At 42.7% G+C, this 144,179-nt stretch overlaps 1 protein-coding gene across 1 annotated transcript; it reads left to right on the top strand.

The window, feature by feature from the left end:
* The first annotated feature begins 33,885 nt into the window (after positions 1-33,885).
* On the top strand, positions 33,886-121,601 carry STAC (SH3 and cysteine rich domain). The gene is made up of 11 exons (XM_054991613.1): positions 33,886-34,125; positions 74,866-75,142; positions 100,403-100,503; positions 103,917-103,998; positions 105,317-105,432; positions 109,062-109,143; positions 110,256-110,326; positions 111,527-111,615; positions 113,066-113,117; positions 113,689-113,826; positions 119,396-121,601. The coding sequence occupies exons 1-11, from the start codon at positions 34,018-34,020 to the stop codon at positions 119,492-119,494; spliced, it is 1,215 nt and encodes a 404-aa protein (XP_054847588.1). The 5' UTR covers positions 33,886-34,017; the 3' UTR covers positions 119,495-121,601.
* The last annotated feature ends 22,578 nt before the right edge of the window (positions 121,602-144,179 follow it).

Here is a 144,179-nt window from a genome sequence, read left to right as displayed (position 1 = left end):
GGCTCCTTCCTAGGCTTTCTGAGTCTTTCCAGGGGAGGAGGGAAGGGGGAGTAAGGCAGGGAGGAGGACTGAGTGGCCAATTGGTACAGGAGCTCTCCTTGTCTGGCCAATGGAGATTTTTGAATAGGAGAGAGACTTTTTCAAACTGTCTGCAAGGAGGTAAAAAAGCAGGCTTGCCTCAGAGTGGACTCCATTTTGTGTGGATCTGAGACTGTGGCTGCTGAGTGCTGTTGCTTGCTCTGGGCTACTCTCTTTGTCTTAGATTACTGGATTTACTTTCATGGCCTGCTGTCTGGTCTTGCTGCTGCTGTGCTGCCTGTCCGAGGAGGCCCACCTGATCTCACCTGGGTTTTGAATCTCCTAAGACTCCCCTCCCCTCTTTTCGGGGGGGAGGGGGGGTTGGCTGTCCTTGTGTCAGGTTGGGAAGGGGGTAGATAAAGCGGGGGAAGAGAGCCATTTTCTAACCTTCAAACTTAGTTATTATTTGCTTTTAATTAATTGGTGCTGGAGATGCTTTGCTTTATGGTATTAACTTGGTAAGAGTTGGTTGCTTGCTGTCTGTTCTTGTGTGTAGCATTAACCTTCTTCGTTGCAGGGTGGGATGGAACAGGATGGCCACTGATGAAGGGCTGCTGCAGCCAGCAGCTCTATCTCGAGGCTCCTCTAAACCAATGAAAGTGGCAGTGTAGGCTGCAGAGCAGTAGACTGCAGAGACTAGAGAGAGGAGAACTTGGGTTTCCCAGAATTACCCCTTCCTCTCACTTTCTGAGGCCAAGGGATCCAGCTTATACTAAGTTCTGTTTTGTGGTGTTCCCCCACTGGTCCTGGGTTCTGCCTGGCTTCTGTGAGTGACACTGGTTCTGTTGGGCTTGTAACACTGTCCCTTGCTTCAGTTTGTTTGGGGCGGAATTCGTTGGTTTGACATGATTCTCTGGTTTGATATTGATCCCCTTGCTCCACTTTGGTTCTGGGGGGATTCCATTCACTTGCTTCATTTTGGTTGTGTTGGGTTTTCTCTAGATTGAGCTTGCATTTTGGACTGTGCCTCTGGCCAGTGGCTGCCTTGCCCCTGTGCATTTCTTCCTAAGAACCAGCTTGGAAATTTCCTCACCATAGGAAACAATGGGGAGTGGCTGGGTTCAGGGGATGCTTGAGTTTGGGGGGGAAGGCTTCACTTTGGTTCTGTTGGGCTTTATCTTAGTTCAGATTGCATTTGGGGCTGTGTCTTTGGCTGGCTGGTGGCTGCCTTTCCTCTCTGAGTGGTTTTACTTGAGAGCCAACTTGAATATTTTCCCTGCTATGGGAAACAAAAGAGAGTGGCGGGGGGCGCCTTGTTAAGGGGCTCATAGATTTGGACTCTGGGGTTCAATTTTCCTGAAATTTGGTAAGTGTCTAGTGGACAGTAAGGATTAGATTCCCAGAAAATTCGGTGGAATTTTCTTGGAAAATGCCTCTACTCCTCCCCAGATAGTTTTCCCCATAGGGAATAATGGCCGGATAAACTTTGGATTCTCTAATCTTGCTGAACCAGACTAGATAATCTTACCCACATTTCAGGAATACTGAATTTGTTTTTGTTTCCCTGAAACTTGGACCCATACCAAGGTGCAGGGGGGTGCACACCCCTGCTCCCAAGTCATCTCCATTTTATGCCTCAAATATGTGCAATCTCCTCTTTTTTTTAACTACAATCTCTGTGATCCTCTGATGTGTTTTAAATTTACAAAGCGGAAGCATTGTTCATTCAAGAGTTATCTACATTCAGTGATTTCAAGTACACACTCTTGCTTAAATAATGTGCCTTGCTGGTTAAGACCAAATACAGGTCAGATAAAGAATCCCTACAACCAGTTGGCACTATGATCCACTAAAATTTGGCTTGCAGGCCACTGGATATTGATCTATCACCCACTGGAAGACAACAATCTGCCTTCTGCCATCTCCTATACTAAACAATATGCCATTTCAGGTAAGATTTGCCAAATCTAATACCTTTTATTGACTCCATAGTTGGGATGCAGTACATTGAAAATGCATTGGTCATATTGGGAGAATTAGCTGGTAAGAAAACTCTTGGGCTTGATTCTACAGAAGAGTTCTACAGACAGAGGAGAGCAATTTGGACAACTCCCACCTCCTTCAGCAGTTTCCTCCCCCACGTCCCCCTTCATGCACTTCTGGGGGTCCCCTGTCCCCCTGAGCAGTATTTCCAGTGGATTTGGTGGCTGCAGTGAGGGGGAAATAACAACAACAACAACAGCATTTGATTTATGTACCGCCCTTCAGGACAACTTTACACCCACTCAAAGCCATTTACAAACTATATTATTATGATGTTATTATTATCCCCACAACAAACACACTGTGATGTGGGTGAGGCTGAGAGAGCGGGGAATCAAACCCGGCTCTCCAGATTAGAGTCCCGCCACTCTTAACCACTACACCAAACTGGCTCTCAGGATCACACTCTACAGAAGAAAATGCCTTCCATCCACTGAAACAATTGGTGTCTAAATAGGCTATAGACTTTGGAAATAGACTATAGTCTTTGGAAAAGATAATAATTAATGCCTTAAAAAGCCAAAGGCAGATAGACAACTTTCATTTTAAACTCTCAATGTATTATTAATATGACTTTGTTCTAATGGACTGCTACGCTTCCCCTTTCCAGTGTAGTTCAAGACAGCAACCATAGGATCCTTTTCCTCTGGAGGGTGCAGCAGGGCAGAAGAGGAACTGGAGTGACTCAGGCAGCCACCAGCAGGCACTTCAGAGATCCCTTGTGCATGATAGGGAGGGAGAGGAAAGGAGAGGGAGAGGGGGCAGAAAGACCACTCATTGCTCAGTGGGCAGGTCAAAGAAAGGCAGATGAAAAGCATCTGCTCAGGAGTCAAAGCTGGCATGAAATCCCATTGGGGATAAAGGAATGGAAAATGTACATTCAGAAAAGTCAGACAAAGCCTGGGATACAATTGGGGTGACTGCCAAAAGCACCGAATGCTGTGCAGAAATCTGTAAAACAACTGACACAGTTTGGGTCCAAACAACGGGCAAACAGGCTGGGTGGAAAGGGTCCTGGTTACCCTCTTCTGAAATTTGTCCAGATGTGCAATGTCCTTTTCGACTAACAGAACAGCACTCAGTATTCCAAATGAAGCTGTGCCACAGATCTATACAGGGGCAGTATAATAATGGCAATTTTATTTACAACCGTTACCCTAATAATCCCAGAATAGTGTTTGCCTTTTTCACTGCTGCTGCACACTGGGCTGATACTTTCATTGAGCTATCCACTGCAACCCTATGGTCTCTTTCCTGTTCAGCAAGTCACCATTAATGCAAACCTAAAGATTAAAAGTGGTTTTTTTTCACAATAAAGCTGATGAGCACCCAACCAGTACCTATTTTATTTTTTTATGTTATTTATAGTCTGCCTTTCTCACTGAGACTCAAGGCAGATTACATAGTGTGAGATTAGCACAATCAGAATCAAGGACATTTCCATACAGTATAAAGGACATTTCCATAAACAATGTCATAGGATTTTACAAAGACATAGCATTAGCAAGGATCCAATTCAGAGCTGAAGAATTGCTGAAACAGAACATAAACAATTCTAGGACTGACATTAGATAACATGAAGCACAGGTAGTATCTAGGAGTATATGCAAGGCAACATAGTGGTGGAGTCTATGGTTCCTAACTCATTAGTGAAGCATCTGAGACCCCATCCCTACAATACTTCCCTCCTATCTGAGCAAAAAGCCTTTCTGAATAATTCAATTCTGCATCATTTGCGGAAAGCCAGGAGAGTGGGGGCTCTCCTGACCTCCTCAGGCAGGCCATTCCACAGGGTAGGGGCCACCACAGAGAAAGCCTGTGTATGGGCTGCTGTTGATTTTGTCCATGTGCAGGCCGGCACCTGCAGGAGACCCTGTTCAGATGAGCGAAGCTGCTGTGGAGGGACATAGGGAGAAAGGCGGTCCTGTAGGTATGCTGGGCCAAGGCCGTGAAGAGCTTTGTATGCAATAACCAATACTTTGCATTGAGCCCGGTAACTGATGGGTAGCCAATGGAGTGACTGTAGGATGGATGTTCATGCTCCTGATCACTCTTGCTAACAGTTGAGCTGCATCATTTTGCACCAATTGGAGCCTCCTAGTTAAGTTAGATGAGAGACCAATGTACAGCGCATTACAATACTCAAGTTTTGATGTTACCATAGCATGGATCCAGGTGACCAGGTCAGCTGTGTCATGGTAAGAAGCCATCTTCCAGGTTAGAGTGAGATTGTAGTAAGCATTTTTTGCAGCTGCCTTAACTTGTTTTTCTAGTAGTAGTGCTGGATCCATTATAACCCCTAGGCTCTTAACTGAGTCTGTGAGGGTCAGACAAACTCCGTCGAAGTGGAGTAGAATGTCTTTCAAGATCTCTGCCTTCCCAGCAAGCATCACTTCAGTAAAATGAAGAGATGTCATTTATATCATAGATAGACTGGTACAGTGAGGAGATGTCATTTATATCATAGATAGACTGGTACAGTGAGGAGATGTCATTTATATCATATGCATCCCTCCTACCACCCAAACAAGTGCAGATTAAATAAATGCATTCTAATTATAACAAGGAGAACGAAAAATGGACAGTTGCTTTGAGATGGAGCCAAAGAATCGTTAAGTGTAAGCTGAGGGAATGTGTCTTTAACACTATCTGTCTAACATGAGAACGGGATGACAGAATACTTATCTAATCAATTTCCTTGGGCATCTTTGGGCTTCAAATTTTCCTTTTTTGGTACATGCAATTTTATGTAATTTGGACCCCTGAGTGATTGAGTCAGAGTACATTTCCGAGGCCTCTAATTTCAACATAATCAAGCTATTCCCAGAAATGAATCTAGTATTTTTACCCTATTTTCCCCCATATAAAGCAGATCTTCACTACAGAAATAAGTTTAGAGAGAATAAATACAAATCTGATTACCATCTCTAAACTCCCCCTCAGAAGTGCAAGCTAGAAATGATGATAATGAGAGGGGTGGAGTATGAGTTCTTTTTTGTTCTTCCAGGCCATGTTGTTATATAAATGAAAAGTGAATTAAATTAATGTGACCGACAGCCAATACAAAGATGCTGTTCCATTGTAGCGCTATATATTATGTCCACCAAGTGGATGCCACTTAAAACCACTCTGTGGCGCAGAGGGCAATCTAAACTCCCCTCTGTCTGGAGATCAGGAGGCGGGGCCACTGGCCATGTGACCATTTTCACCAAGGGTGATTTAAACTTAAAAAAACCTACCTTCTTGTTCCAGCTGACCCAAAGTGACATCATTGTGCGGTCCTGAGTTCCATCACTGAGTTCCACCACCTCTTTTCCCAGAAAAAAAAGCCAGTTGTGACAGTTGCCACCGAGAACAACGTGAGCCTGGCTTGAGCCCTAAAGAGACCAGGATCTCAAGATTTAGACTGGTATTTAACAAAATAAAATACATACCAGCCATGAATTCTGCAGAATTTCAAGAAGAATAAGATGTGCTAGACAGTGTAACCATATGCAGAGTTACTCCAGTCTCTAGACCACTGATTTCAATGGGCTTCGTTTGGAGTAACTCTACATAGGACTGTACTGTCAGTCTTTGCTGGTTCACTGTTTAAGCTACTGGAGTGGAGCTAGGGATCTAAGGTTGCAATTCTAAGGTCGCTTACCTTGAAGCCAGCCTTATTGAACAAAATTGGCCTTATGCAAGCATAAGAGCGCCCAATAAAGACCTATTTATCTGAATCATTTTTCCCATCTCTGTGATAAAATTATGTAATGGTCTGTTTGTTTCCAATCTATATTTTATAAATATTTATTTACAATTTCCAGCACAGCAGGGCACAGCAGAGATATGGAAGCAAGTTCTATTTAATTACTGTTAGATAAGCAAAGAGAAGCATACACAATTGCATTAAAAATGTTTGTGTGTACTCAAACAAGAAACCTATATCCCAGTAGGGACTTTGAGCTAAATATTTCTTATCCTTTATACAAATGCTAATGGGACATTGAGGAGAGAAAGTTGTTTTTGAAAAATTGAAGACTGAACACTGTTATTACGGTTCCATGGGATGGTGGACGATCAAGTCGTTCCATGTTCTCAGTCTGACATGTTCTGTTTGGGTGCTTACGTTCAGCCGAGTTGCATTTTGTGGTGTTTAGAAAAAGCACTTTAAAGTTAATAGGGGAAGACATTTGATTAAGAGCCTCTTGATTCTAAGGGTCAAATTAAATGTGACATGGCAAATCCAGAGCACAGGAAAAGCTAACCAAAGTATTCTCCTGGGGAATAGTCTACTTGTTCTTCAAGGCAAGACCCCTTGGGATAAATGGGACTGCAGAACACAATCTGCAAGGAAATTTTCTTGCATGTCCCACTGAATTGAACAGAAACTGTATTAGAACCCAAGGCCATAGTGGTGCTCTCGTGCAGCTCCCATAATGGGTTCTTCTGGATGCCTGTGCTGCATTTTTTAAAAACTCCTATATTTTTTTTATCAAGTTTGACTCAGAGAATTTCAAGGCTGTGTAAGGCACCCTCATGGACACTACTGTGTTACTGTGTAGTTTCCATTCATTCAGTGCAGTAGAGTGGGTTTCTCCATGTCCATGTCAGAAAAAACAGCAGCAGAATTTACTTCCTTTAAAGAAGCATCTACAAACTCTTCCGTGACCTCTGGATCATTTCACACAAGCACATTCGATCCTGTAACGGCCTGTGTTCTCACTCCTCATAACTCCAGTGCCCTTTATTTTTGGAATGTGGATCTTGCAACTCAATCATCTGCCTTCCCTTTCATTGGCTTGGAAGAAACTATGGTTGGCTGAACTAAGAATGTGCTTCTGGAAGAAGTTTCAAAACAGAGGCTGACATATTTCTCACAGCATAAATATATGCACTCAACACTCAAAGATGGAGAATATGATTGATCTTGCAACCCACTCCAATGACACGCTGACATAGTTTTCCTTGGTCTGGCTAACTTTTTTTAAAAGTCAGATGATCGTATGGTCCATTCCTGTGCTGGCTGATTTTCAGTCTTGGAGTCAACATACGGACAATCATATGTGATCTTCTTGGCTTCTCCAGGCACTGATTACAAGCCATGGGCACAGATGCCTGGCCCATGCAACCATGGTTCAGTGGTAAAGCATTTGCTCAGTATGCAGAAGATCCAAGGTCTAATCGCCAGCATCTCCACTTAAAATGATCAGGTAGGAGATGAAAGTCCTCTACCTAAGACCCTGGATGGGCATTGCCAATCTGAGTAGGCAGTACTGAACTTGATGGACCAATGTTCTGATTCAGTATGAGGCAGGTCCATGTGTTCACCCCTTCCCTGTACTCTTGGGATCTAGATGGCCACCACTGGTTAAAGTGATAACTTCTACAAGGCTCTCTAAAGATAATAATTTCGGGACCAAAGTACAGAAGTTTGAAGTGAAAGACTCTAAAGGATGGTTGAGGAGGGAAAATCAGTGCTAAAAAAACTCAATACAGGTAGCCTACTAGTTTAACATTCTTGTACAAAATAATAAAAACACTACCTGAGCATTTCATAAAGCTTCCCAGTTTAACAATGCCTTTGTATTGGCCAGAGCCCTAGAAGGAGGCTGCAAATTCTCATTTCTTGTTGAGAATCTGGGTAGGATATTCCCTGCTTACTTTCCCATATATCTGCACAGACTGAAAAAAATTACAGTGCAATACTAAAAACACTTTCCAGGGAGTAAGACCCATGGAGTATATTTGAGTAAGATTCTGAGCAGACCTGCTTGGAAGAGCACTGTTAGAGACCTAGGGTTGGAACCAAAGTTCCTTCCACTAAGCCAGAAACTGTCCTCTGATGAAAGAACCTTCCGAGTTATAGCAAGACTGAGCAGATGGGAACCATTGTATCTAACCCTTCTTTACACAAGGAGTGGTTGAGATGTGGAATTCACTACCAGAGTATATAGTGATGGCTACAGGCAGAGACAGCTTTAAAGTGGATTAGACAGAGACATGGAGGATAGGTCTATCCGTGGCTACTAGCCATGGTGTCTAACCTCCACATTCAGAGGCAGTGAAGCTCTGAATACTAGTGCCAAGAGGCAACTTGAGGGGGAAGGTCTTGGCCTCTATGCCCTGTGGTTGGCCTTTCAGAGGAACTGTTTCGCTGCTGTGCGAGACAGGATGTTGGACTAGATGGACCACTGGTCTGATCCAGCAGGGTTCTTCTTGTATTCTTATTTTTTTAAAACAAAAGCTTAACATTCAGGGAAGGGGCTGGGAATATTGGCGGGGGGGGGGATGACGTGATCATTTTATTATTATTCTACATATATCAGCAAAAAGGGCAAGAGATGCGTCTGTGGAGAACTAAGTCTTATTTACCATGTCAGGTGGTAAAAAGCATTAACACAGTGGGAGTAGGAAAGGACTGAACATCTTTCTAGGGTTTAAAAATCTCAGGGAACTATGGTGTTTTTCCACTTGGCTTCTGGAACATTATCTGCAGTTCTCAACCTGCTATTTATATGATTTTTTTAAATGACTTACTTTCATCTTGGATTTCCAGGTACATTTCCAGCACCCTGAGTGTAAAAATAGCTCTTGTGTATAAATTATGCATGGAAGCCAGCTATAAATCACTCACATTAGAAAGAACCCTCTACTTTATATAATATGCTCATATCTGTGAGAGTCACGCGTCTGCTATAATTTATGTGGGTTGCTTTTGTCACTTTTCATACTTTATAAATGACATTAACTTCAGGATTAATCGTTCCTAACAAACTGCCTTTATTCTATTGTGGGAGGGGGCATTCTTCTACCACATTCTTCTTCTGACTTTTCCTTTTGTGGTGCCGTATCTGTCAACCAATTTCTCTTCATCTCCCAATGTGTATCTTTTGAGCATGTGTGAAAGATTGTGCTTTGGGACCCAGCTAATGACAAGCTCACATCCGCTAGACAAGTGGTTAATAAAAAAAACAGAAAAATCAATACTGTGACTAATTAACTGCAGGCACATTCATCCATCTCCGGATTATGGTCCGCTGGCCTTATCTCTATTTAAAAACAATAAACAAGTGCAACAACAAGAACATCCTACACAACAAAATTAACTTGACCAAAATCAATAGAACGTGATAATATTTCCCAGCGAAAAGGAAAAACAATACTTTTCAAGTTGATATAGGTTGTTACTTTTACACAGACACAATTTTAAGTTGGGGAACTCATTGTTCCAAAAGATTGTCAAGGCTATGACCTCCTGGGGTTTTAAAAGCAACTGGATATTCAAAGAGATGGTACTAGTGATAGCAGAGTTACCTTGGCCTAGCAGTCTGGTTAAGAATCAGTCAGGGTTCAAGAAAATATGTCAATCTGTCTGGAAACAAAACAGCCAGCTCCTTCCAGTCTTTGCTCAATGGCATAGAATTCTATTGACTTAGATTTGTCAGAAAAACACCCAAGGGAAACATTCAACGTACAACCAAACATTACTGGGTCTAACCCTGATGGTCTTACCTCTAACAAACCAATCTGCCAATAGATAATAATAACATTCGGTTTATATATTGCCCTTCAGGATGACTTAACACCCACTCAGAGCAGTTTACAAAGTATGCTATTATTATCCCCACAACAAAACACCCTGTGAGGTGGGTGAGGCTGAGAGAGCTCCTAGAAGCTGTGACTGACCCAAGGTCACCCAGCTGGCTTCAAATGGAGGAGTGGGGAATTAAACCTGGTTCTCCAGATTAGAGTCCTGTGCTCCTAACCACTACACCAAACTGGATCTCAATATAATATAATAGAAGTGGGGATAAACTATGGTTAGCACAGTGCTACCGGCTAAATACAGACACTAAACCTATAATAGTACTATTTCAACCAGTTATACACCTTAGGGTTGTTGAAGAGAGTTGCTTAAATCTCTAGTTGGAATTAATGGGATTTTATATGCTAAACTTTGATTGGATCATACCTTAGTATTTCTATATCACATTTTCCCAAATATTCATATCACTTACAGTGCAATCCTAAATAAAGTTATGCCCTGCTAAATCCATGGATTAGAAGGGTGTAACTCTGTTTAGGATTGCACTGTCAGTGAGCTAGGGTTGCCAACTTCAGTTTGGGCAATTCCTGGACATTCTGGTACCGTGCCTGGGGATGGCAGAGTTCGGGGAGGTGGAGAGAACTCAGCAGAGGTGCAGTGCCACAGAATCTGTCTACCAAAGGTGCCATTTCTCCAGGGAGAATTGATCTCTGTATTCTGGACATCAGCTGAAATTATGAGAGAACTCCAAATCCTACCTGAAGGTTAGTAACTCTAGACTCAACCATTCTTACAATCCTTGCAAGGTAGTTTCATGGTAAGACCACTATATTGCAAAGTGCGGGCCATTCAACAAGTCCAGGAGGAGTTTAATGAATTTCCAGACATTTATATCTTCTAGGAGATGAACATATTGACCAGATTTATCACCACATGCTATGAACCAGTGTTCATAGCATGTGGTGATAAATACAAACTCCAAATATAGTTGTACTTCTGGTTTGCATAAATGTTGAGTTATTGTATACAGTCCTTAACCTTCATTAATCCTCCCTAGCAGTAGGTCTTATCAAGTGCAGACCAAAATAAAGATTTTGTGAACAGTTTTCAATGGCTGACCCGTCTCCCATTTTATTTGCAAGACACCAAAATGTGCTAGGTATGACCACGGCTTTTTTTCTGGGAAAAGAGGTGGGGGAACTCAGTGGGTTGCCCTTGGAGAAAATGGTCACATGGCTGGTGGCCCCACCCCCTGATCTCCCCTGATCAGGGGGAGGGGCCACAAGCCATGTGACCATTTTCAAGAGGTTCTGGAACTCCATTCCACTGCATTCCAGCTGAAAAACCCCCCTGGGTATGACTGATGTAAATCTGCCCCCTTCCATGACCCTCTTAGAAAAAGATGGTTAGATTTCTCCAGTAATTTCAAATAAGTTGAAGTATTATTTTCTGTTGCTGTTCCTGTCAGATAGAGAGCAACCATTAAGTACAGCCAAAATCAGATAGAGCGCAACATCACCCACTACCTGAAGAGCATTGCTACAGAAGGTCATGTGTCATCGGTCTGATATGAGCCTCAAGCATTGTGAAGCAGAGAACGTTTGTTCTTTCTTTTCCCATTCTATAAGATGGCTCCTCGTGCTGCAGTGCTGTGTGGTCTAAGGACAGAATGAGCAGAAGCCAAGAAATTTAGAGTTAGAAGTTCAAAGCAGAGGAATCCTATCCACTAGTGTAGCTGATCCTCTACCAACTAAAACTTATTTTAATGAGTTATTTGAGAGCACTTGATTTTGTGTGTGTGTGTGTGAGAACAGAAATAACACTTGCTGTGTCAGTGTATCTAGAACTCTAGAGGCACGGCACTCTCTCCACATCTCTCGTATGATCTTTGAACTACAGCATATTCCTTTGGACAGTTCCTTTTGATTGCTTGCAGCAGTTTGTTGCATAAACTCAGACAGAAAAGGTATTTCTCTCTTCTAATTAGGTTCTATCATTGTTCATATGAATAAAACCACCTCCCAGGGGAAGTACTGGATTTCTGCTCCTACAGTGTCCTTAATCTTTGGTTTAATTAGTGGTGGCAGGGGGTTATATTAATGGCTTTCAGTTTCTACGGGTTGGCTTCTACTTCTTTGCCTCTTACAAGGGAAAGTGAAACTGACAGAGCCTTCAGGAGGCAAAGAGGAAATTAACAAACCCTCTGAGCAGGGATCTCCCTATCTCTGTAGAGAGGGGAAATTGACAAAGCCTCCTGATCTCTTTTGAAACTCAGCTTCCCAGCTAACATTGCGACTCCCTTCATGTGCTCCTCCTCGTGTAATTCGTCTCTTGTAGCTTGGCTCTGAGTATCCTTAAAGGCAAGTAACTATTCAAGTTGCAGCTACAGAAACTGGCTCTAAACTATAGGTGATCTTCTTGCTTGAGTGGACTCTAGCCATGGAAGTATATCCCATAATAGAAGTATTAATCTTTAATTTACCAAAGGACTTTTTGATTTAGAGCACTTTAAGGTTTCTGAAACCTGGCAATGTTAGAGTGAGAGAACTGTATCTCATAGAAAGATACTTAAAGCATTGTTCACAATAGCAACAATTGTTTACCTTTGCCCAGGTTTCCAAATTCAAAATTAAAATGTACAATCAAAAAAATCAAAGCATGATTTGGATTAAATCAACAGAAGGGGACCAGTCACCATCTTCTGAGCATAATAATAATAATATTATAACATTCGATTTATATACCGCCCTTCATGAAGACTTAACACCCACTCAGAGTGGTTTACAAAGTATGTCATTATTATCCCCACAACAACAAACACCTGTGAGGTGGGTGGGGCTGAGAGAGCTAGAAGCTGCAACTGCCCCAAGGTCACCCAGCTGGCTTCAAGTGGAGGAGTGGGGAATCAAACCTGGTTCTCCAGAGACCCGCGCTCTTAACCATTACACCAAAGCATGGAAGATCTACAGTAGTTCCTCAGTTAATCTAGGAGAACCTCTGGTTACTTTTTCTCTTATTAAACCAGCAACACTCATGCAGGAGTTTTAATACTTACCCCATTTATCCAGACTGTGTTTCCAAAAAACAATAGCACCCAAATACCTGTTGTTATGATTTAGTAATGCTCCAACTTTTGGTGGAACATTAAATCAATACTTCTAAAGAAAAGGATGTCAGTCAAGTGTAGTCCGGTAATAATTAATTGGAATGGGACCCAAATCACATTCATGCTTTAATATAGTTAGTATAAATATTGGAAATGTTCTTCTGTCTTCTCACTATCTAATTTCTCCAAGTGGTCAGAGGGGCAATGATAGCTGAGAGTGACTCAGCAGACCCATACCTGATGGGGATGTTGCTCCATCAAAAACCAATCTTCCTACAGAACAAGATTGCTGTGATTGGCATTTGGGTACCCAGCTCTAATCATTACACATATTACATGACATTCTGTTTAAGCATTCGTCCTTTTATGTGAACACTTCCATTACATGGGGCATTATCTGGACCCAAGTAAGATTACATAAGACCTGAGGGGGTAGAAACAGAGCCTCAGGCTACCTTTCACAAACTTGCAGGGATTGGAAATGTGCTTACCATTCAAGGATCAGAGAAATGTTTGTATCCAATGGCAAGTAGATGAGGGGGGGCGGGGCACAGAGGCCAAAGTTCAGACATCCCCCAGCCTTGGCAAGAGGTAAGATGTCTACCATGAAGGAATCAGAAGCAAACACTTGTTGGCTAGCAAGCAGGTCTGTGAAGACTGGAAAAAGGAATGGATGCCAGAAGATGTTGTACGCCACTTTAGGTTCCAACATGGGAAGAAAAGTGGGGTATAAATGAAGTAAATAAGAAGCAGTGATAGGAGCTAAACCCCATACTATCTGCTACCGTACCTCACTGCTTTCTACTGCACAGATTCTTCCTGCAAACTCTGATTTCAGGTGGGATGAAACAAGAATTATACCTGCAAAATCTGCACAATCTTAATTGACTGCAATGAGTTTGATGGATCCTGTTGGTTAAAGATTTAGTCGTCAGAATTTCATCCTTGTTGCTTGGAAGACGATATATAACATTTTGGAGCTCGCCTCTAATGACAAGTTGATAAGGCAGCAGACACGCAGAACAGTGCAAATCTTTACTAACATTGACCTTTGCCAGAACTGACAGCATAACTCACAGTCCAGTACTATACAGAGTTGATTTCAAAGGGCTTCTGCTGGAATAACTCTGCATAGGATTGCACAGCAAATAATGTCATGTTTCTTTTTTTACAAATGAAAACCATTGTATATTGGCAGATGCTTCGGAGCTTTCCTTTCAAGTTGCTACATTTTAAAAATAAACATTGGATTAGATCCAACCAACTTTTCTGCTGGTGGAAAAAGGAAGAGGTGTTCTCTTAGTTTACCCATGATAATCATGGAGCTTGCACATACAAAAGCAATATTGGATGAGAACTGTAAGATGGAAGGAAACTAGGTGAGACTGAATGGACAAGCTGGCTGAATTCAGCCAGTTGACTTTTTTTGGACTTATGGTTAATAACACATACTACACACATTTCAGAACTAGAATTGTATATTCTGAGGCACAGTCACCCTCTGACAACATTGTGAGCAAGTCAACATGTTAACACAAGATTGATTTAGAGGAAGAGGGCCCCCCACCAAATACTGTAGATATACTGCATACCATTTCAGTGGTATACTTAGTGAAAAATGATCATATAAATGATTTAAAATCCAACACACTGTAAAGAATGGACCACGCTAAACCCAGAATTCCTGACTATTTCTCAAAATGCACCATACTTTATTGAATTATTCGGGGCGGTTGCCCCCTCTTTCATCAACCCAATCCTGTTTCAATTTATTAAGAAGCTGACTCCTTCCATGCAAGAATTGAAACACATGGCAGTGATCCGTAAAGTTACTGTACATAGAGCACAAGGCTCATTGAAATGCAACACAATGGGTGTTTTTCCTTCATCTCATAGAAAGGCTGTTGCTCATGAGGAATGATCTACAGCAAGTGTTGCCTGGGGTTTATGAGGCATTGAAAAGCCAAACCCACTATATGCCATTCATTCACTCCCCTTGATTGATCAAGCTCAAATGGAACTTGGGACAGAGAGACCCCGATACGTTATAAATACAAAAGAGGCTATAGGGATTTACCTAATGATCTTTTTAAAAAGAAAATATTCATAAAGAGGCATGAACCCTTCTAAGAGCAGCACAGGAAGACAGAACATATTTTTCAATTGGTGTGAAAATCAATTTAATTAACAACAGGAATTCATTCTCATTGTCCCAATGAATAGGCAAGGATGATCAGATTCACCCCTGTCACCTAGGACTGTGCCAGAACAAAAGACTGCTAACTTAAAGATAAAGCTTAGCAACCCACTAAAGTATTTTGTTTCATTATCAATTTTACCGCAATTTAATTAAGAACTATTACCTTTCTGGATTGCCAGAGATTTAGTGCAAAAGTCAGAACTATACAGTGTGTTCCTTCTAGAAAGAGATCTGTTGATTAACTGATACTTGAAGTTCTGTGAATGAAACTAGGGCTGTTTTCACACATCTTTAACATCACGCAAAACTCACAGAATGAGGGCGTCTTCATAGCATGATTTCTGACGTCACCCCATCATGATTCTGTTTTCATGGCGCAATGGCGTCAGAAATCGCACCATGAAGACACTCTTGTTCCATGAGTTTTGCGTGATGTTAAAGGCATGTGAAAATGGCCTAGGATTATGAACCTCAATGTGGGACCTGGAGTTCTCCCAGAATTATATATTACAGAAATCAGTTCCCATTGAGGAACTAGCCTTTCCAGAGGGCAAACTCTATAGTATAATCATAGAGTCTAGAAAAACAGAAGTCCTAGAGTAGCTACAGAGGATAGGTGCTCCTATGGTGTACCATAGAGACTCTTTAAGACTCTCTTACACACTGTGACTCCACCCCCATAAACCTCCTATACAGATTTGGGGCTTCACGGGCAATTAAGGGCCATCACAACACACCATCTGCCTAACCTCTAATTTTCAGGCAGCGCGCCCTGACCCAAATTCATACCAGGTGCTTTCTCTCCTCTTCCTAAAGGCTCCACCAGACAGGCAGCCAGCTCCCTATATTTATTTCCCCTCATGCAGCTACTGTCCAGGTCTACAGGGGAAAGGGAACTCAGAGTGTACTTCCCATATATACGTTGCCACCATTTATTTAAACTTGGCCCGTTTGTCATGACCAGTGTTTGAATTTTGCATGTATGTTTTATTTCCCCTCTGCCAACGTCAAGCCAGCCAGGGTTAAAACAGAAACAAGAATAAATTTTATTTACAACATAGAATACCGGAGTGAATGGTTTTAAAACCCATAAGTATACTGTGGTTAAACAGGGAATGAATACTATGTATTAAAACAGGTTTCAACAGCCAGCAATATCCTTGCTGCCTCCCTTAGCATCTTCCAAAAGCCTTCTCTCTCAGACACCCCCTTCCAACAGACTTTCAACTGTTACTAGCCCAGCATTCTTCCAGCTCTCATTGGCTGTTCCCTGGGAGAGGCAGAGCTAGAACCAGTCCTGCCCTTCACACTCTTTTCCTAGCCTATATGGTTGTTGCTTGTAAAGGCAGTAAAGGCTAGAGGCCAGTTGGTGATTAAGAGAACTATAGAACTGCCATTGGTTGGCATCTTCCTACAAGTCTTCAGGGTGGATTTTTTTCCTTTACTCTGAGATGAAAAGGATTTTGAGAGCTTTTTTTAGGATGAGTGGAACATAATAGGATGTATGCGTGTAAAGTGCCACCAAGTCACAGCCAACATATGGTATTCACCCTCCATAAGGTTTTCAAGGCAAGCAACAAACAAAGGTTGCCTCTACATTAGTGACCCTGGAATTCCTTGGTGGTCTCCCATTCAAGGCCATGCATAGCTTCTGAGATATGGCAGAATTGGGCTACCAAGCCAACCAGAATAGCCTGGCCCAATACAGAAGTCTAAAGTGAAGTCAAGTAGAACAAAAAGTGGCACAAAATGATTTGAGAAATTTAAAATTAGTATTTGAATTGGCGGAAGTAATCTCATAGGAAAAGGAGAGGTTTGAGCAGCTTGCTATAATGGACCCCCCCCTTCACTCCCCCCACTGAGAGGCAGATTTTCCTGCCAAAACTAAAGTTTACTCGCTGTGGTTGAGCAGCCTCAAATAGCATGTCTCTGTTGATAGTTTAAAGTTCTTTTTGTCTCACTCTGATTAGCAGTTATATTTTAGGCTTTTTAGCCCAGCCCAGAACTTGATAGGAGGAAAAGCAGGAGCCCTTTTCCTTCTGTATATGAAATGGCAATGGAAGCTGAGTAACTATCAAAAGAAACAGAAACTTTATTGAACAAGCAGGGATGGAATATAGGCAGTCAGGGGATAAAAGAGCTGAGGTAAAACTTGGTGATAGAACAGAATTATTTAAAAGTAAAAGGCAAAACAGTTTGCTTGCAGCTTAGTTTCAATGTTCTTAGTTCTTGTTAGTGAGAGGTGTTTTGTTTATTCCTTGAGTTACAGTAACAAAATTTCTCCACAGAGTTCCCCCTTTAAACTTATGTTGCTAGAGTTTAGTTAAGCACAGTTTCCCCTTTATACCAGTCCTGGGGTCCTCCATAGAGCCAAACCCATTTTTCTAGACACTGGGCAGGAATTAGTCTTCCCTTCCTAAGAAGAAATAACCTTGGAATGGGAGTCTCCACTTGCTACCCAATTCCCTCTGAACCAAAAACACACACCCCAGTTTTATTGGCTGTGTAAATAGGTTTTCTACTGGAGATTCTTCTCCCTCGAACAAAGTTGTTACAAACAAGGGCAACTTATATCCTTTCCCTCACTTCAGAGGGGTACCTGTATGACTTTCCCCATCAGATACTTACACACACACTCTTCAAATTCCCACTCCTATCTGAACTGAAAAATCCTGTCAGCAACCCTCACATTCTGAAGGTGGGGTTCTGACCAGCCAATCAGAGAGCAGCCAATCTTATTTCAGGCCACTCTCAGCTTCTCCCCCTCCAGCTTTCTGGGTGCTGCATGGTGGAAACTCTCTTTGAATTGCCTTCTGTCACACTTGCCTTTGATCTAAACATGACAACACAGCACATGATGTTATATTCTTACTGAGCCCCCTTCTCTCCTGTTCCCAGACTCTGCCTTCCCCTGGTACTTGTCCCAAATTTCCCAAGTTGGAGTTGGCAGGACCTACACTTTCCTTATCCCAACCCTACTGCTCTCTTCTCTTTTAAAGCTGCACAGAATAACAGAACCAGTTTGGTGTAGTGGTTAAGAGCGCGGGACTCTAATCTGGAGAGCTGGGTTTGATTCCCCACTCCTCCGCTTGAAGCCAGCTGGGTGACATTGAGCTAGTTACAGCTCTCTGGAGCTCTCTCAGCCCCACCCACCTCCCAGGGTGATTGTTGTGGGGATAATATAACATACTTTGTAAACTGCTCTGAGAGGGCATTAAGTTGTCCTGAAGGGTGGTATATAAAGCAAATGTTATTGTTGTTGTTATGATAATGATGATCAAAAGATTTTATTAGTCCAACTCTCATGTATGCCTTACAACCCCATTCCAGTTGATCATTCCAGCTTTAGCAGTTGACAATACCCACAAAGCAGCTTCTTATTAGGGGTGCGCACTGAGAAAAAAAATCTTTATCATTTCAGATCCAAGCTTGAGGTAGTGGTGGTATTGTGATTGCTTATTTCCAGATAGGACATTGCCAATTCAGGATTCAAATCCATGTGGTTTTTCAGGTTCTGGAGTTTTTTTTTTTTTCAATGGGGAATGCATATGAGGGTCTGGGGCAGCTAAGACAATGGCACCAAATTTGCACAGAATATAGTCCTTTATCTGATCTAAACACCCACTAAATGTCAAGAAAATTGAATAAAAGGATTCAATTTTACAAACTCCCCAAAGTAGGTGCCACTTTCATTCTCTCTCCTGACTTCTACTATGGCAACCAAACAGCAGCCTAGCAGGACAGTGTGATCCAGCCACCAGCATTTAAAAAAAAAACCCTGTCTACATTCATTTCATTTTCTTACTATTATAGTGACTGACTGACAATTTTTTTAAAAATTACCTTTCCGTTGAAAACCCTATGTTTTCCAGTCTTCATTCTTATGGCCTCTTGTTTGTTTTCTTTCACAAACTGAGGAAGTATTTCTTTGCAGAACTCTTACCCATGCCATCCCATCCACAGATTATCCTCTGGGACGCTTTTTCATGGGGGATGGAGTGGCTGTTTTTCAACCCAATGAAACCATAATTTCAGGGGAGCCAGTGCTGCCTGTCCTCTAAATAACCCACAAGTTATAAGCAAATTGGATCAAGGGGTCCAATTTTATGAACAAGGTACCCCAGCCATCATACTTGCAATGAAAAAAGGGCTCTGCTCTCACAAACGAAGGAGAACTATGGCTCTCTGTAGCTTGTTTTCAAAGGTGATTGATTGGGAGCACGCTCTACTCCTCCCTTGCAAGGATCCAATTGGAAAGGAGAAATTATATTGCCTGGGAAGTCAGTAGATTTAAAGAAAAAACAGAAGCCTGCAGTATTACAGTAATAAGCACCTGAACATGAAAAACAACATAGACTTATTTTTGAGTGCAATATCTTAGAATCTCAGATTTGTGTCATTGTTCCAGAAAATCACTGCAACAACCTGAAAAAAATGATTTTAATGTATATTTTTTACTTGGGAATTTTGTAATGCACATCTTTTTTTTTCTTTTAAGCATTAGTGAGATCCTTCCCTCCCTCCCTTCATGTACATGTACACACATATTTTTCACATATAATGGGAGGGGGGCAGAGGGAATCTTTCTCCAGAAGCCTGGGATAGTTCTCACAGCCCTGGCAATGGATGTACCTTGAAATATACTCCATAGCTCTTTACAACACATAGAGTTGTAACCAATGGTTCTCTTATTCTAAGAGAAGCATTTTCCTTTGGAAGGGAATTCTTCCCATTGGAAGTACTTCCAGTGAGAGATTCCTCATTTAGAGAAAAGGAACTTTAGTATCCAACTCCATGGTTCTCTCAGCAGAGTTATAGCAATTCCTCAGTTATTGAATCAAAGGATACCTGGAGGATAGGTGTAAACATCATGTTCTCTCAAGCACCAGTTAGGATTACTTGTCAATAATCACTTCCTGTTCCTCCTGAGCACCAAAAGTATGTACAACACTGCCTTGACAAAGATTACAACCTTTGCTTTTATGACCATCCATAAAGTATTGCCCTAGGCAGCTACCAACATAAGGTCAGCCCCAACGAGCTAAATGACAACTGGCAGGGGAAAAAAACCTCTGCGAGTCATTGTCAAGGGAAGTATCCACTCACATCATCAAAGCCATATTGATTCTGTTCTGTCCCTCAGCTCAGAGGCACCGTACACTGATAAAGTTGATGAAGGTCAACTGGAGAAGGCACCTGTTTTTAGCTGAAGAAGTCACTAGTTAGTCTCCTTTGTCCCCATCACAGGCATTTCTGTGGGGACAGGAGTATATTGATTTCCCCATGGAACAACTGTAGAATTGCTCCTCATTAGTACATTTCACAATGCATCCGTTGAATTTATGAGAAATGGTCACAAAAATCACTTCCTAGACTGAATTCTGAGGGAGGCATGCTTGTGAGAACAATGAAAATGCCAACTGGAATAGGATATAGTAAAATATCAATTGCTAAATCATGAAATGACTAATGAGTTTCAAAGCATTTGAGCTGATTTCCTACTTCGATACAGATGGTACTGTTTCAAGGACATTACAAAGGAAATTAAAACAGGGACACAGGATTAAAGCTCTGCAAAATTACCTTAGTTGAACACTCTATACGGGACAAAACTATACAGCCTGTTTGCTAAAAAGAAGTTTCATCCCCACAGAATAGGAATGGCTGGCCTCTTTGTATGAAATTGCTTTAGGATTGAATTTTTGAAATCGTAACAGGTTTCTGTGTCAAGTTTTCCCTAATGTACAGGCCTTTACAGGGCAAAAATGATAACTCTGTTCTTATGTGCATTTACTACCACACAATCTGGTTACAATATCAAACATAAACGGGTTTAATATCCCATGCTTCCCCAAGAGACACTGGGAATTGTAATTTTGCCAAGGTAACTAGAATTCTCTAATAAGGATTCTTAGATTCCCCAAGGAAAGCACCATTCCCAGAATTGCATGGAAAAGAAATGATATTAAAACGAGTTTAGGTTTGAATTGTATACATAGTTACTGTCAGGGCTTTTATTTCTGGGGAAAGAGGTTGTGGAAATCAGTGGGTTGCCCTCAGAGAAAATGGTCACATGGCCAGTGGCCCCGCCCCCTGATCTCCAGACAGAGGGCAGTTTAGATTGCTCTCCACGCCGCATGGCACGGAGGGCAATCTAAACTCCCCGCTGTCTGGAGATCAGGGGGCGGGGCCACCAGCCATGTGACCATTTTCAAGCGGTTCCGGAACTCCGTTCCACTGTGTTCCAGCTGAAAAAAAAGCCCTGGTCACTGTGATCTTTTATTGTATATTAATTAAAAACCTTTATGCTTTACTTTTTACCTGTAACATCAAAGATTACTTTCATAAGAAGAGATTATCTTCTTTGCAGACCCAAGCACATTAACTCAGAAATCAGTCACTGAAGTGAAGCACTTCTAAACACGCATGGGCATTTTTACATGTAAGGATGTTTAGATTAATATTCACCAGGCAATGTTTGCATATGCAGATATTTTTTTTTGACAGTGTGATATTTGGCAACAGCAGGGCTTTTTTTCTGGGAAAAGAGGTGGTGGAACTCAGTGGGTTGCCCTCAGAGAAAATGGTCACATGGCTGGTGGGCCCGCCCCCTGATCTCCAGACAGAGGGGAGTTGAGATTGCCCTCCATGCTGCTCGGCGGCGTGGAGGGCAATCTCAACTCCCCTCTGTCTGGAGATCAGGGGGTGGGGCCACAAGCCATGTGACCATTTTCAAGAGGTTCCGGAACTCCATTCCCCTGTATTCCCCCTGAAAAAAAGCCCTGGGCATCAGTGATAGAGTCTCATAAGTATTTTACTTATTTATTTAGCTATTTATACCTCGCTTTTCTCTAATGGGAATCCACAGTGGCTTACATCATTCTCCCCTCCTTCATTTTATCCTCACATCTTGTGAGGTAAGTTAGGCTGAAAGAGTGACTGGTCCAAGGTCACCCAGCAAGCTTCTATGGCAGAGTGGAGATTCGAACTTGGGTCTTGCAGATCCTAGTCTGACACTCCACACCCTACATCACATTCTATGCTAAAGAATATTTGACTTGCATTTGGGAGGCTGAGAGATAATTGACGGTCCATTGAATTACTTGGAAAGCTTGCAGGGTAATCCTGTACATCTTTACTCAGAAGTAAGTGCTACTTTATTCACTGTGGCTTACTACCAGGTCAGAATTGCAGCCTAAAACTACTAAGCTTGGATCTTTATCTGTAAAATGATCTGTCTCATATGACTGAAGTGAGGGAGAATAAGGCTGATTCCGCACATGTTGGATAATGCACTTTCAATGCACTTTATCAATCGTTTGAGGTGGATTTTTTGTTCCACACACGAAAAAATCCATTCCAAATGATCTATAATGAGGATTGGAAGTGCATTATCCAATGTGTGCAGAATCACTCTAAGATAAGCTTCAAACCAATAAGCTTAAAATCATATTAATCTTTCTGTGATGGAAAATGTTTCATTATTTCATTTGGGATATTTAAAAATATAATTTTAAAAATAAATATATTAAAAATAATGTGTTTTAAAATACATATTTTAAAAATATAATATATAAATAACTAAACTCACTACGCTGATCTAAGCTGGTGGAGTCCAGTGGTGATTCCACACAATACAATCAGTTCCACACAATACAGAATTCAAATATGAGGCCCTTGTAAATGTCTGAATTTTGGGGTTTACCACCTTGCGTGCAAAAGGAGGTATGTTTTGGAACATGCTCTGGCTTGCAGTGTCACTTGGGCACTCCATTGTGGTAGCCTGCAGGTAGCCACAAGTTGTCTGTGCAAATACACATACCTGCATGATACATTGCTGGACTGCAAACAGGGTCAGGCTGGTAAATTATGAAGCCATTTAAAAAAAAATCAAATCAATTGACGGCTATGTAATCCACCATGAATCTCAGTGAGAAAGGTGGACTATGAATGAATGAATGAATGAATGAATGAATGAATGAATGAATGAATGAATGAATGACGGCAGTTTCTCAATGAGTGGACCAGGATGTTGAAGTAGTTCTGAGCATGCACAACACAGGCAATTGGCCTCTGCTTCCAGGTCTTAGCGCAAAAACAGGAGCTCAACTTATGCATGGGGGAAGTGGGTAAGAAAGAGTTTCACAGCAAGAGTGCCCCACTCACAGTAGAAGCTAGCATTACAAGTGAGGAAAATATCCTATTAAAAGATCATCAGTAGCACTTAAAAATGGTCACAGTTGCCAGCTACCAACTAGGGTTGGATAGATTATCTCATTCCTTTCCATCCGTCTTCCATGGACTGGTTGTGCCCATTCAATTTTGTCTGTCTTCTCATTGTTTACAAAGCATTTCTATAATTAATTTTGGAATTAGTGCATGCACAGTTTGTTCTTGGTACAGCTTTCTGTTCCTTTCATTCTTTTGCATGAATTATTTCCTTCTTGGTAAGAAGTGTATCCCCATCTGTATCATAATGCTCATCTGAGACCCATTTTTTAAAAAGATCTTGGTTTCAGCTTAAGTGTTCAGAGAAACAAATACATTTTAAAAACAAGAGAAGGGTACATTAAACTCTTTTGAAGACTATTGTATGAGCACCAGTGCTAGAACCAAGGGGGGCTGTATATGACCTTCAAACAAACCATAAATCAGTGTGAAATCAAATAAGTGGTCTTGAAACTAATGAAGGTTGTGATCTTGTGCATACTTTTAGGAGTAATTTGTTTAGGATTACAGATGGCTGGGAAGTTACTCGGATAGATCCATTGTTTTCATTCTTGGCTACCTACAGGCAGAAAATAAATCAGCTAGCCTATATGCTCACTTTCAGACTCAGTGTCAGTCAATTTCAGTCATCATTTTTATACCAAAGTATTGGATAAAGTTTTTAGAAAGCTGACACATTTCTGGTGAAAGAGAGAGAACCAAACTTCATGACCATACTGTCTTGATTCAGCAGTTCAGGTTTCTTTTAGGGTTTCTACACAGTTGGAATGAAACTATTATATTCCTTTGAGTTTTCCAATATTTGAAAGAAATAATGTCATTAAAACTGATGCCTCTCTCTCACACACACATCCACGGGGGATGGCCACCCTATGGCTCATGTATACATATGTGCTGTCACATCACAACCAACTTACGAAGACCCCAACAATGGCATTGGAAACAAGTGAGAAGCAGAAGTGGGTTGCCATTGGCTTCCTCTGCAGAGTCCTCCTTGATGGTCCCCCATCCAAGTACCAAGATCTGATGCGAGCAGGCTGTACCATGTCCCCTTCCCCCCCTACGGCTCGGATACAGGCTTCTGCAAATCTGAAGTAACTCCAAAGTTTACAGAAAAATATTAACAGTTTATAAACAGTTTTTAAAAGTGGGATGAAATAAAATATCAGAAGTTAAAAAACTGGCAAAGCCTTGAGAGACTACCTCACAAAATCTTGGCTGCCATTTTAGGTTGCCTAGGCAACTTAAAAATCATTCGTCAAGACCCAGAGCAAGAGGGGAAGAAGGAGAGAACTAGCATGAAGGGATTTTTTCCACTCCTACAGGTCTCCCTCTTGTGATACATAAATGCAAAGAAACCTATGAATACGGGAAATTTGCCAAAGAAAGTAGGTGGGACAGAAGTAGTCTTCCCAATCATGCCCAGAAATAACAAAGAAAGCAGAAGTATTTATACATCTTTCTCAGAAAGAAATTGGCATCTTCGCTATAGCATACTGCTGAACACATTTGCAGAGGCCATTTAATAGTTTTAATATTATGAAATAAAGCTCTTATTTTTATATTACAGATGCATCACGTCATGAACGACTGACTATATTGTACCATTCTATGAGTTTGTGTGTGTGTGTTTTTTTAAAAAAACTTCACTAAATTAGAACTGACACATGCTGCTTTCGTTCCATTTTCTCAATTACTCATCCGACAGCCTTGATTGAATTGTCAGTTAATTGACGCCTATCCCGGAAAAGATGACTAAAAAACCAAAATGTCTTCTCCCCACCCCATCCTTCTTTACTAGGTAGTAGTTTTATAAACTAAAATGCATAACAAGACAGCACATTGCTCCAATTCAATAAGCCCACTTTTCCATGTCTTCCCTATTGTAATACTTGACCTTGTAAACTTTCATAATAAGGGAGCAGCTCTATTAAAGAAATTCATGGAGCATGAAGAAGATGGTTAGAGCATTGATTGGACAGAGATGAGCCAGTGTGGCATAGCAGTTAGACTATAATCTGGGAGAAGCAGGTTTGAATTGGCTGCAGAAGGTCGCTGGGTGACCTTGGACCACTCACAACTCTCCAGGTTGTTGTGAGAATAAACTGGAGGAGAGGAGAGACCCCAGTCAAGTCATAAATGAAGTAAACAAATATATTTCACTGAAAGCAATGGATTGGAGAACACAGAGCCCGTTTCTGCAAGCAAGAAAAAGGGATATTCAAAGAGGTAGAGAGAAAAACTCCCATCTTGCCTATTGGCAGGAAATGCTTTAAGCATCGAGGGAGGCAAAGAGGTTGACTCAAACTGTACATTAATATATTGTGGCGACCCACCTACCAAGGTTTGGAGGCCTAAAGTAAAATGACATACTTCTGAATAAAAGCCAAAGCAAATTACGCTCAAGCAATATTTGGCTGTGACTAAAATTAGCACACAAATGAGGGTTTTGAGCACATTCATAATCCAGTGGGCAAGGAGCGGAACACATACGCCTCTGTTAGATACACAGATACCTGACTGTGTTTCATTTCAGAACTGTACCCACATCCAGACTCAGGGCAAACGGCAGAAATGAGAAGCTGGGGATCTAGTCTGAGCATAAACCATATGCTGTGAATCACATCAATGGCTCATAACCTCAAAGAGACTGTAGTTACTCTAGAGGAAGGCACTTTGTACTTGCCCATCCCCTTGACAGTTGCACGTATGTACCAGGGAGTAAACATTAAGAACAGATCCTGGAGGGGAAATCATGGCTCAGAGGAAGCCCAGGCAAATGGAATACATAGGAGAAACTGCTTTGGGTGAAATTGTAGCTTTGGGGAGATGTCATTTCTTTGGGCATCTCAAAGCATACATTATATTATATTTCTGTGACAACTGCAAGAATTCAGGCTGTTTAGAAAAGTGTCATGCACCTCACCTGAACTGTGTGTGGGGTTTTTGAAACAGGAACTATTTGTGATGGTGCTGTTCATTTAAGATTGCAGCCCTATGCACTCTGACGCACTGAGGATCAACAGGCCTCTAGAATGGCAGGACTCTAATCTGGAGAGCCAGGTTTGATTCCTCACTCCTCCGCTTGAAGCCAGCTGGGTGACCTTGGATTAGTCACAGCTCTCCCAGAGCTCCCCCAGCCCCAGCCACCTCACAGGGTGATGGTTGTGAGGATAATAACACTTTGTAAACTGCTCTGAGTGGGCATTAAGTTGTCCTAAAGGGCAGTATATAGAATATTGTTGTTATTGTTATTGTTGTTATATCTATCCATAAATGACTGTTAGCCATGACTGATAAATGGAGCCTCCATATTCAGAGGCAATGTACCTCTGAATACCAGTTGCAGGAGGCAACATCAGAAGACGACATTGCCCTCCATTCCATTTGGGAAATTGATTTATTTTATATCATCTTTAATTTTGCTTAAGGAGCTTGAATCCAAAACAGGGTGCTGGACTAGAAAGCTCTTTGGTCAGATCCACTGAACTTAGTTGTAAATGAATGTGTAAAAGATGACGCTGTGCTGCTTCTTAGATACTAACGTTGGACCACAGGGTACAAGCTCCCTATAAATAATGAGGAAGTATTTGTTCCTAGCTGGTATGGATCATAATCCGAGTCAAACTGAATGTGATGCGGTGCTCAATGAGACCGCCTGCTCCTGTCATGTTTTTGTTTTTAAGTAGATCTGAGGACGCAGGTAAGGGGAGCGAAACCCTGCCCACTCCCACTCTTACCTTTACGGCTTATTATTGTTTGAAGCATTTTCCTCCAAGTTCAGCTTGATACCAAAGATGGACTGGGAGAAAAATGATCCAACAGTGCAATCCTAGACAGAGTTACACCCTTCTGAGTAACTCTGGGCAGCAGTGCAAGACACAGAGCACAACAATTAGAGAGGGTGAATGGAATTCCATCTCCTTTAAAATATATAAAAAAACCCCTCCTGTCTGTCTTCTGATTTACCCATGAACAGATGGTTTCCCTACTTCTCATTTGGCTTCCAGTCACTGTCAACAAAGACTCTTCTAATTAAGTTTGACTTGAAGAAAATAGTTATGAAATCCCTTCAAAAAACATCTTCCTGGAATCCAGAAAACCTTAATTATTATCGCCCGGCAGGCAATGTCCCCTTCTTGGGCAAGGTGCTCAAATGCAGGGAGGCTAGACAACTTCAGGCTTACTTGCATGGTACAAATTATCTGGACTCATTTCAGTTCAGCTCTAAGCTTGGTCTGGGGACAGACGCTGCCTTGGTTGCCTTGACTGTTGCCCTTTACAGAGAGAGACAGGAGGAATGTATCCTGTTGACCTTACCAAACCACCATCTGAACTACAACCAAAAGAGAAGGTCAGACAACCCCTTGTTGACTTGCAGTGAGATGCAGCAGTTCTTTTGCACTCAGGGGTCTTGCAGCACCCTGAAGAATGAGATCTGACAAACTTAACCCACCTCCAAGTTGCCGGAATCAGTAAATGCACTTCCTGAATGTAGTAACAGCATCAGCAGCTTCAGGGCAAAGTGGACTGTGGTGCGATTTTGTCCTGTATTGACTGTTGAGAGAAATCCATTGGGTGCCATATTTTTTATTTTCCAAAAGTGATTTCTTTGGGGACTGCACCATTTCAAAGTGAAAAGCTTTTTTTTCATCCCAAAATCTGACAGCTCAAACAGGCATTTCAATGCCATGCTGAGTTTTACCCTGGCTTCCGCCTTCTTATAAATCATGTGTGTTTCGATTGATGAATCTTTTTAACAATTTGCACAGCTGAACAAGCTTGGTTAACAGCAATGTTGCTGTACACTAAGCAAGAATAAAACCAACAGTTTAACAGGATCTGAACATAGACCAAGCTTATCTTTCTTGGACAGGTCCAAAGAGCTGATTTTGAATGCCAAAGGGCTGGTCCTACTGGCAAGGGAGCCAGTTTTGTGTAGTGGTTAAGAGCGTGAGACTCTAATTTGGAGAACCGGGTTTGATTCCCCACTCCTCTGCTTGAAGCCAGCTGGGTGACCTTGGGTCAATCACAGCTCTCTCAGAGCTCTCTCAAGCCCCACGCACCTCACAGGGCGATTGTTGTGGGGGTAATAATGACATACTTTGCAAACCGCTCTGAGTGGGCATTAAGTTGTTTTGAAGGGCGGTATATAAATCGATTGTTATTATTATTCAAATGATATTAGATCCCTATCACAGAGTATATACCACATTATCAAAAACACTCTAGAAAATGAAGTACTCTGTGCTCTGAAAACTGTTTCTTAAAATCTATTTATGGCTTCCCTATATGTCCTAGGCTGCCCTGACCTGGATAGTCCAGGAAAGCCCAATCTCATCAGATTTTGGAAGCTAAGCAAAGTCAGCCTTGGTTAGTAATTTGATGGGAGACCTCCAAGGAAGAGGCATGCAATTGCAAATCACCTCTTTTAGTCTCTTTCCATGAAAACCCCACCAAGGGTCACCATGAGTGAGTTTTGACTTGACAGCCCTCTTCACCACCACCAGATGACCTAGGCTAAACTGGTAACTGGACTGTCTTGCCCACACCAAGAAAATCCAGTTGTAAATGATTGCAATGGTTGCACAATATTTAGTGATGGGTGGACACAATCCTATATTATTGATCAATGCCTTATTTTCCTCAAGAGTTATAATAGTTTCAGAAACATACCAGATCCATTCTTTGAAAATACTAATGAATAAGCTTTAAAAATCCTGTCTGAAAGGGGATTTCCATGCTCCCCGCAATAACATTAGAGAGAATTTTGCCTTGTGTGATTTCATCCAGAATAATAATGCAGTCATAGAAGAAGATGCACTTATCAAACTTATTTATTTCATTTATACCCTGCCTATCCCCCCAATGTGGACCCTAATTGGCTTACCTCATTCTCCTCTCCTCCACTGTATTTTCTCAACAACCCTGTAAGGTAGGTTAGGCTGAGAACGTGTGCCTGGCCCAAGTTCACCTAGAAAGCTTCCATGACAGAGCAGGAGTTTGAAACAGGGTGTCCCAGATGCTAGTAGGAAACTATTGAATATCAGTAGGATTCATTTCTAAGCAACATTTTGGAAAAACCTGTTCTTGCATAGAGTAAAGTACAATTCTGGAAGCCCTCGGGCTAAGAATTACCAAGCTCATAACAGACGCACTAACAGATATTCATCCTACAGAACTACTAGCAGTTCCACCACATATTATTACACATTATTCATTTTTCACTTCATCAGATTTCAAAGCCACATCTCCAGAGACCCTGCTCAAGGTGGATTATAAACTAAAATATAAAACACTAGAAAAAGAATTAACAATTAATAAATTATTTTTAAAAAACAGCATTAAAAGTATATTATTATATGATCCCTAGACTTCTCAAATGTATTGAATGTGAGGGGCATGAAAGTTGTAGCTCACCTAGGGCATCAAAAACTATTGGGCAAGCCCTGAAAGTTGCACTTCCACATCAGCATCTCTGCCCAGGAATCCCTGCATGTCTGCCAAGAAACCCGGCATGCTGCAAAGGATTCTGGGAGCAGGCCTCAATTCATACAGATTGCTGGTAAGGGCTGTTGGGCCTCATTCTGTGTGAACTCGGAGCGTCCGTGAATACATCCAAAATGTCCTGTGGCTACACATGACAGAGGAGAGGTGCAGAAATGGGCAAGTAATTGTTTGAGGAACTAAATATCATCATCATACATCTTCTCGTTGTGGATCCCTGATAAGCTTCAGAACTCAGTTTGAAAGCCGCTGATCTATAGAAAAGCTGGCTATTGTGCCGCGTCATGAGGTGATACGACGCTGTTCCTCTTAGATGGCATTCCACTGCATCCTTTTCAGCAGGTGAAGTTCTGCTCTCCCTTATGTGCATTCACATGCACAGACGTTATACCTGCACAAATGTGCACATTCAACATGTACACCAATACTGTGTGCCAATGCCAGAGGCCAGAACATCAAAGAAAACTGAACTGAATATGTCTCTCGCCTGCTAGCGTCATCCCTATGGCAATTTGTAAGTAATGCTTTATGGGGCTCAAAGACAATTTCTTTGACCTTTCAGTGGCCCCTGATAACTGAGGACTCTGGTTTGCAACCTTATTCCATGTAAAAAAGTTTCTGTGAGTTTGTATCACATGAAGAGAGCTGTGGCTCTCGAAAGCTTATGCTACAATAAAGCTGGTTAGTCGTAAAGGTGCTACTAGACTCTTTACTATTATACCACCATTGCATAGGAGGGAATGAGTATTATCACTTGTAACAGGATTCAGATCTTCAGTGTTTATTCATCTTTATTCTGTGCTAACACAACTGCCCCACAGTCCCCAGTTTTTTGTTCCTGTTTTGCCAGAATAAGCACTATTGCAAGACAAGTAGGTGTGCTTCTCGGCACTGAATTGTGCTCCGGCACATGTCACCACCAAGACAGTAGCTGAGGAGCTTTTCAGCCTTAATTGGTCATTTCATGAAACAATCATCTTCAGGACAATCTAATCTGGCCAGCACACCATATCATTGAGGGCAAATTTCAGTCCCTACATCCCAGTTGGGATTTTAACTGCTGTGTCATGAAATGGCCAATTAAGGCAGAACTGGAGACACTAGCTAAAGAAGACTTGTATCTGAACACAAACCAAAAAATTGGAAGACATATCGTAGGTCATCCAATGCAAAAGAAGAGAGAATAATGTTAAACAAGTCTACTCAAAATCCTCTTTAAGTATATTCAATGAAGCTTACTCCTGGGGAAGTGTTTGTAGGACGGCACTGAGATTCTATTCCATACCAAGCTATGAAGGCTGGCAGGGCCATATTAACCCATGGCTGGGCCTCTAGGATTTCAGGTATTTTGGGCCCTCTCTGGCACTTCAACCTTTTACCCCACTACAGCTGACAGCCTGACCCTGGTACAGGAGGTACTAGACCGCAGTACATAGCCCTATATACAGGTGTTTGGGCTGGTCCCAATGGCCCGTGGGAACGTTCGAGCACATGCTCCCACCTTTTATTACTCTTGACTGGATACTGCAATAGAGATATGGACAAAAAAGAAACCGGTCCAATAGTCTCTTGCCATGAAAACCCCACCGGGGTCACCATAACTCATCTATGACTTGAGGGCATCACACCCACACACACAAGCAATGTGGCATTAAAGTAATGTATATAAATAAATATTTATAGTATCCTTATGAGAGTATATATATGGATAAATATATATGTACACATAGAGCTATGGCGCAGAGTGCAAAGTGACTTTAACCAATGGAGCCCTAGGGCACAGGTAACAGTGCCTCAGTTAAAAAAACTGACAGGCCTCTAGTCCCTGCAGGGCCCCTAGGCTTCAGCCTGGTCAGCCTTATGAATAACACGGCCCTGAAGTCTGAATGGTCCTGGTCAAGTTTCTGTCAGCGTAGCCTACCTCTCAAGATTGCTTTGAGGCTGGATTCAGAAACACACACAAGCCTGACTCCCTCCCCTCCCCCCCACCACCCTGTGCTATCTTTTCATATAATATCCCCAAACCATCTTGTATTCATGGAGCAGTTGGAACTTGGAATTAGGAGCAAGAGCTGTATGAAGACAAACAGCCAACAGCCTTTGAAGGTGCTATTTGTCTCATACCATCTTTGTATGGCTACCCAACCTGACGACCCCGAAGGTGCATTTTTATCTTTAGAAACTATAGAGCAACAGTTGCAGGCTGAAAGGGGAAAAAAATATCAGGTGCATGAGTAGAACAAACCTGTGATTTCTTGGATCTTTGACTGCAATCCTAGGAAACCTGGGACAAAGCCCTAGTGAACCCAAGTGATTTTATTTCTGAGTAAATATGCTTAGGAATGTGCTGCAGGTCAATAATACCTGCAGCCCACTCCTCAGAAGTAAACCCTGCTGAAGTCAGTGGTTGTTAGCGGGATGTTACTAAGGAGTTAGTCCCCCTGAACTCAGCAAGATGTATGTTCAGATAGCCATGTATCGGATTGGATGGGTATAATTCTTTCCAGGGCTTTTTTTCTGGGAAAAGAGGTGGTGGAACTCAGTGGGTTGCCCTTGGAGAAAATGGTCACATGGCTGGTGGCCCTGCCCCCTGATCTCCAGACAGAAGGGAGTTTAGATTGCCCTCCGCACCGCAGTGTAGAGGGCAATCTAAACTCCCCTCTGTCTGGAGATCAGGGGGCGGGGCCACCAGCCATGTGACCATTTTCAAGATGTTCCGGAACTCTGTTCCACCGCGTTCCAGCTGAAAAAAAGCCCCGATTCTTTCTCACTCGTCAAAGTGTTTCACATAATTACCTCAAAAAGGAGAGTCCCTTGACACCTTAAAAACTAATCGATTTATAGAAATACAACCCTCAGTAAGCCTTTCAACAACCATGGCTCAAGCATCATTTCTCTGGGTCTGGTCCAAATGCACACCCTCTATCGCATCTCATACATATGATCTCAAGAGTTCGGAAAGAAAATTATTTGGTTTATTCCTGAAACAGCATACAAGGCCAGAAGGAGAGCTGGTTCACCGTAGACCCTGATAAAGAGTACCTATCCCCCACAGTTGAAGGTTTACCACCTGTTCTTTATTTTGAAGAACTTTATTCCTTATTTCAAATATATTTGCAGAAAAGAAGAGAGGCGCCATAATGGCAAAACTTCCGTTTCAATACTGGGAGTGTATTCTAATGAAATACTGGTAATATTCTGACGCATATAAGATATCATTGCCCTAGGGTCTCACAATCAGTTCCTTATTTTATAATAAGTATGCTTATTTTGGAGCTTTGCAGATAGATACTTTGAATGTTTGGGTCCTGACATATGTCGGAGAGGGAGTGGCAAAATGGTGGCTGAGAATAAGTCTTGCCTAATCAGCTGACGGCTGCAGCAGGATTTGAACCGGTGGCTTCCCACAAAACTAGTGTCCCACTTCCATTTGCAGTCAAACACTATCTGTGTGAATAAACCTGATCTGCGCATTCAAACGCCCCACAGAGATGATTTGAAAGTATTAGAAGATACTTTATCTGGAAAGAGAAGAAGTGGAGTTTAGCCTCATCCTAAAGAAAAGCTATGGGCAGCTATTAGCCTACAAGTTTATTCTAAGCTTCCCCCCACAGTCCAGCTTGCTTCCCCTTAAGTCTACAAGCACACACCCTGAAACATTCCCTAAGATGAAGGCAGAAAAGAAGGGAAATTAAAGCAGGGCAGACATTACTCACCTTTTCCCTCAACTATTTACTGGCGGGGGGGGGGGGCGCTAGCACTTTTTCAAACCTCAGAAGCAGCCAGAGCACAAAACGGGTCCCCCTGCATGTGAGAATAGCCCTGCGTTGTACAAGCCCCACAGCAGCCGGCTTGCGTGCCTTCCGACGGCTCTGACAAGCCTCCAGGCGCGCAGCTGCCCTTCCCTCCCCGCTTCTACTACGGGCGCACATGCTCCGGCACAGGGCGTTGAAGCGCTTTGGCAACGCCGGCTCCGCCCTTCGCGCGGCTGCTCCATGTGTTACGCTCTGGCTTGCCGCTCCAGCTCACTCCCCTTCGGCTCCGCGGGGCCGGCGGTCACGACTCCGCGCTCCAGCCCTGCCGCGCTGATGAGGAGGGACGGAGCCGAGCGAGGGGGGAAAGAGCCCGGAGGAGACCCAGCCCCGCGGCCGAGCTCGACGGGGAGTAACTTGCGGCAGGAGCTCTCGGGGGCGGAGTAGGGCAGGCGGGGGAGGCGGGAGGGAGGCGGGGGACGTGCCAAGGTTCACAAAAGAGGCGCTCGCCCCCTTGCCGGGAGAGTCCGGCTGAGCCCGCCGCCAGGGGCTCGTTCGCCTGGCAGGAATGGAGAAGCGGCAGCACGTGAAATAAAGCCCAGGAGAGGCGCCCGGGCTGTTCCCTGCCGAAATGATTCCTCCCAGCAGCGCGGTGGAAGTCAACGTGGAGAAGGAAAATGACGCGGAAAGCCCCGAGCAGCCCCCCTCGCCGGCCTCCAGCACCAGCCAGGAGTCCAAGGTACTGAAATTGCCGCCTTCCTTAAAATGGGGATGGTGGGTTTTCAGGCTCGTTTGCAAGAATGCATGCCGGACCCGCCTTTCTCCGGCTGGGGCCCGGTGCTGTTGTAAGTGGGGGGTGAAATCCCAGCTCGCCCGTTGATCTTAGGTGGCTCTAGAGTTTTACAACCTGGAAAGGTACCTGGCTCTAGTTAGAATTCTTGACTGGGAAAGTTTTATTTATTTATTTATTTTTAACTGGAGGCTTGGGGGAGGTATTCAGCCCTCTGTCCATCAGTATCTGAAGGCTGCCCTATACTGGGCAAATTTGGGCCACTCTCTAACTAGACTGTGCTAAGAGTATCTCTCTTTTTTGAATGGCTTTCGAGGAAGTTTGCCATTTCGCAGATTACTAGGTCAATAGCTCAAGATAACAGAGGAATTATTTTAAGAGAAGACTCCGTGACAGGCAGCGTCCCCATAAAGTCTTCTTACTGGCCTGGTTTTGACATCTCTGGCTGGTGAGGTTGATGGTTACGCTGTGCATCCCATGCTTCAAAAATTAAGTGACTTAAAAGGTGAAAAGTTTCTTAATGGATTGCATTTAGTTAGGAACAGAGTTCCATAAGTGGAACAAAGCAGACTAAGGGAACAGTGGTGCTCTTCTGTTCAACTGAGACGTGATGGAACAGGGAGGAGGTACTGACTAAACTATAGTAACTTGTAACTGTTTACTAACAAACCAGTCCCTCAACCAGCTCCTTTAATCCTCAGATGCAAATATTACCTCAGTATTCTGATCCACGCATAACATACATCGCTGGTGTGAGCTTCTACCGCAGTTATGTGGATGCGAGGACCTTTGGGAGGGGATTATAGCATTTCTTTGCAAGAGACAAATTGATGTGTATCAGTAATACCTTACAACAGTGTTGTACAGCAAAAAGATTTGGGGAATTACTCTAGAATTTTATGACTTAAGTAATGTGGAAGAGCTAGTCACGGCTGCAGCCACCAGATGGGCCTTGATTCAAGGAAACTGGTATGATTCTAACAGGCCTGTCAGAGAAGATATCCAACATGGTGGAAGATCCAGCTTTAGAATGAGGTCATATAAACAAATGGAGTCATTGCCACAGGGCTATAGGCCCATTATTACCCGTGAGAGGGAATTTTTTTTGTTTACTTTATTTATACTCCATTTTTCTTCCCAATGGGGACCCAAACTGGCTTACAACATTCTCTCTTCCATTTGATCATCACAACACCCCTGTAAGGTAGGTTAGGCTGAGTGTGTGACTGGCCCAAGGTCACCAGCAAGCTTCCATGGCAGAGTAGGGATTTGAACCTGGATTTCTCAGATCACAGTCAAACCACTACACCATGGCAGCTTTTCTGAGGTTGTGTTATGCAGTAGTTATAGTTACTCGTGTATATTTTCTTTCATGTCTATGGGAGATACAACTTATTGCAGCCTACATTCAGCAAATATAAACAAGTCTTTAAATATTATTTAACAAGTGCTTTTAAAGATAAAGGATAAAAATGCTTTGTGCAGAGCAAAATGTAACTTGGATACATTTTCTAAAACTGTGAAATTTTGAGGGGGGATCCCCTTTCATATCTCTGGAACCCAGCATACACATTTGGCATGTTAAAACTTAAAATTTAGTTTTCAGAATGTTATATTTGAGTTCTAAGAATAGGGCTGTTAACAGGCATTTTAAAAATGTCCTGTTCCTTTAATAAAGATTTACTGTGTTGAAATGGAAAGTTGAAGCTTTTTATGGTTTGGAGGTAAATCACATCCCATTAAGCCCCTATTAAAGGGACAGGAAATTTTTCTCAAGGCCTGTTGGCAACCTGAGTTTTGAATGACCCTTTGCTTTGCAGGGATGCGTATGTGGAATTGGAGTGCATGTTCTTCACATTGAACAATAGTAATATTTTATTTTTAGCCAAACACAGTAGATCTTTAAGTTGAAGTGTCAAAGGTCTCTATACCAAATTCTGCTACATTTGTGAATATTATAAGTGCTTCTTCCTACTAAAAATACAGAGATGTTAATTATTTTGTTGTGACATGTTAAGTACACCAATATTCAAACTACCCTTTAGAACAAAACCTCAGGGGGGGCAGTCACCCTTAAATTTCAAAATTTTGTTTAAAAATCCTCATTTGAAAAATCTGTGTTTTGAATTTGTCAGCTTTGTAAATAAGGCAAATGTAAAATCTAGGGTTACTAATTTGGGGTGAAATTTAATTCAGTGGGTAGTGAATAGTATCCTTCAACTTTGTAGCTGAAACAGAACACTGTGTGTCTGTACACCAATAAGAATTTGTCATATTTTGCATGGACTCGTGTTACTTTTAATTATTTATTGCTGAATGATAATCATTCGCTTTTGGTAAAAAAAGATAGCCAAATCATTATTGATATACATTAGCCATCCATGTTCACTAGGTCTATATGCTGTATATCTTAAGAAGAAGATCCATTTGGCTGTTACTACGTAATGATGTGACATTATAGTCCAGCCTAGTAAGGAAATAAGGTGTGGCTCCCCACCAACTCCTGTACTCCTCTGCCTGCCTCAGGAATTGGCTGTTACCACAGTGGAGTACCAACTTTTCATACTGCAGCTCTGACGGAATAATTTTTATGGGTCTAGAGAGAGCGCCAAGACAGTCAGTCTTTATAGTGCCGCACTATATAACCACATTACCAAAGCAGCTGCCTTTGCGATTCTTTTTGTACTTTTTGACCTTACAGGAAAGACCACTAAAGGTGGTCTTCTCACAGGTCCTCCCTCTGGCTCCCCCTCCAAATATCCAAGTATTTCCCAACCCAGAGATGGCAACCCTACAGCCACCCTAGCAGTCTTTCATGGAAACACCCTAAGCAACTGTTCTTACAGCTCTTTCCTTACATTCTGGCTTGAAAGACAGAAGGACAGGCAAGAGGCCAGAACATATTGAGCTCTCTTTCCCCCTCCCTCAGAAGTAAGTCTTGAAACGAGTGGGACTTGTTTCCCAGTAAATGTATTTAGAGTAGGGATTGAAGTGATTTGTAACAATTTAAGTTTTCAGCCCTGTATTTATGCAATTATTTCTGCATTATGGTTTAATGGGCAGTCGCAACTGGACATGTTTTTATAACCCGTATCCCGCTTGCCACATCTTAGACCATTTATAACTAGATTTGCCAGATGTCTGTTGCTGGATCCAAACTCTCACAGAGACTCATAAGTTTAGACTTTCACCGCAGGAGAGAAAGCAAATCAGAACAAATACACATTCTCCAGGTCAAGCCAGAACATCTGACAAGTTTATGAACTAACTTAGACAAGCCGTCACCCAACTCCTTTGGTTAGGGCTATAATCCTAAACACACTGATTTGGAACAAAGTTCCACTGGAACTGAGGGACTTTCTCCTAAGAATAAATGTTTAGGATTAAAGGGAAGTAGATTTCATTACAGTGAGCCCCATTTTCCAACAAAGAAGCTAACAATTTGACCTGTAAACCTCTAAAATCAATTTATACTTCAGTCCCAAATACCCTTCCTTGGCAGCAAAACTGATTTTAATGGCATATACTTCTAAGAAGGTTCACTTGGGGACCGCTGAAGTAAATCTGTGTACTTTGTGTAAACTGGCTTTAGATTAAGCCTGTCAACAGGTTTCTGGGAGTAAACTGCTTCAAGCTGCAGGTGGAGGTCTATGTAGTTTGAGAGAGCAAACTCCTTGCACATAGAAAACTGAGGCAGAGTTTACACACACAGGAGAGTGACGGCAGAATGAGGAAGTGATACGACACAGCACTTCAAGACTTCAGGAGGTGGATTTCATTTTTAAATGTTCCTTTTCATTTTAAAAAAGCTCCATCCAAACTGAAAAGTAGTGGAGCACAGAGAGAGGTTCTGTCCTGGCCCAACTCTTTACACTCTGTGCTAATTTAATAATTTTTTAACGAACATTGGAGGAACATTCCAAAAGGTGATTCTCTACCTGCAGTCCAAAGTGGTAAAGTCCATTTAGGGTTGCCAGGTCCCCTGGAGCTGAGGGATAGGGGGGTCATGGGGGGTGTTCCAGAACACTCCCATATTGCCCTGGGAATGACATCAATCCCTGTGTGACACAGCTATGACAGATCATGCCAGGGGCCAGTTCAATAAAAACTGCCCTCATATTTAGTGTTTGGGACCAATTTTTACTGTCACTTCTGCATTGTGCCGGGAATGACATAATTCCCAGTGCAACATGGAAGCATTCCGGAGTGCGCATGCTCTCTGAAGTTTTCAGCACCAGTCCCATGCCTCCCCGCCCCTACTGGTCAGGTGAGAGGTGGCACGGGGCAGAGGCTGGGAAACCCCCTGCCCCCACGGGGAGCTGGTAACCCTAAATCAATTCTACCACCTCATTTTATTTATTTATTTTTTAATTTACAGCCTGCTCTCCCCGTGAGCGGGCTTAGAGCAGATTTGCATCAGAAATCATTCTGTTACATGTATATTTCACACCGTACACTTAGACTGAACTTTTCTCATTGACTCGCTATATATACAGGAGTTTATTCCTCCCCCCATGGGCTCATATTCAAATACGCAGTCTCCAACGAACTACAATTCATGATTAGCTTTGTTGTAAGAATCTGCTGAGTGTGCAAACTTTTGCCAACTGCGTTTTGGGAAATCTTGGATCCTGGATATTTGGTGTAGAGCCTGAGGAGGGAGAATTTGGGGAGAGAGCAGTCAGCAGTGATGTGATACTGTATAAAGCCCACCTTCCAAAACTGCAGTTTTCTCCTGGGGAACTGATATCTGCAGTCTGGAGATCAGTTGGAATTTTGGGAAAACTCCAAGTCCCTCCTGGATGTTGGCAACCATAGGCCCAGAGTGATAGATCAGATTGAAGCCTGAATTCTGTTGCAGTGGAGTGAGAATTTTCCATCTTTTTAATAAGGTTTCCAGAGCCCTGCCTGCACGGATCAGTAAATGTGTCCTTCTGTCTAAGGTGAAGCAGGTCTGTAAGGCTAAAATATTAGGGGCAACTGACACCTTTGTCAGCTTTTAAAGCTTAGATGAACTTGTCATACACAACCATGACCAATTAGAGCAATACACAATAGGAATTTTCATTTTTCATCTTCCTCCAAGCTGTAAATTGAAGAAAAGCTATAGGGACTAAGTGTGCATTTCATTTAAATTGGCTTGCTTTTGCCTACAGTAACACTCAAGTGATGTACTTCCAAATAGATTACAAAGCATCAAAAAGTGCCATCCCATGCAGAGTTAGACCCCTTCTAAGCCTTTGGACTTCAGTCAGTTAAGAAGGGTATAATGAGGTGGTTAATGGTGGTTCTGAAAATACCTTTCAGGTGCATGAGAACACCTTATGTGTTCAAAGCTTAAGGAGGCAATCTTAAGCACCTATACTTGGCAATCTCCGTTTTTCCCATACAGATGTTAGATTAAATCTTCAAAAGTTAAGGGCTAGATTTGAATATCTTCATTCAAAATGGCTGATATAAGGCTGGAGTTTCATTGGAATTTCATACATGTCAAGTCTGCTTCTGCTTTAGTGCATTTATGAATGTCTAGCCCCTAAAGCTCTGCCTAAGATCCCTCCGTTAGAAAAGCACGAGGTCTGGTTTAGGAACAAGCAGACATGAGCTGTTGAAAGGCTGGGTGCTTTTACCTTGCTAACGAACAGTGCCATCCCAAGCCACCTTTCTAAGCTCTCTGACTTTATTGGACTTAGAAGTGTGTAACTCTGCTTAGGATGATCCTGGCAGAAGCGTTTTTGCCTTGCCTTGGGCTATTAGGTGTGGCTGGCATGCAGTAATGCTAGCCTCCACAGACCATAAAGCCTATACAGTTGTGCTGTGCCAGAGCTTGGGAACTGCATGCCACAGGAGGACTGCCAGTCTCCAGGTGGTGGCTGGAGATCTCCCAAAATTACATCCGATCTCCAGGCCACCGAGACCAGTTCACCTTGAGAAATGGCTGCTGTGGAGGGTGGACTTCCATAGAATTATACCATTCTGAGGTCCTTTCCCTCTTCAAACTCTGCTTTCTCCAGGCTTCACCCTCTAAATCTCCAGGAATTTCCCAGCGTGGAGCTGGCAACCTTATTAAATTGAGACTTGGGCGGCAGCTAGGGAGGGAGACCAGGTGTCCCACTATAGCATGAGACCTCTCAGCATTCACCTCAGCAGCCCACTGCTGCACAGGGCAAGAGAAATTGTGTGGCCCAAACTGATAGTATAGTGATGCCACAATGTTACTTCCAGTTGCATAACTCAAGTGATGTAATGCATTGCGATGATACTCTAGTAATTCCCTCAAGTTTTATGGTTTTACCATACAGCACTGGCGGGGGGGGGGGGGGCGGGGGTTGCTAGATCATTGCTGTGACACATTATGTCATTATCAGTTATACAACCAGAACTGACAACACAACAAGGTGCAACACGTTTCTGTGCCCCCAAAAGCTCCTGGGGGTTGCCAGCTGGACCTAGTACCTGTCACCATACAGCACCGGCAAAGGGACCTTAAAGTTTAGTTTTATGGCAATAGCGTAGTGGGACAACACATTTGCATCCCTGAACATAAGTATTTGATCTCATGACCGGGGTCAACCCTGGATTTTTTCTGTTGGTTATTATTTTTGCTGGGCTTCCATTACTACTATTTTTTAAGTATTCGGTTAATAATCTTTACACGCTATATTACAGCTTACATGATTTACACACAAGAAGTTTTTTGTTGTTGCAGATTTATTATTTGAACTGTGACGGTGATCTTCAGCGATATTTGGTAGCTGTGTTTTATCACCATGCCCTTTTCTTAGTTTTATGATGGCAGATTAATACTTCTGCATTATGCTCTAAGTGGGAAGTAGACCCTGCAGGTTTAGTCTATTAATATTCTTACAAAAAGACAAATTCCAGTTTGTGGAAGAGTAGTCGACTCTTTCTCTCTTAGCCAGGATCAACCAGCAAATACCTTCCGAAAGGGCAGGCAATTCAGATCTTCCCACTTCTCCTACTCTTTTTGCTTTAATTGTAAAGTTTAAACTGTGGGATCCCAAATATAATTTTATCTTGCAATTGCATATGGATTAAAATGAGCCACATATTCCCAATGGCAGGACATTGCATTCGTTTTCAAAGTTTTGTAGAATCCAAACATGTTCTCTCACTGCTCATACTTGGTCATAGGGGCACAAACAGGTATTTTCTTCTAAATGAACCTATATTGAGCTGTCTATTGTGATTTGTTTTTCATGCCAGGATCTAACAGTCTTCAGCGGCAATCAACCACACGGCTTTTAATATCCCCTCTGTCTGCATTCCCAGATCCAAGGTTTTGACCAGGTCTTCTGGCTCTGTCCTAACTTTTAAGGCATCTCATATTGCAGACAAACGGTCCTTATTTCGTGCAGTAGCTGACTGCTAGGGATACACACAGAACTTTATGATAACTTCAATATTTGCAGACTTGTTTATTTGACATCTGGTCTTTTTTTCTTTTAGACTTCCCTATATTTGTGCTTATTATACAAGTTTTTTGTGTGATCTGTACATCACTATAAATAGATTCTGAACTCTCTGGAATAACAATGCATTCTTTATTTACTTGTTTATGTTATACATTCCATTCATACTGAAAACTTTTTTTGTGTCTACTCAATCAAGGTCCAGTCTGGCATGGTACTGGGGGTAGAGTAGCAGAAATGAAACATGCTGTGTTAGGTCAATGAGAACAGAGGATACTTGTAGACACTGCAGAGCATGTCAGAATTGTGGTGATTGAGTACAGCCATTTCCTAAAGTTTTGTTTCATAATTGTTTTCTGCTCAGTTGCCTTCAACCATGGAGGAACGCCATGTTGAGTCACTGCTTTTCCACTAGCTTAGAACTTGAGTCCAATTTCAGCACGGTGGGGCATTAGCCAGACAGAGACTCTTGGAATAACTTTTCTGGTGCAACATCCAAAGATATGTGGATGCAACTCATGCTTCATCCTACTTTTAGCCTTTCCTCTGAGAATGACTGCACAAATGTGCACAAGGCAATGACCTACTCGGTGCTGAGGCAAGAGCATTTCTCATGGTTCTAAACCCTGGCCTAGCTTGACCAACGGGGTATTAGCAAGAAAGCATTGATAATTTAGAAGTTCAACAAATATGTAATGAAAATTTGATTAAGCCGTATAATACATTGTAAGCTGCTCTTCCAACCATTTCCCTGAATTGCCATGCATCATATGTCTGAATGTCATTTACCACTTGGTTGATGGTAAAAATATCCTAAGTAAGTGACGTTTCAAATAGAAATATCAGGGCCTGGTCTAGAGCTACATTATTTAATTTGCAGGCCTATTGATGCTAATTGGTTTTAAGTCATGGTGTGTTTGGCCTATAGAGTTGCATGGAGACTTTGCCCACAGAATGGAATTAATATCCTCAGAGTCTCTGTTTGTGAAGGATAGGTTACTGGCTATTGAATATTTTACAAGGGCAGAGAATGGCATTCAAATGATGTTTGCTCCTTCATGCTGCAGAATAAACATTCAACATACAAACTGCATTTTCAAGGGTTGCAGCAACAATTCTCTCTCTCTCTCTCTCTCTCTCACACACACACACACACACACACACACACACACACACACAGAGCAAAGAGGATTTGAAAATAGTCTACTGTTCCAAAGCTATATCTCTACAAAAAATGGTGAGTAGATGTGGTGAATGAATGAGGCTTCTTATACTGAGAGGGAGAAACAATGATGTAACATACAACCCATTTTCAACTTCATGTATCTGTTCATAGAGCATAAAAGATGTTCCCTGTCTTTGAATCAACAGGAGGTTTTTTAGTCTTGTTTGAAGCAGAAAATAATTTCATGTCACTGCTCTTTGCCTGCTTTTCTGTAGCGTAGTAGTAGTAGTAGTAGTAGTAGTAGTAGTAGGTAGTAGTAGTAGTAGTAGTAATCATTTGCCTTTCTTATTGAGACTCCAGGTAGATTACACAGTTTAAGTCCGTGCAATCAACGACTGGGACATTCATTAAATAATACAAAGAGGATACGCATAGTAGGAACTTGAAAAGAAGCATAAATTCCAATATAGGCATACAGAGATGAAACAAGGTCAGAGTTCTTTTTTTTAAAAAAAATTGTCCTAACTAGTTTTTACATTCTTTGTGTTGATAGGAACCATATGACTGAGTTTGAAATCCATCTGAACTCTCTTCAGAAAGAGAATTTTAAAATGCCAGCTGCCTGTCTGTGGATAGACATATCTATTATGTCAGCAATGCTGAGGCAGTGTGATATAGTATAACAGAGTTCTAAAGCAGGATTGCAGAGGTCTGTGTTCAATTCCTTGCTCTGTGTCTGAAGAAGGGAACTTTCACTCTCAAAAGCCTTAAAAACCGCACAGGAGAGAGTTATCAACAATATCGGTATCCCACTCTTCCTCTGAGGAGCTCAGGGCATTTGCACATATATGGGATCAGCCCTTTTAATTCTCACAACAACTTTTAAAATCTGTTGGTCTCTGAAGTGCCACTGGACTCGAATCCTGCTGCTCTGCAATGGAGCTCACTGGTAACCTTGGGACCAGTCACCATTTCTCAGTTTATTATGTATTGTTGTTATCTATATGTTTCCACCCAAAAATAGTGTCCTCAAGATAGTGAACAACAGATAATTAAAACAAACTTAAATGTAAAATACTTATATAAATACAGTAAAATCATTTTGAGATAAAAATATATACACCGCCAGGGTGGAGGTTCAATAAGATGTTACTAGAGGTATGTCAAACAAAACTACTGGCAGAAGGCAATGATAGAGGGAGAGTTTACCCCACCTTACAGAGTTGTTGTGAGAATTAAAAGGGCTGATCCCATATATGTGCAAATGCCATGAGCTTCTCGGAGGAAGAGTGGGATACAGATATTGTTGACAACTCTCTCCTGTGCAGTTACTCTGGTCTAAGCCCTTCGAAATCCAGACTGGAAGTGGCTGTTAATGCCTATGAGTTTCCCAAAGGCATTATCTGACTGGCTGTTGGTTGAAATCAATGAGCTTAGACTGGAGTAACTCTGCGTAGGATTGCTTTGTAAATCACTGTTTGTTTTATTTCTAGTCGTAATTGACTTTCTAGAGGTCAGCTCATAGTGAACTGAAATTAAATGAATGCTCTTTTGATGTTGGATTTCCACTGTTTGCTCTTACAGAATATGTCCATTTTATGATTTTGGGGGGCATATTTTTAAAAAGCACTTGTATGTTTGTTTTATTATTTTTACTTGCAAACTGCCATGAGAAGGACTCTGGTGAGGCGGCATATAAATTTCCGAACTGGATTTCACTACTACAAAGCGATACAATGATGGCCAGTCAGCTTAGGCCAAAATCCACACGTGCCTCTTCAGCCCTTCTGCTGTTGGTGTGCTTGTGTGAAAAACAGAAAAGCCGGTATAAATGCGAAGGTCAGCTTTCTAACATTTCAAAATCAACACGTACTTTTTAAATGCCTTTATATTGCCAGAATGTTAATTTAAAATCACCTTCCTGTGTTTTTGACATACATGTATGTGATTTGGGGTCTGAGATAGGATTTGGAAAATTCAGGGGAAATATGGTCCAATGACTAAAAGGAATGTTTAGAAACTGTGTATCTTTGACAACCAGGTGCTGGCAATGCGGAAAGCTTTTGCCTTGAGTTTCCCAAAGGCATCATCTGGCCAGCTGCTGTTTGAAACAAAAAGGTGGTCTAGATAGCTGGTTTGGTAATGCAAGGCAAGTCTAACGTTCTGGATGTGTCTGTTTCCATGTATATATTTTAAAATCATGTTGTGTCATGTCGATTATCTGTTTTCTTGTAAGCCCATTCACTGGTAAGCAAAACACTAATAGCATTTGCAAGCACAAGATTAGTGCCATGTTGCAACATCGGCTGTGCACAGCGGCAGTTCTTCAAAGTTGTTCTGATTCAGATACTAAGGGTGCGTTCAGACATCATGATAAGCCATTGCTTAATTGAACTATAGTGATATCTGGATGCATATTGTGGTAACTGAAAGCAGAATGCTCGTCAAACTTTGTTTTGTCAGAAGACACTAAACTGGGTTCTACATCATAGTTTGTCCCTGGCTTGGTAACCACAATTAGTACATGGCGTGTCCTCTTGTCATCCACGGTACAGAGCAGCATGTGGAGCTTTTCTTGCACGAGGCATTTCGTTCAACTGGCAGGCATTGGCCAATAGATTCAGATTGACCCAGGCCTTTTCCTTTCTTGCTGTGTTCTTATTCTCACTTAAAAAACAACAATGAAGGGCTCAAGTTGCTAATATTGAGTACTTTCATAATAAAAGGAACGACAGTTGTTTCACTGTTATCTTCTTTTCAGTCTTCTTAACCAAGCGAGGATAGTAGATATTGCAGGCCAATTAAAACTGGTGAATTCCAGTAAATACTAGGTCACCTTGTTGAAAGGTTTTATTCTGACAATTTGTAGAGATCTGCATCAGGAAACAGATTGCATTATCTTTCTACTGGATCACTGGCTTGGAGTGCCTGAGCCAGGCTTGGAATGCTTGATGCATCTGACTAAGAGCTGCAGTTCTTGAAAGCTTATGCCTCAATAAAGTTGGTTAGTCTTAAAGGTGCTACTGGACTTTTTTACTATTTTGCAACTACAGACTAACATGGCTAACTCTTCTGGATGTGAGCCAGAGAGGAGTCTACATTCTTGTTTGTTGCATTTGAAATGAGACTTGGAGGAGTCTAGGGCAGGATAAAGGTAGCCTTTGACCTAAAATCTTCCATCTTTGATCTGTGTTCATCTGTCTCTATATCTAGGTACCCAATCCCAATGGCCATGATCCAGCACAGTGTTAGTTGTGTTTCTTGGATCTCATCCAATATATTTTTGGGGGGGAAAGGGATACCCTTGTGTTGATAGGATGGATTTCATTAAAATTAAATAGATGCAACTAGTTAAGAGAGAAAAAATGAGGCTGGCTGGATTTGGAAGCTGATTCTAAGAAGCCTTCATTTTTGATGTGCACAACATAAACTGTCAGTGTTGTTGGCAATGACACCTGTGGACTAAATGCTGTGATGTGTCACTAATCCATGAGCGAAACCGTTATGTCCAGTCCGATCATTTACAAAAGCAAATTAGAGCTGGACAAAAGTGAATTGGAATAGGCTATGAATTCTTCTTGAAGCCATTCCTTTTCTTGTTTTTGCTGTGATATTTCCCAAAAGTCAACATCTTTCTATTATGAATTTATTTCCATGAGAAATATAACCAGATTTTGCAGATACTTCCTACTCCTCCCAAATAATCACGGGCTTGTGAACTCACCACCACTCAAATGGGAAAAGTAGGTAAATGGTGCCACGGTATATACATCTGGTAGACAGACTTAGATGAAATTCACAGCAAGTGATTTGAAAGTGATTCATGGTTGTTGTGGTGGGATGTCTTGATCATGGAATCTGGCATTCCCTGGTACCTAAACAAACCCAAGGCAAGCTTGTTGATTCAGAATAATAATGACTTGAAATGAGCAATCTCTCAAGCAACTTTGCTATCCCTGATCATGTAAACAAGTCCAGAGTAGATGTTTTATAATGGCTGCATCAGGTAGTTCCAGCACCCTTAGAAGGTTTTGAGACAGATTGAATTCCTGAGTCACTCCTTGGAAAAGGAATGTCAGTGACAGCTCAAAAGGGATCCTTTGCTTGATGGAGCTAAGCTTTTAAATAGCATTGGGAAATGGAGCGTGATTAAAAACACAGAACGCACAGGCCGCTTTATGAATGAGGCTCACTTCAGGAAAGTCAACTATTCTGAATGGAAAGCAAAAGACCACTGACCTGGCAAATGTGCCAGCGAGGCTCAGTCTTAACAGGAGCAAAATGCTGATGTATTCTTTAAGCTAATTAAAAATGAGAAAAGAATGGTGTGGCAGTGGTTCCTAATTGGGCAAGCCCAATAAAAAGACAGGTATGCTATTGGAAAGGATTATTTATCCTATGTATAGTCCTTTACAATGTATACATATGCCTTGCAGAGACCAACAAGCAAAATATTGTAATGCCTGGACATAGGAGCAGCTCCGCATTTATACAGGAAATGGTCTTGCTGAAGGCACCTGAGTAGTGTTTCCCTTGGCAAAAGTGTGGATGTCTGTACCCGCATGGATGGATCTTAAACCTCTGTGTACATCTTCCTGGGAAACCCAACTGAAGCATGATGCTGTATAACTGAAGCATGATGCCATGTATAAATGTGTATGTCATCCACAATTTAGATTTTTGCTGCAGGAAAAACCTGGCTGCACACAGCAAACATGTTTGCCTTGAATCATATGGAGCTGTTCTACATCTCTGTAATTTCCATAGTACAGGGAAAGAAATAAGCTTCAGAAATGTTTGCCTTCCTAGGGGCCACAACAGGATCCATGGCGGGGGAAACTTTGATCTTGTATTTGTTTAGAAGATATTTATATCCTGTCTTTTCTCCAAAGTGGGGTCCCAAAGTGGCTTACAATGCTATTCTCCTCTCGTCCAATGTATCCTCGCTACAACAACTCTGTGAGGTGGCTTAGGCAAGGAAGCAGTGGCTGGCCAAAAGTTGCCCAATGAACTAACACAGCGGAGTGGGGATTTGACCCAAGGTCTTCCAGATGCTAGAGAGGCACTCTAATACTTCTGGCTCTCCTTGGTCCTGCCCAGGGCTTTTTTTCTGGGAAAAGAGGTGGTGGAACTCAGTGGTGGAACTCAGGACCGCACAATGACGTCACTTTGGGTCAGCTTGGACAAGGGGGGAGTTTTTTAAAGTTTAAATCGCCCTCAGCGAAAATAGTCACATGGCCAGTGGCCCCACCCCCTAATCTCCCGCCCCCGCCCCCTAATCCCCTAATCATGGCCAGTGGCCCCGCCCCTCCATGCTGAGCGGCGCAGAGGGCAATCTAAACTCACCTCTGTCTGGAGATTAGGGGGCGGGGCCACTGGCCATCTGACCATTTTCAAGAGGTGCCAGAACTCCGTTCCACCGCATTCCTGCTGAAAAAAGCCCTGGTCCTGCCAAGTCAAACATTGTTGTCCCTAAGCGATGTTGATTCTGCTTCTCAGCTATCCTAATGCAGCTTTACTGCCTTTGTCAGAACTTCTTTAACTCAACAGCTGGATAAAAAGTATGGAAGGACCAATATGAATATATGTATGATAAAACCCAGCCGACTCTTCAATAGGAGGTTGACTTTGGGGCCTTTGTGGTCTTAGCTCAGACAAACAAAAGTGTCGGAGAGGTTATTGCTTTGGTGCATTTGCCTTAGTAAATAATATTAGTCCACCTTAGGATTGGTGCAATACGGTTATGAATTTTCAGTATGAGACCCAGTTTGTACGTTGCTTGAGTGGTTTCGCTGCTACGACTGACTGGATTTATTTTTTACATTTTTTTAAAAAAAATCTTCTTTCCTCCAAAGAATTCAGGGTGGCGTGCATGTTCTCCCTTCCTCTGTTTTATCTTCACAATAATCCTGTGATATGGATTAGAGTGAGTGATTGGCCCAAAGTTATTCAGTGATTCCCATGGTGAGCCAGAATTTGAACCTGGATCTCCCCAGGCCTGGTAGAATACTCTTCCTACTTCAATATGCTTGCCCCTACATCTGAGGTAATGTTTGAATAACAAAATACGGAGGAACAGAAATATTATATCAGTTTCCAATCCTCTGAGGTGAATTTTCATTGGATTCAAATTCAGTTCATTGTTTTCACAGACTTGCTTCTAGATTTATGGCATAGTTTTATAGAACAGATGGAAGAGCAACCCACCTCTGCGTGGACAAGCTTTTGAGTCATGCCAAAATCTTTTCCTTGCCCTGAATAAGAAAAGGAAAGAGTGTTGTGCTCATAAAACATATAGCTGTGTCTCCTGTCAGAGCCAAAAAAGTTTTAGGTGTTTGTGTGTAGATCCCTGGAATCTCTGCAGGAAATAAAGTTCTCCTTGGAGTGGTCGATGCATGCAGGTCCACTACTGGATCTTTCCATCACACGGTGTCTCAGCCAGCATGTGAATGCTCTCCATTGCAAAGAATTATAGTTGAACTGATATTAGATATGGGTCGTAGCATTTCTCTCGTACGAGAATCTTGAATTGTAAAGACCTCTCCAGTCAATGAGTTCTAAACTGGTCCTTGCACACACGGGACTGACACACTCAAGCACAGTTCGTCTGCCATTGCAAACCCAGTTAGCATTTCAAGGATCCTCAGGGGGGAAAGTTGTTTTTCAGTTGCTTTTTTCATTTGTTTTCTACTAACTGTTATAGGATCCCATTTAGCAGTTGCTACGGCCTCAGCTTAGGAATTTGCTGACCAGATTTATAGAAAAATAAAAGGGATCTTCGTTTGTGTGTGTGTTTTTCTCGGTGATGTTCCTTGATGCAACATCAAAAAAGATGGCAGGAGGGGAGCCTTTTGGCTAGCTGGACTACAAAACCTAACAGGCTGCTATTGAGGGACCATCTATGAGGCATCCCAAAACAGTATCCCAACTAGGGTTGCCAGCCTCCAGGTAGTGGCTGGGGATCTCCTGGAACTACAACTGGTCTCCAGGCCACAGAGATCAGTTCACCTGGAGAAAATGGCTACTTTGAGGGGTGGACTCTATGGAATTATGCCATGCCAAGGTCTTTTCTCCAGGTTTCACTCCCGAGATCTCCAGGAATTTCCCAACTTGGAGCTGGCAACCCTAATCCCAACCCATGGTCGTGATACATCTTGATGCAGCCTTGCAACAATTAAACTCTACGTTCAGGAAGTTATTTTTTAATATCAAATATACAGAATTCCTGTGATTTCTGTCGATGTAAGTCAACTATGACTTGAGGGCATGGTTTCATCTCCTGTACCCCAGAAGTCTTAAGAACGGCCTTTGCTTTCTTCTTTGCCTGTCTTCTGTTTATTTTTTTTCACCAAAGGCATGGGTACAAGACTTGGATTTTTGTACAAGCTAAACATCCAAGTTCTTGTCTAGTCACGTGTCAGACTTGGCTATAAAGAAGATGGATGGCTGTTCTTCAGTAGGGGAAAGATGTTTATATATGCATCTGTAACTCTAGAGAACTGTTGAACATCAGAAGACGCAGCGAACTGGCTCTTCTTCCATTCTTTTTTTTAAATGAGCCCCATTGTAAGGAAACAATAAATACCTCCTTAAGAAAAGTTAAGCTCAGTGGGTTATATTATACCTGCTCAGTGTATTTATTAGAAAGAAGGTATTTTTTCTCCTGTTGCATCCTTTCTTATTCACATTTAGAAAGCAGTCTTTTCAGCAACTATTTTGGTTGTTTAACTTGCTGTTACCAAATAATGAAAAGGTAAATCCAGACATTTTTTCCTCCTGTTGTTCACAGAGAGGTCTTGGTGGAATTCTTTTTATTTGTTCTTGTACAAAATAACATTGGCCAGGCACATTTCCATCTTTTCCTTATTCCCGCCAGGAGACTCTTCATCTTGCTCGTTCTTACTATTTTCATTTCCTGACGTGACAGTGACAACTGCTTCCAAAACCCACAGAAGTGGAGATCCCATTTTTTTTTGCAAACTTTTTCTGTGTTCATAGCTGTCTTTGCAAATATAGGGTTTTTTTCCTGTCTACTTGACCCAAGCTTAGCTCAGATCCAGTACCAAAAAATAGTATGGTACTCTGCAAAAGAGCTTTGAAGGAATTTCAGGCTCTTTTTTGTGGTTTGATGTCCTCCCCACCCCCCTTCTCACACACAGTGAGATAGTTCCTTTTCTTTTTGCAGTAACCCATAGTTTGTTATTTCATCTGAAATGGCATACTGGGATTGCATGTGTGGTTGGCGTGCTGATTTAGAAGTGCTGGGGCAACAGGCAGAGTTGATATCTAGTCTGCATGACTGTCCAGCAGCAATAGACTAATGGCCATCAATTCCGATAGAGAATTCTGGAAAACTCAAAAGCTTGCATGCTGTTTCGGGAAACGTAGGGCTGGCCTTCATAGAGTATTAAATGGATATGTGTTTCTCTTTTTTATTTGGACCAACATGACTACTTGCAATTTCTATGTACTTTGGTTCATAATCCTGTAAAAAAGAAGAAATGTGGTTGTTTCTCAGTATTAAATGCTCATTTAAATCCACATGTTTGCTAGTCAAGGATCTTAGCTTGGGTTCCCTCTAATCAATTTCAAAATGGTAGAAGAAGGATAAGTTATAAAAATATTGGGAGAGATGGCTATTTCAAAACTACAGTGAGGCCTAAGGCACTGAGAATATGTGGTGATATGGTACTTTTGATTGTCAGTTGTTTCGGGAGCAGCAGAGGTGGGGAAGGTTTTGGCCACTGTAGGACACAGATTGAACCTTTGAACTAATCCAGTCTGTATGGGAGTGGGTCTTATATTCTTCAATCACCTTGATGAATGGGAAAAAGGATGTAAATGTAATGAGTAAATGCTAAGGCAGTAGAGTTAGTGGTCTATTAATATGAGGATCATTTTGTGGAGGCCAAGCGTTTGTATAGTAACAGAACACAAGACAAACTGGAAATAAAAGCAATCTTTGGGGGTGGGGAAACCCTGTTAATGTCTTCTGGAACAGTGGTGTTCCACAACATGAAGTGTTCTGTTTATAAAAGGTTAGATCCAAATGAACTTTGGCATAATTAAGGGTCCTTGATTTTGGTCCATTCTTCCTCAAATTGCAGTCCCTCCCACTGCATCCTGTCATTCTAGATGGCTCCCTGCACCTATTGGCAGCAACTTCCAGGGGGTTAGCAGACGGAAGGAGGCGGAGCTGGGAAAGCCATGGTCTGTGAACAGCACTCCTAAAATCCATCAAAATCCAAGTTGCAAGGAAAGAGAAAGGAATTGGAAATGAATAAACATGAATAGAGAAACATAACTAAAACCTTCAAGGTCTGTAAAAGAGAGCTATAATTAGTGACCTGTTTGAATCTAAGGGCCAAGCTACAAGTGACGAATGACACTTGTCTGGCAAGTGAACAGACTCACACGTGTATTCCTCCCTGTTCACTTGCCATTCACTTGCGTCCCACTTGTAGCTTGGCCCTAAGAAAGGAGTTCAGACTGTTCAAGTGCTCTGTTTACTAGGAAATAAGTCCCACTGAATTACTTCAAAGCAAACGTGCAACATTAATCTCCCATTTTGTTGTAAACTGTTGAATTAATATTGGGATATTTTTTCTTTTTAGAATATGTTGGATAATAACGCACAGATTGTCGAGGCTATTCTCTTTTTTAATATATTTGCTGTTATTTTGCACCAGTAAAAACAGCAAAGGAGGAGAACTGATCTAGTGCAACAACAAAAATTACTCCAAAGGGGGCTTGTGAATGGTGTGTTATGCAAAGAAATGTTGCAAGTGCCTCTTTTGTCGTTAAATCCGATGTTCAGGAGCAAAGTCAGCAGCACTCTGCCTTCCTAATCTTGAGGTAGCCACTTGGTTCCACTCTGTTCCTTCACAATGGACAAAAAAGGCAAATGGGTTGGTGTGCTTATAAATCCTGCTTGTAAATAACAATCTGTGAGGTTTGGCATTGTGTTCATTCGGGATGTTTGGCTTCATTTGTGATATGCTCTGATTTATGTGCACTGTTGCTGGGCTGAGAAGAAGCTGTAGACTTTTAGGCTTGTGATGTAGATTTCGTGGCTGAGGATTGGATGCTGGAGAACTAAATAGTGGTACGCCAGGCTTTTTCAGAGCTTCTTTGGACTAGGTTGAAAAAACGTGTCTCTCTTTTCAAAGGCCTTGAAAAGCTTTCCTGATGGCATTTCTAGAGGACAGCGTTAACCATTAAGCAAGATTAGGCTGTTTTTAATCTGGTACATTTACTAAGCTTTCATTGTAATTAAAAAAAAATGGTGAACATGCTTTAAAGTAGGGGTGTGCATTCCAGAATTCCCAAGCTGAAAATATACATGGAAATTGCGGTTTCAAGTCATTACCATGATTTTCTGGAATGGTTGCACAAATTTAGAATTCTTAGGCGTTACGAAAAACATATACATATGAAAAAGCAGCAGCCAGGAATCTCTCTCTCTCTCTTTTTTTTTGATTCTTCAAACTTTCCAGAGAGTAGCATTTCTCCCGTCCAATCCGGCAAGTGTTACACAACACCAAGAGGGTAGCAGCTCCCACACAGTGTGAGACAGGTGCAGGGCCTGCATAGCTGCAAGCCTGGATGGCTTCTTTTATTTCCCTCCCTCCTTTGTGGGGCCATTTTAACCTTCCATTTTGTATCTCTGCAAGTAATAATAATAACTCTGCTTATATGGCCCTCTTCTAGACAGATTAGTTCCCCACTCAGAGCAGTGAACAAAGTCAGTGTTATTTTTATCCCCACAATCCAGCTGAGCAGCAGGTGCTGAGAGGAGTAGCTTACCCAAGGCCACCTGCTGAGCTCTTAGCAGCAGTGGGATTCACTCCCACAGAGGGCTGATTTGCAGCTAGGGTTGCCAGGTCCCCTTATCCTCCTGGCAGGAGAGGGGGGAACCTGGCACTCACTTCAGGTAGATCGTCATGCACGCATGCTCCTGACGATGACATGATGATGTCGCTTCCGGGAGTGACATCATTGCACAGGCCCCAGGAGTGCTCCCGTGCTTTGCACCAGGCCAATTCTTAACCAGCTCATTTGGGGCCCAAATTGGCCTGGCGCAAAGTGCAAGAACACTCCCCAGGCCTTGCGCAATAACATCACTCCTGGGAGTGATGTCATCATGACATGCTGGGAGCGCTCCATGAGAGGCCCGTTCCCCCTCCTTTCCCCCTGCCAGCCAGCTGAGTGGTGGCAGGGGATGGAGGGTGGGAGCAGGAGATCCGCACCCTTACTGGGGGATTGGCAACCCTACTTGCAGCCCCACTACTTAACCGACTAAGATGGCTGGGCACCCCTTGTTTGGACTCCTTGGCCCAATTTACTTGAACCTTGGGAGATCTTTAGTGGACAGGCAGCACTAGGTCCCCTGCAGTTTTGGTGTCAATTGCTTGAAAATCAGCCTCTCCAGCCCCTCCTCCCCAAAGCTCCCCACAGGAAATAGAACCTGAATAATTCTGGGATCCCAGAAAAACCCAAACCTGAATCCTGAAATGGTACCATGGGAACTGAATACCATTGAAGATCGGTATTTATGACCTTCCCAAAATCCAAATCCAAAAAATACCTTTTTTTCCCCATGTGCAAATCTCTACAATAAAGTAAGCACTTGTTTATTTTGTTTCATTGTTTTTCAAATAATCCGATGACCTAAAAGGTCTTGGACAGAGTCATTTATTTCATCAGACTCTGATTCTCTTCCAGGAAGGTCGGTGGGGCAGTTCCCTTGTTGCTCTCCATGGCATCACTTGCATTTCTTGTTAGCTCCGTATCAGATTGATGATGATATCCTCCCTTCTGCCATGTGAGAGGAAGCATATAAATAACGTTAGCTTTGGTTTTGATTTCTCCTGCACAGAGTCAATGTAACGAATCCATAATCTGAATTTTTGGTTGGCTTATTACATGCATTCGGGGGAAACAGCCTGCATTGTTTTGAGAGCTGCCTTGTAACAAACCATGATGCCAATGTCTATACATTGTGCAAAACCAGAATTAAGCCAAACTATGGTTAATGAACCAATCTCAGTCCTCTATTTCAAATTTTGATTTGATTTACACTAATTCACCATGGTAGACTATGTTCAAACAATCTCACTAATAGGGAAGCTAATTCTCCCACTTCAGCAGAAGATTTCCCATCACCCTGTTGGCTTTGCCTGTCACCCTCAGCTGGCAGTGTGGGGAAGGGGATATTAGGGGAAATGAGGAATGATTGGCATTGTGCCTTCATTATGATATCACTTCCTGGTTAGACCATAGAATATGAGGTGAATGCTAGAGCATTGCCCATATGCAGTAAATGATGATGTCACTTCTGGGTTGTGCGGAAAGTGACATCATCAACGAGTGCCTTCACCACATAGTATGTCTCTTGCACTCATCATTGTTTGTTTAAACCATGATTTTACATGATGTCTGAACTGAAAGAGGGGTAGGGAGAAAAAAGATCCCGCAGATCTTTCTGTCTGCGGCTTGATTAGGACACTTTGTTGGTTTCAATGGTTGTAGGTTGGATACTCAGCATAGGGTATAGGCTGTAGGTTGGATACCATCAACCAATAGTTGACAAATATTTCTCTGATGCTAGACAGGAAATGCAGATCCCTTAAAATTCTGTGAGTAAAGGAAAAAATATAACAGTCCTTATACTAAGAATGCTAGAAATTAGTTAGTTGATGAATTAAGTAAAAAGCAAATGCAAACTAAATGCAGTATTTCCTCATCACATGCCTCACCGTCTTTTTCCTCCAGTTGAACTGCCACATTCTTGGACTCAACTACATTACTGTCACATGAGAGAAACTTCAAAAGTATTGCAACCCATTTTTGTGGAAGAGCGTACAGATGTTTAATACCATTGTTTGTTATCTGGATTAATATATTGGTGACTGTAAAAGATTTTAAAGAATACTGAAATACAGTTTACACAATGCCTGTATAATTTGTAGAAGTGAACGGGAAGTTTCTGAGCATTAATAATCATTTGCAACCTTGCCCGGAATGAAGAGACAGACACAGGCTTAGAACGAAAGTGCCGTTTATTGAACATAACATTAACCATAAACTACAGCAAGGGCCAACTAAACGGTACAGATCAAGCCATAGGGTCAGCCCTGGACCTCTGCCTTGACCTGTCTGGGCGAGCCCCACAGCCCCTGGTGTAGGCCATCCCTGGAATGGCTACAACCCAGCTGGCCAGGCAAATGGATCCCCCCCATCAATCTCCTAATGCCCCCAAACCTACAGCATAAGGGAAGGACTTGTCCCTGGGGATCCCCGCAGGCATCTGCCCATGTTATGGTAGCAGTCACAAGCATACTGCACTGACAGCAGACCCTGTTTCCCCACCCATGGGGAAGTGCCACTGAGTGCTCACCGGCCTGCTCCCTATTCCCCAATACTATCCTGCCACTATCAAACCTCTGTCAGCAGTGCATGGTTGGCGAAAAAAACCCTCCCATTGGCCAATTAGGGAAAAGGATAAAATTCCTACCTGGCTCTGTAAACGGCAACCAGCTAATCCTACACTACTACAGGGTGAGGTGCATGGGCTGAGCCAGCAAAGCAACTGCTGGCCAGAAAAGTGGAGCCACCCTCTGAGGCACATGGCTCTGCCCCCGGCGAAATGCCTGTATGCCTGGGAAGGGAGTCTGTCCCTTCCTCCAGGCAAGGCTGCAAAGGCCAGCCCCCGACTTAAGCAGTGATGCTGCTGCCGGGAGTGCCGAATTGGTTATTGAAAGGTGAAAGGTATACAGTACATCAGAGTAAATATTTTTAGGTTTCTTGTTTAAAAATGGTTCTGCTTATGAAATACCTCGGAAAAGACATGACTGTCCTCTGCTTTTTATTGACTATAGTGATCTTACAGCTTTCAATACTGTGCAGATTGTCAGAAGGAAGGATACCAAGGCTGGGGAAATATAACAGAATCATTCCATGAGTCTGCAATAGTACAATGATGAATTGCGCCAAATGATTAGGTGGTCTTACAATCTATGGAGCCACCTTACCATGCAGTAAGGTGGCTCCATTTTCTCAGAGCCTTCTGCGGCTTCACATTACATTTTGTAAGATAAATTGTTCCTCTGACAACTAAATAAACCAAGGATGCCTCAAGATACCTGCCCCCCGCCCCATAGCATTTATATAACTATATTTTAACTATATTGAACTATATTTTGGTGATGTAAACCTCACTGTGGCCCATATCCAGCCCTTAATACAATGTTTGTTTCCTTATGGCTATGCCTTTTTCTCCCTCTCACATGATAAAGCCAGAGATCTGACTTCTTACCTCAGCTAGACATAGAGTTGCCAGCTCCATGTTGGGAAATTCCTGATGATTTGGAGGGTGGAGGCTGAAGAGGTCAGGGATGGGGGAGGAGAATGACCTCAGTGGAGTATGATACCATGGAGTCCAAACTCCAAAACACCCTTTTTCTCCAGGGAACTGATATCTGTGGCCTGGAGATCAGTTGTAATTCTAGGAAATATCTAGCTATCACATGGATGTTGGCAGTTCTAGCTAGACAAATAACAGAGGCTGCTGTACCATTGGCATTCTGGAAGAGTTATGTGCCTTGATTTCATCTGGATGATAGAATTTTATAGGCTTTACCTAGCAGATTAAGGAGTCCGTCCAATAGAGCCATCTAGCTTTTTATCTTGGGTCTAGTTTTCACTGAGGTTCACTGAGCTACTTCAATTTGCTCATGTGTCTCCTCTGCTAAAAAGATTTACCCCAAATAAAAAGATATTGGGGAGGGGGGAGTTCTAGCCTAGATGCTTCCCAATTAATTTTCTATAACCAGGAACTTGTTCTGTGAAGAAGCCTTCAGTCATATGAGCCCCCACTTGCAGTCTGAAATGGAGACATAAGAAGTTTGTAAGGACTCTTAATATAAGAGGTTGTCTGACTTTGGTGAGTTACAGTGCAATCCTAAACATTGTTGTCTTCAGTGGATATAAAAAAGTGTAACCCTGCATAGAATTTCACTGTTAGTAATGTGATCTTAGAACTTTAATAATAATAATAACATTCGATTTATATAGCACCCTTCAGGATGACTTAACACCCATTCAGAGTAGTTTACAAACTATGCCATTATCATCTCCACAACAAAACACCCTGTCAGGTGGGTGGGGCTGAGAGAGCTAGAAGCCATGACTGACCCAAGGTCACCCAGCTAGCTTCAAGTGGAGGAGTGAGGAGTCAAACCCAGTTCTCCAGATTAGAGTCCCACGCTCTTAACCACTACACCAAACTGGCTCTTTGGTTTGCTGTCTTTCCTAATGGAAACCAGAAGAGTTTAGTGGTCAAGAGTAAGAGGTCAGTTGTGTTTGCATCTATAAACTGCTTGAAACAAAGCTGTGTTTGGCATTTATATAGATTCACAGAGGATGAAAGGTGGGGAAATTTCTCTGAATCCCATGGTAATGCTGATTAAAACAGGCTGGCAATTGAGTCCTATGGTGCTGAAACAATGACAGTTCATCACACTGAATTTACAACTATCGTGTCTGTTTTTAAGACCTTTGATTTCAGGGGGGAATTTGTTTTTTTTTTTTGTTTTTTGAAAAATTTTTATTGGGTTAGAATCCATTATTTCCACATTTACATTCAATTTTCCCCAATTTTTTCATCTCTAACCCCCTCCCTTTCCCCCCCTTTTTGTTGACCTCCAACAGCTTTCCAACCCTTTGTCCCCTTTCCCTTACTTTTATTAGCTTCCTCTATCTAAAACAAATATATATTCTCCATTATTCTAAGCAGTACATCCTTAACTATTTTTAACATTATATGCCCAAACTGTAAGCCTTTGTTTCCATCTTAGATAAACAATTTATCCCAATTTTTCAATTTCAGGTATTTCTATATATCATAAACCATATAGATCATACGTTCGTTTATATCAAACAATTTGACTTATTCTCTATATATATTACTCATTCTATCTTTTTATAATAGTTCTATATATCTCTCCTCACGTAGTCAATCAATTTGACCCATCTATATCTTCAGACATTCAGTTTGGTACAAAACTTGTCAGAAAAAAAAGAAAATATTGTTAGTTAATCGCTCCTTATATTTAGGGGGGAATTTGTTTGGATTTAGGTCTTACCAACTTCCATTCATTAATTGGATTTAATAACGTTTGTAAATGCATCTCTGTGAGCGGCTGATAACCTAGCTATGGAAGTTAAACCTTTCTTGTAGCATTCAGCCTCTTCATGAAAATTGGCTGGCTGGCTTGAGCTTTCTATGTTTTCCTAGATGTATTAATTCATGTTAAGTTCCTGAAGTGCAAGTTCAGCTTGCTTTTATCTACTTGGTTTGTACAATATAATATGAGTCAAAGGACTAATCTGCTAGCAGTCTCTAACTTTGAAGCATAGGCCTTACAGTAAACTTCATTAGTTTAGAGGGTCCTGCCTCAGTGAAATGGTTTTCATTAAATGATGTCAAAGTCCTTTTCCATTCATATGTTTCTATTTGAATAGCCTTTGACTTAAAATAGAAGTAACCAGAATCTTGTCAGGTAGATACATACAAGTTCATTATAGGCTACCAGCCATATTTAAGTTTCTGCTCCAATAGATTTTCCTATTCATACCAATGGAGTAAGGAACTCCTGGCTTGCATGCCTTTGTTCACATGAAGCTCATAGTTGCACTATGTATGGAGAAGCCATTATGGGCCAGAGAATGGAGGGAACAAGTGTACATTAGACCTACTGTATACTCTAGAGTTGCAGTTAGACATGGGCACGATCGGAATTACGGACTGAAAATTGCCCCGATTTTGGCGTTTGCGCCATCAGGACCGGGCTGATTGGTTCCGTCCATGGCTCCCGGTTCAGCGCTCGGGTGGGGTGCTCTATTGGGTCTCAATCGGATTGATCGGTTTACGTTTGGGATTGCAGTCTGCAGACAGTCTGGCGCCAGCCATCTGTTCCCGAGGGAACGGAGCCCCGTGGAAACAGAGCCTGGGGAATGCCGGAGCTGTTTGCCCTCCTTCTGTCGCCCTGGAAACACGAATGGAAGCCCAGCTTTCCTTGATCAGCAGGGCTTCCTTCCAACCACGGAGCAGCCAGAAAAGCGTGCGCCCGTCTCGTCCATTTGGGAGAAGAGAGGGGAGGGCGGGGGGAGGGGGTGTTCTTCTGTAGCCATGGGCTCTCGAATCTCATCCCTGCAAAGCCTGAGAGGCAGCTCTTACGGCCAAACACAGCCTTCCTGTGTAGCAGACCCAGGCTTTATAAATAGCCATGTGCTGCGCAACAAAGTTTCACTTTCCACTCGTGGATGGAGTGGGACAGAGGCGAGCTCTCACTTGCTGCTTTAGGAGAGAGAAAGCGCAAGAGAGAGGGGGGGAGCTTTAGCTTTGGGCTTCAGTGGATAGGGAATTAGGGAATAGGGAGCTATCTCCTCTGGTCCCCCCCCCGTGACAGTACTGGCACACTCCCGTGGGGACAGACCCCCTGCCCCCTGAGGGGAAGCGGCTCGCCGCCGCCTCCACGGGCCTGCTGGGCCCGGCGGCCGCCATCCTCCTCACCCACCATTCCTTTAGCGCTGGAAACCGCGGGGCGCCCTCCCGTGTCGGCCTTCCCGATTCCCGATTCTGTATCGGAAACGGGACTTGATCGGTGAGGTTCGGGTACCTGGGTTCGGCACCACTGCGGAATCACGATCAGCTAAATCGGGATTATTTTTTGGATCGTGCCCATGTCTAGTTGCAGTATCCCACTAATCTCCACCACCAGGGGTCCTTTCCCATGGGCACATCAGCAGACAGCAGGAGAAAGAAGGGGGGAAATGTAAAACTTCCATTGGTGATGCTGTGATTAGAGATGAGCACGAACAGCAATACGAACTTTAAAAAGCCACGAACAGCCCAATCTGCTGTTCGCGAACAAGCTGTTCCTGAGGCCCCATTCTAAAAGAACAGGTGGTTGTTGCAAGTCTCCTTCATTGCTGTTCATCAAACACCTGCAATCAGTCTGGCACCTGCAATCAATTCCCTTGGCAACCGGAGGCAGGGACTGCCTGAACTCTGTCTGAACTCCTGCTGTTGCCCTGGAAACCCCAATCTAAGCCCAATTTAGCTTGATAGGCAGCTCTTCCTTTCAAATGTGGCACTTCAAATTTGTTACAAGGAAGCAAAGAGCAGGGAGGAGGGGGGCTCCCAGCTCTGGTTTGCAAACAGTGAGGGAGAGACAGTTGCTGTTGGCATTTTGAGAGAGAGACAGGGAGAGTGCATTGGAGACTGAATTTTCTTTGTGTGTGGTGGGATAGGGATCTACTTCTTCAAGTTCCAGGGCTGCTGCCAGGCTCTGGGCCAAGCTATTATTTATTACTGGTACCTTTCCTGCTGCCTGCTCAGGTAAGGTTTCTGGGAGTGGTGCGGTAGGTATCTACCCCTTCAAGTTCCAGGGCTGCTGCCAGGCACTGGGGCCAAGCTGTTATTTATTATTAATACATTTCCTGCTGTCTGCTCAGGTAGGGTTTCTGGGAGTGGTGTGGTACGCATCTTGATGGCTGAAAGAGAGCCTACTGGCCCTCACGAACAACGAACATGTTTGTGAACAGGTCATGTTCGTCAATGTTCGTTGTTTGTGGTTCGTGGATGGAAACGCACAATGAACACCATGTTTGTTTGTTTTTCTGTTCGTCCCCATGTCTAGCTGTGATATCAGTTTCAGGTTTCCCCAGAAATGACTTATGGCTGTGCCCGCATGTCTCCACATCACTAGTCTCCTGCTGGTGGTTAGGTCAGACCTGGCAACCCTAATGTACTCCCAAGTGGTAGATGGGCTAACATAATTTTTAGCAACATACTGGAAGTTACTTTGTTTCCATAGCAATAAATTGCTCACTTTACATATTCTGAGACCACAGGTCATAAATGTTGCTGGGGAATTTTGAGTGGGAAAGGATTTCTTTTCCTGAAATGCAAGATTCAGATTATTTTGACTCCATCTCTGGAAAAGCATGGATTGAACCGTGCAGAAGTGGGTGGACATACATCTGGCAATCACTACAGTAATTTGTCAGTTCTGTGTTCTTACTCTCTGCAACCCAGTAACCAAAACTGGCACAGGTTTGCAGAAGGGGAGTAAGGAAAGAAGGTGATTTTCTTAATACCCTTAATTGTTAGTAATTCCTGAAACATATCAGTTTCAGCTGAATAAATAAAATGAACAAAAGACATTTGATTTTTAAATGAATTTGTTTTGAGGAAGCAGTGGGCAGTAGATTTTAAAGGGCTAGTTGCTTAATAGTTGGGTATTCAAGATGTACTAGGAATTATAGCAACAAGTAGCTTTAGTAATGCTTCAATTTATTCTAAATTAATTTATTGTAAGTGACCTTTTCTATAGGTTTTGCTTGGACTTCATAGATGAATGCCATCTTTCTCTTTGAACTAATTACTACTAATAATATTAATATAATTTCAGTTTTATCTGCTTAAATTGAAGTAAGTTCTCATCCTCTAAAAAAAAATGATATCTGATGCTGCTGGAAAGAAAAGGCTTTAATTGATCTCCTCGACAGATCTGGCGACTCTCTTGTGCAGAATGGCCTACGCAGACCTGGTGACTCTGTTTTTTTCTCTCTCTGATACATACAAGATTGTCTAGTAGAATAACAGCCACATAAAACTATCCCCACACATCTGCAGATGTCCAACCACTTCATATGATCATCACTTTCATACAGATGGGAGTCCAAATTAAGGCAAGGAAGTTGTACAGTGGGCTAGTACGACTGCTGGTGGGACCCTCCTTTTTTGCTATTTCTGTTGACTCCCGAGAAATGTTCAAAATTGAGTCCTCCTGGCTTTCTGAAGTAGAAGGTACCTTGCTTCCTGATGAGCTGAAAGAGCAGAAGCTGAAACTTCAGTCCCATCAATATTCATTTGCTGCCAGTAATTCTGCTTGAGCATGGAAGGTGCTGATGTTCTTAAGCTTAGGCATTCCAATATTTGTGAATGATCCTTTAGAACCACTATAAAGGAAGCTTCCCCAGGGATCAGTGCTTCAAAGTGTGTCTGATCTGTGACACAGAGGATAACAAACCAGAAAGAAAAACAAAACAGAAATATTCTGAGCATCTTGGAGGGGAAAAAAACCCCTCTAGGGCTTATAATTTAAAGGACTTTTTTTAAAAAAATGATATCCCCTACAATACCATCTCTATATATTTAAATTCCCAGATCCCGCTATGTTTGAGATGGCTTACAACAAAAATTAGAATCTCCTCTGCTTGTATTACTAAAAAGCAAAATTACCAGAAACAGTAGCAAATTAGTCTATCCAACTGGCTTCCAAACAGAAAGGGCCTTATGAAATGTCCTGGATCTTGCAGAAGCTGACCGGACCTCCTACAGTGATAGATATTAGTATTGCCAACTTTGGGTTTGGCAATTTGTGGAGATGTGGGGGTGGAACCTGGGGAAGGCAGGATTTGGGGGAGAGGAGGGTCCTTGGCAAGGTATAATGCCGAGTCCACTCTCCAAACGAGCCATTTTCTCCAAGGGAACTGATGTGTGCAGTTTAGTGCTCAGATGGAATTCCAGGCGATCTAGAGGTCCTACCTGGAGGTTGGCAACTGTATGAAACACAGCATCTGATGCAGATCTTATTTGGGGTGTATCGGGAGAGAGCACATTGAGAGAAGCATCTCATAATTATGGCAGTCCCAGACTATGGACAGCTTTAAATCTTCAAACCAGTAGCATGAATTAAGTTCAACAGTTAACTGCTACCTATTCCAGAATTAGTTGCATATAAATGTGCCTGTCCGTATATTTCAGGAATTCTAAGAGGAATTCTCAGCCTCTAGATGTAGACTGTCCACAAACCTATCTCAGTGTCATAACCAGATTGTAATCCCAGCTGCAAAGAATCAAGAAAAGATTATTCATCCAGATGAACCTGAAGTTGCCCTGCAAGCACCGTCTTTTTACAGCACAGAAGCACAGTGGAAATTACCCAAGAAAGGGTTAACACGCATGTGCACTGAACATCCTACCCTTACATGGAATCATGAGTTTGTTTAGCTCAGTGGTCTTTAACCCACAGGTTGTGAACTTTAGGTGGGTTCTGGGGTCTCACCTGCTGGGTCAGCAATCCCTACAGAGCCAATATTTTTCTGCTGCCTCTTTGAATAAGCTGTTGGTAGTGAGTATGTGTAGAAAGCAAGGATGACACGTCTATCATCCCTCTTTGTACTCACTCTGAGAGTAACAGGATGGTGAGGTGAGGTCACAAAATGTTGCAAAAGATTCTTCCATGGATTTGACTCTTGTCCTCTTCCTCACTACAATATAACACCTGGTGTTTAGCTTCTTTCTTCTGTCCAGGGATTGAAATCAGTGATGTCACATCTCTGTTTTTTTCTGCTCTTCCTGCTACATTGCCCTGATATCACATGGTTTCTTGTCACGTAGGTATCCCATTCCCCCAGTAGGGGCAGGAGATTCCCCACTCCCAGGGTGAGCTCCCCGCCACCACTTACCTGGCTGGCAGGGGGGAAGGTGCAGGGAACAGGCCTGGGAACTCTGGAGAACACTCTTGCATCTTCTGGCGCACTTCCTTGTTGCGCCTGAAATGATGTCATTCCTGGCACAACAATGAAGGGAAGGCCTCCGCACAGGACCTCTGGAGCACATGCACACTTTGCATGCACACAATGTACATTCCCTCCTCATGTGTTCATTCCTCCACACCCCATCCCCCAGGTTGGGCCCGGGAGGACCTATCAACCCTCTGTCATATCCTTGCAGCTCATTAGGTCTCAAGTCTGTCTTCTCCTCTTCCACCATGAGCATTTCTTTCAAATCATACAAACTTCTAAATCTTCACAATCCTGCTGGTAACAGCATAGCAGTACAAAGAGAACTGTTTTGCATGTCTGATCCCAAGGTCTGTGTATGCCTGAAATTTGGTTATGAAGCTTTTTTAGAAAAAAAAATGAAATCCCATAGCCTGTGCAGTTTGTGAGTAAGATTTTGAAAGCATATTATACTCCAATAAACTAATAAAATGTTATCAGATTCGATTTGGATTCCATTTACACCAGTTAAAATGTCACGCTAACTACATTGTAGCAAGAGCAAAGTTGAGCTGAGCGTGCAAGCCTGGATGTTTCAAGTCATTTTTTTGAAACTAATTTTTCAGCTGGTAAGAAAAGCAGCCAGTTCATTAAGCCATGGCATTTTCTTCCTCCTCAATAACCACTTATTTAATAAAAAAAATACTTTGTCCCCATCTTTACGGGGACTGTGAGCTGACTCATGAGCTCCATTACCTTTCTTGCTGAAGGGGAAAGAAATCCCACATGAAATCCCATAAAACATAAAAAGAGCCTTGCTGGATCAGTCTAAACTAGAGATGGGCACGATCCAAAAAAAATTGCTGATCCAGCTGATCGTGGATCGGCACCGGTGACGATCCCAACTAAACAATCCACACCGATCATCTCCCATTCCCGATCCATGGATCATGGAGGCCAAAGCGGGGTGCGCTGTTATTCCCAGCTATGTGGGAAGGTGGGTGTTGGCGGCGGCCACCAGGCCCGGCGGGCATGGGGAGACAGCGATGAGCCGCCTCCCCTCAGGGGACAGGGGGTCTGGCCAATCGCTGGCAGCACCCCCCATGTGCCCACCCGCCAGGCCAAAAATGAGCACGCTGGCGAGAAAAAAACAGTGGGTGATGCCGGCAGCATCTGTGTTTGTGTTTGGCTGTCTGTGTTTGGCTGTCAGAGCTGCCTATCAGGGTTTGCAGGGATGAGATTGGAGTGCCCATGGCTACAGAACACCCCCTTTCCCCTCCCTCCCCTGGGTGTCTTGTCCCAACTGGTTACTGCTTTGCTGCTCCGTGGTTGGAAGGAAGCCCTGCTGATCAAGGAAAGCTGGGCTTCCATTTGGGTTTCCAGGGCGACAGAAGGAGGATGAAACACAGTTCAGGCATTCCCCTGGCTCTGTTGCCCCGGGAATAGATTACTGGCGCCTGAGTGTCTGGCTTCCTGATCCGAGCACGATCCAGCCTCAATCCAGCCCCCTCCCGATTGCTGGATCGTTGGCCATGGCCGATCACGATCCGCTGAGTCACGATCGCACGATCGCCATTATCGTGGGTTTTTTTGGATCGTAATGCGGATCGTGCCCATCTCTAGTCCAAACATCCACCTAATCAAACATCCTGATTTTCACGATGGTTAACTAATTTCGCCCAAGGGAAAAAATCCATAAGGGAAAGGAAGTAAAAGCCTTCCCCCTGTTAATGCCCCCAGCAACTGGTATTTAGAGGTATTCTGCCTCTGAACATCGAAGTCCAAGAATGTGTAATAACATTGAAGTCCAATGTCAATGACCGTTAGTGGAACTTCATATATAACAACCACAACCACCACAACAACATTCGATTTATATACCGCCCTTCAGGATGACTTAACACCCACTCAGAGCAGTTTACAAAGTATGTTGTTATTATCCCCACAACAACAAACATCCTGTGAGGTGGGTGGGGCTGAGAGAGCTCTAAGAGAGCTGTGACTGCCACAAGGTCATCCAGCTGGCTTCAAGTGGAGGAGTGGGGAATCAAACCCAGTTCTCCAGATTAGAGTCCCATGCTCTTAACCACTACACCAAACTTCTTTACTTCAATTATACTTCACCTTTGTCCCCATTGGGAGCCTAAGTTGGCTTACGTTGTTCTCCTCTCCTCTGTTTTATCCTGTGGTGGCAGTTTTAACCCAGGAACTTGAAAACAGTGATCTGTGAAAGACCTTTTTATTTCATAACAGGAGCAAGTTCAGAATAAACATAAATTCACAAAGAGATAGAGATACACTGATTCATAGAAATGCATGCATACATAAGGTTTCACAGCTGTGGACCCAAATCTCTGTCAGCCTAATAAGCTAATGAAATGTAAGATGCCATTCACATTTTCAGCACATATTAGATACCTTTTACAAGCAAAAGAACTCTGGTGTAAGGACAGTGACAACTCACATGATTATTTTATCTCGGGAGCTCAGATAAAAACAGCGAGTTCACTGTTCCTGGTTTTAATCTAACCACACAATTTGTTTGATTAGAGTTCTGTGTGTCTTGTTTAAGGCAGAACATGAAATTTGTAATCTCTGGCATCATATGTGACAAGCACTTTTCAGGACAAAGAACATGATATGAATATAGAACAAAAAACTGGATACAGAAATTAATGACATTACTGTAAGGCTGGCCACATCAGTCTTCACTGTGGGGTAGGTCAGGCTGAGAATGTGTGACTGGCCCAAGTTCACCCAGCAAGCTTCCGTGGCAGAGTGGGGATTTGCACCAGAGTCCCTCAGATCCTAGTTTGAGAATGCCTCTTTATTCCTTCAGTTTGTCTGCTCCTTTTTAAAAGCCTTCTGAGATAGAGGCCATCCAGGCATCTTATGGCAGTGAACTTTGTAAGTTAATTGTGTATTACGTGAAGTACTTTTTCTTTTGTCCATCTCATATTTCTATGAATATGGGATCTGCCAGACAGGTCATTCACTTTTCCCTGTAATGAGAAGCTCCAAGGGATGCTAAATAGTCCAGATATTTGAACTGGGTACCATTTAGAAAGCATCGTCCAAACCAGTCCAAAGCCTTTCCTTTATTCTCTTTGGTCTTGTTTCATTAATAAGTGCCCATCTCTGATTCGTCCCGCTTCCAAGCCTCATCTTGATCACCTGCATTCTCCAGGAAGGAACTCTGTAACTTTGGGTAACTGTAAGTTACAAAATTGTCATTTTGTAAAGGTTGAGTATTTGTGAGAAATCACAGCATAGCATGGAAGCACAATTTGGAAATTTCTTGTAGCCTCTTAAATTCTACCCCTCAGGCATCTTCTGTGCCCTTGGAGGCATGCAGAGTCTCCTTCCCCCTTTCTTTCTAACTCGCCTTCAACATGATGTGCTCCTAGAGCATATTCCGGCCTCATTAGACCAGCCCCCCCCCCACACACACACACATACACCAACACTTTTTTTTAAAAAAATGGTTAATTTGCAGATTTCTTTTACATATCTGGATTTGGAAGTCCCTGAACATTTGGGGAGTCATTTGTGAGTGGCCTCGTTTTTAGCATTCTTGAATGGCAGGAGAAGTTACTATTAGGCCATTTTCACACGCACCCCGGGAAATCATGCAAACTCATGGCATGAAGCGTCTTCCTAGCATGATCTCCCAGCACAATCCCCTTTAATGACCTGATGACGTCAGAAAAAGCGGCATTAAACAGGATCGTGCCGGGAAATCGCGCTAGGAAGATGCTTTTATGCTCTGGGTTTCGCATGATTTTCCAGGCGCGTGGCTGTGTGAAAACGGCCGTAGATACAGGGATTTCATTTTTTTCATTTTAGAAAGCAGTATTGATGAGAATTTGATTATTTAATTTTGAGATTTTTAAAAGAGTAACTAAACTTCTGTTCCTCTTTGGATCTCCGGTAGTCTCCTGTCTGTGGGGAACAATCATCTCCACCAGTTTAGCTTCAGTCAGGGCTGTCAACTGTGAGTTGGGAAATTCTTGGGAGATTTACAAGTGTGAGTAGAGTTGCCAGTCTGTGCCTGGCAACCAGCAGGAGCTTGGGAGCACCAGAGGCACATGTGCCGTGATGTCACTTCTGGGGAAAACCAGAAGTGATGTCACATTGCTCTAGGAATCATCAGAAACTCAGTGGTAAAATCATAGTTTTCAGTGATTCTTAGAGCAACATGGCATCACATCTGGGTTTTCCTCTGAAGTAACCTCATGTAACATGTAACACTAGCAATTTTCTTTTTTCATTTTTCTCCTGCTGCTGTTCAGAGTGGTAGTGGGCAACAAGGGTTGCTGGCAGGAAGCCATGGCAGGAGGCTTGTCAACCATACTGGAGAGGGCAGAGTATGAGAAGGGAGCTTGGTGAAGATATGCTGCCACACACGACTCTCTAAAGCCTGCATTTCCTCCAGGAGAACTGATCTCAGTTGTAATTTTGGAGAATTTGGTGCTAGTCACTCTTAAGGTTAGGTCTAGTATTTCGGTAAAACCATATGCCCCTTCTCCAATAATGAAATAAGGGAGATACATCAGGTGATAAGTGTGCCAGTTCCAGCTTGCGCATCAAAATGAGAACAAATGGTGGTTTTGTAGAAATATCCCGTGTCCTTTCTGTGCAACCAGGCAAATTACTTCTGTAGAATACTTCATTAGCAAATCATGTTATGTTTGAAACTAAGTTTATAGTATTAAATTAGCTTCCCTGGGCATACAGCTGAACCAGCAAGAGGGTTGTTATTTAGAAAAACAAGCACTTTGTTGCACTGCTTAGTCTTTTTCCATGGCAGAAGAATAATAATGTTTACCGTTTAATTAACCTCATGTGGCAGGGCAGGAATGGATGGCAAATCAATAATGAATGTCATTACAGTCACCTTGTGCCACTGCAGTTCTGGGGGGGGGGGGTTGGTTGGGGGAGGAGATAATGAGTCTTGATTTCTGCAGGAACAATTTCAGTAGCAGGCAGGTGATTAGTCACAGAGCTTAGGGCTCCCAATGGGGGTACGAAGGCTCCTGACTGCAAATCTCACTAAGCAGACAAGCCAAATGTTGGAGGGACAAGATGGAGGAGATAGTTTATTATGTTGTCCTGTATTTATCTCCACCTAACGATCTCAAGATTAAGTTTCAGCCCCAATATATCAGGAAATCAGCAGCTATTTTGTTCCTAGCTGGTCATTTAACCATCTCATCTCCAGTTTCTTCCAATTCCACGGACTATCACAGGTGACATTAAGAGCTCCTTTTTGGTGATGGTGTGTGTGAAGGGGCAAGCAAAATGTGATACAGTTACACCCATTTTGCTTTCAAACTAAAGTGCCTGGAGATCCTGTGCCTGCGAACACCTGCTGATTCTGTTTTTGTCATCAAGAAGCATAAAGTGGGGTCCAGTCTAAAATGGCAATTTCCATTGATTCCCCATTCCACCTGCAGAACCTTTCATGTTGTTTCTTAGGGTCTCTCATCTCCAAGAGCAGCATTGCATGGAAATCCGTTTGGGAAAAGGGAGGCAGAAAATTTCCATTCTACCAATGGAAAATTCAGTCTGGATCCACCCCATAATATGCAGGTTCCCTTTCCAGGGTTATATTCAGACATCATAAACAAACTCTGGTTTATTCTTGATGAGGACAAGTTTAGTACACTCCTGGGCTCCTTCTGCATTCCATTCCTTCTCTCCTTATATTAGGGGTTTCCAATTCTGAGCTGGGAAATTCCTAGATATTTAGGGGCAGATCCTGTGGAGGGCAGAGTTTGAGGAGGGAGGGAAGGGAGCTCTGGGGTGGGATACCTCTGAAGCTGATCACAGTAATCTGGAGAGCTTTTGTAGTTCTGGAAGAACTCCAGGCCTCACCTGCAAATTGGGAACCCTACCTCACATACTGCACTGACATTAAACTTCATTGCTTAGAAATCATGATTCGTTTTGCTGTCCAAATTTGGACATTTCAGCAAACTAGAGGGATTTTTTTTCATTACTGCAAACAGGTTGTAAACCAGGATATGGTTTAGAATCTTGATTGCCAGGAAAGAAAAATACAAAATGTGGGAACGTGTGGGTGGGGTGAAGCACACTCTGGAACACCCCGTATGCCCTTCTTCGTGGCAGGAATGACACATTATGCAGAAGTAATGGGTTGTATTAGAGGCCGATTAAGTAAAAATCAGCCCCCAATTAAGTGCTTGGGGCCAATTTTTACTCAATCAGCCCCTGGCGCAACCCATTACTTCCACATTGTGCCTGGAGTGACATCATTCTTGGCATGATGCGGGGCACTTGAGAGCATGTGTGCTTTGTGCCCGTACAAGGTAAGTGCCCCTCCCCATGCAAATCCCCTCACCCAGTTTGTCCCCCGAGGAACCTGGTGACCTTACTTCAAACTTGTGCCGAAAGGAGAGGTGGGAAATAAAGTTTTGCTCAGTGAAGTGGTAGTATAAGGGTAGCCCAATTACATGGGATCTGGTAGAAGGTTTTCCTGTGAATGGGAGCTCCTTGAGTCTGTGGTTCCTATTCATTCTTTGGGCCTTGCCTTAAGAAATTCCCAGTGTGTTCTACCTTTATGTTCTCAGAAATTATTCCATCCATCTTCTAGTGCCTACTATCCTTGGGCTTGTCCTGTGTAGCTCTTATTCCTTTAAGTGGGGCTTTAAAAAAAAATTGCATTGATGTTGCTGCCCAACATGCATTATGTGATGATGTCTCTGTGTGGGGGTGGGGTAGAATAAGAACCAATTTAACTGTCTCTTGCAAAAGTGGCCCAAGTGTAATGAGAAAAGGCTTAAGGTGTAAAGTGAGGCTTTCTACCAGGCTGACTGGAAGCCAACAAGCAGCCTGTTGCAGTGTCATTAGCAGGGCTTTTTTTCTGGGAAAAGAGGTGGTGGAACTCAGTGGGTTGCCCTTGGAGAAAACGGTCACATGGCTGGTGGCCCCACCCCCTGATCTCCAGACAGAGGGGAGTTTAGATTGCCGCACGGAGGGCAATCAAAACTCCCCTCTGTCTGGAGATCAGGGGGTGGGGCCACCAGTCATGTGACCATTTGCAAGAGGTTCCGGAAATCCGTTCCACCGCGTTCCAGCTGAAAAAAAGCCCTGGTCATTAGTCTATCAGACCTTGCCAATCACCTCTTTAACGTAAGAACTGAAAAGACAAAAATCTTAGATTTATTCCCCTGAAGACAACAAAAACTCTAGCAGAATGTCATGAAACCCCTACAGTAACCACTGTACATTTACATAGCAAATGGAGACATTGTCCAAAGCTGTAAAGGCCTCTGTTGTCCTTGGCAATAACTCCGTGCCCCCCCTCATCTGGTAATATTCCATACATATAGGATTGCCAGACAGTGCCTGGAAACCAGAGGAAGGGTTGAGGGAGTAGAATCACAGGATAATTTTTTTTAAAAAAAAAATGTGGCCTCCTGTGCTTACCAGAAAGGTAGCTCTAGAAATCTCCAGAAATTCCAGGGATTCCTTGAGCTATCCTTTGTTACTTCCGGTAAGAACTTCCAATAAGCACGCGAGGCTGCTTTTTAAAAAAAGTCTCCCACCACTGCTCCAAGCTGAGATGGGCAACAGGACCTGGGAGGTGAGGTATTCCCCCACCCCCAACCCTGGGGTTTCACACCCCTACCAAATTTAGATGGATGGGCTACCTGACTAGAAAAACCCATTGAGCTTCTGTCTGTAATAGCTGAAAGCATCCCAAGTACGTGTTCTCAATGCCAGCAGCATTGCCTAGTTACACATGAAAAAGTAAACATGAGAAGAAAAAGTGACAGAAAAGAAAGCAACGGTCACAACTTTCAGTTTCATGTTGTCAGTTACCACTCCGCTTTCTCACAGAAGCATGTGCCCTCCCTCCATCGTGTTTAAGAGACTGAGCAGTTCCAGCGGCCATTGTATTATTTTTAAATATTTTCTAGCCCAGTGTGAGCATTAGCTGCTTGGTTGTTTTCAAAGGACTCTTGGAACATTTCATGGTACGTCAAACCAGCCAAGAAAATAAGGCCTCACCGTAGCTCAGAGTAATTCTGTGTGAGAGGTAAACCAAAAGCACTCAGCATTTCTGTTAAGTTGATGTGAGAGGAGGTTCAGGTTAGTTTTTACACACACCTCCACTCACAACATTCCACAGGCATCTCATCAAAACTTGTTCAAGCTGCTGAGTTCACAAAATCATGTTAACACTCTCATCCTATCAGGGATTGATGAGAGCCACAGTAGGCCTTCAGACAATGACTCTATCTGCCCTTCCCCATATTCCGAAGAAAACAAACAAGACGCTAGTTGAGAATAGACATGGGCACGAACAGAAAAAAAACACGAACATGGTGTTCGTTGTTTGTTGCCATCCATGAACAATGAACATTGACAAACATGACCTGTTCACGAACATGTTCATTGTTTGTTGTTCATGGGGGCCAGCAGGCTCTCCTCCAGCCATCAAGATCCCTACCACACCACTCCCAGAAACCCTACCTGAGCAGACAGCAGGAAAGGCACCAATAATAAATAATAGCTTGGCCCAGAGCCTGGCAGCAGCCCTGAACTTGAAGGGGTAGATCCCTACCGCACCACTCCCAGAAACCTTACCTGAGCAGGCGGCAGGAAAGGTACTAGTAATAAATAATAGCTTGGCCCAGTGCCTGACAGCAGCCCAGTGCCTGACAGCAGCATTGACAGCAGCAACCACACACAAAGAAACTTCAAGTTCCAATGCACTCTCCCTGTGTCTCTCTCAAAATGCTAACACAGCAACTGTCTCTCCCTCACTGTCTGCAAAACCAGAGCTGGAATCCCCCCTCCCCCTTGCTCTTTGCTTCCTTGTAACAAATTTGGAGCTCCACACTTGAAAGGAAGACCTGCCTATGAAGCTAAATTGGGCTTAGATTGGGGTTTCCAGGGCAACAGCAGGAGTTCAGACAGAGTTCAGACAATCCCTGCCACCGGTTGCCAAGGGAATTGATTGCAGGTACCAGATCGTCTGGCTTGACGAACAGCAACGAACGAGGCTTGCAACGACCACCTGTTCATTTAGAATGGGGCCTCACAAACAGCTTGTTCGTGAACAGCTGATTGGGCTGTTCATGGCTTGTTTAAGTTCGTCTTGCTGTTCATGCCCATCTCTAGTAGAAAACAGGTATGCCATTACTCTCCTCCAAAGCCAACTTGCCCTGTCCCCCCCCCCCCAAATGACCAGGGACCCTTGAATTTTGTGTGCCTAGTTTCTTCCCTTCCACAGCAGCCCTGATCCTACCAGCAACTCTAGTTGGTTCCCCATAAGCAGTGGGTTCTCTTACAACAGATAATGCAGCTTTCTATAGCAAGACAAGTTAGTTAGCCATGTAGAAACCTAATGGCCAGTTATGTTTTACTGTCATTGTGCAGCATGGCCTGACTTTAAGATAACCATTCCTATGCCCTCTGTAGTGCCATGTTTAGTGCTAAGGGGTCTGAAGAATGCATCCTATGCCTACAGGTCTTCTCTGGCCCCCAAAGGCCTTTTCCCTAACCTGTGCTGCCATTTTGTGACAAATCACTTACAGGTACATTTTCTTGAGGGAAAGACTCAGCAGATTAAATAGTGTCTGTGCTGGCTACCTATTGCAGCCTCTGACACAGGGCACTGCAGTGTTTGTTTTTTTAAAAAAAGAATTTTATTGGGTAGGTCAACATAATCATTACATATAAAATCAACTTCATTTTTTTCTTTCTATAACAATTATTTTACAATTATCAATTAATGTATACATTCCCCAGCCTCCCTCCCTCCCTCTCCCTTGACTCCCAACAGCACTAAAACCCTTTTAATCTTGAAATATTCCTTCTATTCTATTATTTCTCCTTATTTTCAAAGGTAACGTTCATACATATTACTTGCCCCCTTATCCTACACACATCAATAGTTATCTAAAGACCACAATTGACCTTTTACATCCCATTTATTTTCCATATATTCTTTAAGTTTTTCCCAATCCCTTAAAAATTCATTCGAACTTTGTTCCCTCAGTTTTCTGGTCAACTTATCCATTCCCACCATATATAACAGTTTTTGTATCCATTCTTCAACTTCTGGTATCTCCTCTTGCTTCCAATATTGCGTGTATAGTAGTCTAGCTTCTACAATCATATACCATAATAATGTTCTATCCACTACATTTACATTTTCCATATTAAGTCCTAACAAAAACATTTCAGGATTTTTTGGCAAGTTACTCTTCATAATTTTCAGCATTTCTATGTACATCTTTGACCAAAATTGTTTCGCCTTATCACAAGTCCACCACATATGGTAGAAAGAGCCTTTATGTTTTTTACATAGGGCACTGCAGTGTTTCGAATAAGTGTTGAATTAGTCCAGACTGCGCAAAAATTCCATCAATTTGTTAAGACATTCATTTTTATTCAATTAATGTCATCAGGAGCTGCATAGAAGTGAGAATCTGAGAATAGACTATCTTCTCTACCACCAACAGCTGTGTTGTTGTATTGCAGCTCCAGAAACTGAAACGGTCGCTGTCTTTCAAGACCAAAAGTTTGCGGAGTAAAAGTGCCGACAACTTTTTCCAGCGGACAAACAGCGACATGAAGTTGCAGGTAGACTTGCTATCGGAAATCAGCCCCAGAACCGGCTACCTCCCTTCCTCAGAAAGTCAGTCATCCACTCCAACCAAGATCCACAACCAACAGGAAAGCAACAAGACTCATGTTTTCCTGGAACACATCTTCAAAAAGCCCACTTTCTGTGACATCTGCAACCACATGATTGTCGGTAAGGCTTATTTTATTTGTTTGTGATCATGCAAAAATACCAAATGGGCTTTTCTCAGGTTTGTGACAATGCATGAAAATTCTAAATCCAAAGGAACTCAGAATTACCTTTTATATTATTCTTTAACAAATTGCACATAATAGACTCATAAATAAAATTTTCCCAATCAAAGGGGGCAGGAATTTTGTATATGAAGCCAATTTTATATTCTATTTCAATGGTTTTCAGATCTTAGCCACCAAAGGATTCCTGTTGTGGTGATTTTAAAAAATGGCTCCCTAAACACATGGATTTGTGTGTTCTCCCTCATACATCTCACATAGTGGACACTGGACAGTCCCTTTCAAAGAGCATGTGGAAAGCCACATATGCTCTATAGAGGCTTCAGTCTTCTCATATCCTTAAAACAATGCCGCAAGATCCTTATTGACTGCACATTTTAAGCAAGTGAAATGTTTGTACTGCCTATGCCTAACCCACACGTAATTCATTCTATAGGGCCACAACTCAAAAGGTCCTGACCCAAGTTATAATCAGTTCTATTCCTTGACTGGAAGGGACTTTACAGACATCAAGAAACTTGCTTATTGATGAATCACTTCACGTCGGGGGCCAGATGAGCAGGGTTGAGAAGGGGCCTAAAAAATGTTTCAGAACTGAAGATAGAAATAAAAGATGAGCAGCATTACAGAAATCACCAAACTTCCAGGATACTGTTCAGTTTTCTTTACCAGAACTAACTTTAACTGCATTCTGTATCTTTCTGTAGTTCTGTACATCCGTGGTGCCACTCAGCCAATGAGAGTTCCTAGAACTGAGCAAGATTTGGGTCCAGTAGCACCTTAGACACCAACTAGATTTCCAGAGTATGAGCTTTTGAGAGTCAAAGTTCTGATGAAGGGAGTTTTGACTCAAAAGTTCATATCCTAGATTATCTAGTTGGTCTCTAAAGTGCTACTGGACCCAAATCTTGCTCTTCTACTACAGACCCACACAGCTACCTACCTGAAACTTCCTAGAATTGAGCTATTGGTTTTGAGCATCCAGTCAACATATTTTACAGTAATTAAAAAGGCAGAAGGAATAATTTCCTCAGAGTAGCCAAGGCTGGATATGACGCAGCAAGAGATAACACTTAGGGAATGACCACAGTCTCCCAACTAGCCATTTCCAACTTGGGGAATCTACAGGAATAGCCTGTAAATCAAAAGGTCTGATGAAAGGAAAGAAACCTGAGGAAGCCATGTTGCATGTCCAGCAGCCAACAAAACACTTTAGATCCAGGATCTGTTCCTCAAGGGCTTGACATTCCAAATGATTAAAAACGTCCCTATTTCTACACAAGTGCTTCTTCCTTTAAAAAAAAAGAAAAGTAGCCAGCAGCTGCAGTGAGATAACTCTGGTCTATTTGGCCAGAAAGCAAACAACAGAGCTCACACACTCCCTCTTCCTCCCCTCGTGCATGGTACAGAAATTGAAGACTTCCTCATGTAGAACAAACCGCAGCTTGTTACGACATCCAAATTGGAGGGAGCAATCAACTTTGAACTAGAATCTTAGGGTCTAGGTAAAAGACCAGCTATGGAGGCATATTTTTTTTCAGTCCTCTGAATACTGCCACATTCTGGGCCTATGCCACTCAATTCTCCGGGCAACTGAATCCTGGAGATAGCCGCCAACTCCTTGTTTCTTCTACCGAGTTCAAACGAATCCTTTGTTATGTGGTTGCAGTCCTTGATATATTGCATGAACAGTAGTACAAATGTACTCTTTGTTTCAAATCAAACTAAAGATTTACTTGGAATCTTTCTAGGAAAATTCAGGAATTACTTAAAAAATTGGGGATTTTGTTAACATAGTAAGAGGCAAGTACAGTAAAAATGCCTGCAGTTATTTTTTTTTCCTGCAGAATGCTGTTCAGACTCCAGAGCCCCCCACGACATTTATGACCACTTGGCCAGATTATAATTACTATTATTTTATTCAATTTTTATCCTGCCCTCCCCACCAAGTGGGCTCAGGGCAAGTTACATCAAAATATGATACAAGTTAAAATCCAGCTAAAAACATACAGTCATAAAAATATATATTTCAGTTCCCAAGATGACAATCTTCACCAACCAACAGTCCCGTCCCGTCCCCCCACCTACATAGAGGGGAGGGAGGGGAAAGGGGGGACAATATTCCAATACATCAAATCATCAATCAATCAATAGGAGACTGGAGAGGAGGCTCAACAGATAGCATAGAAAGAAATGGCCGTAACCATATAACCTGAAGAACATCTCCGTCTTACAGGCCCGCCAAAAAGATAGAAGGTCTTGGCAGGCCCGTGTGCCAGCAGACAGAGAGTTCCACCAGGTGGGAGCCAGAACTGAAAAGGCTGTGGCTCTGGTCGAGGTCAGTCAAGCCTCCCTGGGGCCGGAGACCACCAGTAGATGTTTATCCACAGATCTTAGTGCTCTCTGGGGCTCATATGGCAGGAGGCGGTCCCACAGGTATGCTGGTCCCAGTCCATTCAGGACTTTATAGGTCAAAACCAACACCTTGAATCCGATACAGAATTCCACAGGGAGCCAATGTTGCTGCTGCAAGATGGGAGTAATGTGTGCCCAATATGGAGTCCTAGTTAGGACACGCACAGCAGCATTCTGGATCTGTTGCAATTTCTGGGTCAGACTCAAGGGAAGCCCAGTGTAGAGCGAGTTACAGTAGCCCAACCTGGAGGTGACTGTTGCATGGAAAAGGGGAAGATTTAAAATTTACAAATTGCTTTGTCAAAAAGTTCCCCGGAAGAGACAAATGTTCCTTTTTCCTGTGCTTTGCCAGGTCCTGACTATGTCCCCTCTTTCCCAGAACTCTTGACCTGCGGGGTGGCCTCCTTAGGCCCAGTAGCTTTCTATAACTACTGTTGTCTGTTTTTTACCCCTCAGATCAAAGTAGTTCTGTTTTATGTGATTTATTTGTGAGCTACCAATATAGAACTTGCAAGGAATGTCAGTGGGAATAAAACAGTGCTAGAGATCACATCCATCCATCCCTATCCAGTATTTATTCTGATATTTAGTCATATTTTTTCCACTCATCCTTAAGATAACATATTATTTTAGGAGTGGCAGGGTAGGCAAGAAGCAAGGTTCTCTAAGATTACAGTATTTAAAAGCCAAACATGGAGCAAAACAAACACCCCATCCACTCAAGAGGCGGATGCTTTAATAAGCTCCAGCTTCCCTCCCCTCCCCATCATTTTCCTCTGCCCTGTTCTGTGTCTTCAGTCATGTGTATATGTGCATGCACATATGAATGCTATTTTTTGCAAGAGAAAATATGATGCAAGCTCTTTGCGCTTAAAAAACATTTGTCTATTTTTAAAAAGTCATCCTATTCTTGCCGTGCATTTCCTGTAATGACTCAAATGGAAAAAATCCTAGTTTTTTCCCGCACATTCTTTGCATGCTGTAATTAATGTCTCATCTATGTCAAAAGTATGGGTCCTTACAAAGATCAACCAAAATTAATGCACATAAATACAAACGAAGTTTATCCGTCTTTTGAGCTCAGACTCAATTTTAAAATTGCACTACCTTTTCCCTTTCCGCACCCACTCTGTCTTTGTATCGCCTGTTTTCGCAGGTGAACACACAGAGGTCCTTCAATGCATGTTGAACATAAGTTAGACTGAGGGAATGAGAGTGAAACAAACAAAACAAAAGTCACAGGCATTTATAATGGTTCATTAAATGGACATTTTTTCAATGCAAGTTGTCCGTGAGGGTACTAATTCATTTTGTTTTGCTAAAAGCAATGTAATCTATTGCAATTTTTTTAACAGTAAAAGTACTCATTTCTCAAAATACACTGGGAAGCAAGTGATAGCTCTTAAAGTTTTTCATATATTGCTGTTATTATTTATGTATAGTTTTGCCAACTCTGGTGGGGAAATTCCTGGAGATTTGGGGACAGAGCCTGGGGACAATGAGGAGGCTGAGGGTGTGTGACTGGCCCAAGGTCACCCAGGGAGCTTCCACCACAAAGTGGGGATCCTAGTCCAAGCCTTCAACCACTACACCACATTGGCTCCTATATTGCATGCAAAGATCCTTGGGTGAATGTGTGTTTGAACTTGCTCTTCCTTCTCTCTCCTCACATCATTTGTTTTCATAGGTGAGCGTACAGAGATTGCAATCACATTAACACAGTCTGGGTCATGGGCACTCACCTTGTGACTCGATTGGCCCTTGGCGCTTGTGCGTCATGCCAGGAACGAGATCATTCCCAGCACAATGCAGGGGTGTCCTGAGACATGTGGGAGCACTGGTGAGGTAGTGGGGGCAGAGTCTGGGGGCAGGGGAGCCTGGCAAGTCTATTCAGAAAACATCTTCTTACCTCAAGTTCTAAAGCAATATCAGTCGGTCAGTCAGTATCTCTATTAGAATAAAATAAAGTCAAACAAAATCAGTATATTTGAATTCACAAAATGTAAAATACAATCCAAAATCAGTCATCTCTCCAGAGCTTAAATCTTGTAGTCCTTAATTCTCATAACAATCCAAAGAAATCTTGCTACTGAGATGGTAATATGGGGGGCACTGATCCAATAAGAAGAGAAATAAGCCTCATACACATAGGAAGAGACATCATTACTTATTTTGTGGATCATTTTTGTGCCACTTTTTAGTACAAAATCTGTGCAAGACATTTTACAAAAGAAAAAATAAAGAATATAGTGTAAACTAAGCATAAAATCAACCATAGAAACTTGAACATCCCCATTATTGGCCACAGCCATTCATTCTGAGCTGCTTTCTTTCCAGATCGGGGTTGGTTAATGGGTCTGTATGGGTGTGGCCATGTGGATGTATTCATCCCCTCATGTGAGGATTCCCTGGTTGTGCTCAGTCTTAAAGAAGCACAAAAAGAAACCATGGCCATTGAAATACACTGGTTCCTTTCGTAGGAAAGACAATAGTCATATAAAGAATATCTGAATGGCTATTGCAATGCAATGCACCTCCTCACATTGGCTCCAGAAGTTGCCTAGAAAGAGGCATGTTTACTGACTTTATTCTTAGGCTTGAAGGACAGAATACATTTCTGTTTGGCCACATGTATGCAATCCTTGAAGATTCCACCCTAAGCTACCTTTGCTTTCCAATAAAACTTGGAAATGTCTGTGTATCCCAGTGGCTATTTGGAACATATCAGTGCATTCCAAGGGTCATTCTCTGCATCATGTTGTACATCCCACAGCCCACTTCATATCTGAATCTGCTCTTCCTGATGGATTAGATCTATCTAGTTTTTTTTGTTGATGCAAAAAGAAGGTGATTCCTCTCCAGCCATGAAAAGAGCCTCTGCTGAGAATCAAGGGACTTGCATGTACAAAAGCTGCATTGGAGGTGGACTACAGTATGGGGGAGAATTAGGCAAGATGGGGTGAAAACGTTGGCTGGATCCAGCTTCATATATTTCCCTGATTCAGGGGGTTTGCCAGATACTAAAGGAGCTCAGAAATTTGCTATTTACAGACACGCTGATCTCCTCCACGTACGGTAGGAATCCTTGCTTATCCTCAGAATCCTTTTCCTGTCTGATTTTTACACACACACCCCACATTCCTAGGGATAGCAACATGTCCCACAATTTCAGAAATGTTATCTCAAGGGCAAAACTCCTGTTGTTCATTCATAATCCTTTGTCCTATCTTCAGCACACTTGTGCTGGATGCTGTGGCTGGATAGCACAAGGAACAGATGTTGAACACTGCTCTCATATTTTAATGGAAACAGAATTTCCCACTTTGCGTCCAACATTAATTATGATCCCTTGTGTCCTAGCAGCCAAACTATGTCTTTGTATACACGCACCTGTGGTGTGAGTTGATGTAAAACAGTGCCAAAGGCACTAAGGATTTGGCTTCCCTGTAGAAATACGACCACTGCCAAATGATACTGAATGTTGGCTGTATGCAATTAGAGCTATATGCAATTAAAATTATCCTCCAGAACATTATTCACAGCTAAGAAATAGGAGAAGACTTGTGAATATATATTTCAAAGCGAGCTAAGTAACTAATTTGAATTTTCGTTCCCCCTCCCCCTTATTTTTGATAAGTGGGAATTGCGTGAATTGGGTGTCCAGGCAATGCAGCATGTGTGCATATTTCATTGCACATGTTATTAGTTATCTGTGGGATGGCAAAGAGGGAGCAAGCCCATTCCTTCACCACATGAAGATCAGCCTGCTAAATGTATGAACTGAACTGATATTATGTGACAAGGGGCCGTATTTTAAAAGGAACCCCTAAAAAATTATTGGTCAAAATTAGTAATGGGGGACCAGCTGTCCAAAACAAGCGTTCCTCCTGCTGTTATGGCCAACTATCAATAGGGTTGCCTTCAGGCCAGTCCTTTTAATAGAGTATTAATGCATGGAAACGGCATGGAGGTAAATAAAATCACCTGCTAGATAACATCCTATTAAGCCTCTGTTAAAGGGACAGGAATTTTTATTCCTCCAAGCAGTTAGCACCACCAAATGCCCAGCACATTGATGAATGGGGAGGAGGGGAGACACAGCCTCATTCTGCAGGATTCTTGTCATTGAGTAGAGGCACTAGCCCTTTACTTTCCACCTCCAAGTATTGCATCCTGGTTATCCTTTCTTCAACATCAATGAAAGGGGCTGATCCTGTCTGTTTCTTGACTGAGCTTGAGGGTAGCAAGATGTAGGATAGCTTGACCTTTGTTTAAAATGATGGATCATCATCTCCTGCTACATATGCGAGGACTACAGTGTCACTGCCCGTTCTGGGATGTGCTCCCAGTTTACTTAGAGCAATTACTTTGCCCAGGAGCCCTTGCTAGCCTCAGTGAAAGTTGAAGACACCCTAAAATATATCCCAAAATGCTTTGAGTCCCACAAGAGTTCCAAGATGTGTGTGGACAGGGTTCTTTGATAACAGGCAACTTCAATAGCTCTGCTTTAAAGCAAGAGACTTCTAGGTTGGAAAGACTTCTCTCCCTGGGCAGAAGTATTCATGTTTAATGCATTTCAGTAAATTCAAAGAATTTTTAAAATATAGAGAGAGAGGAAGAAAAAAATCTAAATTATTCTGAATATCAATGTATTATTTTAAGATATTCTTGATGAAGGGTATTTTTCACTGCTTAAACCAGACCCAAGATCTTTTTTTTATTTTGAAATTTATTGACCTAAACAATTTAGATTGGAACCCCGATTAAATGGGTTTAAACTCAAAGCAATTTTGTCCTATACTGAGGTCACTGGCTACACCGTTGAAGCGCACTTCCACGGAGTACACTTTACATAAGAGCTTGTTCCCATTCAAGACTTCGTGCAAGTAATTACGTTCTATGCCTAGGGCCTAGGCAATCCAAATTCTAGGGCAAAGGAGAACAACTCACTGAAGTCATAAAAATGCTGTACAGTGAGTATATGTGCATAACTTAACAGTATTATATTTTATTCTTTATTTTCATTGTCTTGCTAGTTGTGGTTAGGGGTGAAGTAATATATGCAGGGCAGTGGAGTCCTGGCCCCCCAATGATTGGCATTGCCTGCTTCCAAAAATTTCTTCTCAGTCATAGGGACTAGACACTTGCTTTTCTTTTTTCTCTTTTTAAATGAAAGCTGAGATTCTTGGGAAACTTCATTTGTGCTTCCTAAACCATATTCTGCACATTTTTGGTGTTCCTGTGCAATACACACACTATATGCCCCCCAACATTCTTCAGTAACTGAAAAATATCATTACGGTGTCAAATATAGGGCTATTATTGAGAGCGAGTTTAAATCTGAGCTATTGCTGAAACAAATGTTCTCAGCCATGCAAGCAAAAGGATAACATTGTATTTGTGGGAAACTAGTAGCAAAAGTTGAGGAAGAGGTGGTTTTATTTTTTTAGAGTACTCTCCAGAGAAGAAAGTTCACTACCCATACTTTTTTATTTTTTTACTTTGCTTCCAAAGAAGGATATGTCCCTGGAACACAAGTTCTAATTTTAAGCTGTTTTTAGCATGTCTCCCTTCACATATGTGAGTGCTTCCACCGGGGATTCTTTTAAAAACAATCCATCCGAATAAATAGGAAGCACTCTGGATGGGAACAAAAGATAACGGGGATCAAAATGTCCTGCTCTGAAATGTTATCTGTTCTTTTATGGCTGCTCTGCTCCTAATATGTTAGTTCTTGAATTTGACAGTATTGTGGTTGATGACTGAGGGAATGTTTGATCTTTCTCTGGTAATGTATACTGTGGGAAGTTCTTTTCATTGTTTGGATTTGGAACTGGAAGTCACCGCATGCTTCTCCTCACCTGCACTACTGGATCTGCGTAATTTGCCACTCATCAAATTAAATGGATTCATGTATGCTAGCCCTACAAAGGAGTTCAGTAAACCCAAGACTGCAAAACTGAGAGAGGCCACCCGCTGGCAAACTGCAATACATGACTGCATTTTACTTGGAGGATCATAAGGGCTCTTTCTAGCTAGCCATTTTTGGTAGGGTCTAGATGTCTTCCCTGTTCCCTCAGCTAAAGTGCTTCTGTAGAAAAGAGCAAGAATGCAGTAACACCTATAAGAGTAACAAAATTCATGCTAGAGTAGTAGCTTTTGTGAGTCACAGCTTCTTCAGGTTTTCTGACTCATGAAAGTTCCTATCTTACCACAAATTTTGTTAGTCTTATAGGTGCTACTGGACCCTTGCTCTTTTCTACTGCTACAGGCAACTAATATGGCTGCCCATCTTGATCTATCTGAAAGCGCTTCTGTTTCAGATACCATTTTTCCCCTCATATTTTCTTGCATTCAGTATGCAAGATACTGTAGATGCAAAAATGTTCTTTCCTCAGCACATCTTTTGGTATTAGGGTTGCCAGGTCCTTAAGCAAGGGAGGGGGTGGCTGACACTTCTAGTGTTCTTCCTGTGTGCGTGCAAAGTGTCACTTCAGGAAGTGACATCATTGTGCCTGCTTGCCCCGGAGGTTCCTTTCTTCACTTTTCCCCCCACCAGCAAGGTAAATAGTAGCAGGGAACAGAGGCTGGGAGCGGGGGTTCCCTCACCCCCACCGGGGGACTGGCAGCCCTATTTTGGACAGCATTATGCTTACTGTATAATGCATACTATATCACTTATAAAAGTAGGATATTTGCATATGCAATTTCCCTAAACCATTCTTTTGTTTCATTGTTTTAAGTTTGCTAATGTGGGTCAACCCTTGAGCACAGGAGTACCCACTTAGCATCTTTGAGTCATGGCATAGGTGGATTCTGCCTGGGCCACAAAAGTTTTGTTAATCTTTAAGGCACAACTGGACTGTTGCTTTTGCTACAGTAAATGAACGTGACACTGTTACAGAATGTTTAGATTGTTTCTTCCATCTGACTTGAAAAATTTCTTGCAGTTTCTCCTCAAGAGGATCAGGGCTTCCCAACCTTGTTGAGTTAGTGGTCATTTTTCAAATTTTGAGAAAGGGGAGAGGGGTGCCAGCACAAAATAGCTGCCATGAGGGGAGGGCAATTTCAAAATGTTGGGAGGTGCCAAGTGTCTTCCAATGAGGGGAGTAGCTATTTCTGACAGGACAGTTTCTGCATGCCAAAAGGTGTAGTGCCTTTGGGGTGTTTTCTGAAGTACTTTGTGTTCCATTTTGTTGGAGGAAAGCTAAAGCTGGCCCTTTACTCTGGAGCAGAAGCAAATGGGCACCAAGAAACACAACAGCACTTAGGTGTGCAGTGTGGCGCTTACGGGTTACGTTGTACTTCTGGGACTGACTGATTTCACTGAAAGAACTTTGTTATCGCTCATATCTTTTGCCAATATGGCAATTTTGCATCTTTTTTCTGCTTTTGCTACTTTGGGCTATTCTTTATTATAAAGTTCCTTAAATATGTGATATATATTTTAGTCCTTGTAAGTTTACCTGTTGTGTAACTCAATTTTTAAAACTTTTTACAGCCACTTTCTTAATTCTATCTTCTTTCCTCACTGGATTAACAAAATACAGCATTGTGACTCCTGCCAAAACTAATTTGTCTGAAACCCATTGTCTAAATCTTGCTATTTTCACTATTGGAAATTCCAAATTATTCACCTTTGTCTGCTGCGTCCACAGTAGATGACATGAAACTGCACTTGAAATTCTGGCTCTTGGATCACTTTTGTTAAGAATCTTGTAAACACTGCACACAGACATGCAACGTCCTACAGCAAGTGTATTAGTGTTCATCATCATTTATTATGAATTGTTTCTGAAGAACTGTCATCTGGTGGAAAATAACTGCAAGCACTGCTCAGTAATCACTTGTTCAAGAGTTTGCACAAAGTTTATGATTGGAAAAGTTAGGTTCGATAGCAATTTATCATGTGCCATACTTTTGTGGATACCAAATTACCAATCAATGTAGTGAAATAGATTAAGCAATACATAGATTAAGCAAATTTCAAACAGTGATAAAACATTAAAATGCTTACCAAATTACATGTAACATAAGACTACATTAAAATAATACCATTTTTTAAAATATAAGCATTCTAACTGTGCCATCCTCAGGAGAGCTACACCCTTCTAAGTACACTCATGTCAATGAATTTTGAAGGGTATAACTCTGCTTAGGATCATACTATTTTTTAAAAAGTAACAGTGCTGATTTCAGAAAATCACTTAAGACCTCACCGCAGCATTTTGAGACAGGCCAAAGTTATTATCGTTTCCAGATGGAAGATGAAGAACGAAGCTGATTGAATTTAGTGTCTTGCCAAAGGTCAGCTAGAACTGATTTTAAGAATTTATCTGTGTAACTTTGCATGCTTACAGCATCTCCTTTAAACCAGGGCCACTTTAGTCTTGCAAGACATGCAACATTAGCATACCAGCTCATCAAATGCCTGTGCCTGTGATATGATTACATTACACACAGTTGCTGATGACCCCATTTAAACAAGGTGGTGGGTGCATACAGTATCAGTGGGGTAAGTTCTTCTGTCACCTGCCTGCTGTTTAAATCAGGCCCAAGTGATTTTCTGGTAGTAGTGAGATCTGAATTGAAAGCATCTTGTTTTATACTCCTAGACCCCTATACTAGCAGCATCCTATTAAAACTCATTCAAAACATTCCTGAATTGTCATACTAAATGTCATATTTGATTTTAATCAGAACACTGGTGAGGACTGAAGCTGTATACATCTGTCCCCATTGGCTCTCTGCTTTGCCTCTGAGAAACAGCACTAAACTGTTGCTGGATCTTTGAACAACGAAAACCAGTGTGACTCTCTTGCTAATAGGTACCGAATGGCCATTCTCCATTAGATGTATTTGTGCATGTGTCGTATATAATAGTTAAGGTACATTAACACTCAATGATCATTGTCACCCTAAATTAATACCTAGCTCTTAGCGGGACTAAAAAAGAAACCCAGTACTTTTCTATCTCTCTCTTGAGAAGCCAGAGCAGTAACTCTGTACTCAGATCCATCTGAATTACTTCCCTGCTGTGTAATTTTGCCTCTAGGTCTAACAACACTGTCTTTTGTTTGCAGACTGTTGAATTGATACAACTTTCTGCTTCTAGCTGGTAAGGGCATTGCCTGTTTGACTCATGTCGCTGGCCCTTTGCAGCTGAGCTTTAAGTTAGGTTTAGAGGCAATTCCACCGACAGAGCTAGATAGCAGGCTGCAAATAGCCTGTCTTTATTTAGAGGCTGCTGAAAAAGGCCTGGCTGTGTGAGGGAGGGAACATCTTTCCAGTCTTCTAGAAAGAAGAAGCTTGGTGCCTGAATCCCTCCCCTACTGATAACAAGAAGAGGCTATCTCGAAGAGAAATTCCGTGCAATTCCAATAGAACTGCAATGTTTGTTTAGATATTTATATTCACTTTCTCCCCAGTGGGGACCCAAAGCAGCAGATGCCTTTGTTCTCCCTTGTATCTTCACAACAACAATGTGAGAGAAGATAGGCTGAGAGTAGAAGCTTGTAGCTCTCCCGCAATTACAACCGATCTCCAGATTACAGTAATGCTGAGGAAAATGGTAGTTTGGAAGAGCAAACACTATGGCATCACATCCCCATATTCCCTTGTTTCCCCCATCCACCACGCCCAAATCTCCAGGAATTTCCAAAACGGTAGTTGGCCACCCTAGCTGAGTGCATGTGTGGTGGATCCATCCATCCTGCAGAAAGCCTTCCTCCAGCCTAAGGAGTCATTTTCAAATTTAAGTGGCTTTTCACCCAATGGGTTAGAGGAAGGATTAAAACTGTGCAGTGGGGTAGGAGGATAGGGTAGGATCCACCCTAGTGACTGGCTCAGGGACACCCACAGAGCCTGTATGGCAGAGTGAATTTTAAAGCTGGGACTCCCAGATCCTGGCTTGACATCATAACCACAACACCACATTGACTTTCTGAAGATCCATTTGAAATAATAACCCTTTTGTACATGACAGTTTAGGGTTGCACCCACACACTGTTGGATGTTGCGCCATTGCAGAAACTGCAGACATTATTCGTGATTGGATTATCCGGTGCAGACAAGACAACGCAGTTGTGAATGGCTGCTGTAGCACTACACTAACACAGTATCTAACCACGTGTGGATGCAGCATAGGGTGGGGTAGCCTTGCTGGATGGAAGGGGATCCGAGCCAGCCTTCCTAAAAAGAGAGTTCAAAAACTCTGCTGTTCCAGCACATCCGAGGGGGAGCACATCTCCTCTCATGAATTAAATAATAATTCACAAGGTAGCAGGACGTTGTTGTGGAAAAGTGTAGGAAGGGTAGTCTTGCTGGTATTCACCATCTGAGTTTGTAAAGACGTATTGTAAATTGTAAATTAATTATCTGTTTATTTGCATAGCTTACTGTCTTTTTAAAATTCGACTAGACGTGTGAAAAATATGGCTCTGGCTTCTTCCCTTTTTGAAAGTCTATATCCAAGGCAAAGGATCACTTCTAAAGAACCAAGATATCTATTAGATTTATGTCACAGTTCGCACATTATGCTTTCAAGCATAAGATGACACAGGAGTGACTCCTGAAGTTCACACCTGTGCCACTCAAAAGCAAGATAACACCTGCCAAGTGGCCTTGTGACTATGAATCTGTCTGCACGAGACCCTCTTACACAAGGATGCTCAAGTGTAGGGAGAAGCAATGTTAGCTGAGAAGCCTAGTTCAAAAGACAGAGGCAAAGGCTCTGTCAATTTCACTTCACACAGAGTTGGCAGAGATCTCTCCTGAGAGTGTTTGTTGATTTGACAGAGCCTTCCGGGAGGTGAAGATGAAATTAAAAAACCCTCTCAGGAACAATGTCTGCAGGCTCTGTGTAGAGAGGTGAAACTGAACTAGGCTTCTTGGCTAACATTGCATCTCCCTGCACTTGAGTGCCCTCATGTAAGAGGTCTTGTGTAGAGAGATTCTGTGTCAACAGTATCAGTGATGAATGGCATCTTTATGAAGCAAGTGGGGGAGAATGAGAACTTGAGGAAATGACTGGCTTTAACGTGTAACTAATATCCTAACAGTGCATACACTGGTGTATGCACCATCAGCCAAAAACTCATAACGTAACATTCCAGTAAATAAGGCGCGGTTTTGGTTGCAATCAAATCCTTTGTACCACTGCTTTCATGAGTGTATGCCATACACCTTTAAAGATGCTTCAGGTTTTATTGTCTTCAATAGAAATTACTCTCTGGTGAATGTGTTGCTTTGGGCAGTACTAAGTTTTACCTTGATTCTTAATGACCTGGGAATTGCAGGGAAACATGAGTGTGTATCATGATGGCAGAACTGAGTAAAATCTTCAGACTGAGAGACAGATAAACATGCAACCGTGAATGTTATTTTCGAATCTGTAGGCAGCAGGGCTTTTTTTCTGGGAAAAGAGGTGGTGGAACTCAGTGGGTTGCCCTTGGAGAAAATGGTCACATGGCTGGTGGCCCTGCCCCCTGATCTCCAGAAAGAGGGGAGTTTAGATTGCCCTCTGCGCCGCTAGAGCGGCGCAGAGGGCAATCTAAACCCCCCTCTGTCTGGAGATCAGGGGGTGGGGCCACCAGCCATGTGACCATTTTCAAGAGGTTCCGGAACTCTGTTCCACCGTGTTCCTGCTGAAAAAAAGCCCTGGTAGGCAGTATTTTGGTGGTATTTTGAAAATGTTGTTCTAAGCTATTATTCCTTCTGGATTGTTAAAGTAGAGCCAAGTAGCAAGGGAAGGGATCACAACTCAGTGCTGGAGCAGAAAGTCCGGGTTTCAGCCCCTGACATCTCTAGTAAAAGAATCACAGTAGCAAGTGTTGGGAAAGGCTGTTCTCTGCTGAGACTGGAGAGCAGCTGCCGCTCAGTCTAAACTGCCCTGAGAAAGAGGGGCCAATAATCTGACTCTGTGTAGTCTCATGTGTTTATATGATCCAAAGGTCAAATTACAACATTTCTCCAGAATGGATGTTGACACACAAAAGTGCAACAGTACAAGTACACCAACATACAGAGGCCAAAGAAGACATTAATCTTATTTGAAAACATTTATAGTCAGGCCCTGACTTCAGCCAAGTGAGAAATGTTCTGCAAAGCCCAACCATCATAACCTAGTTCCTACTAAATTAATGGCCATTTCCCCACCGAAGTTTTTCTTTGCATGAGAGGCTATGTATAAGTTTAAATAAAATGCTGCTTCGCATCAAGTGAGAATTGGATACGCTAAATACTATGTTTGAAGATTCTGACAGTAGTCTTCATTCCAGAAGCTCTCAAGATTGTGTTACAAAGGACCTGAAAACCAAGTCTGGAAATACACAAAGGTTTGCCGGCTAAAATGTTGCTTCTCCACTGACGTCATGCAGAAGATCTTGCCAGGAGCAGTCAGCATGAACCGAATCCTCTCCAGAAACAAAACAAGTTGTCACGCTTATTAATGAGTCATTTTGTTAGCAGCCACCTCTCAACCAATTTTAGGAACACCTCCAAATACGCTGCCTCCCTTCTGCCGGGTGTTTTTAAGCCGCCTGTAAGTTTACGGGTCTTACTTATTGACTCTTCCCAAAAGCACAGCAGATACAAAAACTCTCCCACTGATCTACATCATCTCACCTAAATCCCTGTGCATTACAACCCTCTCTATTACAGCCACATGTCTTTTCTAGGTGCAGGTCCCATAATGCTATTTTAGTGGCCAACGGCAATCTCTTTTTCACCATCAAAAAAGCTGGTTGGATCCCACCCGCTGCTAGCCTGTGTTGGATGGCCGCATATGCATGTGTACACATACAGCTCTAAGTCTGTAAATAACCCTTTGATCATACAGGTATAGGTGTGTACCTTGAGTTTATTTTTCAAGTGTTACAAATCTGCAGGTCCATTGAAGACAAGAAGAGGAAGAATGACTTGTGTTCCCTTCACCTACCCTTCACCACCACCACCAACAGAACTGCTTGAAAGGACTTGATGTCACAGGGATGTAGCAAGTGGCCCAGTGCCACCGTTGTTCCTGTCATTAGGTTGTATTCAGATTAAATTTTCCAGCAGTAGAATCAACCTTTCCTACCTCTTCCCTTCCACTGCAGTGTCCATAAATGCTTCTTTTGAGTGATAACAACACGGAGGTGGGGCGGGGGGAGGGATCAGCAGAAATTGGCGAATAGATTCTATCGAAAAGCTGGTGGAAAGAGATACAAATGGTCTTTTTGTAATATCATGAAAATGGACAAAATATGAGAGATCAGTGTGTGTAGCAAGTAACTATGTTCAAAGAATATCTGGACCAAAACACAGACAAGAGTGTCCACAACAGGATACTTACCTTATTTCAGTTTGTCTTTGGCTCCTCTTTTCTCCCTATGAAGAAAAGAAGCAACTGTTTATGCCTGAAAGTAGCATGACTCGCAGTGCTGCAAAATGCTGTAAAGTTACTTGAAGTCTTGGTTGCACAACAGGATGGTTCATATGGATGCTCATTTGTCAAATTATATCAAGCGTATGTGAATAAACTGTGGCAGATGTAGCTTCCTGGTTTATCAGCAGTTTGCTTTTATAGCAGAATGCTTCATGCCTACAGTACTATCGTTGAGTAATGAATATCCATGTCTGAACCATCCTGCGCTGCAACTGTGGTTTCAGTCTTTTTATTTTTTTTACTTTAACCCCTCATGGGGATGTTCATTTCCCATTATGATCTTGCCTGTGCCATAATTTCGTTTGGGTGGCATACCGATAGCAACATGATTAAATTAAAATGTGCACAAATCTGTCTTGTTGCCAGATTCATTTGTCTCTCTTCTCCCTGCGCCCACCTTTCAAGCTAAGAATCTTGGTTGGCTTAGTGAGAACTAATTCTGGTTAGCCCATGTGCTTGCTTTTGTACATCACAAGTAACCAGGGTTGGTTTCCTACTGAGATCACTTCATCCTGCTCCAATTGAGGAGGGAGGAGCCTGACAATAAGCTACATTTGTGCACATTTCAACTTAACCACAGCTAAGGGGAAGCACAAGATGAAAAGATATGGGGCAGGGAGAGCCGCCAAACTGCATGGGAATGCTGCCATTAGGGGGAGGGGGGAGTCCCTGCCTGCTTCCACTCCTTTTCTTGCTACTGTCATGGGCCAGTCTGGACTCACTGAAAGTGAGGACTCCTCAGAAGGACAGGAGCCTCGTGTAGCCAGCCCTGACTCAGCAGAAGCCGGTGGTCAGGAAGAACAGCTGCTGGCTAATCAGAGTCCACAGCCAGCAGCTGAGCCAGCTCCAACACCACCAGTAAAGCCCAGCCACCAGTTGCCCAAAGTCCTCAGTCAGCTGCTGAGTCAGAGGCACCAATGCCCTCCAGCTCCAACACCACTGGCGAAGCACAGCCAAGGATGCCCAAACCTCCAGCCTCTCCCAGAGAGCGCTGCAGACAAAAGTAGTGGGTGGAGCTGCAGGAGAGGCGGAAAAGTGCACACCTCCTGTCCAGACACCAGCTGTTTGTTGAGAGTGATGAGGAGTGAGCACAGGATAGCTCCCAAGCAGCTGGCTGCAAACCCAGCCTGTCTATAAAACCCAGCCACAGAAGACCAGGAGGCGTGGAAGCAACACGTCAGAATCCTGCTCTGACTGCGACCACGCTGCTGAACCTTGCCTTGCTGTGTGACCCCTGGACCATACCTTGACCTTGCTTCTGGATCACCCTTGCTCTGACTAGTAACTGACCTATGGACCTCCTGACTTGGCTTTTGGATTCTGGACTTTGGACTTTGTGCTCACTCTTGGCTTGTGCTCTGACCTCAGACCGGACTTGGACAATTCTGCTTGGGCTGTCCTAGCCCCTGACAGCTACTTCCACAGCAAACATGCCTTTTTCCACCCCTGTGTTGAGGCTGCTCAAGCTTGGCATGTTTGAATGCAGTCTTAACATGATCCTATGTATATTTACTCCAAAGTAAATCCTGCTGTGTTCAAGGCAATTTACTCCCAATCAGGTGACCATATAGTAATCATTAGACTTGGATCATTTTCACTCACAGGTTAATGATCTGTACCACTTCCATTCTTATAATCCTCCAGGGTGAAGGAAAGCATTTGGTCAGGATTCTATTCTATCTTGATCAAATGAAAAAATCTACAGCATTCTTAAATACCTAAACGAAACCTCTTATTCTTCAGTACCTTAGAAAATCAGGCTATGTATCTGAGCTCTCCCATATGGTCATCTTCAGACCTCTCTTAGCCATTGTTTTTAGCACAAGCTATGCTTGGAATACTAAAGATCAGAAAATAGAACGTAATCATACTAAAATGATGAATGTGAAAGTACTTTTTTCGGTTAGGCAAGAAGAAACGACAATGAAATGAAAATTATAACATTCATCAAAAATAATTTGTCCCCCATTTGAGCAAATTAGGTAGACACATAGTAAAAACCATTCCCAGACTACACGGCTAACACCTCAGACTGCACAGTTAGAAAATATTTCATTGCTTAAAGGAAATTCCATTTGAATTTACAAACGTTCCCTTTAGAGCTCAGTGTGCATCTGTGATGACAGTATTCTCTCTAAAACAGTTGCTCACATACCCATAGGTAACAAATGACATTCAGTAACAGCATTATAATGGATCCACACATTTTGTATTTCATTCTACTGAGGTTACTGTGACTTACTGCTTCTATGCCTGCAGAACTGTTGTCCCGAAATGAAAAGGATAATTCTGGCTTTCAAACAGAGAAACCATATGTGTGTGTAGCTGCAAATATGTGATTGTTGATACTGCAGGCTCAGGAAGTGCATAAGTGCACATAATAAGATTGCCAAGTCCTCCGGGGCTAAAGGCAGGGATGGGGGCGTTACTGGGGGGCACACCCATGAGGACTTAGTGTTTGTGGCTGATTTTTACAGAACTATGGAGTGCTTTTTGCCTGTTCTTTTTTAAAAGTATTAGGAATGTCACTGACCTGGATGGCCCAGGCTTATACAACCTTGTCAGATGTCAGAAACTGAGCAGGCTCAACCCTGGTTAGTACTTGTGTGGGAGGCCACCAAGAAGACCAGGGTTGCTAGGCAGAGGCAAACCACCTCTGTTTGTCTCTTGCCTTAAAGGCCCTGTGTAGTTTGTTTATTTATTTCCATTATTTGCAATCCTCCTTTATCACTGAGACTCAAGGTGGATTATGTAGTATATAAGTCAATACAAATATTGGCTGGGACATTCAATAAACTGCAATACAGTAAAGATAACAGAAATTTGAAAACAAGCAGGAATCCAATACAAAGCTGAAGAAAAATAAAAAATAATGCTGAAACAAAACATAAAACATCATCCAGCTGTGAACTGACCACATTTTCTACCACCATGTCACAATAGTGTCATAACTAGGTTACCAGGTCCCCTTACCCTCCAGGGGGTGAGGGAAATTTGCACTCACCTTGGTATTTGGCCTCGTGCATGCACAAAGTGCACAAGCTCCCAAGGTGGCGCGATGACATCACTTCTGGGAAGTGATGTCATTGCCCACAGCCTGGGAACACACTCAAGTTTCACAGTGGGCTGATTTGGGGTGGCACAATGATGTCACTCCCGGAAGTAACATCGTCACACCACCCCCAGAGTGCGCCCAGGAGGAGTTCCCCTGCCGGCCGGGGGTGGGGGGCAGAGAGTGAGAGTGGGAGATCCCCTGCCCCCACCAGGGAACCTGGGATCCCTAGTCATAACAGTGCTACTTATTTTTTTTTTAAAAAAAGTGCAAAAGATCCTCTGGTGCTATGGGGTGAAATGGAGGGTGTGAAAAGGTAGGAAGAATCTCCTTGTCTGGGTGCTCCATTTCTGCTGCAAATGCCTCTGCATTCACAAGGAGATGACAACAGGGAACGTTCCCTGACTGGAAATAGCCATAGTGTGAAAGGAGGAGACTTGAGCAGAATTACCACTCCTGCTTTAGAAAAAAAAAAATTACAAGACGTGGGCTTTTCCCCCTAATGACAAAGGAATTACAGTCTCTTTGAGGTTGTCAGACTATGGAATCCCAGTTATCTAGAGTTCGTCTCCCCCCTTCTGCAAGAAGCAGAAAGTTTCTTGATTCCAAAAGGTTTATTGAAAGACAATGCTCAGGATACAGTTATCCATATTCCAAGGACTAGGCAAGTCTCGGCTGAACAAAAGCTTTGTTGAGAATGACACACAAAGTGAAAGTAACAACACTTCAAACACCCATTCCCAGCCTCCCCCCTTAGTCCTGTCTAGAAGGCCTGGGAAGGCGAGGACATCAAGGTCGGCCGGAACGGAGTGATAAGAATTCTTCACTCCCATGGATATATGCGGCTTGGGCAACACCTGGGCCTGGAGGGAGAGAACTAAACAACTACAGATTATAACATAAGAATATGGTGTAGCTTTGGCTTGAGAACTGACTAGCAAACTGACACTCTGACAGAGGTCTTTCCTCTTGTGTTACACTGCTCATTTATGTGGCCTCTTGTGTGACCAGCCATTTGTTAAAATAAGCAAGCTGATGCATCATGTGAGGCGACTCGGAGTAAAACAGCTTTGAAAAGGGCTCCTCTAGGAATTATTTTTATATCAGTAAGTACCATTGCAGGAAAACATCAAAAACTTTCAATTGGTGACAGAAGGTAATTCTACACACACAAAAATGATTGGCATGATATACTAACTCCCTTCTGACTTTAGAAAAGAAGTTTGTAGTTTCTGCAGAAAACAGAATAGAGATTTAAGAGTAGACATATTGACAGAGGCTGGGGGTGGATTGGGTCTAGAACCTTAAGAAGAAATCTTCATAAATACCAGCAGCGTTTGAGACCTTATCAGTAAGGCTCTCTAGATAAAACCCATTATTGGGAATCTCTTGGCTGCTGTGAAGGGCTGGCGCAGCTTTTCTATGTATATTCTGGCAGTGTACAATAATAAGAAATATTTGGAAGGAAAATTGGAATTAATTATGAACATGATGGGATACAATCTTCCGCAGTACCCTAAGGTCCTGTTATTGAGTTTTCTCAAAAATCTAATTAATGAGGAGGATTTAGAAATTATGTTGGGTTTAATTACCACATTTCATTATGTGTAGAGTCTCCTGTTGGAAGAAAATGTATCTACTTCCTTCAGCAGATTGGTCTAAAATGATTTGGGAATATCACATTGATGTAAAAATTAACTCAGTATAGATGGGCAGGTACTAATTTGCAAAGAGATTGATTGAAAAGTGAGCAATATTTTGCACTGGAATAATAAATGTCAGGCCATTGTACAGCCTTGTGTCCTCTGCAGTGTTGGGAGATCATATTTTTGCTGAATTTCTAGAATACAATTACTATGCTACTGATATACTGAAATGTGTGTTCATAATGATGTTGTCTTTTAGGTGGTGTTAAGAACTCCACAAGGAAAAACTCAGCAGAAAGCAAGGTTTTATGTTCTTGTGCAGATTTAGAAGTTCTGTAGGCTTGTTCACATAAACATAGCTGATGAAGTAGTAGTAGGGCTTCCAAACCCCCAGTGGAGCAGCTCCTGTTTTCTACCACCACTCAAAGTGATGGTGCGAAAAAATAAACAAAAAAGGGGGCATTGGTGCAACAGTGTGACATCACTTCTCTCTAGGAATTGTTGAACTGCTTTTACCATAAATCACTGCCATTGGCCTCTCCATTACCCCACAACACACACACCCATCTCCCACTGGTTGCCAAGGGAATAAATCTGTTTCTGGATTTTACCATTTCATGAGGGTCAATTCACACATTACAGAGTGGCCACCACAAGTATTTTGGATTACACATTTGCTGAGTGTTTCATGTTTCCCCAGGGCTATTTCAGGTCTTAATAATGGCACAGAGGGAAAGGCTGAAACGTCTTCTCTGTACATGCTGTGGTCCCAATCCAAATCTGGCCCGTGCATACCAGAGAAGTACAAAACTCGCAGTGCACATGTGATCTAAAGTCCCGTGTGGTGGCCATAAGGACTTTGTGATGTGTGAATCAGCCCTCATACTTTAAGCAAGGTTATTGCCTGGTTGAATGCTTGCACTCTCACTGTGTTCAAGGGAGCATACGTTTTTTATATGCAGAGGATTTTTTTTTTTTGGTACAAAGAAGCCCTCACACCTGTGATTCACCCATAAATAGTCTGAAGTGGAATAGTACAGTTTGCCACCACTTCTACTCTTTATGAGAACTAGGCCTGGTGAATAGAGATAAATGTAATCTAAGCCTCCTAATGAAGAATGTTGTTTTAGTTATTAATTTGCCATTATTCCCTAAGTAATCACTCCATGTGTTGTATAACATTACTATATCACATGATAAAATAAACAGCTGGCTGCTCTGAGCTATAACGAACTCTCAAAATGCCCGGACAGTTGGCACGTGGGTGGGAGAAGGGTGTTTTAAAATGGGTGAGCTTTATAATGTTAACAGCACAGCACAGATTTGGGAGCAGGTGCTGGAAGAGTCAAAATAGTGTTTTCTTAAGCTGAGATATTTCAGTTGCAGAATTCTGTTTTAGTACAGAAGGGTTTTTTATAGCTAAGGTCATTGTCACATACTCCAAGGGGACCTGGTAGAAATTAAACAGGTGACGCTTTTCTCAGCATGGTGATGCAGTTGTATGGAGCACCATCGAGTAGTTTTCTGCCTTGCCATGCAGCTGTTAAAGGTATGGGAGCCTAACCACAAAACAACAAAGTGTTTATTAGATGTTTCATATTGCACATGATTTTTTAACGTGGCCCTTTTAATTCTCTTCTGTGGGAACTCTTGAACTGTGATACTATGTACATTTACCAGAGTTTATTTCAAATAGAGGCAGGCACAAACCAAAAAATGAACCAACATTTGTCATGAACCAGGACGGTTTGTGGTTCACAAACCAGCTATTTGTCACAGCCCATTTCTGATGAACCACCATGAACTTAAGGCCGGTTCATTTGGTTTGTTTTTCGGTTCATCACTGCAGACAGCCTGGCACCGATCAATCAGTTTTCTAGACAATGGGGGGATGGGCTTTCTGCAGTCCCAGAAGTGGCCTTCTGCTGTGCCAAAAGTAACGTATTCACGAACCAAACGAACCGGTTCACGAACTGGGGCAAGTTCATGAAAGTTTGTGGTTCGTGAAACTCGACGAACCACATGGTTCAGTATTTTCCCGGTTCATGCCCACCTCTAATTTCAAATAAATATGCGCTGCATTTGACTATTAAATTTTTTCCTATGTGAATTTTATATGTTGTTATTCCTACAGAATATGGGGGATGGGACTGGCTAAAAAGGTAAACAGAATAATTAAACAAACATGTAAGTCAGTACGACTATCTAGGCTGAGAAATGTGTTCGCATGTCTTCAATTTAGTTTATCTTAATACTCCTAATCCAAAATTTCTCCTGACTTTGGGAGCTTAAAACTTTGCATGGCTGTATGAAATACAACAGTCTAATTGCAAAGTCATCAGATTGTAGGGTTGCCAGGTCCCCCTTAATCTCTCAGCAGGAGGGGAGGGAACCTGGGACTTACCTGAGCAATTCTCTTTTATGTGCATGATCCTAGCAGGCGCAATGACATCACTTCCAGAAATGATATTATCATGCCTGTTGGCAGGCATGCCTGCCACCAGACGCAATACCATCGTTTTCAGAAGTGATATCATTGAGCCTGTGGGAAATGCACCCGCTGTGCATGGTCCCTGGAGATTTCTTGCCTCCTGGGCTCATTCCCTGGGCCTTTTTTTCCCCCACCAGCCAGATGAGTGATGGTGAGGGGCAGAGACTTAGAGCAGGGGATTCCTCCACCCCTGCTGGGGGACTGGCAGCCCTATCAGATTGGTTGGTACTGCCATGTGAGTGAGAAACAACCAGCCCCATCTGGCAACATGTAGGAGCTTTCCACATGCACACAAACTTCACTGTAAACTGCTAAAGAGGCAGATGCAAAGATGTGCTTGCATAAGTCAGCAGTGGATTATGCTGTGTATAGGTAATTCAACCTACACATGAAAATGTTGGATCAGTGGGATCATTTAATACAATAGTTTGTGTGGCAGAGATGAATGTGTCCCTTCCCATCCATCTTGTGATGATGATGGAAATGCATATTTTTGAATGCTGTCTAGGAGTCCCACCCTTCATTGTGCCCTGCACATTAACAGCCATACCACAGTACTTTGATGCCTGTAACTACAGCAGGTCAAGACATTTAATTTATCACATTTCATGTTTTCTAACTTTTTTTTTAATTAAACATGACTATTCATTTCCATCCTTTGAAGTAAGATGAGATCCAACGATGTTTGCTTTTAATATTATTGGGGATTCCCAGGGCTTTTTTTCAGCAGGAACACGGTGGAACGGAGTTCTGGCACCTTTTGAAAATGGTCACATAGTCACTTTAAAAAACTCCCCCCTTGTTCCAGCTGACCCAAAGTGACGTCATTGTGTGGTCCTGGGAGCATGTGCGCACTTCGCGCATGTGCATATGGTACCAGGGGCACCACCTCCTGCCAGGAGTTTCCCCCTGTGCTGGCAACCCACTGAGTTCCACCACCTCTTTTCCCAGAAAAAAAGCCCTGGGGTTCCCCCCCCCCTCGCTCTTCCTCAAGTAGTGAGATGTTTCAGAAGTAAATCTAACTACATTGGTTTCCTTGGGATGAGAAAGAACAAGTATTAGTGTCCTAATTGTAATAATTGTAATAATTTTGTTTTCTTTGCAAATATATAAGAAGAGGCCAGGTGAAAAGAAAGGGCATTTACAGCAGTTCTGCTACTTCACATCAGAGCCAGAGAGAGAAAGGCCTTGAACTTGTACAAAAACCTCCATTACTGTTTTAAAGGCGAACTACAGCTCTGCTCCTGGCTCCAATACAGATCAATGCTGTGGGGGGAGGGAAGATGGGATTTGGCCATTCCACTCCATCATAACTTTGCTTGCTGAAGTTCCACCCCTGTGTTTTTATTGACCATGTACAAGAAAAAATACAGACTCCAGTTTTTGAAGAGGCTATAGCAGCATTGAGAGGATAGTTCCAATTTGCAAAACTGTGAGTGTATGTAAAGGGATTAAATCTCTGCTCTCCATGTGTCCCCCTGCCATCTGAATCAAGACTGCATTTGGTTGTAACTGAGATGGGAATAGCAGGTTTGCTTTTATGCCTAGAACTCCAGGTGGCCCTTTCGGCTCACGTAGCTCTTGCCCTCTACCCTCCACTGGTGTAGTGTTATATTCTCTGAGCTCTGATAGATAAATCTTTTATAACTTCCCCACATATCTTGAAATAATCTCTAGCCATTTGCTCTCAATGACAAAAAAATCAAGCAACTATTCAGGGTTCTTAGCCTAACAAAGGAATGGTCAGCTTGCAGCCATGATGATATTATTCTAGGTATTTGAAGATAAAGAATGGGAAATAATGGGGAAATTATGTCACTTGAAATGCAATCGTTTTTATTTATCTGTCTAATATATACTATTGTTTTGAGGCAAGGCATATTTCAATTCATAACACTTTGAATTATCCATTGTCCTGGACAGTGAAAAGAAATTATTGTTCGCATTTCCCAGTAAATGGTTTTGTTTTCTGAGAAAATAAAAAGTGGCCTGAAAGAGATCTCGTTAGGAGAAACCTGAAAAAGTAAAAAAAGATTCTGCACAAATGTGACAGGGTTGGGTACTGTGCAGGATTGGAAACCTGAAACCCACTCAAGGTGTTCAGTCAGGTCGCTTGTTGAGCTCATGGAAACTATTGATATTCTGTTATTAAATTGTTCCTTGAACAGGGACCAATGCCAAACATGGACTGCGCTGTAAGGCCTGCAAGCTGAGCATTCACCACAAATGTGCAGAGAGCATTGGACAGCAACGCTGCATGGGCAAACTGGTAAGCCAATCACGTGTCATGAACTGAACCAAATACACCCACAAACCAGGTTGAGCAAGGGATACAACCCAGTAAGGGGGGTAAGCTGTTTAGGAAGTGTTCAATCTCCAGTATTTCATAAGGCTTATACTGGAGTAAACCTGCATGGGCTGTCGGTCTTGAAAAAAAAAGTTTCTCTCCTGCTTTTGAATTGGATTCAGAATAACAATCAGGCCCCCCAAATAATGTTTAAGCATTAGAATATCTTCTCAGCAAGGATCAGTAGCAGAATTCTCTTGTTTTACATAGCATAAGTCCATTTGGAAAACCAGAGATCACTGAGATTCTCAAAGTGGGCTGGTTGAAATGTTCCTTTTGCTTACAATACAATAGCCATTTTTATTGTCTTAAAGTGCTTAAAATACAGGCCACTTTCTTTTGATGACGAAATTCCATCTTTTTGTGCTCTGGCCTGGTAAACAGTCTGGTCAATTCTTGGTCTGTTTCTTGCAGTCCAAGGGCAGAGATGAAGCACCTGCTGAAGCAATCAGTCTTGTATAATTACTACATATTTAGTTGGATCTCACTTTCATTATCTTTATAGTTTTAGACATACTGGGAGAACATTTTTATTCAGTAAAGCTTTTTAATCTTACGTTTTTTTGTTAAATGGTTGCTTTGAGTTTATTTTTAAAAATACTGAGAGAAAAGCCAATATGGAAACAAGGAATAGCTTGGCCGTTTCCACACACGTTGAATAATGCACTTTCAATGCACTTTAGCAATCCTTTGGAAGTGGATTGTTTGTTTCACACATGGGCTGCTTCCACACACATTGGATAATCCACTTTTAATACTCTTTAGTGAACATTTGAAACTGATTTTCCATGTGTGGAACAAAAAATCCACTTCTAAAGGATTACGAAAGTGCATTGAAAGTGCATTATTCAACGTGTGTGGAAATGGCCATGGGCTGCTTCCACACACGTTGGATAATCCACTTTCAATACTCCTTAGTGAACATTTGGAACTGCTTTTCCATGTGTGGAACCAAAAATCCACTTCCAAAGGATTGCTAAAGTGCATTGAAAGTGCATTATCCAACGTGTGTGGAACCAGCTATTATCAGGAAATTCCTGTTGTGTTTTCCATATCTTTTCTAAGGAAATTTGTTGATGGAAGAAAAGTTGAGTCCAGGGCTGCCAAGCCCAGGTTAGGAAATTCTTGGAGATTTGGGGGTGGAGGCTGGAAAGGGCAGAGGTTAGGGAGGGGAGGGACCAGAGCAGGGATGTAATGCCATACAGTCCTCCCTGTAGCCACTTTCTCCAGGTTTACTGATTTCTGTGGTCTGGAGATCAGCTGTAATTCTAGGAGAACCCTACCTGGAGGTTGGCCATCCAAGTTATGACACAGCAGCTGGCTCATCAAATGCTTCTCCTCCTCTCATAATGGCTGGGATGCTATGGCATTGTTCCTCCTATACTTTCCTCCGATGTGGTGCTTCCATGTGCACCATATGTGGTATTTCCATGTGCACCATTGTTCCTCCATACCTTCCTCTGCCATAGTGCTTCCATGTGCACACAGCAGTAGAAGCAAGCATCACAGTGGAGGAAAGCCTCTGCAGCAGCCAGAGAGAAGCATAAGGGGAACAATTTCATAACAACTGAGCCAATGAGCCTAATTCATTTCTAAATAAATCAGCCTGCAGAAAATAGGCGAAACACATCCCAAATTTTCTATTAAGCATTTTTGTGGTCTTGCGTTGCATTTCTATCCCATGTTTCTTCCATCGTGGAACTCAAGGCAGTTTGCACACGATTCCTAAGGCATCCCCTATCCTGACACTGACCCCCCCCCCCGAACTGTTTAGTTTCTGCAAGCAGTGGAGGCCCCCTGTGACCTAGAGTGCTGGACTAGGTTCTGGGAGACTTGGGTTCAAATCCCAACACTGCCATGAACCCCATTCGGTGACCTTGGGCCAGTCACTCTTTCAAGCACTCGCCTCACTGGGTTGTTGTGAGGATAAAATGAACACAGGGGACCCAGGCTCAGCACTGAGCTTCGTGAAGGGAGGGCAGGGTAAAAATGTAATAGATAAGCAACTACATTTTAAGTAATTTTCATTGGTCTGCTTGGGAAGGGAAGGGAAGGGAAGGGAAGGGAAGGGAAGGGAAGGGAAGGGAAGGGAAGGGAAGGGAAGGGAAGGGAAGGGAAGGGAAGGGAAGGGAAGGGAAGGGAAGGGAAGGGAAGGGAAGGGGAGAGGCCCAGTCCGGAAGGAAACCTATATTCCATTAAAAATGAAACACGTTTCTTCTCCGTATAAATGCTGAAGTGCTATAATGAATGCATAACCTTATTATTTGGGTCTTATGCTGATTCAGCATCAAGAAGAAACTTTGCAGAGAAAAATGAGATTGTACCAGTAAACAAAACTGAGGTTTGGACACTATGCAGCATGTCTTAAACACAAGAAGGCTTGGGTGCAGTCCCATTCATTCTGCACCCCCCTTGAGCCAAGAGGAAAGGGTGGTATAAGTATTTCAATTAATTAAATCACTAGCATAAGCAGTACACCAAATGATACTATGATGGTTTCCTGCAGAGGACTGTTTATGCAGGCCAACTTTTGACCCTTGGGCTATTGTTTCCATAAGCAGGATACTGGTTATGCTAAGAGAAGATGCCTTGCCCAAATGGAATGACACTTTAAGAGCCCGAGAATCTAGAAGATATTTGGGATCATTAGGGTGGATCCTACCCTTATCTTAAGGCAAAGGTAGTCCCCTGTGCAAATACCGAGTCATTACTGACCCATGGGGGGACGTCGCATCACGACATTTTCTTGGCAGACTTTTTGTTACGGGGTGGTTTGCCGTTGCCTTCCCCAGTCATCTACACTTTACCCCCAGGCACCTGGGCACTCATTTTACCGACCTCAGAAGGATGGAAGGCTGAGTCAACCTTGAGCCGGCTACCTAAACCTGGCTTCCACCAGGATCAAACTCAGATCGTGAGCAGAGCTTGGGCTGCAGTACTGCAGCTTACCACTCTGTGCCACGGGGCTCTTACCTTTATCTTACCAGTCCACTAAGTGAAGATGGTGTATTTATTAAAATATTTATACCCTACTTTTCCTTTTGGCTCAAGTTTGAAGCCTTCCTCCAAATAACGTGGCTCTGTCAGTGCATAGTTTTAGGTAGGTAGCAGTAGAACCGCAGGATTTGAGTCCAATGGCACCTTAGAAACCAACAAGATTTTCAGGGTGTAAATTTTCAAGAGTCAGAGCTCCCTTCTTCAGACTGACTCTTTTCAGTGGAGGAAGAGCCACTTGAGTTGAAGGAAGATTTCTCAGATGATGGCTGAATCCTCTCCAGTGCATCTATTTTTATTTATTCAACCATGTTGTTCATTTTCTCTCCCTCCCTGTCTAGCCGAAGGGTTTTCGGCGTTACTACAGCTCTCCACTACTTATCCATGAGCAGTTTGGCTGCATCAAAGAAGTGATGCCTATTGGTAAGTCTGAATGGATTTTTTTCCCCATTCTCCAAGTCGTGGAATCAGTCAGTTACACTTGGTAGTGATGCTTGTTTTCAGCTGACTGTTTCCTTTAAGACAGAAAAAAAATAGTACTAGTGAAAGGAATGGGAAGTTGTGAACTCCATGGTGGGAGATGAGGGGCAACTCAAGTTTAATCAAGATCTCGAGAAAGAAGAACTTCAAATTAATGCAGAAAAGGTTCTACCATGAAGCGAGATAATGGGGCTTGTACTGTAACCACAGCTTAGAAAGCCTCAGTTTCTGTGTAGTCAGAACTATGTGCTGCCCTTTAACAATTGGTACTCATGGGAATTGTAGTCCCCCCTCCAATATAGAAGTTTAATGTAGGCTTCCTGTGAAGGTGTTAAAAGTTTATGGTCCTCTTCCTCCCTTTGTTCAGATCTTACCCCCTCAAGCTAGGATGCAACAGCTATTATGAATTCACTATTCTGGAAGCAGCTGGGAAAGATGCTGGCTTCCAGATAGCTCTAACGCGCTGCCTCTTTCAACCCAGATTTAAAGGAATCCTTACTTACAGTTAGAGCCAGTGAACGACACATGGTTCAATCAGAAGCAAGATACATCTTTATTGGTCCAGATTTATTTGTAGACTAGCGTTGAATTCATGATAGCTGTTGCATCCTAGCTTGAGCTGCTTCCAGAATAGGGATTCTTCAAGTGGAAAACATCTGGGTCTATTGCAAGCAGTAGCAGGAGGACAGATAGAAGAGACCCACAGAATTCAGCACATTAATTTAATTTAATTTAATTTATTATATTTATATTCTGCCCTCCCCGGCTCAGGGCGGATTGAGAAGTTTTTCTCTCTTATTATGAAGTCTTGTTAAGTTTTGTGAAAGTTGCACAATAAAGCTTCTAATTGGATTGTGCCTCATGTTAATCGGTGGGAGGGGCTAGTATTTGGACTTCCCACCTATCTCATCAAGGGCAGTCATTGCACCCTGCAAATACACATCTAGAACCCACAATTGGAGAAAAATCATGGGGGGTGAGTCCAGAGGGGAAATTGTGGGCATGGGGAAGATGAAGCACCTTTATTCTCCCCACCAATTTTGCCCTTTCCATACTATGTCTTTACCCAGTGCTTTTTCAGATGACCATAGTAGACCAAGTATCTCAAACCAGGGCCTCTGTTGAACATTTCTTTTTGGTCCTCAGCTCAGGAAGGATACAGAACTAGTTTAAATCTTGAAAAGGTGTTACGGTGTTTATTAGGGCGGAAGAGCACCTGCTGAGTCTTTCCTTGATGTTTATCTGTTTTTTTCTCCTGTAGCTTGTGGCAATAAGGTTGACCCTGTCTATGAAACACTTCGCTTTGGAACTTCCTTGGCCCAGAAAACCAAGAAAGGCAGTTCTGGGAGTAGCTCCGATTCACCAAAGAGAAACTCTGTAACTATTTTTGGTGCCTTTTCTTATGATCTGAATGCTACTATTTACAGTAGTCCTTGCCTGATGTGGGTAGTGGCGATAGTTGTCTTTCATACAATAATCCCTCCCTCTCTCTTCCCCTCTCAAATATATTATGTACACTTTTGAGACCCAAGTGGTGAGAGTATCAGACAAGGAGATGAACGTTCAAATCCTCACCTAACTATGAAACTCACTGGTTGACAAGCCTTTTTCTTTCTTTCATCCCAACTTGCCTCTCTAGATTATTGTGAGAATGAAATGAAACAGAAGGGATCTATACAGTTAGTTCCTTGGGTGAAAGGTAGAGAAAAATATAGTAGTAATAATATAACACAGCTTACTATTCAAATTTTTATATTGAAATTTTGTCTTTGTTTGATTTGTGAAGAATTCCCAAACTCCCGGCTGGAGGTGGCAACAGGTTTGCCGGCTTGGAAATTAGGCCCCGTTTTGCACAATGTGCTTTGTCATAAGCCACATGTAAATCTAAAATGAACAAAAAAATACATCATTTGAAATAGCCAGTGTGCCAAACAGTGTTACATAGTTACAAGGTTACAAGGTCTCTCACTTCCAAAAGCCAAAGTTACTTTAACCACACATGCGAAACATTGTGCGAAACGGGGCCTAATTTCCAAGCCGGCAAACCCGTTGCCACCTCCAGCTGGGAGTTTGGGAATTCTTCACAACTCCTCGGTTGATTTTGGCTTATTATGTGCCTTACAATTGTGTTCTGGAAGCAAGAAAATTGATTTTGGCTTTTCGTTGTGCCTTATATTTGAGTTTTGATAGCAAGAAAATTAAACTCTTTTGTACGTGGTCCTGTTCTTCGGCTTCGTTTCATTTTGTTTAGGACCACCCCCTCTTGGATTTGCTCTTTGTTTGATTTGGGCCAAGGACTGGAATGTTAAGTGAAAGCTATGTGAGAAAGGTGGGGTTTGAGGAGCAATCCAAAGAAGAAACAGAATGGCACCCAAATGTTGTTCTGGGAGGGCATTTCAGGAAAAAATAACTTAAGGGAGCATGAGGCCTTCAAGCCACTGAAGGAAGTCAGGTTGGAAGAGTGATGCTATGGTTACAGTGTTCAGTTTTTAAGACTACAAAGCAAATGCCATTCCATGGCAGAATCTGGCTAATATGAGAGGCAAAACAAAAAAGGCAATCTCTTAGAGAGAAAACCAGAAGAGAGAAACAGAAACAGAACAGATGGGGGATCCTATTTTATAGGTTTCATTTAGAACACTGAAATTCCACAAGAAAAAACAGGGCCAGAAACATTTTGGATAATTATAGGGAAACCAGCTATTTCAAAACAGCTGAAATGCTTGCTTCTGAAAAAAATGGATTTGTTGTATGCAATACAGGAGGGTTTGTGAATTGTAACCAGCACACTATAATCCTGTCACTTTTACATTTTCTAAATAATAGCGGCACCGTCTCCAACAGTCCTTACAATTTGACATTATCCTTCCCCTCAGTCTATGTTGAATGGGCCTTCAGCTCTTTAGAGTTTAGCATTACACACGTGCATACAGGTGCACACACCCACATGCACACTTGTTCAGGACTTCAGTGTAGTAATAGTTGAAAGGCTGGACTAACCATTAAGCTACACATGCCATAGAGCAGAGCCCCAGCCAAACTGGAGAGTCTGGTAGTTGTCCCTGAATAGAGTTTGCCTATTCTGTTCCACTCTGGGTTTCTTTTGAGTTTACGACCTTTAGAATCTACAACCACTTCCCATCTGACAGTAAATTTGAAGTCCTTGCAGGACAAGAGCAAGAAGTCCATTTCTGTGTGTCACAGAACTCCTGAAAATGGAAAAGAGTTCTATGAAAACCTGTATACCCCCCCCCCCAAAGAACAGGTCTATAGACTGTTTCACTTACTTTATCAATTTTATATTTCCTGCCTGCAGCTCTAGCTTTGTTCAGCTCTTGTCATCCTTCCCTTTGGTTTCTTTAATTCACCCAAAATTTCCGCAGATGTAATTATTGCTTGCCAAATCAGTAACATATTACGCTAAATAATGAACGATTACTCAAGCATACACAACATGAACATATTGTCAGCTTGCCTTGAAATTTTGATCAGATGGGAGGTGGGTGTAAGCACAGAATGCCAATATGCCGTGGGACTTACTCCTTGGCGAGTCAGGCTGTCGTGTAACGATTGCACATAAGAGTTTGGCACTAAAAACCACCACCTATTTAGAAAAATACACATGAAGTTCAGATGACAGAGAATGTAGGGGTTCAGGACTCATGAAAGTTCAGGAAAACATTCCAAACCAGAGTCTTATTATTTTAAAACATTACAATAATACACACAGTGGGGTATTAAACTTTCCCCAAACCACCAGCCTATTCATCCCTGTATCTGCAGTTGCCTCAGATAAGTTCTAAAATTATCTGGTCCAGGCTGCCACAAATGGGGTTTACTTCCAAGTAAACACGCATTGGATTCAGCTGTTCAACAGATTTGATACATATCTGTCTATATGTGCAACGTATGCGCAAGCCAGTTACTAAGATTCCATCGTATTCTAGCATGGCCAGAAAACATACACTTGGATTGAGCTATAGAGATGAAAGAGAGGAATTCGCTTGATTCTCAATGGATAAAGTCAATGGGATCACCAACAGCATGTTTGGCTCACCCCTTGATGGTTGACTTGCACGGCACACCTTTACTTTAACTATTAAACTCCCTGTGCAAGCACTGAGTCATTACTGACCCATGGGGCAACGTCGCATCACGACGTTTTCTTGGCAGACTTTTTGTTATGGGGTGGTTTGCCATTGCCTTTCCCAGTCACCTACACTTTACCCCCAGGAAACTGGGTACTCATTTTACCAGCCTCGGAAGGATGGAAGGCTGTGTCAACCTTGAGCCAGCTACCTGAACCCAGCCGGGATCGAACTTAGGTCATGACTCGTGAGCAGAGCTTGGACTGCAGTACTGCAGCTTACCATTCTGTGCCATGGGGCTCTTTCATTATGGGGCTCTTTCATTAAAGTGAATGGAGAAAAGAAAAGCCCAGCACTTCTATGGCAGATGTGAACAATATAAAGCACTCCTCCCTTAATAGTGGGTAATCTGATCCACATTGACAAAGATCTTGCTGGAGGTTACAGTATGTGTCTGCGCAGTGACTCACCGAGCCTTCCAGGGGACTTTGGAGTATACAATCTTCTCGCCGCGCATTCCCTCCTCCACCATAATGACAGTCATTGTATTAGAAGCTGAAGAATTTATGTTCGGCTTGCTACTACCAGTTGCTGGGGTTATGATCTGTAGCCTAATCAAATTAGATTCCAAAAATTAGCTAAAATCCTTACCCTTTCCCCTTTATTTCCTCTCCCGTGTGAATAACAAGCCCTTTGTGTACATTAGCTCAAACATCTCAGTTTCCAATTTCCATTTGAGTGCTCTCCCATTGAGTATTTGAATAATTCCGCCTCTGGCTAGCACTGGCACTTCAACCTGATTCTCTTAGCACCACCACCACCACACCAAGCTGTTGCCATGTGCATACAATTCGGATGTGTTTATTTCACCTCCTTGCTCACTTTCCCTCCCTCCCTCCTCCTCTTCGTTTCTTACAGACGTCAGATTTGGCAGAGGTTCCCGAGGAAGGAGATAGTCCAGGAAGCATGTGTGATGTCAACAGGAAACGCAGCAACAGCGGTGAGTGTGAGGCTCACATTTTCCATGAACTCTAATGTTCCAACTGAAGGCCTGTGATCATTTCTGTCTTTTTGACAAAGATCTTTTCTGTCAATCATACTCCATTCCATTCCATTTGTGCGAACATCATTTATGAAATTAGTCATCCAGGCTGTTGGTTTTCTGGTCCGCTTGACATATGAGCCAAATTGTGGAGTTATCGCAGCTCTCCTACTAAGGCTTATAGGCTGGTTTTCCACTGCCTGCTGAACACATGAAGGTGTCTTAAAATAAGTCCAACCGCTGGTCTATCAAAATAAGTATTGTTTACTCTGACTGGCAGTGGATTCCCAGGCTCTGAGGCTGAGGTCTTTTACATCACCTACTGCCTCATCCTTTTAGCTGGAGATGCTGGGGACTGAACCTGGCACCTTTTGCATGAAAAGCAGGTGCTCTACCACTAAGCTATGGTCCATTCCCTGCTGTTTTCCTGAACGTATTTCCCATAAATATTTTCTGTTTTCCTCTTTATGAGCCTATTCTCCAGGACACATGCCTCACCTAGTAAAAGTTTCATCCTTTCAGACAGCAAATTGTTCTAATCAAGATGAAATGTTTTCGCACCCCTTTTTTTACCACTTTACCTATTTAAGATTAAAAGGAACTGCTGTAAATTGAATCTGCATAACTTGGCATTGTGCAAGAAGCTTGCTGACAGAGTTGCGAGCGCGTTTGTCAAGCCTCCAAACAAACATCAGTGAGAGTATATCAACAACTCTTTTGATCAACACTAGATTTCTTTACAACTGTCCTTTCAGAAGCTCAGCGTATAAATTATAAAGTAGCTACTCCAGAACTTTTCTCATTGTAGATTTAATGAGTTGCCCATGCTGTCTGCGCAGGTCGTGGAAGCAGTGAATCTTGACTTACCGTAGTGGTAAGGGGTGGATCTTGACTATTTAATCCCCAGAAGGTTCTGCTTGGTGTTGGGGAAATTTTCAAAATCTCTTCAGAATGAGAAAGAGAAAAATTTAAACGATGCAATTAGAATAAGCAAATATATGATGCATCTGACTGGCTTGTTTTAGCAGCAGGGTTAACAGTAATAATGTTTCTTGTTTCTTTGATTACAGTATTTACATACTCGGTAAACGGTACAGCAGATTTCGGAGATGAACCGAAGAACATAAACTCCCTTGTACAGGTGACGGTTTAATAAGGCAGTAACAAGTTTAAAATTAAACTGTGTTCTATCAAAGAGGGTTGACTTTATACCTGCTTAGTGCAATTTTATCCTACCATTCCACTAAGGAACAATAGGTGTTATATATGGGTCATCATTCCCCATTTTATCCTCACAATAACCCTGTGTGGAAGGTGACGTTCAGATCGAATGCCCAGGCCAAGGACACCAGTGAGCATCATGGTGGAATGGGGATCTGAAAGCTGGAATATCTTTCCCAGGGGAATGATACTCCAAAAGGTGTCCAAGAGGGTCAATTCTAATGCCCAGCGGCCAGGGATTTGCATCTGTTGAGCTCTCCTTTCTGTCTTCTCAAAAATAAAGAAGTGTTGCTTGGAAAGACTGGGAAAATACCTATTAGGGTTCTAGATCCAGAGGGGTTAGCTGTGTTCGTCTGTAGTAGCAAAATAGAAAAGAGAGTCCAGTAGCACCTTTAAGACTAACCAACTTTACTGTAGCATAAGCGTTCAAGAATCACAGTGGTTCTCGAAAGCTTATGCTATAGTAAAGTTGGTTAGTCTTAAAGGTGCTACTGGACTCTTTTCTATTTTATTAGAGTTCTCTCTCTCTCTCTCTCTCTCTCTCTCTCTCTCTCTCTCTCTCTCTCTCTCTCTCTCTCTCTCTCTTCCTGCCAAACGCTTGAAAAAATCAGAAGGTTTTCAATGCAAAGCAATACGAAAATACATATTATGAGTGGAAGATGGATGTGGAAGATGTGTGTGATTAGCCAAGTCCACACAATTACTATATCCATACGTACTGTGAGGCTACTTGGGATTACAACATGGAGAAGCAACTTCCATAAAATTCTGGGCACATGAGAATGGGGGTCTGATTTGTATCAATAAATTGAATAAATTTCAGAGCGCAGAATCCATTGGCATAATCCAGAGACCTGGTAGATCATTTGCTTTCAATACTGGTCTCCAAAGACCCTCTAGTAGTAGATGTCACAATTGTATTGTACAACTGAAAACTTCATCAGGTTCCAATCCAGCCTAGCTTTTGTCCCTCATTGTTTTAGAAACAAAAAGTCCCAACTGAAAATAGTGCCCCACTTGCAAAATTTGACATCGGGCTTTGTCTTCAGTTTTACTATATTGAAAACACTGCCTTTACTAAAGCAGTATATACTAATATATCCTTTTCTTTCTTCTGAAGGGATCTCTTAATAAAGACACAATGCAGATGAATGCCTATGTTGCCTTGTACAAATTTGTACCACAAGAAAATGAAGATTTGGAATTGAGGTAAAGTTATTGTATATTTAAGCCATATGGCATAGATCTGACTGGATATGTCTGTGGGTAGGGGTGGGGGAGTGGCAAGGCTTCCCTCTCTGTAATGATCAGCATCAAACACATAAATTAATTCACAGACTGTACTGTATTCAGAAATCCACTCCATGTATTATGTACATGGTTCTCTTGAGGACCTTATTCTTCTTCCTTTTTCTCACACTCTTTGTTCTGAATAAAGCTATACTTTATTTGCCTGGGAATACCCTCAGGATAGTCCTGAGTGATTGAATCATATAGACTGTAACAGACTGTTGGTCTGTAACCAACACACTAGTATGTGTCATAAATACAAAGGTCAATGTTTACATAAAAGTTGAAGTTTAAATAAGGAAATTTTGCTCTGTGAAAATCCATAGAAAACTATCTTCGCCATTGTTGTTAATTGAATGTATTGTGTCATGAATGGCTCCAGGGAAGCCTGATTTTCTAATGTGGCTGAATACACAAAGGGGAAAGCTATACATTACACACATCATAATAGCCCTACAGTCCTTTTTTAATTTTCATCGGGGTCGTTGGGATGAGACAAGCAGTGTATAGTAGAGTGTATTTAATCTTTTCCCCACATAACCAAATCACCTTCGCCTCAAGCAACTTTTCACTCACACAAGGTTTCAGACATGTTTGCCCTCTCGTCCCCTCACACCCCCGTTCCCCACAGCTTCTCCATTCCCAATCTTCTGCTCCCAAAGCAGCCTTTCCTATTTAAGAGAAGAGCCATCAGGCTATTATCACATGAATTTGTGTATAGCATATAGCCCGCCTTAAAGATAGGTTAAATCTTTGAAGGAGACCTCGAGCCAGCAGGCAAATCACCCTGACAGCTCTTCAGCTTCACACTGCTGAGCCACGATTTGCCTCCCCCGCCATGTGCCTCATCCTGCCCCTTAACCACTCCCATTGTCTCATCTGCCACCTCCTGACCAGCTGGAGAAAGGGGAGATGAGAGCTGACGGTCTTGTGCTTGCCCAATAGCCTCCTACATGCTTTCTCCCATCTTAAGAATGATCTTTGCTCTTGAGAGCAGGTGGCAGGATGTGGACTAAAATGGAGCAGAACTGAACAGAAGAACATCCTTCGCTTATGGAGCTTTTGAGGAGGGGGACCAATGAGAAAAAAAATTATTTGCAGAGTCAAATGAGGACAGCACATACAAAAAAGCCATGGTCCCAACCAAGTTAAAATTAGTTAGGACTAAGCCCCATTGAAAACAACAGGATTCGAAGGAGTCGTGAATTTTAGCTGGACTGAGGGTTAGCTAATACTAAGGAATAACCTGATGCCTCTAAGGATGTTCTAGCAGACTGAAGATGTTGTGGAAAGCCCTGGTGCCATGCCACATGATGAGATACTTAATCAGAACTCAGTGTCCTCAATGCTTTTTGTTTCCTTATTACAGACCAGGAGACAGGATCACACTGCTGGAGGACTCAAATGAAGACTGGTGGAAGGTACAATCAAATAGTCTAAGCCATATTCAAATAACAAAAAAAAATGAATTTTATAGTAGACTCTTCTTACGCCAGACAAATCCATGCACACTTATTTACAGACTGATCACATGCTTCACTGTACCAGAGCATAGCTTGAGGGCTGAGCTCGTGGCTCTCTTGAAGGAGGACACTTTGTCCCTTTGTAGCTCGCTTTGTAGGACGGTGGTAGCCATTAATGGTACTTCCTAATGAAGCCCTGATGAGACACAACGCCAACAATGATGTGTCTTTCCCAGGGGAGTGGGTCAGGCTTGCCAGCCGGATTTCCTAGCATCACATCCTTTTGGAATTGCCACATCTCCTTAACATCATGCTACCAGCTTATGGCAGCTAGTCAAGGGTTCTTATCTGCTTTTGAAGTAGTGTGTCATTTGAATGCAGCCGCTCAAGCCAGGGGAGATACAAGCCATTAGGTTAGGTGGTGGTGGGTGGCCACAGTAGCACTGGAACTCTGGACATTATGTGTACAATACTATGCGTTCATGTAAATAATGTTCAAGTTGCTGTCTGTCATATATATTCTTCACAGGGCAAAGTAGAAGACCGAACTGGCTTTTTCCCCGCTAATTTTGTTCAAAGAGTACAGCAAGATGAAAAAGTGTTCCGGTGTATCCGAACATTTATTGGATGCAAAGAGCAGGGACAGATGACCCTGAAAGAGAACCAAGTGAGTGACCTTGAAATGTTGAGGACATACCACCACCTTTTTATACAACTGTTTATTATTTAGTACTTTTTTATCTCACCCTTTCTCCAAGGAGCTCAGGGTGGTGTGCATTATTCCCATCTCCTGCATTTTGTCTTTACAACAACCCTGTGATGTAGGTCAGACAGAGAGTATGGGTGGCTCAAGGTCACTCAGTGAATTTCATGGCTTAGTAAGGATTTGAACCTGGGTCTCCCAGATCCCAGTACACTCTAACCACTATATAACACTGTCTCTCAATTCCATTAAAATCCATGGTATGTGTTTAGAGCCCCATACACACATGGTGTTGAATCCTTCAGAAGATTTCTTCTAATGAAAAGGGGGGAGTAGTTTTTCTCACCTGCTGCAGTCCTCTGATTCCCCAATCATGTGGCTGCTGGGAATCCTCATCCCTCAAGAGCAAAAGATTGGGGAACATTTTGGTCCGCAAGAAAGATAGATGAGGAAGTCCTTCTCCACTGATACAAATTTGCCATAGGATCAAAGCTGTGGGGCTTTGGATTAATACATGCAGCAATCAAAGCAATCAAAGCACGAAGAGAGTATTTGTTCACCAGGAACTCCGTTCTTTCCACTAGAGACAGCCATGTCATTGATCTGCCTAATGCATGCAGATTCAGCCCATCATTCCAAGAAAAAGAGTGTAGATTGGGGCAGAACCGATATGAAAACGATTACTGTTACAAATTATACAAGCCTGGGTTTTGTCACTTCTCACCAGCCTGCAGCTGATGCTAGGCAATGAAGCCTATTAATACAAAGCCAGCCCATAATAAAGCTAGAGTTGTTCACTGTCTCACTTAATTAGAAGAGCTGAATAAGACAGCCACTGTCCATTTTAGCCAGTGCCTTAGTTTGCTGTTTATCAGGGCAAGTGAAAATAATACCCTGGTTTTCTTATAAATGCAAAACAAAAACCCCGCAGTTAAGTCAGGAAAGTGCACCTGTTGGCTCAGTTAGGAAGAGAGGACTGGAAACAGACCCTCTGCCCCAGCAGTGGGCTGGGGAAGGAAATGTATTCACAGGGGAAGCAGGCTTCAGCCTGCATAATTTCATGACAGAATAGGGTTACCCAGCACTTTTTTTCTGGGAAAAGTGGTTGAACTCAGTGGTGGAGCTCAGGACTGCACAATGATGTCGCTTTGGGTCAGTTGGGACAAGGGGGGAGTTTTTTAAAGTTTAAATTGCCCTCAGTGAAAATGGTCACATGGCCGGTCACATGGTCACATGGCCCCTGGAGCAGCGTGGAGGGCAATCTCAACTCCCCTCTGTCTGGAGATCAGGGGGCGGGGCCACCAGCCATGAGACCATTTTCAAGAGGTTCCGGAACTCCATTTCACCGCGCTCCAGCTGAAAAAAAGCCCTGGGGTTACCAAACTCTAGGTGGGGTTCTCCTGGAGTTACAACTGATTTTCAGACTGCAGGGATAAGTTCCCGTGGAGAAAATGGCTGTTTTGGAGAGTTGACTGCATGGCATCACATCTCTGCTGAGCTTCCTTCCCTCCCCAGTTTTCCCTTCTCAGTATCTGCCCCCAAATCTCTAGGAATTTTCCAACCCAGAGTTGGCAACCCTGTTCACAAAGAATAGAGACAGATAGAATTGTCCGATCATGTGATGTGCTGTTGCCTATGGACAAGAATGGATTGCTGTGCATGTCAGCTGCCATGTAAGTGCAGCACCCACGTGCATATGAAGACAACCTTGGCTAGCCGGCATATTGTGATGATCAGTATAGCGGAGCACATTGTGTCTATATAAATTAACATTCATTCTCAATATAGCTTTTTAAAAAAAACCCTCTCTTGTGAGCCAAATATACTCATGGAACAGCTCACTTGAATGCTCCGCTCTGAAATCCCAAAGCGGATTCCTCAGTACTTGAAAGAGTGCTGAATGTGGCAAACAGCAATCTGTTCTGCTAATTTTTGCACAAACTCACCCAGCACATTAATGAGGAGGGTTACAGACACACAGTGAGATGGGAATATACAAACCATAAAGTGGTCGTCACAGAAAATGAGGAAGTTTTTATGCCTGGCTTTATATCAACAGCGGTAGTGCATAACGCGATTCAGACGGAGCAGAGATATTTTTAGTTCTCTTAAGCATGCTGGATAGCTTTGGCCAGGCCGTGAGGCAATTTGTGTTTATATGGCTTTGTACCCTTCAGCTTTCAAGATGATTTAAACCTTGGTAACAAAGCTGGAGCCTGAGAGAGAAGGAAAATGGCACGGTAGGGGGTAGGGAGCTGTGGCACAGAAGATCATCTTGAAAAGGTTGTTATGAATACCTGACACACACTCCTCTACAAATACTGCTGCTGCCAATAGGGGCCAATTCTGGATTAAATCCCAGTGATGTAATGCTGAGCATGTGATGCCTGAAGGGTGCCAGTAGTGTTCAATGAGAGGAATTTCTGAGAGAAAAGGAGAGACGAGCTGAATCAGAAAGGAGAGCAGGGACACCTGATGAGCCGTGGGGGTTCCTGTCTCATTACTGACCCTTTCACTAAACCCTGCCAATTCCATTTATGAAGGTATATTGGTTATGTTCAGCTTTATGAGGGAAGTTAAGCTGAGACATGCCAACTGGTCTGAAGAGACATCTGGTAAACTTCATGGCTATATGGAGAGTTGAGGTTTCTGGAGTTCTAGCCACACACTGCATCTACTACACAAACGTGGCTTAGTGGCACCTGTGGAAATACCCTTAAATAAGTTGCACACAATTTATACCCTGCCTGTCTCCCCAATGAAGACCCAACGCAGTTTACAACATTAGCTCTCCTCCGCCATTTTATCCTTACAACCAGTAGGTTGGGCTGAGTTGACTAGCCCAAGATCACCCAGAGAACTTCCATGGCAGAGTGGAGATTTGAACCGGGATCTGGGAGGCCCTAGCCAACCATTCTAACTGCTATGCTGTGCTAGCTCACAATAACAATGACAGTAAAGGAAGTTTGGAGCCCTCTCCATTTTTCTAGACTAAAACATTTCCACTTTTTCCCCTTTTTTTTGCCATATTCCAATAATTCCCAGGACTTTCCGCAGCTGAGGGACTTTTCTTTTAAATACAGTTAATGAAACATAATAGAACAAGTTTTGTTTCTTACATCTCCTCTAGGGTCCTCTGGCCTTATAGATCTTGTGTTAGCCTGAGCTCAGCTTACGGCAGACTCATCCGCCTAATATGTGAGGAATGTACAGAAGGCATAGATCTCACCCTCAGGAAGTAGAAGTGGCCTTTCTTGTCAAGCTTTGCCTGGAGACAGACGACTGAGTGTTGAAGTGGAATGATAGCAGCTTCATTGCCTGTGGCATATCTACACATCCCCATTGTCATTTCTGGTCACAGATCTTTAAAGGCTGGAGATAAACAATGGGGCTTTTCTTTGAAGACACTTGAAAATGTGATACCATTGCTAGCGGGGCAGGTACACTTTTCTTTTGTCACATCGTCTTTTTTGCACCAACTGGTTTTGCAGATATTTTTGAAGCAATACAAAAATATGCATACTATAGTTGCCAGAGACAACAGTAGACTGAGTCTACTCTTCTGTCCCCCTGCCATAAGCAACCATTCCTGTTTCATATAATTTTCTGCTTCCCTTTATATATCAATCGATATGCAAGTTGGTTTGGCCGGAGATAATGACAGGGCAAAAGAAATGAGTGCATACAGAATGGGCAATGATGCTTTTGCCGTTTTTAAAGCATACTGTCTGCCATCAGTCTTGCACTAGTTTAGGTCTTATTTAAGAACTCACAGTAGCATCCTAAAAAGAGTTGTGCCCTTCTAAAAGCCATTGACTTCAGTGGATTTAGAAGAGCTTAGTTCCACTTAAGGATGACACTGCAAACGATCTTTGTCCATGTGAGAGCTATGACTGGGGGCCAAACTACAAGTGACGAATGACACAGGTTGGACACTTGTCAGCTTCCCTCAAATTTTGATGGGAAATGTAGGCAGCTTGGCGGAATGTTGGACAAGTGACAATTGAAACGTCCATTGGACAGCAGTCGGAGAGCCAAGCTGCAAGACCAGGATGCCTACATTTCCCATCAAAACTTGAGGGAAGAAGCTGACAAGTGTCCAACCTGTGTCATTCGTCACTTGTAGCTTGGCCCTGGATCTCCTGATGTTTAAGATTACAGAATAGTTTGGGGGGTGACCTGGGTTGGATGGAGGGCAATAGGCTTGGGAGTTCTAATTTATTTTCATCATGCGGCATAGAGTAGGAACTAGAGAAGATCCTGCTAGTAATCAGCAATTGAGTAACATCTCACTAAATCTGTTCTCCTCTTTGAACACCAGAATTTAAGGGCTGAACATGCCCAGAAGTCCAAGTCAAAGCGTTCCCTTCCTTTGGCTCTTAGCCTACAGCTAGGCTAAGATCAGCTGCAGTTGTTCATTGTTTTTGCTGTTGTTTCTCTGTGTATTGATAGCCATTTTGGGTCCCCAGTGGCAAGAAAAGCAGATTACAAAGTGACTAAATAAAGAAATAAAATGGGCTGCTCCAGTTAGAGTCCCCCCAATACCTGTGTAATCTACTTTCCTGATGCATTCGGATTCTGCCATCAACCTATCAGTTTTATTCCAAGGATAAAAAAATAATGGCACATGGCTCTTCCCCTCCCCCATCATTAACAAAACTGTGAGGTCTGTCAAATGGAGGCAGAGCAAGATGAACAAAAGATCAACCTGTGCTCATCATGGCTGAGTGGGGATATGAGCCTGGGTTTCTCAGCTCATAGTCTGACATTCTAACCACTACACCATGCTGCTTTTCATAACCTACAAGCTAACAGTAAAACAACCTGGTCTCATTAACAGATCCAAGAGAGCCCACTCAACCAGGCTGTTTCCAGGGAAAGCCCTGCTAAAATTAAGAGGAGTTGCACCACAGATTTCCCCCCTCATTTTCAGCATGCTTTTACAGGTAGGGCCCTCCAAATATCTGTGTAATCTACTCATTTATGGTTTTGGATTCCACCTACCTACCTACCTACTGGGTTGGTGCATGGTTAAAATATTGGACTGGGATCTTAAGAGACCCAGATTCCAATACTCACTCTGCCACTGGGTGATCTTGGGCCAGTCATCTCAGCCTAGCCTACCTTACCGGGTTGCTCTTGTGAAGATAAAACAGAGGTGGGGAGAATGTTGTAAGCTGTTTTAGATCCCCACTGGGGTAAAAAAAGTGGGGTATATATATCTAAATAAAGAATAAAATTTTCATTTCTGTTTTGTAGGGTTTATACAGAAGTGGCCAAGAGCTTATAGCCAGAGATATTTGTGAAAGTGTATTTGTATATGTTGGGGGGGGGAATGAAAGAAAGAAACATGAAAAGGCTTTAATGATTTTAAACAGGGCCAAGTGCTTCATTTTTAGAAAGGCAAACCATCCGTTTAGAAGACTTGCAGCCAAACCATCGCACTCCTGGAGGCACAATTTAGGTCCCGGAAGAAAAATGGCTCCGGGGAATGGAAGAGAAATTCACATTTGCCTCCCTTCCTTCCCTTTAGATCTGTGTGACTTCAGAGCAGGAACGTGATGGCTTTATCAAAGTGTGCAGTGGGAAGAAGAAAGGCTTGGTCCCCGTTGATGTCTTAGAAAACATCTGATGGTCTCCTGCTTAACTACTGCAGTTGTGATGCTTTGCCGGCAAGGCCTGCTTGCCTCTTCTTGCACTGTGTTGATCCAATTTAGCTGTCTTGCAGAAAACCAGGGAAATCACAAGGCAACGATCCATTGATATCAGACATTTAAGCTGCTCTTGTGTGACAAGAAGATAATGGAGAAATGATGAAATGGACCAGGCGAAAGGAGCCAAAATATGGTGTGTGGAGTTATAAGGGAGGGTCAGTTTGCTTTAAAAGACATTCAACTGGATGATTTTTCCAAACGAGGCTGCTTACCATTACCCTGTGTGACATAGACAACTAAAGTAAACTATTAAGTTCCTGTTCCTGTGTCTTAAGAAGCCCATTGGAGGGTTTTGTTTTTCTCATTTAAAGTGTGGCAGGATGTGGAAGGGTTCTTCTTCCTTGTACTACAGTTTGACGCTTGAAGTTTATCATGTGAGTCCGGTCCCAAAATGTTGTCGACGGTACTAGCAATTCAGCATCATGTTCGGTTCTGACTTTTCAGTTCTGTGAGTTGTGCAGCCATCAGTTTGAGGAAATTTGTCATGGCCTGGACTACTTTCTGTGTGGATTCTGATGTACATTACTGTGGCAAACTTTGATCTTACCTATATACAAGGCAACAATTTCAGCACACTTGGATGTCAATTAAAACAGCAGGTGCACTATTTTTTTCCTGTGCAAGCTTAGTCAGGAATTGCTGGATCTATACAAAAAGAAAAATACATAGAGCAAGGAACTGGGCTGTCATGCTTGGGAAGTTTTCTATTTTTCCGGTACAACTATTTGAGTAGATTTTATATATGTATGTATATAGCATGGTCCTATTTATAAGAGTAATCAGTTCCCTTTCACAATGAAAAAGCAAATTACAGAAAGAAACAAAAAATGTATTGCCTGACACATTTATGAATGAATGCAACAACTTAAAAATTTGATGATCTTATCAGGCCACAATCCACCATGGAGTTAAGGATGTTAAAGCCTAAGTTGGCTACAGGGGGGTAAAAATGATAACACTAAAGCCAAAATTTCACCTGCTGTTCAGATATTGCATTAATCCACAAGGCAGCTTTATTCAGAGCTCTGCCCTTCTTTCTTCTGTCTACATCAAATGGCCAATGGATTGTAAATGAGGCTGTTCAGCATCTATTGGAATCACTAAGAACACCACCATTTAGAGACATAAACTGCAACAAACAACCCTACTGTTGTATTGTGAGACTCTAGTCCCTTCCTCTTTTGTTAACCAATTATGCAGCCATTTTTAATTTTTTAATTTTTTTACAAACTTTAAATTTGCTTCTAAACACCACACAGCATTACTACATGTAAGGGAAATTAATGCAAGGGCAGAGGAAAGGGGGGTGAGATTATTAGGGGGAAAACTCCTTCCCCCCCCCCACACGCACACACAGGTTTTCTTTGTTTTGGCATTCGAAGTACAGTGAATTTGGAGTATCCCCACAACATCGTCCTCTAGTCTTCCACTGCCCAGGTTTTCCCTTGCTTTGGCTGTTTCTCAAACTTCCTTTGAACCAGTATTTTGGGAAAGCTTGCAGTCAAAGTGTGTTTGCTAGAAGATTCCATTTTTTGCAAGTCCTGTCCACATTGGCACTATTTCTTTGCCTCAGCCACCATTCCTCTTACCCTCATGACCAGAGGTTGTTCCCCCCACCAAGCATTCTGTTTCAAAATAGGTAATTGCTGTACTGCTATAGCAATTCAGCAATTCCACCAAAAAAAAACCCTCCAGTTGTATGAGGGGGAGGGGTTCATAGCTGTGAGAGGCTGAGTCAAACAAAGTGTGAAGGAAACGACCATGTGGAGGCTGTGTTGGTGCTGGAAGTGACTTTGCATTCACAGTGGCAACAAGATCTGCGTGGACATTCATCGCTGTGTGGAAACAGCCCAGGGCCCCTATTGTATTAATATTGACCTTTATTTCAACATACAACCTCTCCCTAGAAAATCATGTGTGGCCCACTGAGCTCAATGACTCCTTAGCATTTAGGGTTGCCAGGTCCCTTGGAGCCCAACCCAGGGGATGGGGGGGGGGTTGTGCAGGGGGGACTCGTCCTCCGAGCTCCGGAGCTCTTCACATCAGAATGATATCATTCCTTTTTTTTTTTTAATTTTTTATTGGAATTAGAAATATTTTGTCATTTATAACAATCAAAATACTCTAATATTCCAGTTCTAACCCCCTCCCTTTCCCCCCCGTTTGTTGACTTCCAACAGTTTTCCAACCCTTTGTCTATTCTTCCCCTACTCATTTCAACTTATTTTGTCAATTAAACATATACTTTCACACTCTTCTAAGCTAATCTATTATAACACAGTGCTAAGTCAGTTTCCCTTCACTTATCAACTAACTAATATATTCCTGGCATATTATTCAATAGTAATAATACTGGTAATATTCTCAATATCCTGTACTCTAACTTATTCATTCTAATGTCATCAATATGGGACAAACAATTTATCCCTCCCTATACATAACTTGAGTACTCATAAGTGATGAATACATTTATAAGTCAACCAATTTAACTTATACTCTATATGTTACAGAATGATATCATTCCTGGCACGACAAGGAAGGGAAGGCCCAGCATGACAAGGAAGAGCTCTGGAGCATGCTCCTACATGCTCCAGAGCTCCTGGGCCCATTCCCAGCACTCCCCCCCCCCCCACTGGCCAGGTGGGGAGGGGAGGAGGCTGGGAGCTTGAGATCCCCCATTCCCACCAGGGGTCTGGTAACCCTATTAGCATTCCATGGAATAAAGTCAGCAGCTTCCTTGCATCCCCTTGTTCTGAAACACCCTTAAGCAGGTAGCAGTCAGCCGCATCCCAGTCTTCACAGTGCTGCAATTCAGTCCTCACATCTTGCCTTGGGTGCTGATCTGCTGCTGAATCCCAGTTTGCATTAGCTACCTGAGGTGGTGCAGATGGGACATTCCAGTCCACACTTTGCCTTTAGCCAAAGGGCTGCCGTGTCTAACTTGGACTAGGTTTCTGGATTTTCAGATCTGCACCCCACGTCTGCAGTTACATTTGCCTGCATGGGAATCTTGAGTGTGTGCATGCCTCATTAGAACCAAAGGGCCTTAGAGGTCCACGCAGCTGCTGGTTGTGAAGGAGTTTGCCACTCTCTAGTTGCTACATGGCATGGCATTGGATGCCTGTCACAACCATTGCATCAGTTTTCTAGCTCTTGTACATGTAAATAAAACCACCCCTTTAAAAAATAAAATTTCATATCTAGGGTGGTAGGAATGCTGGAAATCTTTATTGTATGGCCTTTTTAACATAAACCAAAATTAAAGACCAGTTCTGCAATTCAGTTCATTTTGCAAAGGGAAACCAGACGATTCAGAAATGAAGATCCTTGATCACAAAGAAAGAGAACAACAGAGAGCTTATTGACCCATCCTGCTTTATAACTTAACTTTATTTGTAATTCACTGACCTGGCATGAAAAAAATTAATCCTGAAATGCCTGTTAAAAATCAAAATCAGCGCTATAGTTAATTTCTGTTGTTCGGCAGACTAGCTAAAAACTATACATCCATCCATATGTGCTACTGTTTACTTGAATGCAACATAACTGTGATTCTGTCCTCTTAACTGCTTCTGTTGTTTTAATTTCTCCTTCAATCCTGTTTCATAGGATAAAGCTGAATTATTAATTTCAATTCACAATGGCCTTTAATCAATGTCTCATTTCTTTTGATACTAAGCAATAAAACAATAAAGTGATTTTTAAGAGACTGCCTAGGTGAGTTATTGTATTGTTAAAAACCAATTCATGTTTCTTTTGTCAACAAAAGCATTTGTCCTTTACCACCATCTGATGGTGAAACCAAACGTATTTGGCCTTGATTCACAAAAGAGACACTGCCTTATGTCCATGAAGCAACATCTTTATCTCTGTTGAACTCCGGGTGCCTTTGAGGTATGGACTTCAACCCACTGGCTGGATCACAAGCCCCTGTAGAACCCCACTTTTCGTTGGAAGAACCTGCTGCTAAGGCACAAGTATACAAATCAAAGGAACCACATGCCTGCTGCCAGGCTTTGTAGACTGAGAGGAGAAGCAGTGGTGGTGATGAAGATGCCTTTTTAGCACAGACAGAATGTGCTAAAGACTCATATGACGGATCTCTCATTTGATGTCCCGTGTTTGCAACTCACTGGATCTCTGCTGCTTCCTGTGCGGTTAAAGATGGTTTCTTGATCTGGAAAAAGTTGAAGACCATTCTCTTAAAGCTAGTTTGCAAATCCCAACCATCTCCAGAGCATACGGGAGAGCCACATGCATCCACAATCAGGCAGGACACAAATGGAGGTGGCACTTACATAAGCCAAGACCTCCGCATGGGTGGTGTACATGCACTCTCCACTGCTGCACTGGAACTTTATGGTGTCATTATGGGAACTATATAGAAAATTCAAGAAGGTGCGACAGGTTCACAACGAGGCGCTTCCACATGAGTTTGACACCCCTAGAAACTCAATGGCATGTTCCTTGTAACTGGTATCTCCAGGAGAACATGTCGTAGCTACAAGCACAACAGCCACTCCATGCATTCCCATTCCAGGGCCACTGTACAAAAGGCACCCTGGTGTATAAATGGGGCCTTAGTCACTCCGTCAGTTCATGTGCAGGGTGGCTTCTCCCTGCTCTAAGCATCTCCAAAGGGATATAACACTAACTGACTGATTAGTTTTAGATGAACTCGCTTTTATTTGAGGCTTCTGCTCAGGGAAATTTAATTTTAGGAGCTGGATGTTCATGTCTAATTTAATATTTTGTTTAATAATGAATATGCGGCCGTTGGAAAGAGCTGATGTGTCTTGCTCTCTGATTTTCTATTTCCTATTTCAATTACTTTCACAGTTTTAAACAGAAGAGCTTGCGCACGTATGTGCCATCAAGCCACAACCAACTTGTGGCAACCCCAGCGAGGGGCTTTCAAGGCAAGTGAGAAGCAGAGGTGGTTTTCCACTGTCCTCTCTTCCTCGGTGGTCTCTCATCCAAGTACCAACTCTGCTTGCTTCCAAGAGCTGATGATATTGGGCTGTACCATGCTGCCTTCCCTCCCTAAGCTTGCTGCCTCACTAAAAATATTTAGCCCTATGCACTGATATCTTCTAAGGCCCAATTCATGGTGTACCTCTAACAGCGGCATCAGAAGCTCAGGTGGGAAAGGTAGTTATGTGGGGATATCCATATGACCTGGGATACTTACATGATTGTAACATTCATCCATGTATGAATGTTATTGATATCATATTAGGAGCCTACTGGAAGAACTACATCAATCTTCCCAGAAAAACAATGTTATCGACTTCACCAAAATCATATCAGAAGGTCTTCACCTGGATTCGTTAAGATGAATTATGGCCAAAATATTGCACTGAATTTAAAAAAATAGCCATCTTCGAGTCCACTTTTTATATAATTTCTCAAGACTATTTTCCCCACATTTCAAACATCTCATATGCTAAATCAAATATTTTGCACAACAACAAAAGGAGGAAACCAATTTTACAAACCAGCTGTTCTTTTTATGCATTCATGGTACACAAATACTAAAAACATTGGTGACAAAACCCACTTAGCATATTAACATTTATTCTGTTAGCAATCATAAATAATTGTAACACCACAGAGTATAAAATGCTAAGCAAATGATTGTGCTAGGGGGAACATGTTGCCAGTAAATTTTTTATGCTTAAGTGCAATAAACAAATCATGTAGTGAGATACAGGCCATTGTTATTTAAAAGCCATGTTTAGCATTGATAAAGAGCCTTGCCTAAAGGACACCATTTCCACAGATTTTGTACAAGACTGCTCTAAAGCAACAGCTCCAGACCTTTAGTCTCCCTTCCCAATCTGGGTGCAACCTGCCACGTCTCTTCCACCCCCCACTCCCCATTCTGGGTGGAATTGCAGAGTTCCTCTCCCCCACAGCAATCTCGCAACTTTCTTTTAAGACCTGGCAGATACCATGGGTAGGGTGGGAGGGACTAACAACAACAACAACAACATTTGACTTATATATCACCCTTCAGGACAACTTAACACCCACTCAGAGTGGTTTACAAAGTATGTTATTATTATCCCCCCCCACAAAAAAACACCCTATTAGGTGGGTGGGGCTGAGAGAGCTAGAAGCTGTGACCGACCCAAGGTCACCCCGCTGGCTTCAAGTGGAGGAACAGAGAATCAAACCCAGTTCCCCAGATTAGAGTCCTGTGCTCTTAACCACTGCACCAAACTGGCTTGTGCCCATAAACTATACTAGAAAAATGCTTTGAACCTAATTTTACTTGTATTTTCAACCGTTCTCTCCACAGAGATCCCAAGAGGCTCTTTTAAGACTACATTTCCCAGGTAAAATTTCATAACCCAACACTTGAAGAGCACATGCAAGGCATCACTTGTAGTTTAGCTCTCAGGCTATTGTACCTTGGTCACTTCATGAGAGGACAAGATTCACTAGAAAAAAACAAGCAGGAATTGAGTCCAGTTGCACCTTAAGAGACCAACAAGAGTTTCAGGGTCAGGGATCTCCATTCCTGCTCGTTTCTGAAGAAGGGAACTCTGACTCTCAAACGCTTATACCCTGAAAATCTTGTTGGTTTCTAAAGTGCCACGGGACTCAAATCCTGCTGTTTTACTGCAGATTAACACATTGGAATAAATAATAATGCTAGGAAAACTTGAAGGCAATAGGAAAAGAAGACCCCAAATGAGATGGATTGACTCAATAAAGGAAGCCATGGCCTTTCATTTGCAAGACCTCAACCAGGTTGTTAATGACAGGATGTTTTGGAGGTAATCAATTTCTAGGGTCACCTTAGGTCTGTACGCTGTAAGAAGGCACATAACACACACACACTACAGATTAACACAACTACCCACCTGAACCTAAACTTAAGGTGGAATGTGCGGAATTCATTGCCACAAGATATGATGGTGTAGTGATTTGGGGGAGTAGTTTACACTTCAGGTTGAGGCAAATGGTGAAAGAAGCTAGGACACTGCCCCAAGTCAGGGAAAATGGAGTATTAAGAAGCAAACAGCTGGGACCAAAGAAATAAATAGGACTGAACCGGCCAAACTTTGAGGTATTTTTCTGAGCGATGACATTATCCAACCCTGTCACCATTACAGAATCTTCCTGTTTCATAGGACACAAGGCAGCTGCCAGCTTTAGTTGCTCACCACCACTCTGAGCAGCGGCAAAAGAAAAAAAAATTACGGTGATGTCAGTTGCATTACTACGCCACTTCCAGGGATTCCTAGAGCTATCCTACTTCACTTCAGCTGATTTCTTACATATGCCCAGCAACCAACCTTCCCGAGGGCACCATGTTTTGATATAGACAAGCCTCTTCATCTTTTTTACAACAGAAAAAAGGAAAGGAGGGAGACAAATAAAATTTCCCAGAATATAAGCTTTTATGACTCAAAGCTTACTTCATCAGATACAGTATCTGAATAGAGAGAAAGGACCAAATCTGGCACCACAGATGGCTTTCCGTTTAGATTAACATGGCTTTAAAAGTTGGCTTGACAAATTCATCAAGAACAGTCTTGTGTTATGTATATAGCACAACATTAAACACTTCTGTACTCCTGCGCTCCACAACGGCCCCAATCTGGGCCAAAACGGGCCCGATCCCAGCAGCTGCGGCACACGGGAGCACGCTGCAGGGGAACGCACAAGGAAGGTGCGCGCGCCCCCACTGCTCAGGTAAGTGGGGGCAGGGTGTGGGGAGTGGGGGCTGGGGATCTCCCGCCCCCACCGGGGGTCTGGGATCCCTATTCTATGCTGAGAGGCAGAAGGCCTCTGAATACCACTTGCTGTGGGGCAACAGTGAAGGAGGGGACGTCTGCACTTCTGTGGTGTTCCCAGACACAGCCACTGTAGGAATCACGATGCTGGACTAGATGACCTTTAGATTGGCCCAGCAGGACTTCTTTTTTCTAAAATACTTCAAAGTTGTAGGATAGAACAAAGATAGCAAAGTATAACAAAAGATCCCTGTTGTCAACGCTTTTTGAAAACTGGATCTAAATGCTTGAAAAAAAAATAATCAAACCAGAGATGAAAGAAATTAATTTCAGACTCAATTGTTTATATTGGTAGCAACAGCAATTTTTAAACCCTTCCATGACTTACTTCAGTGTAGTTAATTGCACTACCAACAGAAGAGTCACCAAGCTTCACCCACTAAGGGCTATTCTCATTGCAAATGTGTATTTAGGTCACAATGCAAAAAAAAAGTAGGTATGATTTTTTTTTCCAGGCCGATGAAGATTTGCATGTTAGTGGAATGGTCTCTATTATTATAGTAAGAATGTTCTTTGCTCTCAAAATACTTGTAGAAAAAAGAAGCTCCTTTTAAAGTTTTCTAGAGCATTAATAATGATATGTGCATAAAGCAAAATCGGTATGCATTGTGGTAGGGATAAGCTTGGGGCACAATTTGGACCTCCAAAGCTTCACTGGAATCTGAAGACTGCCCCCTTCATATATCTCCTAATCTGTGTTGAAGACAAAAGGGTATAACTCCTGCTAAATACTGTGAATATTAACAACCTCCTGGTGCCTCAGCTACTCTTTCCCAAAACTCTTGTAACCAACATGGTTACTTATAAACATTTTTTGGTGCAGTTTGAAAATTAGGCCTGCCGTTTGCCTGGTGGGGGCAGGAAATCTCTACCCCCAGCTCCTGTTGCCCACTGGCACTCCAGCAGCTAGCGGGAGGGGAAAAAATAAAAATTGCCATTGGGTGACATCATTAAGCCATTTCCACGGAAAGCCCTGAAGTGATGTCACACCTCCCTAGGAATTGCTGGAAACTCTACAGTGAAACAATAGAGAGGAGTGACATCACTTTGGCGTTTTCTCCAGAAGTGACATAACACCATCACTTGACAGCCCCTCCCCCCATGTCCCTGTTCTCCCAGACTTCTACTGGTTGCCAACCCCTGGCTGATTACGCTCTTGAAAATGTTTTGTACCCAAAATCAGCTAATTCAATTCATTTTGCAATTTATCCTGTATTCCATTTTAAGGCTGTGACCTGAAGACTTGGGGTTTTTCCACCAGGCATTGAAACTAATTTTTTCTCCTTCCGTCTTTTGGGGGGGGGGGCACTAAATATCCAGCCTTCAGAAATGTTCTAGAGAACTCGACACCATTTTTGTCATATTTTGGCTGGTCCTAATAAAAGGTATCATATTACTTTTGTTTGGGACTCTTTCTGCTACCTATAAATTTTGTCAAGCTCATGAGCACACCAGGATGGAGACAAATAAGGATGGGCAATTGAGGGGAATGAAGGGAAGAACATCTGTGGGTTAGATTCAATGACTCCCTTCCACTCGGTGTGGAGAACAAGACTACCCCAGTCAAGACTTCTCTTTTTGAACAATGAAATTATAAGCTCTGATCCAAATATGCTGTTTTCTCTGGGCAGAAGGCTTAAAGGGCCTATCTGCCAGCTCATTGATTCCTAAGAGAACTGCGGGACTATAACAACAACAACAACAACAACAACAACAACAACATTCAATTTATATACCGCCCTTCAGGACAACTTAATGCCCTCTAAGAGCGGTTTAGAAAGTATTCCATTATTATTCCCACAACAACAAATACCCTGTGAGGTGGGTGGAGCTGAGGGAGCTCCAGAGAGCTGTGACTGACCCAAGGTCACCCAGCTGGCTTCAAGTGGAGGCGCGGGGAATCAAACCCGGCTCTCCAGATTAGAGTCCCGCACTCTTAAGCAGTACACCATACTGGCTCTCTATGGCAAAGCATCTGCTTTGAATGGAGAAGATGCCATATTCAGTCCCTGGACTCTCCAGTTAAAAGGATCAGATAGGCTATGCGACCACACGAGGAAGCAAATTTCTCCGACAAGAAATACATAACTGCGTATAGGCAGATAAAGATTCCAAGTGGCCACATTGGTTTAAAGAAGAATCCAGAAACAAAAGCCATAATGCCTTTCATGAAGATGAACCAAGTGTGCAAGCTTCTGAATTTCAGTTGGGGATGAGTTCTAGAGAACTTGAAAGTCTGCACACTATTTTTTGTCATTTGGGTTGGTCTTCATAAGAGGTATTGCACAGCTTTTGTCTGTTCATCCTAGGAGGGAAAAGGCAAGTAATATATATAGTATATTTTTTAGTACCTCACATATCTTCCCAGTGATCCTCTGTGTAAGATATGCCAATATTACAACCCCTGTGTTGCAGCTAGGATTGCCAACTACAGGTTGAAAAATTCCTGGAGATTTGAGGCTGGGGCTGGAGGAGGGAATTCGGTTTCTCCACCCTGTCACTTTATCCAGGGGAACTGATCTCTGTAGTCCAGCCCCCACTTGGAGGTTGGTAACCCATGCTGCCGCTGGGAGAGTGAAGTAGAGAAAGAATGTTGGGGAGCAACATGTGCCCTCGGCCCCTGGAGTCTTCCAGAAAGACAACATGCCTCTTCTTTCCTTGAGTCAGCCTTACTGGAGAGGAGGCCTGTTTTCCATTGCTGTGCCTCCCATACTGAAGAACAAGAAGGGCTTTAGGACTGGTATATTCCCGGACCTTCCCCTGAGAACCATCTATTGCCTTCCAAAGTTTGCAGAGTGGCACTGCATTTTCTCCAGCTACCTGGAGAATATTCAAAAGAGGGCAGGCTTCCTGCCGAGCAAAAGCACTCACCAGTTTCCACCACGTCCCTTGGCAGGGTGCAAATTTAATTAATAGGCTTGTAAGTGTGGAGGATGGTGGGGAGGATGTACGAAGGCAGGGAGGCTGGCATTTCCCTGATCAAACAGATATGAGCATCTGTGATGAATGGCATGGCCGTGGCTCCAATTGTGGCAGAAAATGTACAAGGCAACCTGGGACACATAAAAGGCAAAGTGATGTGTCAATTTGTAGTCAAGTGTGAGCAATAAAGCTTGACAGACCATTACTCAACGAGATGGTACGAAGAGTGGATAATCCCGATTTTTGCCTCGAGGAGGGACTCCAAGGAGGAGATAGAGAAAGGGCATGTAAATCAGTCACATCCCATTTGTGAAGCGGAAGATCATAATTACGACAGTTCTTTTCCCTGCTCTTTTCCAGAACTAGGCAACTCACAGAGCGTGTCCCGCATGAATGGCTAAGGGCGACAGACCTCATCACTGCTAAATCCATTAGCCCCAGCAATGCACCGGGCTGGTTTTTTTAAAACATACAGCACTAGAGAAACATAGCATAGCATCCGCATACTGGCTGCTATACCATCATGTCAATATAATACCAGAGGTCAGATTGCAGCACAGGAGCCTGTATTCTTTCTGTAGCTACCATATCCCCATATAAAACGAGAGCTCTAAAGCAGCTTTGCAAATAACTACAAGCCTGATTGTCTGTAGGGCAGGGGATGGTTTCCAGGCAACCACGCAGTTTCACTTTTGTTAACTGAAGAATGTTGCTAATGTAGGTCACTGACATGTTGAAATAACTAACATAGGTATGAGTGGGCAAACAGGCTAGTGAATACTTTTATGGGCTGGTAACCCTTTGTAAAAATCTTTAGGTTCATTTTAAGCCGTAAGGTTCTAGCCATCACTGTCGCTGGAGAATCTGAAGGAAGTGTGTGCCTGAAATCTTTCATGGGTGCCAGTGTAGCCAACTGATCAAGCAACTCAAGTAAAACTGGCAGAATCTGGGTAATCTGCAGGTCTATTCTGTTCAAAAAGTGCTTGGAAGAATTTTTTTCCTCTGCTGGATGCAGAGACTTGCAATAGCCAGCGTTAGCGAGGGACCTCGTGAACAAATCATTTTTCCACTTTTAATTTGGGAGGGAAGGTAACAGAATGCTACTGCAGAAACTGAGATTTAAAAAGAAACAGGGAGTGAAGGGCTATTTAACCAACTTTCACTATTTTCCTGTTAAAAGCCACTGTCCCTAGCTGTTCTTACCCCTGCTGACAATGTTCACTAAGAAAACAATGTGAGTGGAAAGAGTCAAACAGGCTCTCCCCTGCCTTGTCCCCTTTACAACTCATCTTCTAAGGCTGCATTCTTTAATTAAAATAGTGGGGGGAATAATCACAGAATATATAACAACTAGATCTATACTCAGCGGTAGATTTCATACTTTGCTTGCAGAGGGTTCCCTCAAGAATGCTAGAGTTAAAGACCCTCAGATAGCAAGGCTGGAAAAAATATCTAAGACTAAGCTGTGGTCAGAACCACTGGAGGCACTTTAGGGCCTGCCTACCTTCCCAAGCTGCTCCCATAACACCTTTCCTTAGCTCCTCCCACCAAAAGCTCCACCAAGCTACGCTCTCAGAAACACGCGCACCAAATTGGAACCTCCAAGGGTAGAGACAGTATACCTGTGAATGCCAGAAGCTGAGGACAGAGGAGTACTGTTGCCCTCTTCATCTGCTTGTCAGCTTCCCAGAGGCATTGATGTAGCCACTGTTGGAAACAATATGGACTGCAAGTATTTAACAGACTTGTCCAAGACTACTATCTAAGACCAACTTAAATATCAAACCACTCCAGGTTTGAATCCACCACAAAAGAGAGCCAGACTGGTGTAGTGGTTAAGAGCATCGGGACTCTGATCTGGAGAACTGGGTTTGTTGAACTAGGTTTGATTTCCCCACTCCACCACTTGAAGCCAGCTGGGTGACCTTGGGTCAGTCACAGCTCTCTGGAGCTCTCTCAACCCCACCCACCTCACAGGGTGATTGTTGAGGGGATAATAATAACATACTTTGTAAACTGCTCTGAGTGGACATTAAGTTGTCCTGAAGGGTGTTATATAAATTGAATGTTGTTGTTGTTGTTGTTGTTGTTAAACTTGCTGGGTGATTTGGGCCAGTCATATACTCTCAGCCTAACCTACCTCTAGGGTCATATACTCTAGGGTTGCCAGGTCCCTTCACTTTCCAGGGGGAAAACCGGGACACTGGCTCTTACTTCCCTCATTCCCCTTTTTTCCCTCTTGCATGCATGTGCAGTGCATGCACATGCGCACTCCCAGCTGGCATAATAACATCACTTCCGGGAAGTGACATCATCACCCAGGTCAGAGGGCAGCCCAGGAGTGCCCCTGCGTTCGCCAAAAGGTGGAATCGCCCCGCCCCCCGTGGAGCCTGATTCTGCCAAAATGGGCCTGCTGTGGGGCGCGTGAGCACTCCACTGTGGGGCACAGGAGTGCCCCGCTGTGGGGTGCAGGAGCATGCCATGCTGCCCGGGGGTGCACCGCGTCACTGGGAGTGTGCCCCCCACCGCTGACCCAGTAAGTGGGGGCAGAGAGTGGGAGGTGGGAGCAGGGGATCCCCCACCCTGGGCGGCAGAATGGCAAGCCTGCCTACCTCACAAGGTTGTTATTGTAAGGATAAAATGGAGAAAGGTATGTTGTAATTATTATTTCATCAGAATGTCGTGATGCGACGTGGAGAACAGTTTTACCAACAGCTATGATAGCTATGTGGCACTTCCAGCTCTGGAGACAGTGTGCCACATAATATCAAATGAAAGGACAAACAACAGAGCAAGATTATCACCCTCATCCTCCACTTGTGAACTTTCAGAAGCTGCTCTTGGTAACAGGATGGAAGGCTAGAGGGAAATGTTTGAAATGAGTTTAATTGCCAAGCCCAATAATTACTCCTGTGTCCAGCATGTATGGGCAGATTACTAACTTGGTAGGGCAAATCAAGGTGATCACTGATGACCCAGTTCCCTTGCTTTGGGGTTGAGAGGCCACACGGGGCAAATGGGGTGAGCAAAACTGCCAGGTGTTGCTGCAACTCTTCTTTGGGGGACAATTACTCGGGTTGGCAGGGTTTGTGTGGGCTCACCGTCCAGATCACTATCAGGGCTCATGAGATCTGGAAGTCATGTGAGGCTGGGGTGAGATGGGAGGAGCTTATCCTGAGTTCCAGACCCCCTAGGGATGGCCCTATGTATGGAAAATGTTTCTCCTAATTTCCCACTCAGATTTCTTTAAATCATTTGTCTTTCCAAAGAAAAACACTCCCTTCCAAACATTTATTCCCCCAATCTCAAAAATCCATTGCCACTTTTGCTCCCCTGCAAAAACTTTCCAGAGCAAAACTCCATTTTCCCTCCAAAAGTAAAGAGAAAATCTTTCCCCGTCTCATTTCGTGCCACCTGCTTCGCAGCCCAGACCAGAACATTGCTGTTTTCCCACCTACAGAACAACAGAGTGAAGTACAGAATTTAAGATAAGGGGCTGCTTCCATTCAATTAGCAGCCACCCACCTCAAGATGATCAGGCTTGCTGACCAACCTACTCCCTTACGAAGCTATCAGAATTGCTCACATGCTTCCTCCAACAATGGATAGAAAGGTGAAATGTGGTACTCCTACACATCCTGGTCATCAGAAAAAGTCTTTTAAAATGGCCCGTTTCAATACCTCTCCCCCAAAACACACAATGAAAAGCCATCCTGCAGATAGCTCCGTGGCAGAGATCAACGCCATCAATATCCCTGACAACATGCAGGGGGACAGCATCTCCCTCTTCTATACTCCCTACACCAAAACACAAATCTGAAAATGGGACAGGGGCCTCAGACAACAGAGTAGTGAAGAAGGGTCTCAGAATGTACTCATACTCATGTTTGCTGATCGTTGAGGCTCTTTAATATTTACAAATACCATTGTGTGCTCAACTATAATGATGTTCCGAATCATTGTTTGAAGGCCTCCATGTACGGTCTGTTAACTATTGCATAATTCATACACCCAGGCACAAGATGATTTTGGGAAGCTATTCCCCTCCCTGGATTTAAAAAAAAATTGCAAATTTATTGTGGGACTGATCCATGCACCTTGCTTGCTATGCACCCTAAAGTGCAGGCATTCCCTGGGGCACACAGCATGTTTGCATACATATCCAAGAACAGGAATTGTACACTCACAGAGCACTCCATGAGATTCCATCTGTACATGTAAAAATCATGTTACTTGCATCGCTACAATAGTTAAGAGTAAATCCACTGGGCAGTTTGCAGACATGAAAACAGAAGATGGAAGAGATTGACGCTGCATCGCCCTGCCTGCTTTGGTCTCACAAGCAGAAAAGAGCCAGTGGACCCCGGAGAGACACAAAACTCCCATCGCACATTTGATGCAAAATCTTTGTGTTGGTCCCAACAGACTCAAGGACTTCGTAATGTGTCGATGGAGCCTGAGATGATACTTTGATAAACTGCTTGCAAATATTGATAACAGGATAGGGGGAGAGAAAAAGGAGTCCAAACAACAGCAGTTAGCCCAAAGTCATTCAGCAGGTCAGTGGAACTGATGAGAACATATTCCAGACCACTCAGCTCAATAATATTACCCTAATCCAGGTATGAGCAACTGTTCAGGACTACTGGAGAAATAACTCAGGACTGCACTTTTACTTTTCATGTAATTAATCTTGTTTACACATAATTTGCATGGATTTTTTTTTCAGCCACAGTTGGTTGCCCTTCTACAATGTTTACAGTGCCATCTTAAGCAGAGTCAATAAGCTTAGGAGAGTAAAACTGTGCTTAGCATGGCACTGATAATTATCTTTAAATCATTACCCTCAAATATGAAAAAGCTTAATTCATGTCAAATAAACTTTAATCTCCTTGTTTCCCATTTCGTTAGCATTTCCCCATCACATCTTCAAATTTATCCTTGCAATCCTGGGGACTCTTAGGGACTAGAAGCTTATCAAGTGCTGAGCTTTTGTGAATTTAAGTACGTGTGCAGCTGCGATGTTTACAGTGAAGCAGGCGGCCTGCATTTGACAAAATCAGCTGGAATGTCTATTTTAAAATAAGTCATTAATGAAATCTACTTTTTCTTTCCAGTCCATTTTGAAAGGCAAAAAAGAAGAGAATAAAGCCTTTTCAGTTATTCATTGCAATTTAAATATTTCATTTAATTAACACTAGTCACCAACATCTCTGAGTTTTCTTGAAGAATACCTAACCGAAACATTCATTACTCTCTTCTTTCTTCCTGGAATGATTGAAGTATATGGAAGGTTAGATGAAAGATCTCTGTTGGAGCGACTTATTACTTTTCTGTCTGTCACGGTGGTCAAGGGAATGGAAAGCCATTAATCACCTATCAAGACAGCAGATTAGAGTTGCTGCCGGATTTTTAAAAGGATCATCAAAGCATGGCAATTAACTGCAACGAATAAGACAATGTCAGAGCCTTTTTGAAAATCAAGGAACAGGTGATGGATAACAGATCTTGGCTGATAAGAAGAAGATGGAGGTAAGATAGAATGAGGAATGGAATAACAGCAACCAACGTGGGGAGCAGTAAGAGACTTCCAGGGGTTTTTTCCCACTTAAAATATTTAACAAGGCTGCTGGTGTTATATGATGAAGTTACCCCACAAAAGAGCAAGAGACCAGTAGCACCTTTAAGACTAAAAAAAAAAATATTAAGGACAGATGGACTCACATTCTAGCTGTAGCTGAAGAAGTGAGCTGTGTCTCACGACAGCTTATACGCAACCAGAAATTTTGTTATTCTTATAGGTGCTGCTGGTCTCTTGCTCTTTTCTACTAATACAGACTAACATAGCTAACCATCTTGATCCACCCCACAAAAGGCAGCATGTGTAAATTAGCCTGGATTGGGGTCACCAACCTTTTCTTTAATGATAGAAAACTAGTTAGAAATGAAAAGTGTCCCTTCCCGGATCATTACCAAATTTCTGTCTGCAAACAGAAAATGGACTCGGCAGACTGCCAGAAATGATACTATCAGCTAAGCAGCACTGAGAAAAATCCTATTAAAAAAAAAAAAACTAGAGCAGATCTTTCTGCAATTGCTTCTGGGGTCTAGGAGATAGGGAAGCTACCCTGTAACAGCCAGCGAGCTATTGGTAGCTCATGAGCTACTTGTTGGAGATCTTTGGTCTGGAATAACTGCAAGCAATCACAGGACCAATTGCCCTGGAGTAAGGCAGTTGCTTCAGTTTAATTCCTAATGCAAAATCTCTTCAACAGGTGAGCAGTACCACAGCCCAGTAACAGCAAGCTAGGTGCCACATTATTAATGTATGTCCAGGTGCAAATCACATATGTATGGCAGGGGTGGCCATGGATGTCCATTGCTATCTGTCTTGAAATGAGAACAACACGTCCCCCATTCCTATCTCAAGCCACTAAACTTCATCCAACAGGACAGTTGTGCATGTCTCAGGGGCCAGTGAGATTAAAATCAAGATAGGGTGATTCAATGAAAGGTTTTTTTTAATAGATTAAAATACAGCTGCTTAGGAGAGAATTACAGAAACTGGGTACATTATTGAAGTTTGCTGCCCTATCACAGAACATTTAGATTATATGATAGTATGCTATGGATGATATGATACGGATGATATGATACGGGTGATATGAGACGGATATGAATGATATGGATACCGATTAGTGGTGACTCAGTAATTAAATCTGGGTCAGAATTTATACTGTGCTGCAGTATTTATGGAGCACATAAAACTAATATATAATATATACTTGTAGGAGAAAAAGTAGCTTGCCTTAAAATCACCCAGTGAATTCATGGGTGGACCAAAATTCAAACTAGGGACTCCAAACTCAAGATCTACCCTCTATTTGCAGTCATGTACATTTCTATTGACAGGACTGCACGTACTGCATTGAAAGTAACATTGTTACCAGTTTAATAACTGTGTATTTCTGCTAGCCAAATTAATCTGTTGTGTTTAGCCAGGAACTATTTATTTGAACACACACAAAAAGTGGGAAATTGTTAGCACCAGTCTCAGTTTCGCTCTCAAACAACAATAAAAATTTACAGTGCAATCCTAAACAGATTTATATTCTTCCAAAAGTGCATATCTGAGGAACATTTTCCTAGAAGTAAGATCCATTGAATAGGCATGAATAGGATTCTGAGTAGAACTGCTTAGTGTTGCTCTCTAAGTCTGTTGAAGTCAGTGGGTTTAGAAAGGTGTAGCTCTCTTCGGGATTACACTTTTAATCTGGATCTAGTTCCTCCTGTGTCCTTTAAATTAAATTAGCAACTGTCTACTGACTAAATCCCACTAAATCCATGTATCTCACTAAATCCATGTGCCATAAAATTGCTGCAAATCTGCCTGGAAGCTCACTGCTGAAAACTGCTATGAGACAACTCTAATAGAACTATATTTAGATCTTATACTTCCCACCGGATAACATTAAACAAAGCAGTGATCTGAGGAAAAACCAGGATGAGGCTCCTGGGTTTGAGCTTGCTTCTTCACTCATCCATCTTCCTGTGCAATGAAAATTTGTTACAATCCCATAACCCAAGAGGATTAGACTGTTTCTTCTATTACAGTCCTCGGTGCTACTTCTTATACAGTGGTTTTCATTCATAGGGCACCCACCTTGTTCCAGTGTGACAAAAAAAATGTCCTAGGAAAGATTTAAATTTGTATCTACTTGCAAACCAGACTCTGGGAATTGCTTGACATATTCATGTCAGACTCACTAGTAATCAAGGTTATAAATCCTTGCTGTCTAGGCATTTTTATTACACATTTGTGAGAATACCTTCATGACTCATAATGACAACCTGGAAAAGACCATCTGTTCAGACCCAGAATGCAAGGGTGTTTCCATTAGTAAGGATGCAATGGCTGGCATAGCTTTAGGAATCACTGAAGCCATTTGTTACACATCAAGTTCCTCTCTGTCACAGGGATAACTCAAACTGCAGCACCTTGGACAGGGTCCTCTGCTTACATTAGTGAAAGAGACAAGCTACAAGTGACGCCTGACACAGGTTGGACACTTGTCAGCTTACCTCAAGTTTTGATGGGAAATGTAGGCATCCTGGTCTCACAGCTTGGCTCTCCATTTAATTGAAGTTTACAGAACGCCCCCCCCCACACACACACACCCAGCGGAGGGGAAGGGGGACGCCTGGTGAGAGCCCAATGCCTGCACTCCCCTCCCGACCGCATGTTCTCCCTCCCATAGACTGCCACTCTGTAAACTTGAATTAAATGGCAAGCCAAGCTGCAAGACCAGGATGCCTACATTTCCCATCAAAACTTGAGAGAAGCTGACAAGTGTCCAACCTGCATCAGGCGTCACTTGTAGCTTGGCTCTCAGTAAATAAAAAGATCTCCACCTGATTCCTAAAACTAAAAAGACAAGGTGTCCTGCAGATAGCTATGGAAAGAAGTTCAATGGAAGATGCCAGTATTTTTTTTTAAAGGCCTGATTCTGGTTTTCTCTGAGAATGAGAGCTCACTGGGAAGGACCTCTTTGAGGTACTACAAAACTCTTTTTAGTTTTTCTGCCCACAGGCTAGCACAATGACCTACTCCTCTAGAATTCAGCACTAATTGTTGATCCAAGATCACTTGTAAATGGTGGGGGGGCAACCTCCATCATGTAACATAACACTGACTGAAGATCAAAGTATGAGTTGTTCAATGTTATAATGGGAACTTCGGAGGATCTTAAAGGTCCCCAAATAACTGATCCCAACCTTTTTTGAAAGAACGTAATAGGTTTGTTTTCATATAATACAACTTGGACCTAGAGGGCCTAACTACGACAGCTCCAACAGGCCATCTTAACAATCATCACGGTTGCTTCTGCTTCTCAGACACCTCTAGGAGACCTCTCCTCCAAATGTTAACGTTTTCTTCAGTATACCCAGGGCTTTTTTCTGGGAAAAGAGGTGGTGGAACTCAGTGGGTTGCCCTCAGAGAAAATGGTCACATGGCTGGTGACCCCGCCCCCTGATCTCCAGACAGAGGGGAGCTTAGATTGCCCTCCGTGCTGTGGCATGGAGGGCAATCTAAACTCCCCTCTGTCTGGAGATCAGGGGGTGGGGCCACCAGCCATGTGACCATTTTCAAGAGGTTCCGGAACTCCGTTCCACCGTGTTCCAGCTGAAAAAAAGCCCTGAGTGTACCATCCTTTGTAACTCTTTGCCACATGCAGGAACTCCATTTTGTTCTATCAGCCGCGAAGCTTGGTTTTCCAAAATCAAACTGAAATTTTTGTGAATAATTGTATGTCCACAGCAAAGCCAATTCATAGTTCTGGTGCAGAGACTTTTTTTGTCCTGACTATTCAGGGCTCTACATATGGTATCCCTCTCCAGCTACTCGTAAAAAAGACCACAAAAACAGCCAAATCAGAGACATTTCCCCTCATCTCTAGGAAACAACATCCCATTCCTCCTGGAAGGCACTGTTATTAACTTGAAGAGAAAGGATGAATCATTGCTGACACTGAAAAGAATCTCTCATCAGAAGTACCTTTTTATTGAGCTTCAGACTGTATTTGAAAGAAAAACTAAAAGTGAGTCACTTTATTATCCAAGAATCAAGAGTGGAAATGTTTTCTATAGGCACTTTAAAAAACAAGTGCTGGCAGACTATTTGAAGTGCTAGAGTTTTCTCTTGTCTAAACAAAGATAATTCTATCCTTGAAACCCTCTATTAGCCTGAAAAATATTCTCAAAAACAGAGGAGCAATATACATTTTTAAGGTAGACTGAAGAGAGTTGCAGTGCAAATTCTATGAAAAGTTATTCCACATAGTAAAAGCACAAACACTTTCCTAGGAGGACGCTCCATTTAATAGGCTTGAATAGGATTAGGAGTAAACAAGGTCAGTATTGGCTACTCTGACTGGCAGAGCTTCTCCAGAGACTCATATCAGCAACCACCTGAGCCTTGACAGCTGAAGATGCTGGGGATTGAACCTGGACCCTTCTGCACACGAAGCAGATGCTCTACCACTCAGCCACACCTCCTCCCAGCTCAGTATTGCTCTCTGAGAGTCTCATGGTACAAGATTGAAAACTTTAGCAAAGGAATGTAATTTTGGTGTTAGGTTGAGCTATCCTTTAAAAAAACAGGAAGATGTATGGCAAACGAAATGGCGAGTTCCGTGGCAAAGGCATAAGAACACAGAACACGATACATTAAAGCTCCAACCCACCTGATCCTTAGCAACACTTTCCCATTCCCCTGATCCCAACATTGTTCTTTTGACTGACTGGAGTTGAGACTTTGTAAATTTTTAAAGCATCTTCTTATCTGGCTGCTTAATGGTGATCCTCAATACAGGAAGGCTTAAGAAGCACTGAACTAGATGAATATACTGGCAAGAGCCATCTGGTCTTCCCACTGTAGCAGGGTAAGATGCAGTGATTGCTATGGCACCTTGGCCTGAGCAGAAGAGAAGCAATTTCTCATGGAAAGGAAGTGCTGTCACCTTGCACAGAGGGGAGGGCAGGTTATGTATGCCAGAACAGGGAGGAAGATCATGGGCTTGGTCTACCCAAACCATCATGTACTTAGATCAAAGGGGGAAATTAAAGGCAAGGCAAGTGAGGACAAAGGAAAGACATGGAGCTGGGTTGCATAGCCTTGCCCCATGGCAGTCAATCAACAAGCAGATGCTCCTCACCCCAGTCATGTGACAAAATGAACTCTCTCATGAGGGCAGTATTATGGGGAGAGTCACTGCCACATAACATGTTGTCTAGCTCCTCTGTTCCTCCTCCTGGGCTTCTTGGCTTTGCAGAATGTAGGTGTGGAAGTAGAAACAGGCATTGCCACATGTAGTTAATGGTTCTTTTTTATTATTCTGAAGAAAGTTTCTTACTTTCAGCCTTCTTTTTCCAGGGCATTTCTGGCTTTTTTTTGGAAATTATTATTTGGGTAGACAAGTGGCTGAGTGGAACACAACCAGTTGGCCTGTGGTTTCAAAGCCTCCTTTTTCTGGGGCTATAAAGGGTTTAGGGAGAATGGAATCATGATGTCATGGGTTCATGTAGCTAACTGTGACCCAGTGAGGAGAAATAGCCTTTGTCTCGGACACTTCTTTACTTCCTCATTGTGCTCTACAAAGAGGACATGTCCTTCTAGTCTGGTTCAGGCAGAAGGCATCATAATTTCAAGTTGAAGGTCTTTCTGTTAAGGCCACTAGCAGTATACAACAGGAACATTAGCGAATATCATAGTCTTCTAATAGGAAACAAGGTCAGAGAAAGTGCAAGCTGTTTCTTTGTATAAGGAGTGGATTTTCATCTGTCAGCAGTGCACCACATATGAGCACTGCAGTTTCCATCTGTTCTATGGGATATGTTTACTTGCAACATGACCCTCCAGACAATAAAGTTCATGCACACGGTAGCCAAAAAGGTATGACAAAAGCCTCTCAGAGCAACTCAGGTGTGTCAGACAAAAAAGAATGCAGCTTCTTATCCCCTTCTCTAATTTCCTCTGTGCTCCAAAGGAAATCATCAATTAGTAAAAAAAAAGTCTTTCATTGCTTTGTTAGCATTCTAACTCCTCATGAGGGGAAAGCTATGAGACTGGAGTTTTTTTTGGAATAGAAAATAAAATTTGATGCTGCTAAAGTGGTTTCAGATGACAAACAAACTGCAAAGGCTTAATGCCAGTCACTGGACCCGAAAGGCCCATCTGGTTCAATGGATTATTTCAAAATACGAAGCTCTTAATGGCTGGACATGATTTCACAACGTTCAGTATTCAGCTGGGTCCCTGCAAGTATGCCATATTTTCAGTGGCAGAAACTGCAATTTGCCACTGAATTCCCATTAGTTTCCCACTGAAATTATTTGGACTTACTTCCAAAAAAGAATGTTTAGGTGGAAGATTGCTACATGAAGCATAAATATTTGTCACAGACCAAAAGGAATCCTTTTGTCACAAAACGCTGGTGAACAGCTAGCACTGGCGTAAGCTTAGGTTAGCTGGGAAACTACACTCCCCAAGCAGAGAAACCAAAAATGGAAAAATCACTTCAGTCAATGGATCTAGAGCATATGGGGACCTTTCTGGGTACTATATGAATCCTAAAGCAGCAGAAGTCTACCATCGTTGACACATTCCTCCCCCCCTCCACTTTTCCATGTATTTCTATTCTTCATGTTCTTCATGCTTTCTTCTTCTTAGTGGGTTGTTGGGTTAGCATGGTTGGGGTGGAAGACTTTGAAGGAGGGCTATTTAACTGTTTCCAAAAAAATGTCCCATTGGTGAATCACTGTTCCGCATCTTCATGACGTCATGTCGCCTAACTATGCGATTGATTACACCTGAAGAGATCAGAAGGCTGTCAAGTCTGCACCTTCCCTTTGGCTTGACCAAAAGTAGCCAGAGAATGCCCAACCCACTGGACTCCTCCCATCATGAAGACAGCAGAGTGTGGTAACAAGCATGGGGTATAGATAGATCCCCATGTTGCCAAATCCCATACATTCTGTGAAACCATCCAAACATTTATTGGACAGCATCAGGAACAAAGTTCTGAAAGCCAAACAAGTTGCCAATCTGCTTGTCCTGTCGCATTGGAAAGCTGCATGACAGAGAGCTTTACCCGTGGTAAAGCCACTCCTCTCAGGCCCAGCTCCCAGCTGTAATGTGGGGATAATTATAACACTGACTTTGTTCACCACTCTGAGTGTAGCACTAATATGTCCAGAAGGGCAGTATATAAGCACACTGTTATTATTAATCACCTTTGCCAATCAGTGTTGCATGGCTGCACCAGTCAAACTACTATCTGATAAGCAAGGCAAAACTTGCAAAGGTGCAGGAGCCATCTTCAAACAAGAGGGTTGGTAACCTCACAACACAGAAGCTGCATTCACACAAATGACTGTTGATTTTGCAGGATACCTCATTTGTGGTTGGCTTGGTCCTGGGAGCAGGGACCAGCCTTGCAACTTCACCTGCTGGAGAAGTGCCCAGAAAAAGCCAAGCAAGTCTAAGGTATAGCAATGAGCAATATTCTTCTGTCCTGGACCCATTCCAGTCGGGCTTCTGCCCAGGCCATGGGATGGAGACAGTGCTGGTTGACCTCACAGATGAACTTCATAGGCAACTGGATCGGAGCATGGTGGTGCTGCTGGTTTTGTTAGATCCTTCAGCAACGTTCAACACGGTCAACCGTGAACTTTTGACCCACCACCTCACCAATGTGGGGATTTGAGGGACTGCAAGGCAGTGGCTTGTCTTTTTTCTCCATGGTCAGGGACAGGGTGGCACTTGGGGAGAGATTGTCCACCTGCCAACCATTGGTGTGCGGTGTGCCGCAGAGGGTGATAATCTCCCCTTTGTTGTTCAATCTTTACATGCACCCCCTTGCCTAGCTGGTATGGAGTTTGGGACTGGGTTGTCACCAATATGCAGATGACACCCAGTTGTATCTATTGATGGACAGCCGGCCTGACTCTGTCCTGAATGTCCTGATGTGAGCTTTGGAGGCTGTGTCTGGATGGGTGAAACAGAGCCGGCTGAGGCTGAATCTGGCGAAGACAGAGGTCCTATACTTGGGCCATGGGCTGCCGGATTTGGGAATCTGGCTCCCAACTTTCGATGCGGCACTGCTTGTGCCCGTTCCATCAGTCAGGAGCCTGGGACTGACACTGGACTCTTCCCTATCAATGGAGGGTCAGGTCGCAGCAGTTGCCCAGTCGGCTTTTTTTCATCTTCGGTGGGCTAGGCAACTTGCACCTTATCTGTCAGCCCATGACCTAACCACAGTGATCCATGCAACGATCACCTCCAGATTAGATTACTGTAACTTGCTCTACACAG

This window comes from Eublepharis macularius, chromosome 11, assembly GCF_028583425.1.
Source record: "Eublepharis macularius isolate TG4126 chromosome 11, MPM_Emac_v1.0, whole genome shotgun sequence".
In the NCBI taxonomy this organism is placed as follows: Eukaryota; Metazoa; Chordata; class Lepidosauria; order Squamata; family Eublepharidae; genus Eublepharis; species Eublepharis macularius.
Note: the sequence above shows the minus strand (reverse complement) of the source record. Positions and strands in the feature narration are given on the sequence as shown.

Coding starts and splice junctions, on each gene's coding strand:
- STAC (XM_054991613.1), top strand. CDS start 34,018: ATGATTCCTCCCAGCAGCGCGGTGGAAGTCAACGTGGAGAAGGAAAAT. Junction 75,143..100,402: donor CTGCAACCACATGATTGTCG/GTAAGGCTTATT, acceptor TTCCTTGAACAG/GGACCAATGCCAAACATGGA. Junction 113,827..119,395: donor TGACCCTGAAAGAGAACCAA/GTGAGTGACCTT, acceptor CCTTCCCTTTAG/ATCTGTGTGACTTCAGAGCA.